The 144,179-nt window shown below is 51.7% G+C and overlaps 1 protein-coding gene across 1 annotated transcript; it reads left to right on the top strand.

Annotated features, from left to right (window-relative positions):
- The first annotated feature begins 25,600 nt into the window (after window positions 1-25,600).
- On the top strand, window positions 25,601-138,847 carry LOC140424737 (vasoactive intestinal polypeptide receptor-like). Its single transcript, XM_072508085.1, has 13 exons — window positions 25,601-25,890; window positions 65,393-65,513; window positions 72,783-72,890; window positions 76,756-76,859; window positions 79,153-79,250; window positions 79,338-79,470; window positions 82,619-82,772; window positions 85,274-85,334; window positions 88,536-88,605; window positions 92,505-92,596; window positions 101,207-101,336; window positions 103,781-103,822; window positions 137,366-138,847. The coding sequence occupies exons 1-13, from the start codon at window positions 25,840-25,842 to the stop codon at window positions 137,534-137,536; spliced, it is 1,335 nt and encodes a 444-aa protein (XP_072364186.1). The 5' UTR covers window positions 25,601-25,839; the 3' UTR covers window positions 137,537-138,847.
- The last annotated feature ends 5,332 nt before the right edge of the window (window positions 138,848-144,179 follow it).

Raw genomic sequence — 144,179 nt, 5'->3', positions numbered from 1 at the left:
TCTCCTGTTCACACGTAATCACCAAAAATAGTTTGAAATGTTTACAAGGCATTCTCTAGCTGTATGTGAAAATTTAATGTGACACCTATTTTGCTGCTGTATCTTTTGTTAAGTATCTCCCTGTTTAATTCTAAACAGGTTCCACTGATTAATCTGAGATAGAAATTTTTCTGAACACTAATGTAATTTCCTCTTCATCCTCCGGCGAACCATGCGCTCATTAAATTAAAAAGATATAATACTGAGACGTAGAATGCATTTCAATATACGATGCCAACATCATACAGTTATATCACAGGTTAGGGAGTCACGTAAAGCACTGGAATTATGCCATGGAGGTTTGGTTAGATCTCTTCTGGAGTACTGAGTCCCGTTTAGTTCTGAGAACGACACCATAGCAAAATATAGTGGCCTTGGGAGAAACTCAGGTCAGGTCCAACTGAATGTCAGTGGGCGGCACGGTGGCACAGTGGTTAGCACTGCTGCCTCACAGAGCCAGGGACCCAGGTTCAATTCCCGCCTCGGGTGACTGTCTGCGTGGAGTTAGCACGTGCATGGGCTGGTTTAGCACAGGGCTAAACCGCTGGCTTTGAAAGCAGACCAAGGCAGGCCAGCAGCACGGTTCAATTCCCGTACCAGCCTCCCCGAACAGGTGCTGGAATGTGGCGACTAGGGGCTTTTCACAGTAACTTCATTTGAAGCCGACTTGTGACAATAAGCAATTTTCATTTTAATTTCATTTTCATCCCCCGCTGTGGCATTACGTGAAATGTTCAGAATACAATGTCATATCAGAATTAACCACTCGATCTCTTGGAGTTTCAGCGGGAGCGGAGTGCGGAGGCTGCTGCTGGGTGAGTATTGAAGTTTAAAGTAATTTACCTTACAGGAGCATCTCTTGGAGTTTCAGCGGGAGCGGAGTGCGGGGGCTGCTGCCGGGTGAGTATTTAAGTAAACACTTATCTGGTCCCGTTTCTGTTCCTCTTTGCTGCTGTTGTATTGTTTTTTAATTTTATATTTTTTAAGGCGGGAACAGGAAGTTCGACCCGCGGACTTCTGGGAAATCCCTCACCAATAAATTCTGGTGGAGAAGAAACCCGAGACACTACACGTGTAGTGTCTCCCACCCACCCTCCTCCTCTAACCTAATAATAAAACCCATTGGTGTGAGGTAAGTACCATATTGTATTATTATTATTTATTTTTTTTTAATTTAGTTGTTAGCCAGATCTTGGTTGAAAGTTAGAGGGATGGCAGGGAAGGGAGTGCAATGTTCCTCCTGCAGGATGTTTGAGGTGAGGGATGCCGTTAGTGTCCCTGCTGATTTTACCTGCAGGAAGTGCTGCCATCTCCAGCTCCTCCAAGACAGAGTTAGGGAACTGGAGCTGGAGTTGGAAGAACTTCGGATCATTCGGGAGGCAGAGGGGGTCATAGATAGCAGCTTCAGGGAATTAGTTACACCAAAGATTGGAGATAGATGGGTAACTGTAAGAGGGACTGGGAAGAAGCAGTCAGTGCAGGGATCCCCTGCGGTCGTTCCCCTGAGAAACAAGTATACCGTTTTGGATACTTGTGGGGGGGGACTTACCAGGGGTAAGCCATGGGGTACGGGCCTCTGGCACGGAGTCTGTCCCTATTGCTCAGAAGGGAAGGGGGGAGAGGAGCAGAGCATTAGTAATTGGGGACTCGATAGTCAGGGGCACAGATAGGAGATTTTGTGGGAGCGTGAGAGACTCACGTTTGGTATGTTGCCTCCCAGGTGCAAGGGTACGTGATGTCTCGGATCGTGTTTTCCGGGTCCTTAAGGGGGAGGGGGAGCAGCCCCAAGTCGTGGTCCACATTGGCACTAACGACATAGGTAGGAAAGGGGACAAGGATGTCAGGCAGGCTTTCAGGGAGCTAGGATGGAAGCTCAGAACTAGAACAAACAGAGTTGTTATCTCTGGGTTGTTGCCCGTGCCACGTGATAATGAGATGAGGAATAGGGAGAGAGAGCAATTAAACACATGGCTACAGGGATGGTGCAGGCGGGAGGGGTTCAGATTTCTGGATAACTGGGGCTCTTTCTGGGGAAGGTGGGACCTCTACAGACAGGATGGTCTACATCTGAACCTGAGGGGCACAAATATCCTGGGGGGGAGATTTGTTAGTGCTCTCTGGGGGGGTTTAAACTAATGCAGCAGGGGCATGGGAACCTGGATTGTAGTTTTAGGGTACGGGAGAATGAGAGTATAGAGGTCAGGAGCACAGATTTGACATCGCAGGAGGGGGCCAGTGTGCAGGTAGGTGGTTTGAAGTGTGTCTACTTCAATGCCAGGAGTATACGAAATAAGGTAGGGGAACTGGCAGCATGGGTTGGTACCTGGGACTTCGATGTTGTGGCCATTTCGGAGACATGGATAGAGCAGGGACAGGAATGGATGTTGCAGGTTCCGGAGTTTAGGTGCTTTAGTAAGCTCAGAGAAGGAGGCAAAAGAGGGGGAGGTGTGGCGCTGCTAGTCAAGAGCAGTATTACGGTGGCGGAGAGGATGCTAGATGGGGACTCATCTTCTGAGGTAGTATGGGCTGAGGTTAGAAACAGGAAAGGAGAGGTCACCCTGTTGGGAGTTTTCTATGGGCCTCCAAATAATTCTAGGGATGTAGAGGAAAGGATGGCGAGGATGATCCTGGATAAGAGCGAAAGTAACAGGGTAGTTATTATGAGAGACTAACTTTCCAAATATTGACTGGAAAAGATATAATTTGAGTACATTAGATGGGTCGTTTTTTGTACAGTGTGTGCAGGAGGGTTTCCTGACACAATATGTTGACAGGCCAACAAGAGGCGAGGCCACGTTGGATTTGGTTTTGGGTAATGAACCTGGCCAGGTGTTGGATTTGGAGGTAGGAGAGCACTTTGGGTACAGTGACCACAATTCGGTGACGTTTACGCTAGTGATGGAACGGGATAAGTATACACCGCAGGGCAAGAGTTATAGCTGGGGGAAGGGCAATTATGATGCCATTAGACGTGACTTGGGGGGGATAGGTTGGGGAAGTAGACTGCAAGTGTTGGGCACACTGGATAAGTGGAGCTTGTTCAAGGATCAGCTACTGCGTGTTCTTGATAAGTACGTACCGGTCAGGCAGGGAGGAAGGCGTTGAGCGAGGGAACCATGGTTTACCAAAGAAGTGGAATCTCTTGTTAAGAGGAAGAAGGAGGCCTATGTGAAGATGAGGTGTGAAGTTTCAGTTGGGGCGATGGATAGTTACAAGGTAGCGAGGAAGGATCTAAAGAGAGAGCTAAGACGAGCAAGGAGGGGACATGAGAAGTATTTGGCAGGAAGGATCAGTGAAAACCCAAAAGCTTTCTATAGGTATGTCAGGAATAAAAGAATGACTAGGGTAAGAGTAGGGCCAGTCAAGGACAGGGATGGGAAGTTGTGTGTGGAGTCTGAAGAGATAGGCGAGATACTAAATGAATATTTTTCGTCAGTATTCACTCAGGAAAAAGATAACGTTTTGGAGGAGAATGCTGAGACCCAGGCTATTAGAATAGATGGCATTGAGGTACGTAGGGAAGAGGTGTTGGCAATTCTGGACAGGCTGAAAATAGATAAGTCCTCGGGGCCTGATGGGATTTATCCTAGGATTCTCTGGGAGGCCAGGGAAGAGATTGCTGGACCTTTGGCTTTGATTTTTATGTCATCATTGGCTACAGGAATAGTGCCAGAGGACTGGAGGATAGCAAATGTGGTCCCTTTGTTCAAACAGGGGAGCAGAGACAACCCCGGCAACTATAGACCGGTGAGCCTCACGTCTGTAGTGGGTAAAGTCTTAGAGGGGATTATAAGAGACAAGATTTATAATCATCTAGATAGGAATAATATGATCAGGGATAGTCAGCATGGCTTTGTAAAGGGTAGGTCATGCCTCACAAACCTTATCGAGTTCTTTGAGAAGGTGACTGAACAGGTAGACGAGGGTAGAGCAGTTGATGTGGTGTATATGGATTTCAGTAAAGCGTTTGATAAGGTTCCCCACGGTAGGCTATTGCAGAAAATATGGAGGCTGGGGATTGAGGGTGATTTAGAGATATGGATCAGAAATTGGCTAGCTGAAAGAAGACAGAGGGTGGTGGTTGATGGTAAATGTTCAGAATGGAGTTCAGTTACAAGTGGCGTACCACAAGGATCTGTTCTGGGGCCGTTGCTGTTTGTCATTTTTATCAATGACCTAGAGGAAGGCGCAGAAGGGTGGGTGAGTAAATTTGCAGACGACACTAAAGTCGGTGGTGTTGTCGACAGTGAGGAAGGATGTAGCAGGTTACAGAGTGTGGTAGTATGTATTGGGGGTCATGTGGGACTGGAAGCCCTAATGTCATTGGCTGACAGATCCCGGGTCCTGGTTGGCCGTTGACCTCATGCTCCGCCCTGAAGGCGAAGTATAAGAAGCCGGTGCCTTCCCCCGCAGGCCAGTTTACTATCGGGCTGCTGGGGAACAGACACGCTTAATAAAGCCTCATCGACTTCACTCTATTCGTCTCACGGAGTCTTTGTGCGCCACAATTTATTAAGCGTGCCTAAAAAGGACTATGGAGCTCAGGATCATTCCGGAATGCCTGAGGATCAGCCCCCACGCAGTGAATGCGGCAGCAGCCTTCAAACACTGGCAGACTTGCTTCGAGGCCTACATCATATCGACCACAGGCCGAGTCTCAGACGAACAAAAACTGCAGGTCCTGCACTCGAGTGTGAGCACGGAGATTTTCACCCTCATTGAAGACACCGACGATTTCCAGATGGCGTTCACAGCACTGAGAAGTCTCTACGTTCGCCCAGTTAACCAAATCTACGCTCGCTACCAGCTCGCGACGAGATGGCAAGCTCCCGGAGAATCGATGGACGAGTTCTACGCCGCGCTGTTGATTTTGGGACGAGCCTGCAGCTGCTCGTCGGTGAATGCAAACGAACATACGGACATGTTAATGCGCGATGCTTTTGTGGCAGGTATGCAATCCTCCCAAATCCGCCAAAGACTTCTAGAAAAAGAGTCGCTAGGACTCTCAGAGGCACGGGCCCTGGCAGCCTCGCTGGACGTAGCCGCGCGTAATACCCGCGCCTACGGCCCCGACCGCGTGGCAGGCCATTGGGCCCCGTACGTACCCGTCGTGGCAAACCCCCTACCCCCCCCCCCGGACACCCCACAGGCTTGCGCAGTCCAAACCCCGAGTCGCACCGGGGGCGCCCGCTGCTATTTCTGCAGCCAGGCGAAACACCCCCGACAACGCTGTCCGGCCCGCGCAGCCATCTGCAAAAGCTGCGGGAAAAAGGGCCACTATGCGGTGGTGTGCCGATCCCGCGAGGTCGCCGCCGTCCCGGGGCCACAGGGAGCCCTACAGGCAGTCTATGCCTCCCAACCCCCCCAGCACGCCATGTGCGACCCGCAGGCGCAGCCGCTCTGGGTCCCGACCACCGCGGCCCCAGGAGAACTGGGAGCCCTGCACGCCGCTTACGCTCCCCAAACCCCCTCCCCGCAGTCCATGTACGACCCGCCGCCGGCGCTCCCGATTTGGGTGCCGGCCAACACTCTCCACGGAGAGGAAGGAGTCTTTCGCGTCCCGAACGCCACCCTCACCCCCATCCCGCGCCCCACGCCTGACCCGCCGGCGCAACCTACCTGGACCCCGACCACCGCTGTCCCCGGCGAGGGAGCTCCGCACGGTCCCAGCGCTCGCGGCCCCACGACTGACCCGCCGGCGCCGCCGACCTGGGCCCCGACCACCGCTGTCCCCGGCGAGGGAGCTCCGCGCGGTCCTAGCGCCCGCGGCCCTGGCGCTCGCAGTGAAGGAACTCCGCGCGGTCCTAGCGCCCGCGGCCCTGGCGCTCGCAGTGAAGGAACTCAGCGCGGTCCTAGCGCCCGTGGCCCTGGCGCTCGCAATGCAGGAACTCCGCGCGGTCCTAGCGCTCCCCAGACCCCCCAGCACACCATGTGCGACCCGCAGACGCCGCCATTTTGGGTCCCGACCACCACGAGGGGAGGAGGGGCGCCGCCATCTTGGACCGCCCCCGACCTGTACGACGCATGGGGGCGGCCATTTTGTCCACCCCCGACGCCATCTTGTGACCCCTCAGCCACGTGCGATGTATGGGGGTGGCCATTTTGTCCATCCCCGACGCCATCTTGGACGGCAACAACGGACCCCACCCCACTACTACAACCACGGCTCGCTTCGGTTACGCTCGATCAGGCTCGGCCCCGGACTCTCCAGACGACGACGACAACGGTCCTAATTAACGGCCACGAGACGCCATGCCGAGTCGACTCCGGGAGCACGGAAAGTTTTATACATCCCGACACGGTAAGACGCTGTTCCTTAACTACCTTCCCCAGCGCACAAAAGATTTGCCTAGCTGCAGGATCCCACTCCGTACAGATCCAGGGATTCTGCATAGTTACCCTTACGGTGCAGGGGAGGGAATTCAAAAACTACAAACTTAACGTCCTTCCCCAACTCTGTGCCCCCACCTTGCTGGGCTTAGATTTTCAATGTAACCTACAGAGCCTTACGTTTAAATTCGGCGGCCCCATACCCCCACTCACTATCTGCGGCCTCGCCACCCTCAAGGTGCAACCCCCGTCCTTGTTTGCGAACCTCACCCCGGATTGCAAACCCGTCGCCACTAGGAGCAGACGGTACAGCGCCCAGGACCGGACCTTCATTCGCGCCGAAGTCCAGCGGCTACTAAAGGAGGGCATAATCCAGGCCAGCAATAGTCCCTGGAGAGCGCAGGTGGTAGTAGTGAAGACAGGGGAGAAACAAAGGATGGTCATTGACTATAGTCAGACCATCAACAGGTACACACAACTAGACGCGTACCCTCTCCCCCGCATATCCGACATGGTCAATCGGATTGCCCAGTATAAAGTCTTCTCCACCGTGGACCTCAATTCCGCCTACCATCAGCTCCCCATCCGCCCAAGTGACCGCAAATACACAGCCTTCGAGGCAGACGGGCGATTATACCATTTCCTACGGGTCCCTTTTGGCGTCACAAACGGGGTCTCGGTCTTCCAACGGGAGATGGACCGAATGGTTGATCAACATGGGTTACGGGCCACGTTCCCGTACCTCGACAATGTAACCATCTGCGGCCACGATCAGCAGGACCACGACGCCAACCTCCAAAAATTCCTCCAGACCGCCAAAGCCTTGAACCTCACGTACAACGAGGACAAGTGCGTTTTTAGCACCGATCGGCTGGCCATTCTGGGCTACATAGTGCGCAATGGGATAATAGGCCCCGACCCCGAACGTATGCGCGCACTCATGGAATTTCCCCTCCCGCACTGCCCAAAAGCCCTGAAACGCTGCTTGGGGTTCTTTTCGTACTACGCCCAGTGGGTCCCCCAGTACGCAGACAAGGCCCACCCCCTAATACAGACCACGACTTTCCCTCTGTCGACAGAGGCTTGCCAGGCCTTCAGCCGCATCAAAGCGGACATCGCAAAGGCCACGATGCGCGCCATCGACGAGTCCCTCCCCTTCCAGGTCGAGAGCGACGCCTCGGATGTAGCTCTCGCGGCTACCCTTAACCAAGCGGGCAGACCCGTGGCCTTCTTCTCCCGAACTCTCCACGCCTCAGAAATCCGCCACTCCTCAGTGGAAAAGGAAGCCCAAGCCATAGTGGAAGCTGTGCGACATTGGAGGCATTACCTGGCCGGCAGGAGATTCACTCTCCTCACTGACCAACGGTCGGTAGCCTTCATGTTCGATAATGCACAGCGGGGCAAGATCAAGAACGACAAGATCTTGCGGTGGAGGATCGAACTCTCCACCTCCAACTATGAGATCTTGTACCGGCCCGGAAAGCTGAACGAGCCGTCCGATGGCCTATCCCGCAGCACATGTGCCAACGCACAAATTGACCGCCTCCAAGCCCTCCACGAGGACCTCTGCCACCCGGGGGTCACTCGGTTTTACCACTTCATCAAGTCCCGCAATCTCCCATACTCCTTAGAGGAGGTCCGTACAGTCACAAGGGACTGCCACATCTGCGCAGAATGCAAACCGCATTTTTTCAGGCCAGATGGAGCGCACCTGATTAAGGCTTCCCACCCCTTTGAACGCCTCAGTCTCGATTTCAAAGGGCCCCTCCCCTCCACCGACCGCAACGCGTATTTCCTTAATGTAGTGGACGAATACTCCCGCTTCCCTTTTGCCATTCCCTGCTCCGACATGACCGCGGCCACAGTCATTAAAGCCCTGAACAGCATCTTCACGCTGTTCGGATACCCCGCATACGTCCACAGCGACAGGGGGTCCTCTTTCATGAGTGATGAGCTGCGCCAGTTCCTGCTCAGCAAGGGCATAGCTTCAAGCAGGACGACCAGCTACAACCCCCGGGGGAACGGGCAAGTAGAAAGGGAGAACGGCACGGTCTGGAAGGCCGTCCTACTGGCCCTACGGTCCAGGGATCTCCCAGTTTCACGGTGGCAGGAGGTCCTCCCGGACGCTCTCCATTCCATCCGGTCGTTATTATGTACAAGCACTAATCAAACGCCTCACGAGGGTCTCCTTGTCTTCCCTAGGAGGTCCTCCTCTGGAACGTCGCTGCCGACCTGGCTGCCGGCCCCAGGACCCATCCTGCTCCGAAAGCATGTGCGGGCACATAAGGCGGACCCGTTGGTCGAAAGGGTTCACCTCCTCCACGCGAACCCGCAGTACGCCTACGTGGAGTACCCCGACGGCCGACAGGACACGGTCTCCCTGCGGGATCTGGCGCCCGCCGGCAACACACACACCCCCCCCCGACACCATCAACCCAACCGCCCCCCTTCCTGCCACCGCCACACCCTGCGACCGCCCCCTTCCCAGGAGGATCAGTCCCCCTCCCCTTTGCACCGACAGCTGAAACCGTGCGGCTCCCGGAGGCAAAAACGCTGGTACAAGCACCACCACCACCACCGGGGCCGAGGCGATCGACACGGACGATCAGACCGCCCGACCGACTCGTGGCGTCGATGTAAAACAAAGATGGACTGTCCAATGAACATTTTGTTTTTCCTATACACTCTGTAAATAGTTGTAACAGGACAATACTGTACTACCATGTAACTGTTCTATCCTCCCAGGACCAGCCCTGTAAACCCTTACCACCATACGAAGCATCACCCCGCCGGGTTCATTTTGACAAGGGGTGAATGTGGTAGTATGTATTGGGGGTCATGTGGGACTGGAAGCCCCAATGTCATTGGCTGACAGATCCCGGGTCCTGGTTGGCCGTTGACCTCATGCTCCGCCCTGAAGGCGAAGTATAAGAAGCCGGTACCTTCCCCCGCAGGCCAGTTTACTATCGGGCTGCTGGGGAACAGACACGCTTAATAAAGCCTCATCGACTTCACTCTATTCGTCTCACGGAGTCTTTGTGCGCCACACAGAGGGACATAGATAAGCTGCAGAGCTGGGCTGAGAGGTGGCAAATGGAGTTTAATGTAGAGAAGTGTGAGGTGATTCACTTTGGAAGGAATAACAGGAATGCGGAATATTTGGCTAATGGTAAAGTTCTTGGAAGTGTGGATGAGCAGAGGGATCTAGGTGTCCATGTACATAGATCCCTGAAAGTTGCCACCCAGGTTGATAGGGTTGTGAAGAAGGCCTATGGAGTGTTGGCCTTTATTGGTAGAGGGATTGAGTTCCGGAGTCAGGAGGTCATGTTGCAGCTGTACAGAACTCTGGTACGGCCGCATTTGGAGTATTGCGTACAGTTCTGTTCACCGCATTATAGGAAGGACGTGGAGGCTTTGGAGCGGGTGCAGAGGAGATTTACCAGGATGTTGCCTGGTATGGAGGGCAAATCTTATGAGGAAAGTCTGATGGACTTGAGGTTGTTTTCGTTGGAGAGAAGAAGGTGAAGAGGAGACTTAATAGAGGCATACAAAATGATCAGGGGGTTAGATAGGGTGGACAGTGAGAGCCTTCTCCCGCGGATGGAAATGGCTGGCATGAGGGGACATAGCTTTAAACTGAGGGGTAATAGATATAGGACAGAGGTCAGAGGTGGGTTCTTTACGCAAAGAGTGGTGAGACCGTGGAATGCCCTACCGGCAACAGTAGTGAACTCGCCAACATTGAGGGCATTTAAAAGTTTATTGGATAAGCATATGGATGATAATGGCATAGTGTAGGTTAGATGGCTTTTGTTTCGGTGCAACATCGTGGGCCAAAGGGCCTGTACTGCGCTGTATCGTTCTATGTTCTATATTCTAAGGAGCTAGATGCCAAACTATATAAAGCACTGACTCACAGGCTTCTGGGAGAGGGCTGGAGAGAGTGCAGAGAAGAGTGTCGATAAAGTGTAGAGACTAGTGTTAGTCGAGTGTAGATTGTAGATTACTACAATATTGTTTACTACAGGAGTATGTGGTCGAGCTTTAATAAGCAAGCTTCGTTAATGAATTTAGCTGCTGTGGATTTTGTTCATCCTGATAACAGAATAACAAAGAACACCACACCTGTGTCTGTGTGGGTTTCCTCCGGGTGCTCCGGTTTCCTCCAACAGCACAAAGATATGTGGGTTAGGTGGATTGGCCATGCTTAAGTGTCCAGGGATGTGCAGGTTAGTTTACGGGATTATGCGTATAGACCTGGGTAGAGTGCTCTTTCAGAGGGTTGGCGTAGACTCGAGGGGCCAAATGGCCACCTTCTGAACTGCTGTAGGGATTCTATGGTAAAAGGCTTTTTTGAATTAGTTCATTTGTGGGTTGTGGGCATCTTTGGCTCGACGTATCCTTTAGTGGTCAATTCTAATTGTCCTTGAGATGGTGGTGGTGAGCTGCATCCTTCAAGCTCTGGTACCTGTGGTGTAGGTACACTCTCAAGTATTAAATTAGGATGACAGGTTGCAAAGAGCTGGTCATTGACTTCAGGAAGCAAAGTACTGTACACACCCCCCGTCTGCATCGACGGAGCCGAGGTGGAGATAGTTGACAGCTTCAAATTCCTAGGTGTGTACATCACCAACAATCTGTCCTGGTCTACCCACATCGACGCTACCACCAAGAATGCACAACAGCGCTACGCTTCCTCAGGAAACTAAGGAAAGTCGGCATGGCCACATTAACCCTTACCAACTTTTACAGATGCACCATAGAAAGCATCCTATCGGGCTGCATCACAGCCTGGTTTGGCAACTGCTCGGCCCAAGACCGCAAGAAACTTCAGAGAGTCGTGAACACCGCCCAGTCCATCACACGAACCTGCCTCCCATCCATTGACTCCATCTACACCTCCCGCTGCCTGGGGAAGGCGGGCAGCATAATCAAAGACCCCTCCCACCCGGCTTACTCACTCTTCCAACTTCTTCCATCGGGCAGGAGATACAGAAGTCTGAGAACACACACAAACAGACTCAAAAACAGATTCTTCCCCACTGTCACCAGACTCCTAAATGTCCCTCTTATGGACTGACCTCATTAACACTACACCCTGTATGCTTCATCTGATGCCGGTGCTTATGTAGTTACATTGTGTACCTTGTGTTGCCCTATTATGTATTTTCTTTCCTTTTCATGTACTTAATGATCTGTTTGAGCTGCTCGCAGAAAAATACTTTCCACTGTACCTCGGTACACGTGACAATAAACAAATCCAATCCATAAATTAAACTTTTATTCCCTTGAGTTTAGAAGATGGAGGGGTGATATAATCGAGCGCTCCCATGAAGTGTCAGAACTTTTTCACAGAGCACTGTACAGCCACTGAGTTATTTGTTGAATGGCTGCTTAAGATAGGGATAAATAGCAGCTCAGTAAGGTCTCGTAAAAAAAGAGGGGGGAGGGAAATGATCCCGGCCACATTGGAGAGTCATGTTCAGTGTAACAGTTCACAACTGAAACTAGACTTGGTGTTTTTAAGCTTCATCCATGCGGTTAACGGCATCTCGCTGACAGCAACACTGAGCCATTAGAAATGCCTTTCAACCGCTCACATGTTGACGCTCTTCAAGGCTCTTTGATGCGCCAGCTGAATAAACACTAACCCAGGATATTTCATCGCAGAACTGTGAGTAACGCGGACTCCCGCTTCTGCTTCAGCCCCCTGCCCGAAGGCAGGTCTCCGCGAACATCCACTGAATCACAGCAAAGTGCTGCGATTTGCTTGTACAGCGGCTGGAGGGGGGGAAGCAGACCATGACCCTAAATCAGGCACAACAAGGATTGAGCCCAGTGCCTGCCGGGTTGGGTGTTCCGTAGTTCACAAACAAGCCAACAATACTGGAAGTGGTGTGACGCTATTTTATTAACTGTTCAACGATGCTAACATACTGTAAACGTGGGTATGGCAATACCAGCTTAACTGTGGACCCTTTCCTATCACTAGCTATGGTGAGGCACTCAGCACATGGTGAATGTCTGTGTTGCAGGCTGTGAGCTCTGTGCTCTGAGCTGGCTGCTGCTAGAATGAGCGGGAACTCTCCTGTCCCCTATCTTTATAGTGCTTGTGCTCTCACTGGTGATTGGCTGCGGTGTTATGTATGCTGGTTGGTCCTACTGCATGTCCATCAGTGTGTGTATGTGATTGCACCATAATGTACTGATGTATATTATGACATCCCCCTTTTTTACAAAGAACATGTGCCTATGTGAGAATAAATAACGTGTAATGAGTGTATCTGACCATGTGTGTGCAGTATTTACATAACTATGTACATGAGGCTAGTCTATGTACACGGGAAGGTGCCTGGTGCAGAGAAAAGAAAAACAAGGTGTTACACCAACAACAAAACTAATAACGAATGCTATAAACAAACTAGTGAAATGCTGAAACAGGATGAAAGAACAAAGCATTGAGTCCAACATTGTAAGGCTCATAAATCAAGTCTCTGAGGTGGGCGACGAATTCGGGTTGACCGCCTCAAGGGTGGGTCAGGAGCCACCGGCTGAGGATCGGGCCGGACCACGACCAAGTGAGGAGGATGCAGAGTATCCGGAATCTCCACATAGTCCAGGTCGGGGACAACAGGAGGGCGTGGCACCGGTGGAGGATCGCGTAGCGAGCGTGGAACCAGACGAAGGGCACGCCGATTGCGGCGGCGAATGGAGCCATCAGGCAGACGAACCAGGAATGAGCGGGGAGCCACCAGCCGAAGAACCACAGCAGTCGCAGACCAGCCACCCTCCGGAAGATGGATTCGGACGTTGTCATCTGGCGCCAGAGCAGGAAGATCAGTCGCTCGATCGTCATGCACCGCCTTGTGCTGCGCGCGAGACTGTTGCATCCGCTGAAGGACTGGAGCACGGTCGAGCAGCTTGGCTGGGCTGGTGACAGGCCCGTGGACAGTGGAGCCGAGCGATAGGCCAGCAAGGCAAGGCAGAAGTCGGATCCTGCATCAGCAGCCTTGCAGAGGAGCCTCTTTACGATGTGGACGCCCTTTTCTGCTTTGCCATTTGACTGGGGGTGCAGGGGACTGTACATCACGTGTACAATTTGTACCTGCTGGCGAAGTTAGACCATTCCTGGCTCGCGAAGCAGGGGCCATTGTCCGACATCACAGTGAGTGGGATGCCACGACGAGCAAAGGTCTCTTTACAGGCACGGATAACAGCCAATGACGTGATGTCGTGCAGGTGTACAACCTCGGGATAGCTGGAAAAATAATCAACTATGAGAACATAGTTCTTGCCGAGCGCATGGAACAGGTCAACGCCTACCTTAGACCAAGGGGACGTGACCAACTCATGGGGCTGAAGGGTCTCCCGTGGTTGGGCCGGCTGGAACTGCTGACAGGTGGGGAAATTGAGCACAGTTTGGCAATGTCCTCCTTTATGCTAGGCCAGTAGACAGCCTCTTGGGCCCTCCGTCGGCACTTCTCTACGCCGAGATGGCCCTCGTGCAGCTGCTCTAAAACCAGGAGATGCATGCTGTGTGGGATCACGATGCGGTCCAGCTTCAGGAGGACGCCATCAACGACTGCCAGATCGTCTCGAATATTATAGAACTGCGGGCATTGTCCCTTGAGCCATCCGTCAGTCATGTGGCGCATGACACGCTGTAGTAGGGGGTCAGCCGCAGTCTCGCGGCGAATGTGGGTTAGGCGTTCATCCGTGGCCGGCAGATTGGCGGCCGTGAACGCCGCATGGGCGTCGACTTGGCAAACGAACCCCTCTGGGTCGGACGGTGTGGTGACTGCCCTGGACATAGCGTCGGCTATGATCAGGTCCTTACCCGGTGTGTACACGAGCTGGAAATCGTATCTCCGGAGCTTGAGCAGAAAGCGTTGTAGGCGAGGGGTCATGTCATTGAGGTCTTTTTGGATGATGCCGACCAGCGGGCGATGGTCGGTCTCCACAGTGAACTGGGGAAGGCCATACACGTAGCCATGGAACTTGTCGACACCGGTCAACAGGCCTCTGCACTCCTTCTCGATTTGCGCATAGCGCTGCTCTGTGGGGGTCATGGCCCGTGACGCATAGGCAACAGGGGCCCATGACGAGGCGTCATCTCATTGCAGGAGCACCGCCCCTATGCCAGATTGGCTAGCGCCGGTGATATTTTCGCCTCCCTTGCAGGATCGAAAAACGCCAATACCGGGGCGGTGGTCAGCTTGACCTTGAGCTCCTCCCATTCACGCTGGTGGGCGGGAAGCCACTGGAAGTCCGTCGTCTTCCTAACTAGGTTGCGGAGAGCTGTGGTGTGGGAAGCGAGGTTAGGGATGAACTTTCCTAGGAAGTTGACCATTCCTAAGAACCGGAGCACCGCCTTCTTATCCGCCGGCTTCTGCATGGCCGTGATGGCTGCCACCTTGTCCGCATCCGGCCGCACACCCAACCGGGAGATGTGGTCTCCTAAAAACTCGGGTTCGGTCTGGCCGAAAGAACATTTGGCTCTGTTGAGGCGTAGGCCTTGGTCCCGTATTTGCTTAAAAACGCGTTGGAGGCGACTGATATGCTCCTGCGGGGTGGTGGACCAGATGATGATCCACATAGACGCGCACACCCTCGATGCCCTCCGTCACCTGCTCCATGATGCGGTGGAACACTTCAGATGCTGATATGATTCCAAATGGCATTCTATTGTAGCAGTACCTGCCAAATGGGTTGTTGAAAGTACACAGCTTTCTGCTGGACTTGTCCAATTGAATCTGCCAGAAGCACTTTGATGCATCAAGCTTGGTGAATATGTTGGTTCGAGCCATCTCGCACGTGATCTCCTCACGCTTGGGGATAGGGTAATGCTCCCGCATGATGTTACGATTTAAATCCTTTGGGTCGATACAGATCCGGAGCTCGCCGGAAGGCTTCTTGACGCACACCATGGAACTGACCCAGTCGGTTGGTTCCGTCACTCTGGAGAGCACTCCTTGGTCCTGGAGGTCCTGCAGCTGCTGCTTGAGGCGGTCCTTGAGGGGTGCTGGGACTCTGCGAGGTGCATGAACCACAGGCGTGGCGTCCTGTTTGAGCAGGATTTTGTATGTGTAGGGAAGTGTGCCCATGCCTTGGAAGACATCTCGGTGTTGAGTGATGATGGCACTTAGTTGCGCCCTGAAGTCCGCATCTTGGAAGTCAGACGTGTCCTCTGGAGAGAGGGAATGTACGCGCTGCACGAGGTTGAGGAGCTTGCACGCCTGTGCACCTAGCAGGAAGTCGTTTGAGGAGCCCACGATCTCGAAGGGTAGGGTGACTTTTCGCGAGTTGTGCATCACCTCGAGTTGGCATGACCCGGTGGCGGGGATGACGTTACCATTATAGTCGACCAGTTGGCAATTGGATAGAAGAATTGTTGGTTTGACCCCCAGGGGTTGAAATGCTGACCATGCGAGGAGATTGGCGGAAGCACCAGTGACCAGACGGAATCTGATCTGGGATTGGTTGACCGTCAGGGTGGCACCCCGCTCGTCGTCCGGATCAATGCTGTGCACCAACAGCGGCTGGTGCTTTCGATTCGGGAACAGCCTGTTCATGGTTATGACAGCGACTCGAAAAGGCTCCCTGTCCTCAGTGTCACTGGTCTGCATGAAGTCAGGATCGGACTCGGTGAAGGTGGGTCGGATTGCCCGAACATTCCTGCGAGGCTGGTTAAATCATTGCGAGTTGGCAGGCTGGGCTGCTCGACAGCAGGCAGCATAGTGGCCAAGCCTGCCACAGCGTAGGCACTGTCGCCATTTTGCAGGGCCTTGCCGCTTTAAGTGGGCGGACACACTGTTGCCGCACATCGTGACGTCAGTGCGTTCGTTGCGCCACCACGCATGTGTGATACGGTCTTGCGTGGTGCGTGCCTGCGCATCGCGTTCCTCCACGTCACCATCCCCTCGTTTGGCGCGTACAAACGCGGGAGGCCTCGGAAAGCGGGCGAAATGGCCGCCCTCCTCCAGACTGCGGCCCGGGAGGTGTTCGATCGTTTGGACCCGTTCTGCCTCATGGCACCCTTGCCACGCCGTTTCAGCTGCTTTATGTAGGAGTACCGGCTGGTGGCATTCTCATGCAGGATTTAGACAGTTTAGGAGAGTGGTCCAAGAAAGGGCTGATGAAATTCAACGTGGGCAAGTGCGAGGTCTTGCACTTTGGAAAAAAGAATAGAGACGTGGACTATTTTCTAAACGGTGACAAAATTCATAATGCTGAAGTGCAAAGGGACTTGGGAGTCCTAGTCCAGGATTCCCTAAAGGTAAACTTGCAGTTTGAGTCCGTAATTAAGAAAGCAAATGCAATGTTGTCATTCGTCTCAAGAGGCTTGGAATATAAAAGCAGGGATGTACTTCTGAAGCTTTATAAAGCATTAGTTAGGCCCCATTTTGAATACTGTGAGCAATTTTGGGCCCCACACCTCAGGAAGGACATACTGGCACTGGAGCAGGTCCAGCGGAGATTCACACGGATGATCCCAGGAATGGTAGGCCTAACATACGATGAACGTCTGAGGATCCTGGGATTATATTCATTGGAGTTTAGGAGGTTGAGGGGAGATCTAATAGAAACTTACAAGATAATGAATGGCTTAGATAGGGTGGATGTAGGGAAGTTGTTTCCATTAGCAGGGGAGACTAGGACCCGGGGGCACAGCCTTAGAATAAAAGGGAGTCACTTTAGAACAGAGATGAGGAGAAATTTCTGCAGCCAGAGAATGGTGGGTCTGTGGAATTCATTGCCACAGAGGGCGGTGGAGGCCGGGACGTTGAGTGTCTTTAAGACAGAAGTTGATAAATTCTTGATTTCTCGAGGAATTAAGGGCTATGGAGAGAGAACGGGTAAATGGAGTTGAAATCAGCCATGATTGAATGGTGGAGTGGACTCGATGGGCCGAATGGCCTTACTTCCGCTCCTATGTCTTATGGTCTTATGGACACAGGTCTCGATGGCAGTCGCTAGGGTTAGTTGCTTAACTTTAAGGAGCTGCTGGCGCAAGGTGTCCGACATGACCCCAAAAACAATCTGGTCACGTATCATGGAGTCGGAGGTGGGCCCGTAGCCGCAGGATTGCGCGAGGATGCGGAGGTGTGTTAAATAGGATTGGAAAGGCTCGTCCTTACCCTGCAAGCGCTGCTGGAACAGGTACCTTTCGAAGCTTTCGTTGACTTCAGCACTGAAGTGTGTGTTGAATTTGAGGAGCACCGTCTTGTACTTGGTCTTGTCCTCGTCGTCCGTGAATGTCAGGGAGTTAAAGATGTGGATGGCATGTTGCCCAGCTGTGGAGAGAAGAAGGGCTATCTTCCTGGTGTCCGCTGCATTCTCCCTGTCCGTGGCCTCGAGGAAGAGCTGGAAGCGCTGTTTAAGCACCTTCCAATTTACCCCGAGATTGCCAGCGATGCGGAGCGGCGGCGGCGGGTTGATGTTCTCCATGCTGTAGGATGCCGGAATGCTGAGAAGTTGCAGGTAGGTCTCACAAGTGCTAGATCGCGGCCACTCCTTGTACCATGTCGTGTTGGGTGTTCTGGTTCACTAACAAGCCAACAATGCTGGAAGTGGTGTAACGCTATTTTATTAACTGTTCAACTATGCTAACATACTGTAAACGTGGGTATAAGAAATACCAGCTTAACTGTGGACCCTTTCCTATCACTAGCTATGGTGAGGCACTCAGCACACGGTGAATGTCTGTGATTCAGGCTGTGAGCTCTGTGCTCTGAGCTGGCTGCTGCTAGAATGAGCGGGAACTCTCCTGTCCCCTATCTTTATAGTGCTTGTGCTCTCACTGGTGATTGGCTGCGGTGTTATGTATGCTGGTTGGTCCTACTGCATGTCCATCAGTGTGTATGTGATTGCACCATAATGTACTGATGTATATTATGACAGTGCCGTCCGTGCCAATCTGACCCACCCACGGGCCAACTGAGACAACCAACATTGCAACCACCCCCCCCCCCCCCCCCACCCTCCCCCCGCCCCTCCCGGACTCCAAGTAAGAGCTGAAACTTTGCAAAGAGTAAAGTGAGTCACTGCAGCCGCACACCACAAATAGCAGATGGATTCCAGCTCTAACACAATCGCTGTGAATCTAGCTAAGGTCCCCACAATGCCAATGAAGGCAATCCCAATTTCTGACCACGATGTGATTTGTGCCCAGTTTTATAGAAAAGGCATAAACTAGTACCATGATCTCTCTGCTGCATTGCACTGATAAATATAACTTGTAGCTCAGCACATGACCATTGGAGACCATTAGATCAATGTCAGTGTTAATGCTCCACCTGAGCCTCTTCAGACACCTCTTCATCTACCTCTTCATCAAACTCTCCAGCAAATCCATCCATTCTTTCTCCCTCATGTTCTTATATCTTCTTCTCACATTAAAAAAAATTAATTCATGGCCTGTCGGTGTCACTGGGCCACTATCCGTCGACCATCACTCATTACCCATGAACTGAGTGGCTTGCTGGGCCATTTCAGAGAGCAGTTAAGAGTCAACCACATTGCTGTGGTTCTGTAGTCACGTACAACCATAGAATTCCTGCAGCGCAGAAGGAGGCCATTCAGCCCATCGAATCTGCACCGACGCTCTGAAAGAGTACACTACCTAGCCCCACTCCCGTAACCCCGTAACTCCTCGTAACCTGTACATCTTTGCTCACTTAGGGCAATTGAGCACGGCCAATCCACCGGTCTTTGGACTGTGGGAGGAAACCGGAGCACCCGGAGGAAACCCACGCAGACACGGGGAGAAAGTGCAGACTCCGCACAGACAGTGACCCAAGGCCGGAATTGAACCCGGGTCCCTGGCGCTGTGAGGCAGCAGTGCTAACCACTGTGCCAAGCACGCCAGGCCAGGAAAAGAAGGCAGATTTCCTTCTCAAAAGAGCATTAGTGAACCAGTTGGTTTTCTTTCCAACAATCAACAATGGTTTCACGGTCATCATTTTTAATTCCAGATTTTATTCGATTCAATGTTCACCATTTGGCGTGGTGAGATTGAGGTCCACAGAATATTGTCGCTGGTCTCTGGGTTACTAGTCCAGTGACAATACCACTATGCCACCCCCTCCCCATCTGTCCTATTCATCTCAGCTACTCCTTGTGGTAACACATTCCATATTCTCACCAAGACCCTGGGTAAAGCAGTTTATCCTGAATTCCCTGATGCGTTCATTAGTGACGACCTTATATTTGTGACTACTCGTTCTGGACTTTCAGTGAATGCATCTCCTCTACACCGTCTATTAAACCTTTTCAGACATTTGAAGGTCTCTATCAGGTCGCTCCTCAGCCTTTATTTCCATAAACAAATGCTCAGTCTTTACTTTATTTATCCTTTCATTGAATGTGGTCATCGTCGGAAAAGCCAGCATTTATTACCCATCCCTAATTGCCCTTGAACTGAATGGCTTGTGGAAAATGTTGACGTTGTTTGCCTTCAACAGCAACATCTGTGGTCATTTGACATCAAAAGTGCTCAAAATTGATTTGCATGGGCAGCACGGTAGCACAGTGGTTAGCACAATTGCTTCACAGCTCCAGGGTCCCAGGTTCAATTCCCGGCTTGGGTCACTGCCTGTGCGGAGTCTGCACATCCTCCCCGTGTCTGCGTGGGTTTCCTCCGGGTGCTCCGGTTTCCTCCCACAGTCCAAAGATGTGCAGGTTAGGTGGATTGGCCATGATAAATTGCCCTTAGTGTCCAAAATTGCCCTTAGTGTTGGGTGGGGTTACTGGGTTATGGGGATAGGGTGGAGGTGTTGACCTTGGGTAGGGTGCTCTTTCCAAGGGCCGGTGCAGACCCGATGGGCCGAATGGCCTCCTTCAGCATTGTAAATTCTATGAAATTCTATGACTGCGTCCTTGGCTGTTTCTGCATTTATTAGGTGCGACTTCTCATCGGAGACTGGAAGCGACGCAGTGACGAGATTAACATGGCCTTGCACACCCTCATTAACCAGGTGCACCTCTTTGGTGCCCGTGGCTCGGGAAAGTGTGTCAGCAACAGTAAGGTGCTTGCCTGGTGTATAGATGACGTCACAATCGTAGCGTTGGAACTTCATCATCATGCGTTGGATTCTTGGGGAGGACTGTTCTGCTGTCGTCAGTGAGATACGCAACGCTTGCCACTCCTGTTCATGTTTGGGGGACCTTTCAAACACTACGTCCTTATTTATCGAGTCTCGTAGTTGGGACATTTTGGAGGCCAGGTTGGGAATAAACAGTTGATCATCCCTAGTATGTGTAAAATGGCTTTTTTGTCTGTGCCATGTGGCATCGTCAGAATGGCCTTTTATCCGGCTGCACACCTTGTGCCGAGAGCCTGCTCCCTAAAAATGTGATGGTATCAACTCCAAATTAACATTTTGTTTTGTTGAGTTAGAGGCCATTTTTTGTTACCAGTTGTAGGGCACTGAGAATCCTTCTGTCATGCTCCTCTCGTGTGGGCCCACCCCCAGATTTTCTCATCATCCACATAAACGTGGACACCTGGTAACCCTTCAGCTGTGTGCTCTGTGGCACAATGGCAGATTTCAAACACCAAAATTATGCCGCATTAACCCACGCAAACACGGGGAGAATGTGCAAACTCCACACGGACAGTGACCCAGGGCCAGGATCGAACCTGGGACCTCGGCGCCGTGAGGCAGCAGGGCTAACCCACTCCGCCACCGTCCTGCCCTTGCTCTCCACTCTTATGAGTGATTCGCGCTCTGTCTCCACCACAGAAAATGTGATCACGCACGTTCTGTCCTTGACAGTTACTGCAAGCTCACATACTCCTAATGTTGTGATTTGATGACCTTATAGTCCTTCAGTCGCACTGCTCTTCGGACCATTTTCGGTTTGATCTTACTTGTTTCAACGCTGACAAAGTGATCAGATTGGCCCTCGCTCCCGTGTTGAGATGGTACCTGATTAGCGTGCCATTAACCATCAACGGAATCGTCCATCTATCCTCTATGGTCTTCACATCCGCATCACTGTGGCTGCAAATAGTGAGGAGAGATTTGCCGTGTTGGCAGGTCGGACTATTCGTGTCCTCCATCGAAATGATGTCCACAGCAGCCAGGTCGTCAATGCATATATCATTATCCACACTAATTGGTCCTGTTGGGTCAACTGTTGGACGTGAGAAACATCGCCTGGCAATGTGACCCGTTCTGCCACACTGTAACAGATCTTTCCAAGTGTGGGACATCACCATGGCAAATGTCGATTGCAGCATTGCCAGCACTGTTTCTTTTTCGACTGCGTTACAGTGCTTATGATGCTGGCGTCTTCTGCCCGATTGGTGCCAAAATGTTGCAGGTTGAGTGTATTAATCTGCTGTGCCGCTAGCTCACTTGCATGGCAGGTCTTGATGGCATTTTCTAATTTCAGATCCTGTTCTTCAATAAACTCTCCTGTACTTTGTCATTCGATACGCAGGCTACGATATGATTGCGGATCATCGACGATTTTAAAGAACTAAAATTGCACGACTGCGCCTTCAACCGCAAGTCGGTAACAAAATAATCAACAGGTCTGCCTGCCTTTTGAGTAAGCATGTGAAATAAATAACATTCAAATGTTTCATTTTTATTCGGAGAGTAATACCGATCAGAGTACTGTATTATTCCATTGAAGGTTTTGCTTTCGTCTTCGCTGTCGAAGGTGAAGGTATCGTCTATTCCTATTACTTGAGGACTTGCTACCACGAGCAGCAATGCAATACACCTCTCGTCAAGCTGTGCCTGCAGGCCAAGGGCTGGAACATACAGTCTAAATTGTTGCAATTTTCATCTCTGTTACCCGAGACTTTGGGGGCGATTCTCCGAGCCCCACGTCGGGCCGGAGAATCGGAGGGACGGACAGGGGGAGGGAGGGGTGAGGAACAGAGGGAGGGAGGGAGTGGGGGAGGCACGGAGGGAGGGAGGAGAGAGGGAAGGAGGGAGGGGGAGGAGGGAGGGAGGGAGTGATGGAGGGAGGAGGGAGGGAGGAACCGAGGGAGGGATGGAGGGAGGAAGGGAGTGAGGGACGGAGGGAGGGATGGAGGGTTGGAGGGAGGGAGTGAGGGAGGGTGGGATGGAGGGAGGGATGGAGGGAGGGACGGACGGAGGGGTGGAGGGAGGGAGGGAGAGATGGAGGGATGGAGGGAGGGGCGGACGGAGGGACGGAGGGAGGGAATGAGGGCACGGAGGGAGGGAGGGAGAGATGGAGGAACGGAGGGCTGGAGGGAGGGAGGAAGTGAGGAGGGAGGGAGGTAAGGAGCGAAGGTGGGAAGGATGGAGGGAGGGAGCGAGGGACGGATTGAGGGAGGGAGGGAGGAAGTGAGGCAGGGACAGAAGGAGGGAGGGACGGAGGGAGGGTGGGATGGAGGGAGGGATGGAGGGAGGGACGGACAGAGGGGTGGAGGGAGGGAGGGACGGAGGGAGGGAGGGAGAGATGGAGGGAGGGAGGGGGAGGGAGGGTGGGAGGGAGAGGAGGGGGAGGGAGGAGGAGGGAGTGAGGAGGAACGGAGGGAGGGATGGGGAAGAGGGAGGGAGGAGGGAGGGAGAGGACGGGAGGGATGGAGGGAGGGAGTAAGAGAGGGAGGGACGGAGGGAGGGATGGAGGGAGGAGGGAGGAAGGGAGGAGGGAGAGGGGTGGGACAGAGGGTGTTGCGGAGGGAGAAGTGCGGGAGGGAAGGCGGAGGGAGGGAGGGAGAAGGGAGGGAGGGTGGAGGGTTGGAGGGAGAATGGAGGGAGGGACAGAGGGAGGGAGGAGGGAGGGAGGGAGGGAGGAGGGAGGGAAGGAGGAGGGAGGGAGGGACAGAGGGAGGGAGGGATGGAGGAAGGGATTGAGGGAGGGAGGGAGGAAGTGAGGCAGGGACAGAAGGAGGGAGGGACGGAGGGAGGGTGGGATGGAGGGAGGGATGGAGGGAGGGACGGACAGAGGGGTGGAGGGAGGGAGGGACGGAGGGAGGGAGGGAGAGATGGAGGGAGGGAGGGGGAGGGAGGGTGGGAGGGAGAGGAGGGGGAGGGAGGAGGAGGGAGTGAGGAGGGAGTAGGGAGGGAGGGGGCAGGAGGGAGTAGGGAGGAGGGAGAGAGGGAGAGGCGGAGGGAGGGATGGAGGGAGGAGGGAGGAAGGGAGGAGGGAGAGGGGTGGGACAGAGGGTGTTGCGGAGGGAGAAGTGCGGGAGGGAAGGCGGAGGGAGGGAGGGAGAAGGGAGGGAGGGTGGAGGGTTGGAGGGAGAATGGAGGGAGGGACAGAGGGAGGGAGGAGGGAGGGAGGGAGGAGGGAGGGAAGGATGAGGGAGGGAGGGACAGAGGGAGGGAGGGATGGAGGGAGGGAGTGAGGGAGGGAGGGAGGAAGTGAGGCAGGGACAGAAGGAGGGAGGGACGGAGGGAGGGTGGGATGGAGGGAGGGACGGAGGGAGGGACGGACAGAGGGGTGGAGGGAGGGAGGGACGGAGGGAGGGAGAGACGGAGGGAGGGAGGGGGAGGGAGGGTGGGAGGGAGGGGAGGGGGAGGGAGGAGGAGGGAGGGGGAGGGAGTGAGGAGGGAGTAGGGAGGGAGGGGGCAGGAGGGAGTAAGGAGGAGGGAGAGAGGGAGAGACGGAGGGAGGGATGGAGGGAGGAGGGAGGAAGGGAGGAGGGAGAGGGGTTGGACAGAGGGTGTTGCGGAGGGAGAAGTGCAGGAGGGAGGGCGGATGGTTGGAGGGAGAATGAAGGGAGGGAGGGAGGGACAGAGGGAGGGAGGAGGGAGGGAGGGAGGGAGGAGGGAGGGAAGGAGGAGGGAGGGAGGGAGGGACAGAGGGAGGGAGGGATGGAGGGAGGGAGTGAGGGAGGGACAGAGGAAGTGAGGCAGGGACAGAAGGAGGGAGGGACAGAGGGAGGGTGGGATGGAGGGAGGGATGGAGGGAGGGATGGACAGAGGGGTGGAGGGAGGGAGGGACGGAGGGAGAGAGGGAGAGACGGAGGGCGGGAGGGAGAGGGAGGGAGGGAAGGGAGGGGGAGGGAGGAGGAGGGAGGGGGAGGGAGTGAGGAGGGAGTAGGGAAGGAGGGGGCAGGAGGGAGTAGGGAGGAGGGAGAGAGGGAGAAACGGAGGGAGGGATGGAGGGAGGAATGGAGGGAGCGATGGCGGGATGGAGGAGGGAGGGATGGAGGGGTGAGCGACAGGAAGGGAGGGAGTGAGGGCGGGATGGAGGGAGGGTGGAGGGAGGGATGGAGTGAGGGACAGAGGGAGGGAGGTAGGGAGGGAGTGAGGGAGGGATGGATGGAGGGAGGGAGTGAGGGAGGGACAGAGGGAGGGAGGGAGGAGGGAGGAAGGGAGGAGGGAGAGGGGTGGGACAGAGGCTGTTGCGGAGGGAGAAGTGCGGAAGGGAGGGCGGAGGTAGGGAGGGAGAAGGGAGGGAGGGTGGAGGGTTGGAGGGAGAATGGAGGGAGGGAGGGAGGGACAGAGGGAGGGAGGGAGGAGGGAAGAGGGAGGGAGGCGGGAGGGAGTAGGGAGGGACTGAGGAAGGAGGGAGGAAGGAGGGAAGGAGGGAGGGAAGGAGGAGGGAGGGAGGGAGGGATGGAGGGAGGGAGTGAGGGAGGGAGGGAGGAAGTGAGGCAGGGACAGAAGGAGGGAGGGACGGAGGGAGGGTGGGATGGAGGGAGGGACGGAGGGAGGGACGGACAGAGTGGTGGAGGGAGGGTGGGACGGAGGGAGGGAGAGAGAGGGAGGGAGGGGAGGGGGAGGGAGGAGGAGGGAGGAGGAGGGAGGGGGAGGGAATGAGGAGGAAATAGGGAGGGCTGGGGCAGGAGGGAGTAGGGAGGAGGGAGAGAGGGAGAGACGGAGGGATGGAGGGAGGGAGAGGGAGGGGGGAGGAGGGGGAGAGGGAGGGAGGGGGATGGGGAGAGGGAGGGAGGGGGAGAGGGAGAGAAAGTGAGAGGGAGGGAGAGGGGAGGGGAAGAGGGAGGGAGGGGGAAGGGGGAGGGAGGGGGAAGGAGGGGGATGGGGGGAGGGAGAGGTGAGGGGAAGAGGGAGGGAGGGGAAGAGGGAGGGAGGGGAAGAGGGAGGGAGGGGAGGGAGTAGGGAGGGAGGGGGCAGGAGGGAGTAGGGAGGAGGAGGGGTGGGAGAGGAGGGGGAGGGGAGGGGGAAAACGGCATCAGTATATATCCACAAGGCTGACTGGGAGCAGAGTGTGAGGCAGTGAGTGCCTGATCCTGTGCTGCCTCTCGCATTTCTCCCAATGCGCTCCCTCTCCCAGGCAGTTTCGTGTCAGTTTCCTGATCAGTCCTGTCCATTTCACCAATCGCGGGAGTGTGTGAGGCAGGCATTCTCCCGCGGGGCCGGAGCAACAAGTTCCACTGGAGGAAGGGAGGGACTGAGCCTGTGACAGCTTCGTCCCCCCTGACAGAGAGAGAGTTTTGAAGCAAAAAAAGGGCAGCGCAGCGACCGAAATTCCTTTGGGAGAGTAGTTGGCGGATTTGCTACAATCCGGGGCGCAATGTATCCCTTAACTGGGCACCTGTTACTCGTCCTATCCTGCTGCCCGCTGGTAAGTTTACTTTTAATGTTGTCTTGCCTCATCGCTTGTGGAACTAAATGTGACAACTCCCAAATCCTTCTTTCCATTCTCGGCTTCAGTGGAGTTGGATTTTTTTCTGTGTTATTTATCCTCCTCCCCCCCCAATAATATTGACAGTATTTTTAAAACAAGGAATCAATACATCAATGATTTGGGTGAAGAGACTGAATGTGTAGCTATATGTGTCCCTGACACGGAGACAGCTCGGAAAGCAAGTCGTCAGGAGGAGGTAGACTCTGCAAAGGGATTAAGACAGGTTAAGTGAGTGGGATAAACATTAGCAGATGGAGTGTGATGTGGGGAAACGTGAATTTAGCCACTTTGGCGGGGAGAATAGTTTTGTAAGAGGCAACGGAGAGCACATGGAGTTGGTCGAGAAACAGAACTTACTTTATGTCACACGAACTAGTGTGTACGGCTCCAGTCCTTCACTACTGGGTCATCCCGGGTTGGTGCCTGACTGGCCGACTCTATTTACACATTGTCAGGGGTTTAGGTGTTTTAGTAAGCTCAGAGAAGGAGGCAAATGAGGGGGAGGTGTGGCGCTGCTAGTCAAGAACAGTATTACAGTGGCGGAGAGGATGCTAGATGGGGACTCTTCTTCCGAGGTAGTATGGGCTGAGGTTAGAAACAGGAAAGGAGAGGTCACCCTGTTGGGAGTTTTCTGTAGGCCTCCAAATAGTCCTAGGGATGTAGAGGAAAGGATGGCGAAGATGATTCTGGATAAGAGCGAAAGTAACAGGGTAGTTATTATGGGAGACTTTAACTTTCCAAATATTGACTGGAAAAGATATAGTTCGAGTACATTAGATGGGTCGTTTTTTGTACAGTGTGTGCAGGAGGGTTTCCTGACACAATATGTTGACAGGCCAACAAGAGGCAAGGCCACTTTGGATTTGGTTTTGGGTAATGAACCAGGCCAGGTGTTGGATTAGGAGGTAGGAGAGCACTTTGGGGACAGTGACCACAATTCGGTGACGTTTACGTTAGTGATGGAAAGGGATAAGTATACACCGCAGGGCAAGAGTTATAGCTGGGGGAAGGGCAATTATGATGCCATTAGACGTGACTTGGGGGGGGGAATAGGTTGGAGAAGTAGGCTGCAAGTGTTGGGCACACTGGATAAGTGGAGCTTGTTCAAGGAACAGCTACTGCGTGTTCTTGATAAGTACGTACCGGTCAGGCAGGGAGGAAGGCGTCGAGTGAGGGAACCGTGGTTTACCAAAGAAGTGGAATCTCTTGTTAAGAGGAAGAAGGAGGCGTATGTGAAGATGAGGTGTGAAGTTTCAGTTGGGGCGATGGATAGTTGCAAGGTAGCGAGGAAGGATCTAAAGAGAGAGCTAAGACGAGCAAGGAGGGGACATGAGAAGTATTTGGCAGGTAGGATCAGTGAAAACCCAAAAGCTTTCTATAGGTATGTCAGGAATAAAAGAATGACTAGGGTAAGAGTAGGGCCAGTCAAGGACAGGGATGGGAAGTTGTGTGTGGAGTCTGAAGAGATAGGCGAGATACTAAATGAATATTTTTCGTCAGTATTCACTTAGGAAAAAGATAACATTTTGGAGGAGAATGCTGAGACCCAGGCTATTAGAATAGATGGCATTGAGGTACGTAGGGAAGAGGTGTTGGCAATTCTGGACAGGCTGAAAATAGATAAGATCCGGGGCCTGATGGGATTTATCCTAGGATTCTCTGGGAAGCCAGGGAAGAGATTGCTGGGCCTTTGGCTTTGATTTTTATGTCATCATTGGCTACAGGAATAGTGCCAGAGGACTGGAGGATAGCAAATGTGGTCCCTTTGTTCAAAAAGGCGAGTAGAGACAACCCCGGCAACTATAGACCGGTGAGCCTCACGTCTGTTGTGGGTAAAGTCTTGTAGGGGGTTATAAGAGACAAGATTTATAATCATCTAGATAGGAATAATATGATCAGGGATAGTCAGCATGGCTTTGTGAAGGGTAGGTCATGCCTCACAAACCTTATCGAGTTCTTTGAGAAGGTGACTGAACAGGTAGACGAGGGTAGAGCAGTTGATGTGGTGTATATGGTTTTCAGTAAAGCGTTAGATAAGGTTCCCCACGGTAGGCTATTGCAGAAAATACAGAGGCTGGGGATTGAGGGTGATTTAGAGATGTGGATCAGAAATTGGCTAGCTGAAAGAAGACAGAGGGTGGTGGTTGATGGGAAATGTTCAGAATGGAGTTCAGTGACAAGTGGCATACCACAAGGATCTGTTCTGGGGCCGTTGCTGTTTGTCATTTTTATCAATGACCTAGAGGAGGGCGCAGAAGGGTGGGTGAGTAAATTTGCAGACGACACTAAAGTCGGTGGTGTTGTCGACAGTGCGGAAGGATGTAGCAGGTTACAGAGGGACATAGATAAGCTGCAGAGCTGGGCTGAGAGGTGGCAAATGGAGTTTAATGTAGAGAAGTGTGAGGTGATTCACTTTGGGAGGAATAACAGGAATGCGGAATACTTGGCTAATGGTAAAGTTCTTGGAAGTGTGGATGAGCAGAGGGATCTAGGTGTCCATGTACATAGATCCCTGAAAGTTGCCACCCAGGTTGATAGGGTTGTGAAGAAGGCCTATGGAGTGTTGTCCTTTATTGGTAGAGGGATTGAGTTCTGGAGTAATGAGGTCATGTTGCAGCTGTACAAAACTCTGGTACGGCCGCATTTGGAGTATTGCGTACAGTTCTGGTCACCGCATTATAGGAAGGACGTGGAGGCTTTGGAGCGGGTGCAGAGGAGATTTACCAGGATGTTGCCTGGTATGGAGGGAAAATCTTATGAGGAAAGGCTGATGGACTTGAGGTTGTTTTCGTTGGAGAGAAGAAGGTGAAGAGGAGACTTAATAGAGGCATACAAAATGATCAGGTGGTTTGATAGGGTGGACAGTGAGCCTTCTCCCGCGGATGGAAATGGCTAGCACGAGGGGACATAGCTTTAAACTGAGGGGTAATAGATATAGGACAGAGGTCAGAGGTAGGTTCTTTACGCAAAGAGTAGTGAGGCCGTGGAATGCCCTACCTGCTACAGTAGTGAGCTCGCCAACATTGAGGGAATTTAAAAGTTTATTGGATAAGCATATGGATGATAATGGCATAGTGTAGGTTAGATGGCTTTTGTTTCGGTGCAACATCGTGGGCCGAAGGGCCTGTACTGCGCTGTATCGTTCTATTGTTAAAGAACAAAGAAAAGTACAACACAGGAACAGGCCCTTCGGCCCTCCAAGCCCATGCTGCCCGACTAAACTAAAATCTTCTACACCTCCTGGGTCCGTATCCCTCTATTCCCATCCTATTCATGTATTTGTCAAGATGCCCCTTAAATGTCACTATCGTCCCTGTTTCCACCACCTCCTCCGGCAGCGAGTTCCAGGCACCCACTACCCTCTGTGTAAAAGAATTGCCTCGTACATCTCCTCTAAACCTTGCCCCTCGCACCTTAAACCTATGCCCCCTAGTAATTGAACCCTCTACCCTGGGAAAAAGCCTCTGACTATCCACTCATAATTTTGTAGACCTCTATCAGGTCGCCCCTCAACCTCCGTCATTCCAGTGAGAACAAACTGAGTTTATTCAACCGCTCCTCGTAGCTAATGCCCTCCATACCAGGCAATATCGTAGTAAATCTCTTCTGCACCCTCTCTAAAGCCTCCACATCCTTCTGGTAGTGTGGCGACCAGAATTGAACACTATACTCCAAGTGGCCTAACTAAGGTTCTATACAGCTGCAACATGACTTGCCAATTCTTGTACTCAATGCCCCGGCCAATGAAGGCAATGCCGTATGCCTTCTTGACTACCTTCTCCACCTGTGTTGCCCTTTCAGTGACCTGTGGACCTGTACACCTAGATCTCTCTGACTTTCAATACTTTTGAGGGTTCTACCATTCACTGTATATTCCCTACCTGCATTAGACCTTCCAAAATGCATTACCTCACATTTGTCCGGATTAAACTCCATCTGCCATCTCTCCGCCCAAGTCTCCAAATGACCAAAATCCTGCTGTATCCTCTGACAGTCCTCATCGCTATCCACAATTCCACCAACCTTTGTGTCGTCTGCAAACTTACTAATCAGACCAGTTACATTTTCCCCCAAATCATTTATATATATTACGAACAGCAAAGGTCCCAGCACTGATCCCTGCGGAACACCATTAGTCATAGCCCTCTAATTAGAAAAGCACCCTTCCATTGCTACTCTCTGCCTATGACCTAGCCAGTTCTGTATCCACCTTGCCAGCTCACCCCTGGTCCCGTGTGACTTCACCTTTTGTACCAGTCTACCATGAGGGACCTTGTCAAAGGCCTGACTGAAGTCCATATAGACAACATCCACTGCCCTACCTGCATCAATCATCTTCGTGACAAATGGGAGTAGATCCTGTCTCGAAGAATTCTCTCCAGTTATTTCCCTGCCACTGACGTAAGGCTCACCGGCCTGTAGTTCCCTGGATTATTCTTGCTACCCTTCTTAAACAAAGAAACAACATTGGCTATTCTCCAGTCCTCCGGGACATCACCTGAAGACACTGAGGATCCAAAGATTTCTGTCAAGGCCTTAGCAATTTCCTCTCTAGCCTCCTTCAGTATTCTGGGGTAGATCCCATCAGGCCCTGGGGACTTATCTACCTTAATATTTTTCAAGACGCCCAACACCTCATCTTTTTGGATCTCAATGTGACCCAGGCTATCTACACACCCTTCTCCAGACTCAACATCCACCAATTCCTTCTCTTTGGTGAATACTGATGCAAAGTATTTATTTAGTACCTCGCTCATTTCCTCTGGCTCCACACATAGATTCCCTTGCGTATCCTTCAGTGGGCCAACCCTTTCCCTGGCTACCCTCTTGCTTTTTATGTATGTGTAAAAAGCCTTGGGATTTTTCTTAACCCTATTTGCCAATGACTTTTCGTGACCCCTTGTAGCCCTCCTGACTCCTTGCTTAAGTTCCTGTCTACTTTCTTATATTCCACACAGACTTTGTCTGTTCCCAGCCTTTTAGCCCTGACAAATGCCTCCTTTTTCTTTTTGACGAGGCCTACAATATCTCTCGTTATCCAAGGTTCCCAAAATTTGCCATATTTATCCTTCTTCCGCACAGGAACATGCCGGTCCTGAATTCCTTTCAACTGACATTTGAAAGCCTCCCACATGTCAGATGTTGATTTGCCCCCAAACTTCCTCCTCCAATCTAGGTTCTTCAGTTCCCGTCTAATATTGTTATAATTAGCCTTCCCCCAATTTAGCACATTCACCCTAGGACCACTCTTATCCTTGTCCATCAGCACTTTTAAAATTACTGAATTGTGGTCACTGTTCCTGAAATGCTCCCCTACTGAAACTTCTACCACCTGGCCGGGCTCATTCCCCAATACCAGGTCCAGTGCAGCCCCTTCCCTAGTTGGACTGTCTATATATTGTTTTAAGAAGACCTCCTGAATGCTCCTTACAAACTCTGCCCCGTCCAGGCCCCAAGCACTAAGTGAGTCCCAGTCAATATTGGGGAAGTTGAAGTCTCCCATCACAACAACCATGTTGTTTTTACTCGTTTCCAAAATCTGTCTACCTATCTGCTCCTCTATCTCCTGCTGGCTGTTGGGAGGCCTGTAGTAAACCCCCAACATTGTGACAGCACCCTTCTTATTCCTGATCTCTACCCATATAGCCTCGCTGCCCTCTGAAGTATCCTCCCGTAGTACAGCTGTGATATCCTCCCTAACCAGTAGCGCAACTCCGCCACCCCTTTTACATTCCCCTCTATCCCGCCTGAAACATTTAAATCCTGGAACGTTTAGCTGCCAATCCTGTCCTTCCCTCAACCAGGTCTCTGTAATGGCAACAACATCATAGTTCCAAGTACTAATCCAAGCTCTAAGTTCACCTGCCTTACCCATTATATGATGTGGAGATGCTGGCGTTGGACTGGGGTGGGCACAGTAAGAAGTCTTACAACACCAGGTTAAAGTCCAACAGGTTTGTTTCGATGTCACTAGCTTTCGGAGCACTGCTCCTTCCTCAGGTGAATCAAGTCTATTGCCACATTCACCTGAGGAAAGAGCAGTGCTCCGAAAGCTAGTGCTTGAAACAAACCTGTTGGACTTTAACCTGGTGTTACCCGTAATACTTCTTGCATTAAAACACATGCACCTCAGGCCACCAGACCCGCTGTTTTCAGCAACAGCTCCCTGTCTGCTCTTCCTCAGAGCCTTACTGGCCATATTCCCTAGTTCTCCCTCAATGCTTTCACCTTCTGACCTATTGCTCCGGTACCCACCCCCCCCTGCCATACTAGTTTAAACCCTCCCATGTGACACTAGCAAACCTCGCTAAGGGTCCCCCGTTCCGATATGGGGGCTGCTCGTATTCGGCAAGGTCCGCAGGTTAGTGAGACACGTAAGACCCGTGTGGGTTATGACAAACAGAGAGGCGGTACGGTAGCTCAATGGTTAGCACTGTTGCTTCACAGCTCCAGGGTCCCAAGTTCGATTCCCAGCTTGGGTCACTGTCTGTGTGGAGTCTGCACGTTCTCCCCGTGCCTGCGTGGGTTTCCTCCGGGTGCTCCGGTTTCCTCCCACAGTCCAAAGATGTGCAGGTTAGGTGGATTGCCCCTTAGTGTCCAAAAAAAAGGTTAGGTGGGGTTACTGGGTTACGGGGATAGGGTGGAGGTGTGGGCTGAAGTAGGGAGCTCTTTCCAAGGGCTGGTGCAGTCTCTGTGGGCTGAATGGCCTCCTTCTGCACTGTAAATTTGCTGAACTCTGGATGCAGAGGGGTCTGGGTTCCTTGGTATATGGATCAGAAAAAGTTGCTGCACAGATACAGCAAGTGATGCGGAAGGCAAATGCAATGTTGGCATTTGTTGCAAGGGGAGGCTTTGCTGCAGATGTAGAGGGCATCGGTGAGACCACATCTAGAATTTTGTGTACAGTTTTGTCTGCTTATTTGAAAAATATTATAATTATGTTAAAAGCCTTTCAGAGGAGACTCACTCGACTCATTCCTGGGATAAGGGGCTTATCTTATGAGGAAAACGTGGACAGACTGAGCCTGTATCCATTGGGGTGGAGAAGAATGAGAGGTGATCTTATTGAGACATTTAAGACGCTGAGGGGACTTGACAGGGTGGATGCTGAAGGATGTTTCCCTGTGTGGGGGGAGACTAGAGCCAGGTGGACACTGTTTAAAAATAAGGGGCGGGATTCTCCGGCCCCCTGGAGAATCGCCGCGGGGCGGTGTGAATCCCGCCCCCGCCGGCCGCCGAATTCTCCGGCACCAGAGAATTGGCGGGGGCGGGAATCGCGCCGCGCCGGTCGGCGACCGCTCACAGCGGCACCTTCCCCCCCACCCCGGCGATTCTCCGGCCCACGATGGGTCGAAGTCCCGCTCGTTCTATGCAGGTCCCAGGTCCCGCCGGCGTAAAGTGGACTAGGTCCCTTACCGGCGGGGCCTGGCGGCACGGGCGGGGTCCTGGGGGGGGGGGTCGCAGGGCAATCTGGACCCGGGGGGTGCCCCCACGGTGGCCTGGCCCGCGATCGGGGCTCACCGATCCGCGGGCGGGCCTGTGCCGTGGGGGCACTCTTTTCCTTCGCGCCGGCCGTGTAGGCCTCCGCGATGGCCGGCGCGAAGGTGAACCCTCCCCCTGCGCATGCGCGGGGATGACGTCAGCATCTGACGCTCCCGCGCATGCGCGGACCCGCGCCGGCTGGCAGAGTCCCTTCGGCCCCGGCTGGCGGGGCGCCAAAGGCAAACCACTCCGGGGCGGGCCTAGCCCCTGAAGCTGCGGAGGATTCCACACCTTTGGGGCGGCCCGATGCCGGAGTGGTTCACGCCACTCCGTCCCGCCGGGAACCCCGCCCCGCCGGGTACGGGAGAATCCCGCCCAAGATGTTTACCATTTAAGATGGAGATGGGGAGAAACGTTTTCACTCAAAGGGTGTGTGGAAAACAGTGGAGAGTCACTGAATCTATCCAAGGCAGCGTTAGACAGATTTTTGATAGACAGGGGTAATGGGGTGGGCGGGGTGTGGGGTGGGGGGGGGGGGGCAGTAAAGTGGAGTTGAGGCAACCAAATCAGGCATGATCTTACTGAATGGTGGAGCAGACTCGAAGGGCTGAATGGCCTCCTCCTGTTCCTGGTTCCTGTGTTCTTATGTACTCACGAAGGAACAACTATTAAGGGGACCCTGCAATTAGAAATTGCATTGCCTCGGCATCGCTGTGCTAACTATACCTTCTAGAGGGGTCAAGGCTGTGCAAGAAGTTGACATGCAATACGTAACTCAGTTCCGCTTTGGCTTCCCTGCCTTTGAGCCCCTTATCCCCTTCCAAAAATCTACCAGTCCAGGCTTCAAGGCTCCCTGCATCCACAACCTTTCTTGGGCTGGGGTTTCCAAATTTCAGGAACCTGTGAGCAAAAGAAGTACATCTCCAAACAGTCTGCCTCTAAATTGAACATCATACCTCCACCAGACCACCGCTTAGTGTTCCATAGCCGGGAGAATATAAACGGAATTTATGCAACCTTCTTTTCGTATTTTCTATGAGTGTTCAATCATTTCTGTGCTTGTCGGCTCCAAACCTTTTTGCCCGCTGCATTTCCTAGTTTGCGTGTGCTCGGAAAATGCTCCTGTTTCTCTTTCTTGGATCCAGTTAGAAAGATGCGGGGCGAGTTTTCCATCCTCCCCATCCGCCTTGGCCGCTGATGGGACCTTCCAGTCCCACCACTGCCCAAGACGTTTTGCGTGGCTCCCCCGCCCTGCCCCCGGATTGGATTTGTTTTATTGTCATATGTTAGGAGTCTGGTAACAGCGGGGAAGAAGCTGTTCTTGAATCTGTTTGTGTGTGTTCTCAGACTTTTGTATCTCCTGCCCGATGGAAGTCCACCTCGGCGTAGCGTTAAGGCCTGTAAGGCCGCAGTTCATCCCGTGCTCATCGCTCCGGTGTCCCAGAAATGTGGCCCGGTCCGGCAGCTCTTCAAATAACAGGCGCTGTTATTCATTTAAACCTCTTAGCATATCATTACCGGGTCAGTCCCGCTAATGATATGCCAACGGCGTTTACTGTAGGGCGGAGTGGAACACATTGGCGCTGCTGTCGAGGCGACGGAGAATTGCAATCTGCCGTGAAACCGGCGTCCGCCGTGATTTTGGCGTCAGAACCCATTCTCCACCCAATTACATTTCCCGATTCCGCCGTCGGTCGAGGGAGAATCCCAGCCATTGAGTTTTTTTTTAAGCCGGTCTGTCGATGTCAGGTCGATTTCACTGAGTTGTTGCTAGTTCCGACTTGCGGCAACTTCCTAATTCCAATACTTTGTTTAAATTTGAAGCCTCCCACATGTCAGGTGTTGATTTACCCTCAAGCATCCTCCCTCAATCTAGGTTCTTCAGTTCCCGCCTAATATTGTTATAATTAGCCTTCCCCCAATTTAGCACATTCACCCTAGGACCACTCTTATCCTTGTCCACCAGCAGTTTAAAACTTACTGAATTGTGGTCACTGTTCCCGAAATGCTCCCCTACTTTAGTTTGCTCCTAATTTACTGTGAGTAGGATTTATAGGGCGAGGTTCTCAGCACCGGAGAATGTTTTGGGGTCATAGTGAATCAATAACCTGGTTTAGTTTGCGCATCATTCTGAAGGGTCTTTTCAAACTTGCCCTTTTGTCTGCTTACCTACATTGGTGCTTTTTTGCGGCTTTTTGGGGTATTGAAATATCATGATAAATTTGTGTTGCATACTAGATATTGAAATTATACTGTCGGTATAATTAACTGTAGGCTGATAAGTTTAAAGGTCCACCCGCATTTGATAAGGTGCCGCACACAGCGTTAATTCACAAGGTTAGATCACATGGGACAAGGAGCAATTCATTAGCTTGGATAGAAGATTGGCTGACGGACAGGAGACAGAGAGTCGGGATAAGTGACTTCTCCTGGATGGCAAAATGTAACTAGTGGGGTGCCACAGGGTTCGATCCTTGGGCCCAGCTATTTACAATCTATATTAAAGATTTGGATACAGGGATAGAAGGTTTTATCGCCACATTTGCAGACAACACAAAAATAGGTGGGACTGTAAATTGCAATGTGGAAATAAGAACCTTACAAATGTATATAGATAGGTGATGAGAGTGGGCCAAAATGTGGCAGATGAAGTTTAGCGTCGATTAGTGTCAAGAGGTCATGTATTTTGGTCAGAAAATTGGAAAAGCAACTTATTATCTAAATGGGGAGAGACGTCGGGGTGCTCCGGTGAAGGGGGATCTGGGGGTCCTGGTACATGAGTCACAGAAAATGAGTATGCAGATACAGCAGGTAATAAAGAAAGCAAATAGAATGTTGGCATTTATAGCTAAAGGAAGAGAGTATGAAGATAAGGAAGGGCTATTGCAACTGTACACGGCATTGGCGAGGCCGCACCTGGAGTATTGTGCACAGTTTTGGTCCCCTTATTTGAGAAAGATGTAGTGACATTGGAGGCCGTTCAGAGGAGGTTCACGAGGTTGATTCCAGAGATGAGGGGGTTGGCGTATGAAGAGAGATTGAGCAGTTTAGGCCTATACTCTCGAGAGGTGAGAAGAATGAGGGGAGATCAAATTTAGGTATAAAGATGATAAAGGGTTTGGATAAAGTAGGCGCGAAGCAGTTGCTTCTTCTTGTGGGGAACTCTAGAATGAGGTCATAGTCTTAGGATAAGACGTAGCAAATTTAGAATGGAGTTGGTGAGAAATGATGGGGGCGATTGTCCCAAATGGAGCCCAAGTGTTCGCGCCATCGTGAATGCCGTCGTGTTTCACGACGACGCGAACCGGGCCCGGGTGCGAACTATTCTGTCCCCCACAGGGGGCCAGCACGGCACTGGAGCGGTTGACGCCGCTCCAGCCTCGCTTACTGGCGCCAAATGGGCGCCGCGCCAACCTGCGCATGCGCGGGGGACGTCATCAGTGCGCCGACCCCGACTCAACATGGCGTCGGTGTTCAGGGGCTGGCCGCGCAACAATGTAGGCCCAGGGGGGGGGGAGAGGCCGGACCGCCGATCGGTGGGCCCCGATCGCGGGCCAGACCCCATCGGAGGCCCCCCCCCCCCCCCCGGTGATGGAGTACTTTTCCCCGCCCACAGGCTGCCCCCCGGCTCTTCGCGCAGAGTTCCCGCCGGCAGCGACCAGGGGTGGACGGCGCCGGCGGGACTCTGTCGTATCCGCGCGGCCACTCGGTCCATTCGGGCCAGAGTATCGGCGGCCCCGCCAATTCCAGCGGCCCGCAGCCGGCGCCATGCCAAACGCCCTGGCGCAAATGGCGTCAATTCTCCGCACCTCGGAGAATCGCGTGCTGGCGTCGGACGTCGTGGCGAGGTTGCTGTGATTTTCTGACGCGGCGCGGGGCTCGGAGAATCGCCCCCATTTTCTCGCAAAGGGTTGTGTATCTGTGGAACAAAGAACAAAGAACAAAGAAATGTACAGCACAGGAACAGGCCCTTCGGCCCTCCAAGCCCGTGCCGACCATGCTGCCCGACTAAACTTCAATCTTCTACACTTCCTGGGTCCGTATCCCTCTATTCCCATCCTATTCATATATTTGTCAAGATGCCCCTTAAATGTCCCTATCGTCCCTGCTTCCACCACCTCCTCCGGTAGTGAGTTCCAGGCACCCACTACCCTCTGTGTAAAAAACTTGCCTCGTACATCTACTCTAAACCTTGCCCCTCTCACCTTAAACCTATGCCCCCTAGTAATTGACCCCTCTACCCTGGGGAAAAGCCTCTGTCTATCCACTCTGTCTATGCCCCTCATAATTTTGTATACCTCTATCAGGTCGCCCCTCAACCTCCTTCGTTCCAGTGAGAACAAACCACGTTTATTCAATCGCTCCTCATAGCTAATGCCCTCCATACCAGGCAACATTCTGGTAAATCTCTTCTGCACCCTCTCTAAAGCCTCCACATCCTTCTGGTAGTGTGGCGACCAGAATTGAACACTATACTCCAAGTGTTGCCTAACTAAGGTTCTATACAGCTGCAGCATGACTTGCCAATTCTTATACTCAATGCCCCGGCCAATGAAGGCAAGCATGCCGTATGCCTTCTTGACTACCTTCTCCACCTGTGTTGCCCCTTTCAATGACCTGTGGACCTGTACTCCTAGATCTCTTTGACTTTCAATACTCTTGAGGGTTCTACCATTCACTGTATATTCCCTACCTGCATTAGCCCTTCCAAAATGCATTACCTCACATTTGTCCGGATTAAACTCCATCTGCCATCTCTCCGCCCAAGTCTCTTGACAATCTAAATCCTGCTGTATCCTCAGACAGTCCTCATCGCTATCCGCAATTCCACCAACCTTTGTGTCGTCTGCAAACTTACTAATCAGACCAGTTACATTTTCCTCCAAATCATTTATATATACTACAAAGAGCAAAGGTCCAGCACTGATCCCTGTGGAACACCACTGGTCACAGCCCTCCAATTAGAAAAGCATCCCTCCATTGTTACCCTCTGCCTTCTATGGCCTAGCCAGTTCTGTATCCACCTTGCCAGTTCACCCCTGATCCCGTGTGACTTCACCTTTTGTACTAGTCTACCATGAGGGACCTTGTCAAAGGCCTTACTGAAGTCCATATAGACAACATCTACTGCCCTACCTGCATCAATCATCTTAGTGACCTCCTCGAAAAACTCTATCAAGTTAGTGAGACACGACCTCCCCTTCACAAAACCGTGCTGCCTCTCACTAATACGTCCATTTGCTTCCAAATGGGAGTAGATCCTGTCTCGAAGAATTCTCTCCAGTAATTTCCCTACCACTGAAGTAAGGCTCACCGGCCTGTAGTTCCCGGGATTATCCTTGCTACCCTTCTTAAACAGAGGAACAACATTGGCTATTCTCCAGTCCTCCGGGACATCCCCTGAAGACAGCAAGGATCCAAAGATTTCTGTCAAGGCCTCAGCAATTTCCTCTCCAGCCTCCTTCAGTATTCTGGGGTAGATCCCATCAGGCCCTGGGGACTTATCTACCTTAATATTTTTTAAGACACCCAACACCTCGTCTTTTTGGATCACAATGTGACCCAGGCTATCTACACCCCCTTCTCCAGACTCAACATCTACCAATTCCTTCTCTTTGGTGAATACTGATGCAAAGTATTCATTTAGTACCTCGCCCATTTCCTCTGGCTCCACACATAGATTCCCTTGCCTATCCTTCAGTGGGCCAACCCTTTCCCTGGCTACCCTCTTGCTTTTTATGTACGTGTAAAAAGCCTTGGGATTTTCCTTAACCCTATTTGCCAATGACTTTTCATGACCCCTTCTAGCCCTCCTGACTCCTTGCTTAAGTTCCTTCCTACTTTCCTTATATGCCACACAGGCTTCGTCTGTTCCCAGCCTTTTAGCCCTGACAAATGCCTCCTTTTTCTTTTTGACGAGGCCTACAATATCACTCGTCATCCAAGGTTCCCGAAAATTGCCGTATTTATCTTTCTTCCTCACAGGAACATGCCTGTCCTGTATTCCTTTCAACTGACACTTGAAAGCCTCCCACATGTCAGATGTTGATTTGCCCTCAAACATCCGCCCCCAATCTATGTTCTTCAGTTCCCGCCTAATATTGTTATAATTAGCCTTCCCCCAATTTAGCACATTCATCCTCGGACCACTCTTATCCTTGTCCACCAGTACTTTAAAACTTACTGAATTGTGGTCACTGTTACCGAAATGCTCCCCTACTGAAACATCTACTACCTGGCCGGGCTCATTCCCCAATACCAGGTCCAGTACTGCCCCTTCCCTAGTTGGACTGTTTACATATTGTTTTAAGAAGCCCTCCTGGATGCTCCTTACAAACTCCGCCCCGTCTAAGCCCCTGGCACTAAGTGAGTCCCAGTCAATATTGGGGAAGTTGAAGTCTCCCATCACCACAACCCTGTTGTTTTTACTCTTTTCCAAAATCTGTCTACCTATCTGCTCCTCTATCTCCCGCTGGCTGTTGGGAGGCCTGTAGTATACCCCCAACATTGTGACTGCACCCTTCTTATTCCGGAATTCTACCCATATAGCCTCACTGCCCTCTGAGGTGTCCTCTCGCAGTATAGCTGTGATATTCTCCCGAACAAGTAGCGCAACTCCGCCTCCCCTTTTACATCCCCCTCTATCCCGCCTGAAACATCTAAATCCTGGAACGTTTAGCTGCCAATCCTGCCCTTCCCTCAACCAGGTCTCTGTAATGGCAACAACATCATAGTTCCAAGTAGTAATCCAAGCTCTAAGTTCATCTGCCTTACCCGTAATGCTCCTTGCATTAAAACATATGCACTTCAGGCCACCAGACCCGCTGTGTTCAGCAACTTTTCCCCGTCTGCTCTGCCTCAGAGCCACACTGTCACACCTGCCCCGGAAGAGCTCCCAGTGGTCCAGATAATGGAAACCCTCCCTCCTACACCAGCTGTTTAGCCACGTGTTTGTCTGCTCTATCTTCCTATTTCTAGCCTCACTGGCACGTGGCACAGGGAGTAATCCCGAGATTACAACCCTCGAGGTCCTGTCTTTTAACTTTCTGCCTAGCTCCCTGAACTCCTGCTGCAGGACCTCATGCCCCTTCCTGCCTATGTCGTTAGTACCAATATGTACAACGACCTCTGCCTGTTTGCCCTCCCCCTTCAGGATTCCCTCTACCCGTTCGGAGACATCCTGGACCCTGGCACCAGGGAGGCAACATACCATCCTGGAGTCTCTTTCACGTCCACAGAAGCGCCTATCTGTGCCCCTGACTATAGAGTCCCCTATTACTATTACTCTTCTGCGCTTTGACCCTCCCTTCTGAACATCAGAGCCAGCCGTGGTGCCACTGCTCTGGCTGCTGCTGTTTTCCCCTGATAGGCTATCCCCCCGACAGTATCCAAAGGGGTATATCTGTTCGAGAGGGGGACAACCACAGGGGATTCCTGCACTGACTGCCTGCCCTTTCTGGTGGTCACCCATTTCTCTGCCTGCACCTTGGGTGTGACCACATTTACATAACTGCGATCTATGACGCTTTCCGCCACCTGCATGCTCCTAAGTGCATCCAATTGCTGCTCCAACCGAACCATGCGGTCTGTGAGGAGCTGCAGTTGGGTGCACTTTCTGCAGATGAAGCCATCCGGGACGCTGGAAGCCTCCCGGACCTGCCACATCTCACAGTCAGAGCACAGCACCCCTCTAACTGACATTGCGTCAATTAATTAAAATTAAAATTTGTCATTTTTTTTTAATACTTTTTTTTTAAATTGCAAAGTTACTGTCAACTATCTGTTTCCTAGCACTAGATTTCTAATAGAAATGCGATAGCTAACTATGATACTCTCCGATCTCTGGCTTAGATATCCTCCAAATTATAATTAAGTTATTATGTTTAATTAGTTCCCAAATACTCAAATTTTTTTAAAATTTAGGTTAGAATCCCAACCAGCCACTCTGGCCACAGCTTTTCTGTGATGTCACTTCAGTTTCCCCCCGACACACACAATTTGAAAAAAGGTATAAAAGTAAAAATCACTTACTTACCTTCTTACCTTCTGAGTGTCTGAGATGTTCTCAGGTTCTCTCGCTGACAGAGACTGCTCCTCCACCTCCGATCCTTGACCTGCACAATGCTAATAATATAATAATATAATATGGCACTTACCTTACACCAATGGGTCTTATTATTAGGTTAGAGGAGGAGGGCGGGTGGGAGACACTACACGTGTAGTGTCTTGGGTTTCCTCTCCACCAGAATTTATTGGTTGGGGGGGGGGGGGGGGGGGGGGGACTTGCCAGAGGTCGAACTTCCGGTTCCCGCCTTATATAAAAACAAATAAAACAGAAAAGAAGAACAGACACGGGACCAGGTAAGGCTTTTAAAATACACTACTCACCTCCAAGAAGGCCCCTGCGCACCGCTGCCGCCGAAATCCAAAGAGCTGCTCCTGTAAAGGTAAGAGCTTTTAAACTCACTACTCACCTCCCAGAAGGCCCCTGCGCACCGCTGCCGCCGAAATCCAAAGGGCTGCTCCTGTAAAGGTAAGGTTTTTAAACTCACTACTCACCTCCCAGAAGGCCCCTGCGCACCGCTGCCGCCGAAATCCAAAGGGCTGCTCCTGTAAAGGTAAGGTTTTTAAATACACTACTCACCTCCCAGAAGGCCCCTGCGCACCGCTGCCGCCGAAATCCAAAGGGCTGCTCCTGTAAAGGTAAGAGCTTTTAAACTCACTACTCACCTCCCAGAAGGCCCCTCCGCACCGCTGCTGCCGAAATCCAAAGGGCTGCTCCTGTAAAGGTAAGGCATTTTAAATACACTACTCACCTCCAAGAAGGCCCCTGCGCACCGCTGCCGCCGAAATCCAAAGGGCTGCTCCTGTAAAGGTAAGGCTTTTTAAATACACTACTCACCTCCAAGAAGGCCCCTGCACACCGCTGCCGCCGAAATCCAAAGGGCTGCTCCTGTAAAGGTAAGGCTTTTTAAATACACTACTCACCTCCAAGAAGGCCCCTGCGCACCGCTGCCGCCAAAATCCAAAGGGCTGCTCCTGTAAAGGTAAGGCTTTTTAAATACACTACTCACCTCCAAGAAGGCCCCTGCGCACCGCTGCCGCCGAAATCCAAAGGGCTGCTCCTGTAAAGGTAAGGCTTTTTAACTCACTACTCACCTCCCAGAGGGCCCCTGCGCACCGCTGCCGCCGAAATCCAAAGGGCTGCTCCTGTAAAGGTAAGAGCTTTTAAACTCACTACTCACCTCCCAGAAGGCCCCTGCGCACCGCTGCCGCCGAAATCCAAAGGGCTGCTCCTGTAAAGGTAAGGCTTTTTAAATACACTAATCACCTCCAAGAAGGCCCCTGCGCACCGCTGCCGCCGAAATCCAAAGGGCTGCTCCTGTAAAGGTAAGAGCTTTTAAACTCACTACTCACCTCCCAGAGGGCACCTGCGCACCGCTGCCGCCGAAATCCAAAGGGCTGCTCCTGTAAAGGTAAGGCTTTTTAAATACACTACTCACCTCCAAGAAGGCCCCTGCGCACCGCTGCCGCCGAAATCCAGAATTCGGTATCCCAGAGTGCGGTGAATACCAGGGCAGTGAATAAACTTGAGGAGGAGTTAGACAGATTTTTAATTGGTAATGGGTTGAAGGGTTATGCAATTGATAACCATTCAGTCTTTGTCCCCTGGCTTCTTAAATATTGTGTTGCACAGAGACACCTAAGAGCTCCACCGCTTCTCATTGACAGTGAAGACCTATGTCGTTCAATTGTTCCACTTTGTTGCTCAGGAGTCATTTGATCTTTATGCCCTGTGAGATTACTGATAAAAAGAAAATCCAATTGCTCCCCTTGTGTGAAATAATTGCACCTGGGCAGAGGAATGTCTTCTACTGGTACAAATATAAACAATCTTGTGCAGTTTAACTGGGTTGCAAGTATTGAATCTGTCCCCCAAATATGAATTTACTGTTGCTGTATCCAGATGCTGCAATGTGCAGAGCATATTAATGAGGGCTGAGGCAGTCACTGTGATCGGTGTTATGAAGTAAAATTGCTCTATCTGGTTTATTTAATTATTACACATTCTGTCACCGGTGACGACTCACTGTCCCCAGTGAACACTCTCTGTCTCCGGTGAACACTCTCTGTCTCCGGTGAACACTCTCTGTCCCCGGTGAACACTCTCTGTCCCCGGTGAACACTCTCTGTCTCCCCGGTGAACACTCTCTGTCCCCGGTGAACGCTCTCTGTCCCCGGTGAACACTCTCTGTCCCCGGTGAACACTCTCTGTCCCCGGTGAACACTCTCTGTCCCCGGTGAACACTCTCTGTCTCCCCGGTGAACACTCTCTGTCTCCGGTGAACACTCTCTGTCCCCGGTGAACACTGTCTGTCCCCGGTGAACACACTCTGTCTCCCCGGTGAACACACTCTGTCTCCCCGGTGAACACTCTCTGTCTCCGGTGAACACTCTCTGTCCCCGGTGAACACTGTCTGTCCCCAGTGAACACACTCTGTCTCCCCGGTGAACACTCTCTGTCCCCGATGAACACACACTGACCCGGTGAACACTTTCTGTCTCCCCGGTGACCACTCACTGTCCCCAGTAAACACTCTCTGTCCCCGGTGAACACTCTCTGTCTCCGGTGAACACTCTCTGTCTCCCCGGTGACCACTCACTGTCCCCGGTGAACACTCTCTGTCTCCGGTGAACACTCCCTGTCTCCGGTGAACTCTCTCTGTCCCCGGTGAACACTCTCTGTCTCCGGTGAACACTCTCTGTCTCGTCGGTGAACACTCTCTGTCTCCGGTGAACACTCTCTGTCTCCGGTGAACACTCTCTGTCCCCGGTGAACACTCTCTGTCTCCGGTGAACACTCTCTGTCTCGTCGGTGAACACTCTCTGTCTCCGGTAAACACTCAATGTCTCCCCAGTGAACACTGTCTGTCCCCGGTGAACACTCTCTGTCTCCCCGGTGAACACTCTCTGTCCCCGATGAACACACACTGACCCGGTGAACACTCTCTGTCCCCAGTGAACACCCTCTGTCTCCCCGGTGAACACTCTCTCTCCCCCGGTGAACACTCTCTGTCCCCGGTGAACACTCTCTGTCTCCCCGGTGAACACTCTCTGTCCCCGATGAACACACACTGACCCGGTGAACACCCTCTGTCTCCCCGGTGAACACTCCTTCTCCCCGGTGAACACTCTCTGTCCCCGGGGAACACTCTCTGTCTCCGGTGAACACTCTCTGTCCCCGGTGAACACTCTCTGTCTCCGGTGAATACTCTCTGCCCCCGGTGAACACTCTCTGTCTCCGGTGAACACACTCTGTCTCCGGTGAACACTCTCTGTCCCCGGTGAACACTCTCTGTCCCCTGTGAACACTCTCTGTCACCGGTGAACACTCTCTGTCCCCGGTGAACACTCTCTGTCTCCCCGGTGAACACTCTCTGTCTCCGGTGAATACTCTCTGACCCGGTGAACACTCTCTGTCTCCGGTGAACACTCTGTCTCCGGTGAACACTCTCTGTCCACGGTGAACACTCTCTGTCCCCTGTGAACACTCACTGTCCCCGGTGAACACTCACTGTCCCCGGTGAACACTCTCTGTCTCCGGTGAACACTCTCTGTCCCCGGTGAACACTGTCTGTCCCCAGTGAACACACTCTGTCTCCCCGGTGAACACTCTCTGTCCCCGATGAACACACACTGACCCGGTGAACACTTTCTGTCTCCCCGGTGACCACTCACTGTCCCCAGTAAACACTCTCTGTCCCCGGTGAACACTCTCTGTCTCCGGTGAACACTCTCTGTCTCCCCGGTGACCACTCACTGTCCCCGGTGAACACTCTCTGTCTCCGGTGAACACTCCCTGTCTCCGGTGAACTCTCTCTGTCCCCGGTGAACACTCTCTGTCTCCGGTGAACACTCTCTGTCTCGTCGGTGAACACTCTCTGTCTCCGGTGAACACTCTCTGTCTCCGGTGAACACTCTCTGTCCCCGGTGAACACTCTCTGTCTCCGGTGAACACTCTCTGTCTCGTCGGTGAACACTCTCTGTCTCCGGTAAACACTCAATGTCTCCCCAGTGAACACTGTCTGTCCCCGGTGAACACTCTCTGTCTCCCCGGTGAACACTCTCTGTCCCCGATGAACACACACTGACCCGGTGAACACTCTCTGTCCCCAGTGAACACCCTCTGTCTCCCCGGTGAACACTCTCTCTCCCCCGGTGAACACTCTCTGTCCCCGGTGAACACTCTCTGTCTCCCCGGTGAACACTCTCTGTCCCCGATGAACACACACTGACCCGGTGAACACCCTCTGTCTCCCCGGTGAACACTCCTTCTCCCCGGTGAACACTCTCTGTCCCCGGGGAACACTCTCTGTCTCCGGTGAACACTCTCTGTCCCCGGTGAACACTCTCTGTCTCCGGTGAATACTCTCTGCCCCCGGTGAACACTCTCTGTCTCCGGTGAACACACTCTGTCTCCGGTGAACACTCTCTGTCCCCGGTGAACACTCTCTGTCCCCTGTGAACACTCTCTGTCACCGGTGAACACTCTCTGTCCCCGGTGAACACTCTCTGTCTCCCCGGTGAACACTCTCTGTCTCCGGTGAATACTCTCTGACCCGGTGAACACTCTCTGTCTCCGGTGAACACTCTGTCTCCGGTGAACACTCTCTGTCCACGGTGAACACTCTCTGTCCCCTGTGAACACTCTCTGTCCCCGGTGAACACTCACTGTCCCCGGTGAACACTCTCTGTCTCCGGTGAACACTCTCAGCCCCCTGTGAACACTATCTGTCCCCGGTGAACATTCTCGGTCCCCGGTGAACACTCTCTGTCCACGGTGAACACTCTCTGTCCTCGGTGAACACTCTCTGTCCCCGGTGAACACTCTCTGTCCCCGGTGAACACTCTCTGTGTCTGGTGAACACTATCTGTCTCCGGTGAACACACTGTCCCCGGTGAAAACTCTCTGTCCCCGGTGAACACTCTCTGTGTCTGGTGAACACTATCTGTCTCCGGTGAACACACTGTCCCCGGCGAACACTCTCTGTCTCCCCGGTGAACACTATCTTTCTCCGGTGAACACTCTCTGTCTCACCGGTGAACACTATCCCCAGTGAACACTCTCTGTCTCCCCGGTGAACACTCTCTGTCCCCGGTGAACACTCTCTGTCCCCGGTGAACACTCTGTTCCCGGTGAACACTCTCTGTCTCCCCGGTGAACAATCTCTGTCTCCCCGGTGAACACACTCTGTCTCCCCAGTGAACACTCTCTGTCCCCGGTGAACACTCTCTGTCCCCGATGAACACACACTGACCCGGTGAACACTGTCTGTCCCCGGTGAACACCCTCTGTCTCCCCGGTGAACACTCTCTCTCCCCCGGTGAACACTCTCTGTCCCCGGGGAACACTCTCTGTCTCCGGTGAACACTCTCTGTCCCCGGTGAACACTCTCTGTTTCCCCGGTGAACACTCTCTGTCTCCCTGGTGAACACTCTCTGTCCCCTGTGAACGCTCTCTGTCCCCGGTGAACACTCTCTGTCCCCGGTGAACACTCTCTGTCCCCAGTGAACACTCTCTGTCCCCGGTGAACACTCTCAGTCTCCAGTGAACACTCTCTGTCCCCGGTGAACACTCTCTGTCCACGGTGAACACTCTTTGTGTCTGGTGAACACTCTCTGTCTCCCCGGTGAACACTCTCTGTCCCCGGTGAACACACTCTGTCCCCGGTGAACACTCTCTGTCTCCGGTGAACACACTGTCCCCGGCGAACACTCTCTGTCTCCCCGGAGAACACTATCTTTCTCCGGTGAACACTCTCTGTCTCCGGTGAACGCTCTCTGTCCCCGGTGAACACTCTCTGTCTCCGGTGAACACTCTCTGTCTCCCCGGTGAACACTCCCTGTCTCCGGTGAACACTCTCTGTCTCCGGTGAACACTCTCTGTCTCCCCGGTGAACACTCTCTGTCCCCGGTGAACACACTCTGTCCCCGGTGAACACTCTCTGTCCCCGGTGAACACTCTCTGTCCCCGGTGAACACTCTGTTCCCGGTGAACACTCTCTGTCTCCCCGGTGAACAATCTCTGTCTCCCCAGTGAACACTCTCTGTCTCCGGTGAACACTCTCTGTCCCCAGTGAACACTCTCTGTCTCCCCGGTGAACACTCTCTGTCTCCCCGGTGAACACTCTCTGTCTCCCCGGTGAACACTCTCTGTCCCCGGTGAACACACTCTGTCCCCGGTGAACACTCTCTGTCCCCGGTGAACACACTCTGTCCCCAGTGAACACTCTCTGTCCCCGGTGAACACTCTCTGTCCCCGGTGAACACTCTGTTCCCGGTGAACACTCTCTGTCTCCCCGGTGAACAATCTCTGTCTCCCCAGTGAACACTCTCTGTCTCCGGTGAACACTCTCTGTCCCCAGTGAACACTCTCTGTCTCCCCGGTGAACACTCTCTGTCTCCGGTGAACACTCTCTGTCCCCGGTGAACACTCTCTGTCCCCGGTGAACACTCTCTGTCTCCTGTGAATACTCTCTGTCCCCGGTGAACACTCTCTGCCCCCGGTGAACACTCTCTGTCTCCGGTGAACACTCTCTGTCTCCCCGGAGAACACTCTCTGTCCCCGGTGAACACTCTCTGCCCCCGGTGAACACTCTCTGTCTCCGGTGAACACTCTCTGTCTCCCCGGAGAACACTCTCTGTCCCCGGTGAACACTCTCTGTCTCCGGTGAACACTCTCTGTCTCCGGTGAACACGCTCTATCCCCGGTGAACACTATCTGTCCCCTGTGAACACTCTCTGTCCCCGGTGAACACTCTCTGTCCCCGGTGAACACTCTCTGTCCCCAGTGAACACTCTCTGTCTCCGGTGAATACTCTCTGTCCCCGGTGAACACTCTCAGTCTCCAGTGAACACTCTCTGTCCCCGGTGAACACTCTCTGTCCCCGGTGAACACTCTCTGTCCCCGGTGAACACTCTCTGTCCCCTGTGAACACTCTCTGTCCCCGGTGAACACTCTCTGTCCCCGGTGAACACTCTCTGTGTCTGGTGAACACTATCTGTCTCCGGTGAACACACTGTCCCCGGTGAACACTCTCTGTCCCCTGTGAACGCTCTCTGTCCACGGTGAACACTCTCTGTCTCCGGTGAATACTCTCTGTCCCCGGTGAACACTCTCAGTCTCCAGTGAACACTCTCTGTCCCCGGTGAACACTCTCTGTCCCCAGTGAACACTCTCTGTGTCTGGTGAACACTCTCTGTCTCCGGTGAACACACTGTCCCCGGCGAACACTCTCTGTCTCCCCGGTGAACACTATCTTTCTCCGGTGAACACTCTCTGTCTCCGGTGAACACTCTCTGTCCCCGGTGAACACTCTCTGTCTCCGGTGAACACTCTCTGTCTCACCGGTGAACACTCTCTGTCTCCGGTGAACACTCCCTGTCTCCCCGGTGAACACTCTCTGTCCCCGGTGAACACACTCTGTCCCCGGTGAACACTCTCTGTCCCCGGTGAACACTCTCTGTCCCCGGTGAACACTCTGTTCCCGGTGAACACTCTCTGTCTCCCCGGTGAACAATCTCTGTCTCCCCAGTGAACACTCTCTGTCTCCGGTGAACACTATCTGTCTCCGGTGAACACTCTCTGTCTCCGGTGAACACTCTCTGTCCCCGGTGAACACTCTCTGTCTCCGGTGAACACTCTCTGTCCCCGGTGAATACTCTCTGTCCCCTGTGAACACTCTCTGTCCCCGGTGAACACTCTCTGTCTCCTGTGAATACTCTCTGTCCCCGGTGAACACTCTCTGTCTCCGGTGAACACTCTCTGTCCCCGGTGAACACTCTCTGTCTCCGGTGAACACTCTCTATCCCCGGTGAACACTATCTGTCCCCTGTGAACACTCTCTGTCCCCGGTGAACACTCTCTGTCCCCGGTGAACACTCTCTGTCCCCGGTGAACACTCTCTGTCCACGGTGAACACTCTCTGTCTCCGGTGAATACTCTCTGTCCCCGGTGAACACTCTCAGTCTCCAGTGAACACTCTCTGTCCCCGGTGAACACTCTCTGTCCCCAGTGAACACTCTCTGTGTCTGGTGAACACTCTCTGTCTCCGGTGAACACACTGTCCCCGGCGAACACTCTCTGTCTCCCCGGTGAACACTATCTTTCTCCGGTGAACACTCTCTGTCTCCGGTGAACACTCTCTGTCCCCGGTGAACACTCTCTGTCTCCGGTGAACACTCTCTGTCTCACCGGTGAACACTCTCTGTCTCCGGTGAACACTCCCTGTCTCCCCGGTGAACACTCTCTGTCCCCGGTGAACACACTCTGTCCCCGGTGAACACTCTCTGTCCCCGGTGAACACTCTCTGTCCCCGGTGAACACTCTGTTCCCGGTGAACACTCTCTGTCTCCCCGGTGAACAATCTCTGTCTCCCCAGTGAACACTCTCTGTCTCCGGTGAACACTATCTGTCTCCGGTGAACACTCTCTGTCTCCGGTGAACACTCTCTGTCCCCGGTGAACACTCTCTGTCTCCGGTGAACACTCTCTGTCCCCGGTGAATACTCTCTGTCCCCTGTGAACACTCTCTGTCCCCGGTGAACACTCTCTGTCTCCTGTGAATACTCTCTGTCCCCGGTGAACACTCTCTGTCTCCGGTGAACACTCTCTGTCCCCGGTGAACACTCTCTGTCTCCGGTGAACACTCTCTATCCCCGGTGAACACTATCTGTCCCCTGTGAACACTCTCTGTCCCCGGTGAACACTCTCTGTCCCCGGTGAACACTCTCTGTCCCCGGTGAACACTCTCTGTCCCCTGTGAACACTCTCTGTCTCCTGTGAATACTCTCTGCCCCCGGTGAACACTCTCTGTCCCCAGTGAACACTCTCTGTCTCCGGTGAATACTCTCTGTCCCCGGTGAACACTCTCTGTCCCCGGTGAACACTCTCTGTCTCCTGTGAATACTCTCTGCCCCCGGTGAACACTCTCTGTCTCCGGTGAACATTCTCTGTCCCCAGTGAACACTCTCTGTCTCCCCGGTGAACACTCTCTTTCTCCCGTGAACACTCTCTGTCTCACCGGTGAACACTATCCCCAGTGAACACTCTCTGTCTCCCCGGTGAACACTCTCTGTCCCCGGTGAACACTCTCTGTCCCCGGTGAACACTCTGTTCCCGGTGAACACTCTCTGTCTCCCCGGTGAACAATCTCTGTCTCCCCGGTGAACACTCTCTGTCTCCCCAGTGAACACTCTCTGTCTCCCCGGTGAACAATCTCTGTCTCCCCGGTGAACACTCTCTGTCCCCGGTGAACACTCTCTGTCTCCGGTGAACACTCTCTGTCCCCGGCGAACACTCTCTGTCCCCGGTGAACACTCTCTGTCCCCGGTGAACACACTGTCCCCGGTGAACACTCTCTGTCTCCCCGGTGAACACTCTCTGTCTCCGGCGAACACTCTCTGTCCCCGGCGAACACTCTCTGTCCCCGGTGAACACTCTCTGTCCCCGGTGAACACTCTCTGTCTCCCCGGTGAACACTCTCTGTCCCCGGTGAACACTCTCTGTCCCCGGCGAACACTCTCTGTCCCCGGTGAACACTCTCTGCCTCCGGTGAACACTCTCTGTCTCCCCGGTGAACACTCTCTGTCCCCGGTGAACACTCTCTGCCTCCGGTGAACACTCTCTGTCCCCGGTGAACACTCTCTGTCTCCCCGGTGAACACTCTCTGTCCCCGGCGAACACTCTCTGTCTCCGGTGAACACTCTCTGTCCCCGGTGAACACTCTCTGTCCCCGGCGAACACTCTCTGTCTCGTCGGTGAACACTCTCTGTCCCCTGTGAACACTCTCTGTCCCCGGTGAACACTCTCTGTCTCCGGTGAACACTCTCTGTCCCCGGTGAACACTCTCTGTCTCCGGTGAACACTCTCTATCCCCGGTGAACACTCTCTGTCCCCTGTGAACACTCTCTGTCCCCGGTGAACACTCTCTGTTCCCGGTGAACACTCTCTGTCCCCAGTGAACACTCTCTGTCTCCGGTGAACACTCTCTGTCCCCGGTGAACACTCTCTGTCTCCGGTGAACACTCTCTGTCCCCAGTGAACAGTCTCTGTCTCCGGTGAACACTCTCTGTCTCCGGTGAATACTCTCTGCCCCCGGTGAACACTCTCTGTCTCCGGTGAATACTCTCTGCCCCCGGTGAACACTCTATGTCTCCGGTGAATACTCTCTGTCCCCGGTGAACACTCTCTGTCTCCCCGGTGAACACTCTCTGTCCCCGGTGAACACTCTCTGTCCCCGGCGAACACTCTCTGTCCCCGGCGAACACTCTCTGTCCCCGGCGAACACTCTCTGTCCCCGGTGAACACTCTCTGCCTCCGGTGAACACTCTCTGTCTCCCCGGTGAACACTCTCTGTCCCCGGTGAACACTCTCTGCCTCCGGTGAACACTCTCTGTCCCCGGTGAACACTCTCTGTCTCCCCGGTGAACACTCTCTGTCCCCGGCGAACACTCTCTGTCTCCGGTGAACACTCTCTGTCCCCGGTGAACACTCTCTGTCCCCGGCGAACACTCTCTGTCTCGTCGGTGAACACTCTCTGTCCCCTGTGAACACTCTCTGTCCCCGGTGAACACTCTCTGTCTCCGGTGAACACTCTCTGTCCCCGGTGAACACTCTCTGTCTCCGGTGAACACTCTCTATCCCCGGTGAACACTCTCTGTCCCCTGTGAACACTCTCTGTCCCCGGTGAACACTCTCTGTTCCCGGTGAACACTCTCTGTCCCCAGTGAACACTCTCTGTCTCCGGTGAACACTCTCTGTCCCCGGTGAACACTCTCTGTCCCCAGTGAACACTCTCTGTCTCCCCGGTGAACACTCTCTGTCTCCGGTGAACACTCTCTGTCCCCAGTGAACACTCTCTGTCTCCGGTGAACACTCTCTGTCTCCGGTGAATACTCTCTGCCCCCGGTGAACACTCTCTGTCTCCGGTGAAAACTCTCTGCCCCCGGTGAACACTCTATGTCTCCGGTGAATACTCTCTGCCCCCGGTGAACACTCTCTGTCTCCGGTGAACACTCTCTGTCTCCGGTGAATACTCTCTGCCCCCGGTGAACACTCTCTGTCTCCGGTGAACACACTCTGTCTCCGGTGAACACTCTCTGTCTCCGGTGAATACTCTCTGCCGCCGGTGAACACTCTCTGTCTCCGGTGAACACACTCTGTCTCCGGTGAACACTCTCTGTCCCCGGTGAACACTCGCTGTCCCCTGTGAACACTCTCTGTCCCCGGTGAACACTCTCTGTCCCCGGTGAACACTCTCTGTCCCCAGTGAACACTCTCTGTCTCCCCGGTGAACACTCTCTGTCTCCGGTGAACACTCTCTGTCCCCAGTGAACACTCTCTGTCCCCGGTGAACACTCTCTGTCTCCGGTGAACACTCTCTGACCCGGTGAACACTCTCTGTCTCCGGTAAACACTCTCTGTCTCCGGTGAACACTCTCTGTCTACGGTGAACACTCTCTGTCCCCTGTGAACACTCTCTGTCCCCGGTGAACACTCACTGTCCCCGGTGAACACTCTCTGTCTCCGGTGAACACTCTCAGCCCCCTGTGAACACTATCTGTCCCCGGTGAACATTCTCGGTCCCCGGTGAACACTCTCTGTCCACGGTGAACACTCTCTGTCCTCGGTGAACACTCTCTGTCCCCGGTGAATACTCTCTGTCCCCGGTGAACACTCTCTGTGTCTGGTGAACACTATCTGTCTCCGGTGAACACACTGTCCCCGGTGAAAACTCTCTGTCCCCGGTGAACACTCTCTGTGTCTGGTGAACACTATCTGTCTCCGGTGAACACACTGTCCCCGGTGAACACTCTCTTTCTCCGGTGAACACTCTCTGTCTCACCGGTGAACACTATCCCCGGTGAACACTCTCTGTCCCCGGCGAACACTCTCTGTCTCCCCGGTGAACAATCTCTGTCTCCCCGGTGAACACTCTCTGTCCCCGGTGAACACTCTCTGTCTCCGGTGAACACTCTCTGTCCCCGGCAAACACTCTCTGTCCCCGGTGAACACTCTCTGTCCCCGGTGAACACTCTCTGTCTCCCCGGTGAACACTCTCTGTCCCCGGTGAACACTCTCTGTCCCCGGCGAACACTCTCTGTCCTCGGCGAACACTCTCTGTCCCCGGTGAACACTCTCTGCCTCCGGTGAACACTCTCTGTCTCCCCGGTGAACACTCTCTGTCCCCGGCGAACACTCTCTGTCTCCGGTGAACACTCTCTGTCCCCGGTGAACACTCTCTGTCTCCGGTGAACACTCTCTATCCCCGGTGAACACTCTCTGTCCCCGGTGAACACTCTCTGTCCCCAGTGAACACTCTCTGTCTCCGGTGAACACTCTCTGTCCCCGGTGAACACTCTCTGTCCCCAGTGAACACTCTCTGCCCCCGGTGAACACTCTCTGTCTCCGGTGAACACTCTCTGTCTCCGGTGAATACTCTCTGCCCCCGGTGAACACTCTCTGTCTCCGGTGAACACACTCTGTCTCCGGTGAACACTCTCTGTCCCCGGTGAACACTCTCTGTCCCCTGTGAACACTCTCTGTCCCCGGTGAACACTCTCTGTCCCCGGTGAACACTCTCTGTCCCCAGTGAACACTCTCTGTCTCCCCGGTGAACACTCTCTGTCTCCGGTGAACACTCTCTGTCCCCGGTGAACACTCTCTGTCCCCTGTGAACACTCTCTGTCCCCGGTGAACACTCTCTGTCCCCGGTGAACACTCTCTGACCCGGTGAACACTCTCTGTCTCCGGTGAACACTCTCTGTCTCCGGTGAACACTCTCTGACCCGGTGAACACTCTCTGTCTCCGGTAAACACTCTCTGTCTCCGGTGAACACTCTCTGACCCGGTGAACACTCTCTGTCTCCGGTAAACACTCTCTGTCTCCGGTGAACACTCTCTGTCCCCGGTGAACACTCTCTGTCCCCTGTGAACACTATCTGTCCCCGGTGAACATTCTCGGTTCCCGGTGAACACTCTCTGTCCACGGTGAACACTCTCTGTCCTCGGTGAACACTCTCTGTCCCCGGTGAACACTCTCTGTCCCCGGTGAACACTCTCTGTGTCTGGTGAACACTCTCTGTCCCCGGTGAACACTCTCTGTCTCCGGTGAACACTCTCTGTCCCCGGTGAACACTCTCTGTCTCCGGTGAACACTCTCTATCCCCGGTGAACACTCTCTGTCCCCTGTGAACACTCTATGTCCCCGGTGAACACTCTCTGTCCCCGGTGAACACTCTCTGTCCCCAGTGAACACTCTCTGTCTCCGGTGAACACTCTCTGTCCCCGGTGAACACTCTCTGTCCCCAGTGAACACTCTCTGCCCCCGGTGAACACTCTCTGTCTCCGGTGAACACTCTCTGTCTCCGGTGAATACTCTCTGCCCCCGGTGAACACTCTCTGTCTCCGGTGATCACACTCTGTCTCCGGTGAACACTGTCTGTCCCCGGTGAACACTCTCTGTCCCCTGTGAACACTCTCTGTCCCCGGTGAACACTCTCTGTCCCCGGTGAACACTCTCTGTCCCCAGTGAACACTCTCTGTCTCCCCGGTGAACACTCTCTGTCTCCGGTGAACACTCTCTGTCCCCGGCAAACACTCTCTGTCCCCGGTGAACACTCTCTGTCCCCGGTGAACACTCTCTGTCTCCCCGGTGAACACTCTCTGTCCCCGGTGAACACTCTCTGTCCCCGGCGAACACTCTCTGTCCTCGGCGAACACTCTCTGTCCCCGGTGAACACTCTCTGCCTCCGGTGAACACTCTCTGTCTCCCCGGTGAACACTCTCTGTCCCCGGCGAACACTCTCTGTCTCCGGTGAACACTCTCTGTCCCCGGTGAACACTCTCTGTCTCCGGTGAACACTCTCTATCCCCGGTGAACACTCTCTGTCCCCGGTGAACACTCTCTGTCCCCAGTGAACACTCTCTGTCTCCGGTGAACACTCTCTGTCCCCGGTGAACACTCTCTGTCCCCAGTGAACACTCTCTGCCCCCGGTGAACACTCTCTGTCTCCGGTGAACACTCTCTGTCTCCGGTGAATACTCTCTGCCCCCGGTGAACACTCTCTGTCTCCGGTGAACACACTCTGTCTCCGGTGAACACTCTCTGTCCCCGGTGAACACTCTCTGTCCCCTGTGAACACTCTCTGTCCCCGGTGAACACTCTCTGTCCCCGGTGAACACTCTCTGTCCCCAGTGAACACTCTCTGTCTCCCCGGTGAACACTCTCTGTCTCCGGTGAACACTCTCTGTCCCCGGTGAACACTCTCTGTCCCCTGTGAACACTCTCTGTCCCCGGTGAACACTCTCTGTCCCCGGTGAACACTCTCTGACCCGGTGAACACTCTCTGTCTCCGGTGAACACTCTCTGTCTCCGGTGAACACTCTCTGACCCGGTGAACACTCTCTGTCTCCGGTAAACACTCTCTGTCTCCGGTGAACACTCTCTGACCCGGTGAACACTCTCTGTCTCCGGTAAACACTCTCTGTCTCCGGTGAACACTCTCTGTCCCCGGTGAACACTCTCTGTCCCCTGTGAACACTATCTGTCCCCGGTGAACATTCTCGGTTCCCGGTGAACACTCTCTGTCCACGGTGAACACTCTCTGTCCTCGGTGAACACTCTCTGTCCCCGGTGAACACTCTCTGTCCCCGGTGAACACTCTCTGTGTCTGGTGAACACTCTCTGTCCCCGGTGAACACTCTCTGTCTCCGGTGAACACTCTCTGTCCCCGGTGAACACTCTCTGTCTCCGGTGAACACTCTCTATCCCCGGTGAACACTCTCTGTCCCCTGTGAACACTCTATGTCCCCGGTGAACACTCTCTGTCCCCGGTGAACACTCTCTGTCCCCAGTGAACACTCTCTGTCTCCGGTGAACACTCTCTGTCCCCGGTGAACACTCTCTGTCCCCAGTGAACACTCTCTGCCCCCGGTGAACACTCTCTGTCTCCGGTGAACACTCTCTGTCTCCGGTGAATACTCTCTGCCCCCGGTGAACACTCTCTGTCTCCGGTGATCACACTCTGTCTCCGGTGAACACTGTCTGTCCCCGGTGAACACTCTCTGTCCCCTGTGAACACTCTCTGTCCCCGGTGAACACTCTCTGTCCCCGGTGAACACTCTCTGTCCCCAGTGAACACTCTCTGTCTCCCCGGTGAACACTCTCTGTCTCCGGTGAACACTCTCTGTCCCCGGTGAACACTCTCTGTCCCCTGTGAACACTCTCTGTCCCCGGTGAACACTCTCTGTCCCCGGTGAACACTCTCTGACCCGGTGAACACTCTCTGTCTCCGGTAAACACTCTCTGTCTCCGGTGAACACACTCTGTCCCCGGTGAACATTCTCGGTCCCCGGTGAACACTCTCTGTCCACGGTGAACACTCTCTGTCCTCGGTGAACTCTCTCTGTCCCCGGTGAACACTCTCTGTCCCCGGTGAACACTCTCTGTGTCTGGTGAACACTATCTGTCTCCGGTGAACACACTCTGTCCCCGGTGAACACTCTCTGTGTCTGGTGAACACTATCTGTCTCCGGTGAACACTATCTGTCTCCGGTGAACACACTCTGTCCCCGGTGAACACTCTCTGTGTCTGGTGAACACTATCTGTCTCCGGAGAACACTCTCTGTCCCCGGTGAACATTCTCGGTCCCCGGTGAACACTCTCTGTCCACGGTGAACACTCTCTGTCCTCGGTGAACTCTCTCTGTCCCCGGTGAACACTCTCTGTCCCCGGTGAACACTCTCTGTGTCTGGTGAACACTATCTGTCTCCGGTGAACACTCTCTGTCCCCGGTGAACACTCTCTGTCCCCATTGAACACTCTCTGTCTCCGGTGAACACTCTCTGTCCCCGGTGAACACTCTCTGTCCCCAGTGAACACTCTCTGCCCCCGGTGAACACTCTCTGTCTCCGGTGAACACTCTCTGTCTCCGGTGAATACTCTCTGCCCCCGGTGAACACTCTCTGTCTCCGGTGAACACACTCTGTCTCCGGTGAACACTCTCTGTCCCCGGTGAACACTCTCTGTCCCCTGTGAACACTCTCTGTCCCCGGTGAACACTCTCTGTCCCCGGTGAACACTCTCTGTCCCCAGTGAACACTCTCTGTCTCCCCGGTGAACACTCTCTGTCCCCGGTGAACACTCTCTGTCCCCAGTGAACACTCTCTGTCCCCGGTGAACACTCTCTGTCTCCGGTGAACACTCTCTGACCCGGTGAACACTCTCTGTCTCCGGTAAACACTCTCTGTCTCCGGTGAACACTCTCTGTCCACGGTGAACACTCTGTGTCCCCTGTGAACACTCTCTGTCCCCGGTGAACACTCACTGTCCCCGGTGAACACTCTCTGTCTCCGGTGAACACTCTCAGCCCCCTGTGAACACTATCTGTCCCCGGTGAACATTCTCGGTCCCCGGTGAACACTCTCTGTCCACGGTGAACACTCTCTGTCCTCGGTGAACACTCTCTGTCCCCGGTGAACACTCTCTGTCCCCGGTGAACACTCTCTGTGTCTGGTGAACACTCTCTGTCCCCGGTGAACACTCTCTGTCTCCGGTGAACACTCTCTGTCCCCGGTGAACACTCTCTGTCTCCGGTGAACACTCTCTATCCCCGGTGAACACTCTCTGTCCCCTGTGAACACTCTCTGTCCCCGGTGAACACTCTCTGTCCCCGGTGAACACTCTCTGTCCCCAGTGAACACTCTCTGTCCCCGGTGAACACTCTCTGTCCCCAGTGAACACTCTCTGCCCCCGGTGAACACTCTCTGTCTCCGGTGAACACTCTCTGTCTCCGGTGAATACTCTCTGCCCCCGGTGAACACTCTCTGTCTCCGGTGAACACACTCTGTCTCCGGTGAACACTCTCTGTCCCCGGTGAACACTCTCTGTCCCCTGTGAACACTCTCTGTCCCCGGTGAACACTCTCTGTCCCCGGTGAACACTCTCTGTCCCCAGTGAACACTCTCTGTCTCCCCGGTGAACACTCTCTGTCTCCGGTGAACACTCTCTGTCCCCGGTGAACACTCTCTGTCCCCTGTGAACACTCTCTGTCCCCGGTGAACACTCTCTGTCCCCGGTGAACACTCTCTGTCCCCAGTGAACACTCTCTGCCCCCGGTGAACACTCTCTGTCTCCGGTGAACACTCTCTGACCCGGTGAACACTCTCTGTCTCCGGTAAACACTCTCTGTCTCCGGTGAACACTCTCTGTCCACGGTGAACACTCTCTGTCCCCTGTGAACACTCTCTGTCCCCGGTGAACACTCACTGTCCCCGGTGAACACTCTCTGTCTCCGGTGAACACTCTCAGCCCCCTGTGAACACTATCTGTCCCCGGTGAACATTCCCGGTCCCCGGTGAACACTCTCTGTCCACGGTGAACACTCTCTGTCCTCGGTGAACTCTCTCTGTCCCCGGTGAACACTCTCTGTCCCCGGTGAACACTCTCTGTGTCTGGTGAACACTATCTGTCTCCGGTGAACACACTGTCCCCGGTGAAAACTCTCTGTCCCCGGTGAACACTCTCTGTGTCTGGTGAACACTATCTGTCTCCGGTGAACACACTGTCCCCGGTGAACACTCTCTTTCTCCGGTGAACACTCTCTGTCTCACCGGTGAACACTATCCCCGGTGAACACTCTCTGTCCCCGGCGAACACTCTCTGTCTCCCCGGTGAACACTCTCTGTCTCCGGTGAACACTCTCTGTCCCCGGTGAACACTCTCTGTCTCCGGTGAACACTCTCTGTCTCCGGTGAACACTCTCTGTCCCCGGTGAACACTCTCTGTCTCCGGTGAACACTCTCTATCCCCGGTGAACACTCTCTGTCCCCTGTGAACACTCTCTGTCCCCGGTGAACACTCTCTGTCCCCGGTGAACACTCTCTGTCCCCAGTGAACACTCTCTGTCTCCGGTGAACACACTGTCCCCGGTGAACACTCTCTGTCTCCCCGGTGAACACTCTCTGTCTCCCCGGTGAACACTCTCTGTCTCCGGTGAATACTCTCTGCCCCCGGGGAACACTCTCTGTCTCCGGGGAACACTCTCTGTCTCCCCGGTGAACACTCTCTGCCTCCGGTGAATACTCTCTGCCCCCGGTGAACACTCTCTGTCTCCGGTGAACACACTCTGTCTCCGGTGAATACTCTCTGTCTCCGGTAAACACTCTCTGTCTCCGGTGAACACTCTCTGTCCACGGTGAACACTCTCTGTCCCCTGTGAACACTCTCTGTCCCCGGTGAACACTCTCTGTCTCCCCGGTGAACACTCTCAGCCCCCTGTGAACACTATCTGTCCCCGGTGAACATTCTCGGTCCCCGGTGAACACTCTCTGTCCACGGTGAACACTCTCTGTCCTCGGTGAACACTCTCTGTCCCCGGTGAACACTCTCTGTCCCCGGTGAACACTCTCTGTGTCTGGTGAACACTATCTGTCTCCGGTGAACACACTGTCCCCGGTGAAAACTCTCTGTCCCCGGTGAACACTCTCTGTGTCTGGTGAACACTATCTGTCTCCGGTGAACACACTGTCCCCGGTGAACACTCTCTGTCTCCCCGGTGAACACTCTCTTTCTCCGGTGAACACTCTCTGTCTCACCGGTGAACACTATCCCCGGTGAACACTCTCTGGCTCCCCGGTGAACACACTCTGGTCCGGTGCCCAGTCCACACTCTCGTGCCTGGTCCACACTCCTGAGCACACTCTCCGGCGCTCTCACCACCACCAGCTCTCCTATATGTCCCCACTCTGCCTGCCTCAGCGGTGCCTGGATCGGTTCCGCGCTGCCCGCGTCTCCCTCCATCCCGGCTACCAGATGCTGCCACAGTGCCTTCTACTTCTGGAGGCCTGGGCCCGGGCCTGGGCTTGGGCCTGGGCCTGGGCTTGGGCCTGGGCCTGGGCTTGGGCCTGGGCCCGGGCCTGGGCTTGGGCTTGGGCCTGGGCCTGGGCCTGGGCCTGGGCCTGGTCCTCACACACACTTATTTTCCCAATAAAACTCTGATGATCGGCCTTGCAATAGAAATGGGAATTTTACCAGATCAAGTTCACCAAGCAAGTCATTGACTTGCTGCTTGATAACTGTTGATAACTGATGAAAGTGTCAGAAGACCAGCATCTGGGAGTTCTCACACTCCTGGCCTCGGATTAAATCAGGAAACTGCATCCCAACCAGTAGCACAAAGCACTAAATGCCAAACCCAATCTCTGCTTGGGCACAAACACAAACTAAGTAGAATCAATAGTTCGAGATCCTGGCCAACAACAATTTGCATTTATTTAGCACCTTTAACCAAGTAATTATGCCGAGGATGACTTTGGAAGCCTGGGAAATGTTTTCCAGAAACGGGGGTCGGGAGTTCACCGCGTCGAACATGTGAACCTCTGGTGTTGCCGTGGGTGATCACCATTTTGTTAAAGGGAAATACACACGGTAATTCAAGTTAAATCAACGGGACACACTTTGTTGAATGAATTGATGCCACGAGGTTACTTGAAAGCACCAAACAAGAGCTGGAATTTTCCACCTGTTGCCACCGACGGGATCGCTCAGTCCTGCCGATGGTGCACCCCCACCGGGGGTGCACTGTGGATAATCCCGCCGCCAGCCAATGGAACCACACGGCACACCGTACAAATTAGGAGGGCAGGTGTAGGTCCCACCGCACGACTCCCGCGGGGCCACACGCATGTTCCCACATGTGCGAAGGTTTGTGCCAACCTATTCCATTCAGCACCAATATGACCTTTGAACGTCTTGTTCAGGTTGAACCCCCCCCCCCCCCCCTTTCCTGGTCTATCTGCAACGTGGGTGTTATTACTTTGCAGGCACCTCGTGAATCTCATTGGTCATCTGGGACCTGGCCATGTTCCACACGAATAAACTGCATTCTATATGTGCGTGGGTTTCCTCCGGGTGCTCCGGTTTCCTCCCACTGTCCAAAGATGTGCAAGTTAGGTGGATTGGCCATGATAAATTGCCCTTAGTGTCCAAAATTGCCCTTAGTGTTGGGTGGGGTTACTGGGTTATGGGGATAGGGTGGAGGTGTTGTCCTTGGGGAGGGTGCTCTTTCCAAGAGCCGGTGCAGACTCGATGGGCTGAGTGGCCTCCTTCTGCACTGTAAATTCTATGATAATCTATGATATATTTAGGCCACCAGGTGCCTTTTGCACACATTCCAGATCAATAACTCCATCCCAGCCTTCCCCATCCCACCATCACTACCGGCCTGCACAGAAACCCCGATAGTGGTCTTAACGCCTGGAAATGACCGTAGGGTTTGACTTTCTTCCGCCGGCCCTGCGGGTTTGTACCACCCTGAGTCTTGCCCCTGTGGTGTTGGGTGTTCTGATGTACAGATGAGCCAACACGGTTGCATTTGGTACAACGCTGTTTTATTCTAACATGCTATTTACAGTTCTGTCTTGATACTCTGCACGTGGGGACTCCCTGAGTGTGATGTTAATCAGGTCCTGTCCTTGTCCTGGTCTCTAGATGGACTGGCCACCAGGTGTCGTGTTTCTTCTCTTATACTGTCTCTGTCCTTGTCTGTGATTGGCTGTCGTGTTGTGTGTGCTGATTTGTCTGTTGGTCTGTCTATCATGCTGTGTGTGTTTGAATATCATGGCAGCCCTGTGCTGTCGTTTTTCACTGAAACTCTTTTCAAGCATTTCCACTCCACACTTTGTCTGCTGGGCACCTAGATATTCAGGAAGGGTACCTGGCATTGGAGGCTGTCCAGAACTCTTTGCCGCAGAAGGCTGTGGAGGCCAAATCACTGAGTGTCTTTAAGGCAGAGATAGATCGGTTCTTGATTACTAAGTGGATCAGTTGTCATGGGGAGAAGGCAGGAGAACGGGGATGAGAAACATATCAGCTATGATTGAATGGCGGAGCAGACTCGATGGGCCGAGTGGCCTAATTCTGCTCCTTTGTCTTATGGTCTAATGAATAGCTGGAAACTGCTCCTTTTGGCATCGAGATTTTTTGGTCATGGTCTTCTCCGTAACACTGGAATGTTCTGTTCCATATAATGGCTACACCAACCAGCTGTCGCGCTGTGAAGCAACAGCGCTAACCACTGTGCTATCGTGCTGCCCGTGCTGTGCTGTGGATTGACTTGTACATTGTAATCTATGGTGGCTAATATGCTAAATTGTTTGAAGCAAGAATTAAAAATTCCACAACGGGCGGTTTCTCCGGACATTTGCCGGCGGCGGGAGTGGAGATTCCCGCCGCCAGCGAACGGCGTAGCCAAAGGGTCCGTCCTCGCTAGCGGCGATAGCGGGGCGAATCGCAATCGAGAAGCCAGCCCCATATCTTCAGCAGATCATGAGAAATAGGCGCAAGTGTGGGCCATTCAGCCCATCGAACCCGCCTCACCGTTCAGGAAGATCATGGCTGATCTGACTGAGGTCTCCAGTTCCTGCGTGTCTCTGATTATCCTTAACTCCCTTGTTCATCAGATGTCTGTCTAACTCAGCGTTGAATATATTCAATGACCCAACCTTGACCCAATCTCCATGTCCATCTGTGGAAGAGAATTTCAAAGATGAACAAGCCTTTGAGGGAAGAAATTCCTCCTCATCTCATGGGAGACATTTAGGGGGCGATTCTCCCAAATGGAGCCCAAGTGTTTGCACCGTCATGAACGCCATCGCATTCCGTGAACCGGGCCCGGGTACGAACTATTCTGTCCCCCACAGGGGGGCCAGCACGGCGCTGGAACGGTTCACGCTGCTCCAGCCTCTTTTCCCGGCGCCATATGGACGCCACACCAGCCCGCGCATGCGCGGGGGACGTCTTCAGCGCGCCGGCCCCGACTCAACATGGCGTCGGTGTTCAGGGGCCGGCCGCACAGGAAAGTAGGCCCGGGGGGGGGGGGCGGGGAGAGGCCTGCTCCCAGATTGGTGGGCCCCCATCGCGGGCCAGACTCCATCGGAGGCCCCCGGTGAAGGACCCCCCCCCCCCCCCCCACAGGGCGCCCCACGACCATCCGCGCAGAGTTCCCGCCGGCAGCGACCAGGGGTGAACGGCGCCGGCGGGACTCTGTTGTATCCGCCCGGCAGGCTTGGCCCAGCCGGGCCGGAGAATCGGCGGCCCCACCGATTCTAGCGGGCAGCGCCGCGCCAAACTTGCCGGCGCAAATGGGGCGGATCCTCTGCACCTCGGAGAATCGCGCTCCGGTGTCGGGGCATCGTCACGCGGTCGCGGCGATTCTCCGGCCCGGTGCGGGGCTCGGAGAATCGCCCCCCTCAACCGTGCCCCCCAGGTCTAGATAACCCCCCCCCCGGGGGGAAACATCCTCTCAGCATCCACCCTGTCAAGCCGACTCAGAATCTTTTATCTTTCAATAAGATCATCTCTTATTCTTCTAAACTCCAATGTGTACCTTTCTTTGAAGGCAAACCTTTCATCCCAGGAGTCGTCCTGACTGGGCCTTGTAGCAACAGCTCATGAGAATGGTTTTCCTCTGTCAACCTGTTTCATCTCTCCATCAAACCTCCCCCTCAACCCCCTTATCCCAAGGAATGAAATGAAAATCGCTTATTGCCACGTGTCGGCTTCAATGAAGTTACTGTGAAAAGCCTCGAGGAGAACCAACCCCAGCTTCCTCAACCTGACCCTCTAGCCTGTTAGCCCCCCATTCCCCACCCCCCCCCCCACTCCATCCCGGGAACCATTCTAGGTGAATCCCCTGCGTCATCCAATGGACACCCTGTGGCCCTCTCACCAGGCCCGACCTCGCCTGCCCACTCCCGCGCTGTGGGCCTCGGCGACGCAAGGACCAGCCCGTCGCCGCCGGAGTCTCCCGCCTCCCTGGCGGCCAGGCACTCTCACGGCGGCTTCCGGAGGTCCGGGACTGACACACGTGCGCTTTCCGCTCAACTTCGGCCCGCCACGTATAGAACCAGGGGAATCCCGCCAGTGCAGAAGGAGGCCACTCGGCCCATCGAGTCTGCATCAACCTTACGAACGAGCACGCTAACCTAGGCCCACTCCCCCCCCCCCCCGCCTCACAAAGGTGAAGCGATTAAAAGATGTGGACCAGAATTGGGGGAGTGATGAGCTTGTGGGGGAGGGCTGGAGGAGATTGCAGAGATTGGGGTGGGGCAGTGGAGGCGTTGGAGTACAAAGGTGAGCATTTTAAAATCGAAAAGTTGTCAGACTGAGGGCTGATGCAGGTCAGACGGAGGAGCGAGCAGGTGTCAGCAAGGGGGCAGCAGAATATCGCATAAGCTCGGGTTTTCTGCAGCTGACGGTGTCACAGCTGGGCAGACAATCCCATTCTGGAGTTCGAATCCCACTGTGGCAAGATTAAAAACTTGATTCCCATATGAATTGTCGGATGGCACCAAGCGAGAAAAAGTTTTTTTTTCTTCTCTTTAATCTTTTTTTTTCTCTTTATTCTTTTATCTCTTTTCTTTTTCTCTTTATTCCTTCACGGGATGTGGGCCTCGCTGGCTGGGCCCGCGTTTGTTGCCCGTCCCTAATTGCCCTCGAACCGAGTGCTTTGCCACCGCCATTTCTCATTGCTGCGTGGGCCTGGAGTCACGTGTAGGCCAGACCAGGGTAAGGGTGGCGGATTTCCTTCCCTGAGCGACATGAGTGAACCAGATGGGTTTTTACAGCAATCGATGGACAGTTTTGTGGTCAACATCACCGAGACCGGCTTCTAGAGTCTTGATTTTATTCATTGAATTTAAATTCCACCAGCCGCCTTGGTGGGATTCGAACCAGTGTCTCCCCAGGGCATTAGCCTGGGGTGGGAGGGGGGGGGGGGCGAGGGCTTGGGGAGGGGGGTGGTCTCTGCGTTACCAATTCAGTGACCCCGATGGCGTCACCTCCTCCGAAATATATATGAACAATAATGTGCGTGTTTACATTATTTATTTCAGATCAATTCCATACATCCAGAATGTATTATTTGGGAACTTGTTCAGGAAGGTGAAACCAGCTGTGCGAGGACGAACGCCAATCAGTCTGGCGAACTCAATGGCACTATTGCAGGCTCGCCTGGTACGTGACTTTGCTTCTATTCCATTGTGAGCCGCTGATATTCCCCCCCGCCCCCACCCCGTGAGGAAAAACATCGAGAGGCGAAAATGCTGATCTAAAGACATCAAACCAGTTCCCTGCGTTGCGTTGAACCCACCTTGTGAATTTAAAAGGCAGCTATTGATCCGTGAGATCAGCTTGTGGCACCCTCGCCGCCAGATTTACGGGTCGGCAATTCTCACCCCCAGTCCAAAGGTTTTGAATGCACAATCCAGGTTGACACTCCCGGCGCCGCACAGAGGGAGCGCGGCATCGTCGGGGAGGGTGCCACCTTTTCGATGGGATGTTGAACTGAGGCCTCCACCTGGTTTCTGAGGTGGGTGTAAACGATCCCCATGGAGCTCTCCCTTCCCGCAGCCGGCCAATAGGGTTTTCCACTGTTGCCACCCCCACGCCGTCGGGAAACCCGCGAGCATGGGTGCGCTGCCGGCGAAGGAGAGGATCCCGCCAACGGAGAATCTCAGGCGGGATTCTCCCATCCGGCGGCCGAGTGTCCTTGCTGTCGGAAACGCGTTTCACGATGGCGTGAACGGGCCGCTGGGAGTACCGATTCTGGCCCCACGGCGCTGGAGCGGTTCACGCCGCTCCAGCCTCCCATCCCGGCGCGGACTGTGGGCCGCGGGACCTCCCTCAACGCGCCGGCCCCGACTCAACATGGCGCGGGAGTTCAGGGGCCGGCGCGGAGGAAAATAGGTCCGGAGAGCGAGAGGCTGGCCCGCCAATCGGTGGGCCCCGATCACGGGCCAGGCCCCATCGTAGGCCCCCCCCACAGGGTCGGAGCCCCCCCCCCCCCCCCCCGACCCTCCGCAGTTCCCGCCGGCTGTGACCAGGCATGGACGGCGCCGGCGGGACCCTGCCTTAATCGAGAGGCCGCTCGGCCCATCCGGGCCGGAGAATCGGCGGGCCGGCCCCGTATAGAGGCCTGTGACCGACGCCGCGCCGGCGTCGATGGCGCCGATTCACCGCTCTGTGGAGAATCGCGTGCCGGTGTCGGGGCGGCAAGGCCCGGTTTGGGGGGATTCTCCGGCCCGGCCCCGAGCTGGGAGAATCCCGCTTGACATGTATCCCTCGAGCAGATAAACTGTTTAATCAGTCATGCCGTGTGTGGAACAACCCAAACGTTGGTTGCTGCACTTGTTACATTGCAACAGTGACTAAACTTCAGAGGCAATAACGCACATTGGGACTTGCATGAAAGACGCACTATGAATTCAAGTTCCTTCTTTATTTCTCTCCTTTTCTCTTTACATCTTTCTTTCGCCCTTTCTCGTGTTGCACCGTATGTTTCAGTCTGAAGGTTTGACGTCTGAGGCCTGCTTCAAAAGGCTGCAGTTGATGAGAGCCCTGCAAGAATCCAGCAGAGGACGGATAGAGTGATGTCGAAACAGGGCCCGTCCCCGCCAGTCCCCATTTCACCGGTTAAGAAGTTAGGGGCTGGAGGGATGGGAATCGAGCCGCGATCTCTCTCGCAACCAATGTTAAATGTGTGGGCTGTCAGAAACGTTCAGATTGCAGGGTGCCCATTCCAACCGGGTGTGAGAGGTCTGGAGACCCGGCCCCGAAACCAGTTTCTCCCTCCATGGTCCCATCTCTGGCAAATTAGACTGATTAACCTCAATGGAATGATTTCTGCTCCCATTTAAGCAGGATTTGGTGTCAGGAGCAGAACTCGTTTAGATATCATGGGTGGGATTCTCCATCCGGTCACACCGCCGGAATTCCGCGTCCTCCCGAGCAGCAGCGAAGCGGACACGTAACGGAGCATCCCAGCCCACGGTAGCATAGTGGTTAGCACTGTTGCTTCACAGCTCCAGGGTCCCAGGTTCGATTCCCGGCTTGGGTCACTGTCTGTGCGGAGTCTGCACGTTCTCACCGTGATTGCGTGGGTTTCCTCCGGGCGCTCCGGTTTCCTCCCACAGTCCAAAGATGTGCAGGTTAGGTGGATTGGCCAGGATAAATTGCCCTCAGTGTCCAAAAAGGTTAAGTGGGGTTACGGGGATAGGATGGAGGCATGGGCTTGAGTAGGGTGCTCTTTCCAAGGGCTGGTGCAGACTCGATGGGCTGAATGGCCTCCTTCTGCACTGTAAATTCTAAGATTCTATGTCAACATATTCCAATTCTCTTCCCGCACCTACTGGTGCACAAAGGCAGACTTTTATCTGTTTCCATAGCTAGTGGGGCGGATTCTCCGGTGGCCGATGCTGATTTCGCAATCGGTGATCCGGAGGAGAATCGCTTTTAACGACACGGGCTGTTTAGCACAGGGCTAAATCGCTGGCTTTGAAAGCAGGCCAAGGCAGGCCAGCAGCACGGTTCAATTCCCGTACTGGCCTCCCCGAACAGGCGCCGGAATGTGGCGACTAGGGGCTTTTCGCAGTAACTTCATTGAAGCCTACTTGTGACAATAAGCGATTTTCATTTCATTTCGTTTCAGAGAGACTTGCATTCGCTGTTTCAAACCAATGTTATCAGTTAAAGGTCCAGTTGCAAGTTGCCGGTCTGTCTGTTGGCACAAAACTCATGCTGCTGAGCTGCAGTTTTCACACACACAAGTCTGTTACCCTCTTTTACCATCATGCCTCACGGCACAATGTTAGCCATTGTCCTCATCGATAGTCCTCACGGTAGTTTACTAAACTACTCTGGTTTATTTCAGTTTCCGTTACACCTCAAAAGTTAGTGGAGAAAGAATTAATGTGCGGCAGGTTATGATAGGCCTAGCTGGACACTGGGCAGCTAGCGGTCCCAGCTAACTCCATGCACGCGCCTCCAGTCAGCACATGGGTTTGCCTGATCCTAACTCGGACAGGAGGTACGGGTCGCAACCTCAGAGAAATGGCAGGGATCGCCAACAACTAACATTGAGAGAAGGCGATATTAGGCCAGGTGACTGAAAGCTTAGTTAAGATAATTGTAAATCCCTTACAGGAACACGACCTCACACATGTGCACCAAAGCCCTGATTCACCAGGATGTTACCAGTGCTTAAATGGTTAAATTATGCAAATATGGCACAAAGTACCTTGGATTCAGAAGGTTAAGTGGTGACCTAGTTAAGGTGTTTAAAATAATAAATGGGTTTGAGGGAATAAAAAGTAAACACTTTTTCACACAGAGGCTCATGGGAATTTGCAAATTTCCCGCCGAAACGCTCTGGCATCAGGTCTGTTATTGTGGCGTTACCTCAGGATTTATTGACGTCTTATTCTGGCGCTGGCCTTTTGTTCAAAACCGTTTATTTTCGGGCTGGCTATTTACAAAGGTTAGATAAGGTCAAGACATAAGACACAGTACCACAGTGGTTAGCACTGTTGCTTCACAGCGCCAGGGTTCAATTCCCAGCTCGGGTCACTGTCTGTGTGGAGTCTGCACGTTTTCTGCGTGCGTTTGATCCGGGTGCTCCGGTTTCCTCCCACAAGTCCTGAAAGATGTGCTTGTTCGGTGAATTGGACATTCTGAATTCTCCCTCTGTGAACCTGAACAGGTGCCGGAATGTGGCGACTAGGGGCTTTTCACAGTAACTTCATTGCAGTGTTCATGTAAACCTACTTGTGACAATAATAAAGATTATTATTATTAACCCAATGTTGTACAGCAGGGACAATTTAATGAGATTGAGATTGATAGATTTTGATTCGTTATCATGCGAAATGGAAACAAAAGGCAGGTAAATGAGGTTAAGGGGCAAGCCAGCCTTGATCTAATTGAATGGGGAGAAAGCTGGAGGGGCTGAATGGCCTCCCATGGCTTGGGACGCTCAAGCCCTTGGTCTACACTTGTTTGATTTAGGTGGTGAAATGCGATCCAAGAGGGAAAGAGTATGGGGGGGGAGAGTGATTTTAACAATATTTTTTTAATTCATTTACGGGATGTGGCCATTGCTAGTTAGACCAGCATTTATTGCCCTTCCATTGTTGCCCTTCAGAAGGTGATGGGTAGCTGCCTTCTTGAACCGCTGCACTACTTGAGCTGCAGGTACACCCACTGTGCTGTTAGAGAGGGAGCTCCAGGATGTTGCCCCAGCGACAGTGAAGGAACGGCGATATATTTCCAAGTCAGGATGGTGAGTGACTGGGAGGGGAACCTCCAGGTGATGGAATTCCCAGGTTTCTGCTGCTCCTGTCCTTCCAGATGGTAGTGGTTGTGAGTTTGGAAGGTGCTGTCTAAGGAAACTTGGTGAGTTACTGCAGTGCATCTTGTAGATGTACACACGGCTGCCGCTGTTCGTCGGTGGTGGAGGGTTTGAATTGTTTGTGGAAGGGGGAGCAATCAAGCGGGGCTGCTTTGTCCTGGATGGTGTCGAGACTCCCACAGTCTAAAGATGTGCAGGTTGGGCGGATTGACCACGATAAACCGCCCCTTAATGTCCAGGGGTGTACAGGTTAGGTTAAGGGGTTAGGGCGGGGGATTGGGCAAGGTGCTCTTTCAGAGGGTCGATGCAGACTCAATGGGCTGAATGGAGTATTCCTCTGAACTAGAGGAATTCAGGTTTTAGTGTACAACCCCCAAAACCAAATCCAGAACAGTGCCTCAAGTAGTGCTTAGAAGATGATTGCACAGGTGATGAATGATGTGAGGTTCAATGTGGTAATTATATTGCTGTGGGACTGCTCCAGATAGTGTGAAGCTGTGGTAGTCAGTATTAGGGGTATTACGGTACCCAGGTTGATGCTGTAAGACCATTGGTGTGGGAGGTACCTGAGACAGCAATATCATTGGTGAAGCCTGCCTGCTGGTTCCACCCAGTAAGGCGGAGTATAAGAGCCTGTGTCTCCCCAGCAGCTGCCTTCTGTACCTGCGCTGCTGGGGGAAACATCTAGTCCAATAAAGCCTTCAATTGTCATTCAATCTCGCTTCTGGAGTTATTGATCGAGCATCAGAAGCTTTGTACATAATGGCCATCAGTAACTCCCTGATTCTCCTAAACATTTGTTTCTAATTGGTAATGAGCAGCTCCAGGACCAATGATGACCGTAATTCATTCCAAATCATTTTATTGCATAAATTAAATTAACCACATTAGCTGCCACTAAGAGATATGAGTAAGAATTTTGCCTTGTAGACTTTGATTTCTCTGAACATAGATATCGTTCCTTGAGCCTTGAAATTAAATATTATATTCTTCATTAACTAATTACTATTACAGCGCACATATATCGATTGCCTTTCACAGTCTCGGAGGAGGTCCGTCGTGTTTGACTGCCAGCGAAGAGCATGGGAAAGGAAATTAACTATCCTTCGCCCCTGATGCTTTTTAATTTAGAAGGAGGAGACTTGTGTGCCTGAAGCAGAGAGTGGAGGAGGCAAAGAAAGGGTGGAGGGTCGTATAAGACATCATGAATAAAAGGCAATGCCGGCAATATGAAATATAAAGAAACAGGTCAATCGAGGAACATAGGTAAGAAGAGCAAGAGTAGGCCATTCGGCCCCTTGAGCCTGCTCCACCATTCACAGAATCACTCAAAATCACAGAAAATACACAATGCACAAGGCGTTCTTCGGCCCATCGAGTCTGCACCGACACATGGAAGTCACCTGACCTGCCTACGTCATCCCATTTACCAGCACTTGACCCATGAACCCGAACGTGCCAAGTGCTCATCCGGGTACTTTTTCCGAGGATGTGAACCCGCTTCCACCACCCTCCTAAGGCAGCGCATTCCAGGCCGTCACCGCCCTCTGGGTAAAAAGGTTTCCCCTCAAATCCCCTCTAAAACCCCCACCCCTCACCTCGGGCAGCACGGTAGCATTGTGGGTAGCACAATTGCTTCACAGCTCCAGGGTCCCAGGTTCGATTCCCGGCTTGGGTCACTGTCTGTGCGGAGTCTGCACGTTCTCCCCGTGTGTGCGTGGGTTTCCTCCGGGTGCTCCGGTTTCCTCCCACAGTCCAAAGATGTGCAGGTTAGGTGGATTGGCCATGATAAATTGCCCTTAGTGTCCAAAATTGCCCATAGTGTTGGGTGGGGTTGCTGGGTTATGGGGATAGGGTGGAGGTGTGGACCTTGGGTAGGGTGCTCTTTCCAAGAGCCGGTGCAGACTCGATGGGCCAAATGGCCTCCTTCTGCACTGTAAATTCTATGAAATCTATGAAAACTTGTGTCCCCTCGTAACAGACCCTTCAACTAAGGGGAAACAGTAGCTCCCTATCCACCCTGTCCATGCCTCTCATAATCTTGTACACCTCGAACAGGTCACCCCTCAGTCTCCTCTGCTTCAACCCGAGCCTTTCCAACCACTCTTCGTAACTTAAATGTTCCATCCCAGGCAACATCCTGGTGAATTGCCTCTGCATCCCCTCCAGTGCAATCACATTCTTCGTATAATATAGCGACCGGAATTGCACACAGTATTCCAGCTGTGGCCTCACCAAAGTTCTCTATATAAAGCTCCATCATGACCTCCCCTGCTTTTGTATTTCAGTCAAGTCACCCCTCACTCTTCTAAACTCCAGTGTAAACAAGCCCAGTCTGTGCAATTTCCTTCTAAGACATCCTGTTCATTCCTGGTATCAATGTAGTAAACCTCCTCTGAACCACCTCCAACACATTTACATCCTTCCCTAAGTAAAGAGACTCAGCAATACCCTGTATAACGGAAGTATAACATCTTTATTTTATGTTCAATTCCTCGCATAATAAAGGAAAACATTCCATGAGCCTTCTAGATTAAATGCTGCACCTGCAAGCTATCTTTTTATCACTATATTTTATTTGGTGTGATACATCTTTTAAGAACTTTCACTTTTCAGTAAAGCACCTATCTTCCAATAAATGATCATGTGACCAGGTTGCCGAAGAGTAGAATAGCAAAGGATCAACCAGAAGTTAATTAGAAGGATGAGTAGATTGTTGGTGTTCTACGTTGAAGCAGTTTATGGTTTTAGTTTATAGCTTTACAACAGGCTAGGTACAGGAAGCGTCTCTCTCGAGCAGGGGTCAGTGAACTCTTGTGCGTTGGCTTTGAAAAGTGATTGAATTTCTGGGATAGCCCAGCTGGGAAGAGAAAAAGAGAGAGATAGAGTTTGCGATGCAAAGACCCCAGCGTTAGAAATGCTCAGTGATTTGGGGGCTGGGCATTTCTGGTCGAAGAACATTTTTCGGAAGTCCCATGTGTCTTGATGATATGCTGAGAGTTATCGAAGTGATGGAACATCTGAAAATGCTCGTTCGTAAGGTTGGAGAATTCCCTCTAACTTGATTCTTTGGTTTGTTTCTTGTTCCTCCTCTGCAGGTTGCCGTGGGGAATGGAATACCCTGATTTGCTGGCCTTCGGTTGCCGTGGGAGAAATGGTCAACAGGACATGTCCAAGTTTTCTGGATCCCCTTTTAGCTAAGAAAAGTAAACATGTTCTCCTATTGTTACATTTCCGAACTTTAATCTCTTAAGTTTGAGAAGAATTGTCCAGCATTGCATAACTTTGACAGCATGGTGGCACAGTGGTTAGCACTGCTGCCTCACAGCGCCGGGGACCCGGGTTCAATTCCGACCTTGGGTGTCTGTCTGTGCGGAGTCTGCACGTTCTCCCTGCGTCTGCGCAGTTTCCTCCGGGTGCTCCGGCTTTTTTTTTCCATAGAATTTACAGTGCAGAAGGAGGTCATTCGGCCCATCGAGTCTGCACCGGCTCTTGGAAAGAGCACCCTGCCCAAGGTCCACACCTCCACCCTATCCCCATAACCCAGTAACCCCACCCTACACTAAGGGCAATTTTGGACACTATGGGCAATTTAGCATGGCCAATCCACCTAACCCGCACATCTTTGGACTGTGGGAGGAAACCGGAGCACCCGGAGGAAACCCACGCACACACGGGGAGGATGTGCAGACTCCGCACAGACAGTGACCCAAGCCGGAATCGAACCTGGGACCCTGGAGCTGTGAAGCATTTGTGCTATCCACAATGCTACTGTGCTTCCTCCCATGGTCCAAAGATGTGCAGGTTAGGTGGATTGGCCATGCTAAATTGCCCCTTAAGTGTCCAAAGCTGTGCAGGTTAGGTGGGGTTTCTGGGTCACAGGGATCAGGCGGGGGAGTGGGCCTAGGTAGTGTGCTCTTTCAGAGGTTCGGTGCAAACTCGATGGGCCGAATGGTCTCCTTCTGCTCTGTAGGAATTCTGTGGTTTTGATTGGCAAATTACAGGACCAGTTTTCAAGACCAAGAAGTGGGGGATAGCTCGGAGACTGTGCTCTGTATGTCTTCAAATAAGAAAAGAAAGTTACATTTGTATAGCACTTTTCATGAACAGGTTATTCAACCTTGCCCCTCGCCTGAGGTGCGGTGATCCTCAGGTTAAATCACCACCGGTCAGCTCTCCCCCTCAAAGGGGAAAGCAGCCTATGGTCACCTGGGACTATAGCGAGACTATCAATAAGGAAGTACAGTCACGCAGTTGAATTGTAGGAAACAGGTTAGTGATGGGGGTTAGAGGTGTACTGTTAATAGAACATAGAACATACAGTGCAGAAGGAGGCCATTTGGCCCATCGAGTCTGCACCGACTAGTAATATAGAGGCCCAGGCTATTGATCCTGGAATCTATGTTCAAATCTCCCCATGACAACTGGTGGAATTTTAATTTAATTAACAAACCTTGTCCCAGTAATGGTGACAAGGAAACTATTATTGACTGTTGTCCATCTGGTTCACTAACGTCCTTTAGGGAAGGAAATCTGCCAACCTTACCTGATCTGGCCTACATGTAACTCCAGACCCACAGCAATGTAGTTGAGTCTTAACTCCCTCTGAAATGACCGAGCAAGCCATTCATTTCAAGGGCAATTGGGGATAGGAACTTCAATATCCATCACCAAGAGTGGCTCGGTAGTACCACCACAGGCTGAGCTGGCCGGGTCCTAAAGGACACAGCTGCTAGACGGGGACTGCAGCAGGAGGCGAGGGAACGAACAAGAAAAGAAAAACACACTTGACTTCATCCCCGCCAATCGCCAATCTGCCTGCTGCAGATGCATCTGTCCATGACAGTATTGGTAGAAGTGACCACCGCACAGTCATTGTGGACACAAATTCCTGTCTTCACATTGAGGATACCCTCCCATCATGTTGTGTGGCACTACCACTGTGCTAAATGGGATAGCCTTTGAACAGATTTAGCGACTCCAGACTGTGGCCCATCAATAGCAGCAGAATTGTGTTCAACCACAATCTGTAACCTCCTGGCCCGGCCTATCCCCCACTCCACCATTACCACCAAGCCAGGGGATCAACCCTGGGTCAATGAAGAGCGCAGGAGAGCATGCCAGGAATAACATCAGGCATACCTAAAAATGAGGTCTCAACGGGTGAAGCTACAATACAGGACTACTTGTGTGACAAACAGCATAAGCAGCAAGTAATAGACAGAGCTCAGTGAGTCCACAATGCACGCATCAGATCTAAGCTCTGCAGTCCTGCCACATCCAGCCGTGAATGGTGGGGGACAATTAAACAACTCACTGGAGGAAGAGGCTCCACAAATGATCAGGGGGTTGGATAGGGTGGACAGTGAGAGCCTTCTCCTGCGGATGGAAATGGCTGGCACGAGGGGACATAACTTTAAACTGAGGGGTAATAGATATAGGACAGAGGTCAGAGGTAGGTTCTTTACGCAAAGAGTAGTGAGGCCGTGGAATGCCCTACCTGCTACAGTAGTGAACTCGCCAACATTGAGGCCATTTAAAAGTTTATTGGAGAAACATATGGATGATAATGGCATAGTGTAGGTTAGATGGCTTTTGTTTCGGTGCAACATCGTGGGCCGAAGGGCCTGTACTGCGCTGTATTGTTCTATGTTCTATGTTCTAAATATCCCCATCCTCAATGATCGAGGAGCCCAGCACATCTGTGCAAAAAGACAAGGCTGAGGCATTCGCAACAAAATTCAGCCAGAAAGTGCCGAGTGGATGATCCATCTGGGTCTCCTCCGGAGGTCCCCAGCATTGCAGATGTCAGTCCTCAGCCAATACGATTCACTCCATATGATATCAAGAAACGGCTGAAGGCACGGGATACTGCAATGACTATGGGCCCTGACAATATTCCAGCAATAGTACTGAAGACTTGTGCTCCAGAACTTGCTGCACACCTCGCCAAGCTGTTCCAGTACAGCTACAACACTGGCATCTACCCGGCAATGTGGAAACTTGTCCAGGTGTGTCCTGTGCACAAAGGACAGGAAAAATCCAACCCAGCCAATTACCGTCCTATCAGTCTACTCTCCATCAGCAAAGTGATGGAAGGAGTCATCAACAGTGTTATCAAGTAGCACTTACTCAGCAATAACCTGCTCACGGACGCTCAGTTTGGGTTCCGCCAGAGTCACTCAGCTCCTGACCTCATTACAGCTTTGGTTCAAACGTGGACCAAAGAGCTGAATGCCAGAGGTGAGGTGAGAATGACTGCCCTTGACACCATAGATTATCATAGAATTTACAGTGCAGAAGGAGGCCATTCGGCCCATCGAGTCTGCACCGGCTCTTTGAAAGAGCACCCTACCCAAGGCCACACCCTATCCCCATAACCCAGTAACCCCACCCAACACTAAGGGCAATTTTGGACACTAAGGGCAATTTAGCATGGTCAATCCACCTAACCAAGGCAGCATTTGATCAAGTATCGAATCAAGGAACCCCAGCTAAACTGGAGTCAATGGGAATCAGAGGGAAACGGTGAGACAGTGGTTAGCACCGCTGCCTCACAGCTCCAGGGTCCCGGGTTTGATTCTGATCTCAGGTGACCGTCTGTGTGGAGTTTGTACGTTCTCTCCGTGCCTGCGCGGGTTTCCTCCGGGTGCTCCGGTTAAAGATGTGCAGGTTAGGTAGATAGGCCATGCTAAAATTCCCCTTTTTGTCCAAAGGTTAGGTGGGGTGATGGGTTTGCAGGGGTGGGCTGGGGGATTGGGCCTAGACGGGGTGCTCTTTCGGAGAGTTTGGGGCAGATTCGATGAGTCGAATGGCCTCCTTCCACACTGTGGGAATTCTATGATTCTACGAGGGTGAGCTCCAGATGGCCAGGGACCTGACCTCCACTCGTGATCTGCTCACATTTCTCTTTCCCCAAAGAGACAGTGTTACGTTTTATTTTAGCTGGCTACCTTCAAGTCATTTTTATTCCGAGCACGTTCTCACCTCCACCCGCCACCCCTCCTCAAAAGCAAATCTAACCTCAATGTTGCTGCATATTTGACACAGTTGTTCCTTTTTGTTTCTCAGGGGTTATATATCGAAACTGTACAGAACAAGGCTGGAGCAAAATGATGCCAGATTTCAAAGTGGCTTGTGAATTTCTGACCCTGCCTTCAAATGAATCTGATATGGTGTGTGTGTGTGTGTTAATCCATGTTTCTTGAGAAACCACAGCGTTTATCGCATAGCTCCAGCTCGTGAAATCCATACAATAACACCCCAATAACGTGAATCAGCAGATTTAGAATCAGTCTAGAAATGTTGGTTACTTCTCTGGAATTGGTCATTGCTGGGTGTGGAATCGAGCTACTTCCATTACCCACTTTTACTCATTTCTCAGTTTTAATTTAACCCTGCTCCATTGTAATCCGTCTTGCCATTTATCTACCTCACTTCCATGACTCTCTTCTCGAATCCCAGGTAGCACAGTGGGTAGCACTGTTGCTTCACAGCTCCAGGGTCCCAGGTTCGATTCCCAGTTTGGGTCACTGCCTGTGCGGAGTCTGCACGTTCTCCCCGTGTCTGCGTGAGTTTCCTCCCGGTGCTCCGGTTTCCTCCCACAAGTCCCGAAAGACGTGCTGTTAGGTAATTTGGACATTCTGAATTCTCCCTCTGTGTACCCGAACAGGTGCCGGAATGTGGCGACTAGAGGCTTTTGCACAGCAACTTCATTGCAGTGTTAATGTAAGCCGCCTTGCGACGGTAACCCACCTCTTCACTCACCTGAGGAAGGAGCAGCGCTCCGAAAGCTAGTGATTCGAAACAAACCTGTTGGTCTTTAACCTGGTGTTGTAAGACTTCTTACTGTGCTCACCCCAGTCCAACGCCGGCATCTCACATCGTGACAATAAAGATTATTATATACCACTCTTTCCCTTTGCTCAAATGTTACTTTAAATCCTTTTTTAATGACACAATTGGCCTGCTTTCAATGGTCACTCGTCGTAACAAGTTTAATAACAGTTTAACAATCCTGTTGCACGAACGTATTTATTCCATCTCCCACTTTTATCCTTCCAGTGCGAGCGGTCACTTTGTGCCAACGTTCTGTTAATTTACTAACATGGGGAAATAATCCCTAGTTTGTTAGTTAGGCCACACTTGGAGTATAGTGTTCAATTCTGGTCGCCACACTACCAGAAGGATGTGGAGGCTTTGGAGAGGGTGCAGAAGAGATTTACCAGAATGTTGCCTGGTATGGACGACATTATTAATAATAATAATAACTTATTGTCACAAGTAGGCTTCAATGAAGTTCCTGTGAAAAGCCCCTAGTCGCCACATTCCGGCGCCTGTTCGGGGAGGCCGGTATGGGAATTGAACCCGCGCTGCTGGTCTTGTCCCGCATGACAAGCCAGCTGTCTTAGCCCACTGTGCTAAACCAGCCCCATTAGGTATGAGGAGAGGTTGAATAAACTCGGTTTGTTCTCACTGGAACGACCGAGGTTGAGGGGCGATCTGATAGAGGTCTATAAGCTTATGAGGGGCATAGACAGAGTGGATAGTCAGAGGCTTTTTCCCAGGGCAGAGGGGTCAATTACTAGGGTGCATAGGTTTAAGGTGCGAGGGGCAAGGTTTAGAAGAGATGTACGAGGCAAGTTTTTTACACAGAGGGTAGTGGGTGCCTGGAACTCGCTGCCGGAGGAGGTGGTGGAAGCAGGGACGATAGTGACATTTAAGGGGCATCTTGACAAATACATGAATAGGATGGGAATAGAAGGATACGGACCCAGGAAGTGTAGAAGATTGTAGTTTAGTCGGGCAGCATGGTCGGCGTGGGCTTGGAGGGCCGAAGGGCCTGTTCCTGTGCTGTACATTTCTTTGTTATCCTTTCCCTGCCTTTCATAATTTCAAGTTCATCAGTTACATCGGGCGGGTGGATGGAGTTGAGATACGTATCAGCAATGATCTAGCAGAATAGCGGAACAGGCTTGAGGAGTGGCCTACTCCAGCCGCTATTTTCCAAACAGCAAGGGGCGGTTGTGGTATTGTCGCTGGGCTAGTAATCCAGGCTCATGCTCTGGGGACCTGGGTTCAAATCCCACTACAGCAGACGAAAAACCTGGAACTAAAAGTCCAATGTTGACCATAAAACCCATCTTGTTCGCCCACGCTCTTTAGGGAAGGAAATCTGCCGTGCTTACCCCTGTCCGGCCTACGCGTGACTCCAGACCCACGGCAATGTGGTTGGCTCTTAACCTCCCCCCAGAAATGGCCTAGCCAGACACTCAGTTCAAGGGCAATTGGGGGCTGACCTCAAGCAGCGACAGCCACATTCCACGAAGGAATCAAAATATCTGTATACCGCTCATGTTGTAGGTGAGCTTCTGTTTAAAGATCATCATTCCTACAACATGCTGTACTCTGAATTGGTACAGCTAATGTGTTCAATTTTAAAAACTGTATATTTTCTAATTAAACTAGAAATCCTACTATCTCACCTTTAAGCAAGTGTACACTGCGGGATATGCGACGTCCGTGGTTGCCCTGGTAACCGCTATCATAATCCTTACAGCCATCAGGTTTGAGCTTTCATTTGTTCCTAGTTATGCTCAGTTGTTTGATCCACATCTCGTGCGCCTCACTAATTATCTGTCCTCCCCACCCAGGAAATTCCACTGTACCCGCAATTACATCCACTTGAATCTCTTTGCGTCCTTCATTCTCCGCGCGGCTTCAGTCTTCACCAAAGACGCCATTTTGTTCTCGAACAGGGGAATAAACCATTGTTCCATCTCAACGGTAGGAAATCCTTGAGTGGCTCTTATTTAGGGGATGGAGTTGAGTTACATGTCGGCAATGACCGAGGGGTGGAGGCAGTGTCATGGCACTGTCACTGAGACCCAGGGTAATGCACGGGGGGGGGGGGGGTCCCTGGTTCTTCCACCAGGGAAGATGGTGAAATTTGAATTCAATTGTTTTTAAAAATCTGGAATTCAAAGGCATTGGCGTAAAAAAACCATCTGGTTCACTGGTGTCCTTTAGGGAAGGAAATCTGTCGTCATTAGGTGGGGTTACTGGGATAAGGTGGAGGTGTGGGCTTGGGTAGGGTGCTCTTTCCAAGGGCCGGTGCAAACTCGATGGGCCGAATGGTCTCCTTGTGCACTGTAAATTCTATGATCTGGCCTACATGTGACTGCAGATCCACAGCAATGTCATTGATTATCATAGATTATCATAGAATTTACAGTGCAGAAGGAGGCCATTTAGCCCATCGAGTCTGCACCGGCTCTTGGAAAGAGCATCCTATCCAAGGTCCACACCTCCACCCTATCCCCATAACCCAGTAACCCCACCCAACACTAAGGGCAATTTTGGACACTAAGGGCAATTTATCATGGCCAATCCACCTAACCTGCACATCTTTGGACTGTGGGAGGAAACCGGAGCACCCGGAGGAAACCCACGCACACACGGGGAGGACGTGCAGACTCCGCACAGACAGTGACCCAAGCCGGAATCGGACCTGGGACCCTGGAGCTGTGAAGCAATTGTGCTATCCACAATGCTACCGTGCTGCCCCTATGTGGTTGACTCTTAAATACCCTCAGGGATGGGTAATGAATAATGCGCGGCACGGTAGCATTGTGGATAGCACTGTTGCTTCGCAGCTCCAGGGTCCCGGGTTCGATTCCCGGTTTGGGTCACTGTCTGTGCGGAGTCTGCACGTCCTCCCCGTGTCTGCGTGGGTTTCCTCCGGGTGCTCCGGTTTCCTCCCACAAGTCCCGAAAGACGTGCTGTCGGGTGATTTGGACATTCCGAATTCTCCCTCAGTGTGCCCGAATAGGCGACTAGGGTGGGGAACATAAATCGGCCATCGACTTGGGCAGGAGTCGGATGCCCCGCCGGAGGCCGATGTTTCCACCTGTGGGCGGCTGAAGAATTCCAGCCCATAAATCTGTCTGACGCAGCCTCGAATGTAGTCAGCAACCTGGCCTCTCTGTGGAAGAGTAAACATTAAAATGGTGCTCAGAGGACTGTGGCGGAGAGGGGATTTTCACAGTAACATCATTGCGGTGCTAACGTAAGCCTTCTTGTGACAAGAAAGATTATTATTATTATGCTGGCCCAGCCGGCAACGCCCGCATCCCATGAACAAATTTTTTTAAAGTTGTCGAAAGGTTTTGCGCTCGTCATAAAGAAACATAACAGCTGTGACCCCTCTGGTAATTGTGAAAGACCTCATGCCCATGTCCGGGAGAAGACCACATGGGTCTTCGCCCTGGTGTCCTGGACAACATTTATCGCTCAACCAAGTGCATCAGAACAGATTATCTGATACCTCACACATTTCTGTTTGTGGGATCGTGCTGTGCACACATTGGGTTGCCGTGTTTCCTACCTTGCAACTGTGGCTGCCCTTCAAAAAGTATTTAATGCTCCTGGACGTCCTGAGGTCGGGGAAAGGCCCGATGGACGTGCGGGTCTTACGCTGCTCAACTCAATTTCTCAGACGATTGGGTTTTGGTCAAGCAGACTGTGAATTGTTGGGAAGAGCTTGGCGCACACACCTGTCCGGTACCCTGAATGCCAGTGTGGGCAGGTCGTAATCAGGAGGGATTGATGGCGATCTTCTCCCCTTTCCTCAAGGTTACAAATTTTTGTTTTTTTACAAAGAAGACAGGAGCAGGAGGAGACCTTTAGGCCCTTTGAGCCTGCTCTGCCCTTTTGGATATTGGATAACCATATCAGATAAGATATGAGGAAAAGGTTGGGAAGTTGGGCCTGCATTCATTGGAGTTTAGAAGACTGAGAGGTGATCTTATTGAGACATATAAGATCCTGAGGGGACTTGACAGCGTCGATGCTGAGAGGATATTTCCCCGTGTGGGGATGTTTAGAACTAGGGGGGCTCACATTTAAGACAGAAATGAGGAGAAATTTCTTCTCTGAGCGCCATTTTAATGTTTACTCGTCAACAGAGAAGCCAGGTCATTGAACACATCGGAGGCTGCGTCAGGCATATTTACTGGATGGAAATCTTCAGCCGACCCCACAGCGGGTTTTCCCACAGGTGGAAACGACTCAACATCGGCCTCCGGTGGGGCATCCGGCTCCCGCCAGTGCCGTCATCGGAGAGCCCTGGGCGGGGGTCAACTTCAGCCGGACTGCAAGATCCCGCTGGCAGGGGGGGCGGGAGAATTCCGCCCTTCATCCGCGAGGGAATCGAGGGTTATGTGTGGGATTGCGGGGGGAGGGGGGGGGGTGTATTCCCAGGGAATGCTGGCAGGGAAGTGGAGCAGATGCCACAGTAGATCAGCCATGATACTATGGAATAGCAGAGCTGGCTCGAGGGGCCGAAAGGCCTATTCTTATTCCGAATTATTCCGCAAATAATTTCAACAGGGGATTCAGGAGAAGGCAGTTTCCCAGAGAGAACGGATCGAATATGGAACACAAGAGGTAGCTGAGGTGCATTTGGGGCAGCACGGTAGCACAGTGGTTAGCACCGTTCCTTCACAGCTTCAGGGTCCCAGGTTCGATTCCCGGCTTGGGTCACTGTCTGTGCGGAGGCTGCACGTTCTCCCCGTGTGTGCGTGGGTTTCCTCCGGGTGCTCCGGTTTCCTCCCACAGTCCAAGGATGTGCAGGTTAGGTGGATTGGCCATGATAAATTGCCCTAAGTGTCCAAAAATAAAGGTTAGGTGGGGTTACTGGATTATGGGGATTGGGTGGAGGCGTGGGCTTGGGTGGGGTGCTCTTTCCAAGGACCGGTGCAGACTCGCTGGGCCGAATGGCCTCCTTCTGCACTGTAAATTCCATGATTTTCTGATTTAAGGGGAAGTGGTATGAATACATGAAAGGGGAATGAGTAGAATATAGGTGAGCAGAGGCTCATAGGAAGCATCGATGCCTGTCGCTAGCTCAATGTAATTCTCTTTTGTTTCCCAGGTGACATGTAAAGCTGCTATCACATTCTTTCAGTACTGCATTCTGGCCAATTTCTCATGGCTTCTGGTGGAAGGGCTGTACCTCCAAACACTTCTCAGCCTAACATTCGTATCGAACAAAAAGTACTTCTGGTGGTACTGTTTAATTGGTTGGGGTTTGTATTTCCTGTCTTGCTTCCCATGTCAAGAGCTGGGCGAGGGCATGGCGAGGGTGGGGGGGGTGCGGAGAACTGGGGCGGGTGGGGAGGGGGTGGAGGAGAGGGGGATTGTGCGTATCTCATGTACTGTTTTGTCATTTTTGGCGAGGAGTTTTCTGCGGGGTGGGGGGTTGGAGTGGGGGAGGTGGATGAATGATTTTATCGATGAGGGGTATTGTATTTTAATCACAGGGTGGTGGTGATCGGGGGGTCACCGCCTGAACGAGCGATTGAGGCAGAAACCCACGTACATTGAAAGAGTACGTGGGCAGTCGTTCTTTTTTCAATTCTGTCACGGGGTGTGGGCATAGCTGGTTAGACCAGCATTGGGCACCTATCCTTTATCGCCCTTGGGAATGTGCTGGGATGCTGCCTTCCCTAACCGCAGCAGTCCACGTGGTGTAGGTACACCCACTGTGCTGTTAGGCAGGGAGTCCCAGGATTTTGACCCAGCGGCAGTGACGGGACGGCCGATATATTTCCAAGTCAGGATGGTGAGTGACTGGGAGGGGAACCTCCGGGTGGTGGGGTTCCCAGGTATCTGCTGCCCTTGTCCTTCTAGAATCTAGATGGTGGGCGCTGTGGGTTGTGGGAAGGTGGTGCCTCAGGATAAACTCTTGCACTTGCACAATCACTTGAAGTGCTGTAATCTCAAAGGCTATGGACCAGAAGATAGGCAACTGGCTCCGAAGCTGATCAGCCAACCTTGATAGGATGGACCAAATGGGCTCAAATTGCTGTCTATTTTTATGGATCCATGATTAATATGATACTTCATTTCTGGCTCTGTCATTGCTACATCAGGTTCCTTTGCGGATGACTGCACAATGTTCAGCACCATTCGTGACTCCTCAGACACTGAAGCAGTCCACGTCCAAATGCAGCAAGACCTGGACAATATCCAGGTTTGGGCTGACAAGTGGCAAGTTATATTTGCGCCACATAAGTGCCAGGCACTGATCACCTTCAACAAGAGAGGATCTAATCATCGTCTCTTGACATTCAATGGCATTCCCATCATTGAATCCTGCACTACCAACATCCTGGGAGTTACCATTGATCAGAAACTGAACTGGACCAGCCACATTAATAGTGCGGGTACAAAAGCAGGTCAGAGGCTAGGAATCCTACGGTGAGTAACTCATCGCCTGACTCCCCAAATCCTGTCCACCATCTACAAGGCACAAGTCAGGAGTGTGATGGAATACTCTCCACTTGCCTGGATGAGTGCAGCTCCAACAATACTCGAGAATCTCAACACCATCCAGGACAGAGCAGCCCCACTTGATTGGTGCCCATTCCACAAACTTTCAATCCCTCCACCAATGATGCACTGTAGCAGCCGTGTGTACCATCTACAAGATGCACTGCAGTAACTCCCCAAGCCTCCTTAGGCAGGACCCTCCAAAACCACGACCGCTACCATCTAGAAGGCCAAGAGCAGCAGATGCCTGGGAACCCCACCACCTGGAAGATCCCCTAGTAACTCACAATCCTGACTTGGAAATGTATCACTGTTCCATCATTGCCGCTGGGTCAAAATCCTGGAACTCCCTTCCGAACACCTCAGGAACTGCAGCGGTTCAAGAAGGCAGCTCATCACCACCTTCGCAAGGGCAACTAGGCTTGGGCTATAAATACTGGCCTTGCCAGCGAAGCCCACATCCCATAAATGAATGAAAAACAAACAGGGCCTGATGAGGCCCACCCGTCATCAAAAATGATGTGAGCCAGAGCTGACAACCCAACTTTTTAGAAGCGGAACAAGAGAGCATAGAATTTTCTAGATCGCCACAGCCAATAATTACTGACAGAGAACCATTTTCCTGAGGCCAACCCTGGAGGTAAGCAGTCAGGCACACCTGAATCAGGCAGACCTGATGTTCGAGCCAGGGTCTGAAGATTGAATTCGACAGGCCTCCCCGTACCGGCCTCCCCCGAACAGGCGCCGGAATGCGGCGACTAGGGGCTTTTCACAGTAACTTCATTTGAAGCCTACTTGTGACAGTAAGCCATTTTCATTTTTCACAGGGCTGAGAAATTCCTCCAAGTGATTGAGGCTTCCTCCCTTCCTTCCCTCTCTTACCCACCCGCCTCAACTGCCAGCCACCCGCTGTCTCAGGCTCACAAAGGGTGGCGTGGAGAATTAAAATAGGGTCCCTCATGTCAACATTTAAGGAGAGGTGGTTGAAGGAAAATGGAATAAGGCGGTCAAAGAAGGTGGCGAGCGGGCAGGTGCATGCGATTCGGACTCGGCCTAATAATAGTTAGCACACCAACACGGATTGCTTTTCTATTTTTGCAGAACACGTGCTAAATTGTTGTGGTTAAATATTGACGTCGAGAGTGTGGTCACATGGTGGCATTTATATATACACTAGATTTTCAATATGTTAATTAATACCTTGATGTAATTAAGTAACGGTTTTCCAACCAATTTTGCTTTCCATCTATCTTAGGAGCACCCTCCGTAGTACTGGCAATTTGGATCATTTTAAAGCTGAACATTGATAATGAAGGGTAAGAAAATATAACAGTTTTGAAATCTCGGGCCTGATTTTTAAAAATAAATTTAGAATACCCAATTCATTTTTTCCAATTAAGGGGCAATTTAGCGTGGCCAATCCGCCCACCCTGCACATCTTTGGGTTGTGGGGGCGAAACCCACGCAGGCACGGGGAGAATGTGCAAACTCCACACGGACAGTGACCCAGGGCCGGGATCGGACCCGGGTCCTCAGCGCCCTGAGGCAGCAGTGCTGCCCCTAGGGCCAGATTTAAACTCTGTTTAAGTGAAATGGTTTTGGGCCCAGTTAAAATTGGGCCCAGTAGCTTGTGCATCCTTCAGGATTTCAGGCAGCACGGTAGCACAGTGGTTAGCACAGTTGCTTCACAGCTCCAGGGTCCCGGGTTCGATTCTGGGCTTGGGTCACTGTCTGTGCGGAGTCTGCACGTCCTCCCCGTGTCTGCGTGGGTTTCCTCCGGGTGCTCCGGTTTCCTCCCACAGTCCAAAGATGTGCAGGTTAGGTGGATTGGCAGTGCTAAATTGCCCTTAGTGTCCAAAAAGGTTGGGTGGGGTTACTGGATGATGGGGTTAGGGTGGAGGTGTGGGCCTGGGTAGGGTGCTCTTTCCAAGAGCTGGTGCAGACTCGATGGGCCGAATGGCCTCCTTCTGCCCTGTAAATTCTATAGACCCTCGCAGGCTAGATGTAGAAAGGATGATTCCCCTGGCTGGTGAGGGACACAATCGTAGTATAGAGGGCCAGACCATTCCAGACTGAGTCAAGGAGGAACTTCCTCACACAGAGGATGGTCAATCTTTGGCAAGTCAAACACGGAAATCTTCTGCTGATTACCACGTACTGTTCCATCCCCCCCCGCCCCAACACCCTCCTCCCCGCAATCAGCTGATGTATCAGTACTCCTCCATGTTGAACACCACTTGGAGGAAGCACTGAGGGTGCGAGGGCACAAAATATCCTCTGGATGGGGGACTTCAATGTCCACCATCAAGAGTGGCTCGGTAGTACCATCACAGACCGAGCTGGCCCGGTCCGAAAGGCCTTAATCCTAACCCTAGTTGCTAGACTGGGTGTGTGGCAGGTGGTGAGGGAACCAACAAGAGGGTAAAACTTACTTGGCCTCAATCTCACATACTTGCCTGCGCAGAGGCATCTGTCCTTGACATCATCGGTAGGCGTGACCACCGCACAGTCCTTGTGGAGACAAAGTCCCGTCTTCACATTGAGGATACCCTCCATTGTGTTGTGTGGCACTGCCGCCGTGCTAAACGGGATAGACTTCGAACCGCTCTCGCAACTCAAGACTGGGCATCCATGAGGCGCTGTGGGCCATCAGCAGCAGCAGAATTGTACTCGACCACAATCTGCAGCCTCATGGCCCTGCATATCCCCCACTCCACCATTACCACCGAGCCAGGGGATCAACCCTGGGTCAATGAAAAGTGCAGGAGGGCATGCCAGGAGCAACATCCAGCATCTACTTGTGAGCCAAACAGCATAAGCAGCCAGTAATGAAATAAATAAGTAATAGACTGTGCTAAGTGATTCCACAACAAATGCATCAGATCTAAGCTCTGTAGTCCTGCCACATCCAACTGGGAATGGTGGTGGTCAGTTAAACAACTCACTGGAGGAGGAGGCTCCACAGATATCCCATTCCTCAATGATGGAGGTGCCCGGCACATCTGTGTAAATAACAAGGCTGGAGCATTTGCAACAATCTCCAGCCAAAAGTGCCAAGTGGATGATCGATCTTGGTCTTCCCGGGAAGTCCCCAGCATCACAGATGTCAGTCTTCAGCCAATACCATTCATTCCACATGATATCAAGAAATGGCTGAAGGCACTGGAAACGGCAAAGGCTATGGACCGTGACAATATTCTGACAAAAGTATAGAAGACTTGTGCTCCAGAACTTGCCGCACCCCTAGCCAAGCTGTCCCAGTACAGCTACAACACTGGCATCTACCCGGCAATGTGGAAAGTTGTCCAAGCATGTCCTGTACACAAGAAACAGGACAAATCCAACCCAGCCAATTACCGCCCTGTCAGTCTATTCTCCATCATCAATAAGGTGATGGAAAGGGTCATTAACAGTGCAATCAAGCAGCATTTACTCAGCAATAGCCTGCTCACGGACACCCAGAAACTAAACTGGAATAGCCATATAAATACTGTGGCTACCAGAGCAGGTCAAAGGCTAGAAATCCTGCAGCGAGTAACTCGCCCCCTGCCTCCCCAACACCTGTCCACCATCTACAAGGCACAAGTTAGGAGTGTGATGGAATACTCTCCACTTGCCTGGATGAGTGCAGCTCCAACAACACACAAGAACTCGACAACATCCAGGACAAAACAGTTTGTTTGACTTGCATCTCATCTACAAACATTCACTCGCTCCACTACAGACGAACAGTGGCAGCCGTGTGTCCCATCTACATGATGCACTGTAGGAACTCACCAAGGTTCCTTAGGCAGCACCTTCCAAACCCACGGCCACTAACATCTGGAAGGACAAGAGCAGCAGATACCTGGGAACCCCACCACCTGGAGGTTCCCCTCCCAGTCACTCACCACCCTGACTTGGAAATATATCGCCGTTCCTTTATTGTAGCCGAGTGAAAAATCCTGGCACGCCCTCCCTAACAGCACAGTGGGTGTACCTACACCCCAGGGACTACAGCGGCTCAAGAAGGCAGCTCACCACCACCTTCTGAAGGGCCACTATGGATGGGCAATAAATGCTGCCTAACCAGCGAAGCCCGCATCCCGTAAATGAAATTGAAAAAACAACCTGATATTTCCTACCATTACTTTGGGGCAGTACGGTAGCATTGTGGATAGCACAATTGCTTCATAGCTCCAGGGTCCCAAGTTTGATTCCTGGCTTGGGTCACTGTCTGTGCGGAGTCTGTACATCCTCCCCGTGTGTGCGTGGGTTTCCTCCGGGTGCTCCGGGGTCCTCCCACAGTCCAAAGATGTGCAGGTTAGGTGGATTGGCCATGATAAATTGCCCTTAGTGTCCAAAATTGCCCTTAGTGTTGGGTGGGGTTACTGGGTTATGGGGATCGGGTGGAGGTGTTAACCTTGGGTAGGGTGCTCTTTCCAAGAGCCGGTGCAGTCTCGATGGGCCGAATGGCTTCCTTCTGCACTGTAAATTCTATGTCTATGTCTACTTGAACTTCTTTGATTTGTTTCTAGATGTTGGGATGCTAATGAGAATGAATACATCTGGTGGATTATAAGAGGTGCTATACTGCTCACAGTCTTAGTAAGTAAAAACGATTAATATTTTGATCTAATGAATGGAATCAAATCAAATTAGAATATTAAGAAGTGGGTTTTGGCAAAGGTTCGGGACGTGCAGCCGCGTCGGCTGATTATGGGGGGGACTTTAATACAATGTTGGATCCGAGACTTGACCATTCGTGTCCAAGGTCATTGAAGGTGTCAGCGATGGTGAATGAGTTAGAGTGGTTTATAGAGGGGATGGATGGGGTGCCCCCCACACTTCCACCCTATCCCTGTAACCCAGTAACCCCACCTAACCATTTTGGACACTAAGTGGTAATTTACCATGGCCAATCCACCTAACCTGCACATCTTTGGACTGTAATAGACAAGACGTTGTTAGCGGTGGTGGTTGGGTCAGAGTATTCTGCTAATCTGGTGTCCAATCACGCGCTGCACTGGATGGACGTGGGGGGGGGGGGGGGGGGGTCTCAGTGGCCGCGGATAAGGAGATACGCGAAAAGCTAGGGGTGGCGATCCAGGATTATGTGGAGCGTAACAGGATGGGTAAGGTCTCCACCTCCATGTTGTGGGAGGCATTGAAGGTGGTGATTAGAGGGGCGTTTATTTCGATTTGGACGCACATGGAGAGGGTGGCGAGGTTAGAGTGGCAGAGGTTGGTGGGGGCCATCCAGGTGGTGGACCGGATGTACATAAGAACATAATAACATAAGAACTAGGAGCAGGAGTAGGCCATCTGGCCCCTCGAGCCTGCTCCACCATTCAATGAGATCATGGCTGATCTTTTGTGGACTCAGCTCCACTTTCCGGCCCGAACACCATAACCCTTAATCCCTTTATTCTTCAAAAAACTATCTTTATCTTAAAAACATTTAATGAAGGAGCCTCAACTGCTTCATGGGGCAAGGAATTCCATAGATTCACAAACCTTTGGGTGAAGAAGTTCCTCCTAAACTCAGTCCTAAATCTACTTCCCCTTATTTTGAGGCTATGCCCCCTAGTTCTGCTTTCACCCACCAGTGGAAACAACCTGCCCGCATCTATCCTATCTATTCCCTTCATAATTTTATGTGTTTCTATAAGATCCCCCCCCTCATCCTTCTAACTTCCAACGAGTACAGTCCCAGTCTATCCGACCTCTTCTCGTAATCCAACCCCTTCAACTCTGGGATTAACCTAGTGAATCTCCTCTGCACACCCTCCAGCGCCAGTACGTCCTTTCTCAGGTAAGGAGACCAAAACTGAACACAATACTCCAGGTGTGGCCTCACTAACACCTTATACAATTACAGCATAACCTCCCTAGTCTTAAACTCCATCCCTCTAGCAATGAAGGACAACATTCCATTTGCCTTCTTAATCACCTGTTGCACCTGTAAACCAACTTTTTGCGACTCATGCACTAGCACACCCAGGTCTCTCTGCACAGCAGCATTTTTAAATATTTTATCATTTAAATAATAATCCCTTTTTGCTGTTATTCCTATCAAAATGGATAACCTCACATTTGTCAACATTGTATTCCATCTGCCAGACCCTAGCCCATTCACTTAACCTATCCAAATCCCTCTGCAGACTTCCGGTATCCTCTGCACTTTTTGCTTTACCACTTATCTTAGTGTCGTCTGCAAACTTGGACACATTGCCCTTGGTCCCCAACTCGAAATCATCTGTGTAAATTGTGAACAATTGTACTCGCCGTGACTGCAGGAGGCGCTGTTAAAGGAGAGGCAGTGGCTCCAAATGGAGTTTGGGCTTAGGCCTGCAGGGAAGGCGGTGGGGCAATTGCGCAGGGCCAGGGACTGATCTACCAGGAAGAGGAAAAAGCCAGCAGGATGCCGGCACATCAGTTGAGGGATAGTGGGGGTGCGGTGCTTACGGAGTCGGGGGAGGTTAATGGGGTATTTGAAGCTTTTTATCGGAAGCTGGACAGCTCGGATTCTCCAGTGGGGGATGAGGGTATGAGACGGTTATTGGACGCGCTGCAATTGCCGATGGTGGAGGAGGAGAAGGTGCAGGGGTGGGGGTGTGCCGGTTTGGCTGAGGGAGGCAATGGAGTGTGTGGGGACTATCCAATCGGGGAAGGCCCCAGACGGGTTCCCGGCAAGAGTTTTATAAAAGGTTTGGTTCAGAACTGGGGCAAGGCACTGGCGACGCGTCCAGAGGATTGTGTGCCGGGGGGATATTGGAGACGCACGGCAAGGATGTCTTCACCCTCCGCCACACCCCTCCCAGCCCAGCCTCCAAAACCCCCGCTCGCTCCTCCTCCCACCTGCGCCTTACTTCCTCCACGAAGCTCTCCCCACTATCCTTCAACACCTTCAGAGTCTAGAAATCTATCTACTTCCTTCACAAATAAACTCCGTGATTTGGGCTCCACGGCCTCCTGTGGTGGGGAAATCCACAGCTTCACCAACCTCTCCGGATGAAGAAGTTTCTCCTCAACTCAGTCCTACATGACCCGCCCCATATCCTGAGACTGTGACACTTTGTTCTAGACAGCAGCACCCCCACCCCCCCCAAGCCAGGGGAAACCACATCTGTGCATCCAATCTGTCCCGTCAGAATTTTAGACATTTCAATTAGATCCGTCTCATTCCTCAATCTACATCACAGAGGATCTCCGGTCGTTGCGGTTCAATTTTCCCGCCGGCGTGGGGTGGTTTAAATGGAAAATCCCATTGGCAATCAATCAACAGGGGGGTAGCACCCCGCCGCCGCCGAGCGGCGGAGAGACACGCGGCTGGCGGAGCGGAGAATCCCGCCCAGAGTTGTAATAAAGAGCGGTCGGTGTTTATTTCGAAAAGGATGGCCAAGTTCAGCCAACGTGACTGAATCCTTTGAAGAAGCACTGCCAAGAGCAGACTGGGGTAACAATGTGGGTGCTTCATCAAGAGATTTTCCAGCGGCCTCAGGGTGGAATTACCTGAAGCAAGATTGCTATTCTAAATGTTATGGCCCAGGGTTTAGAGAAGCCCAAAGTGTATCATGGAGTTCACCTGACCCACAACTTTTACTAGATTGTGGTATGGGGAGCACACGGCCCACTCTACAGGTGTGGTACAGCAGAAATGGAAAAGTATTTTTTAAAGCAAAACAATGTTTATTCTATGAACTCAAATTAACCTTTTTAAAACATACAGTGAACATCTTGGCAACCATTAATTAAAATACAACCCCCAAAGAATACATTAAGTAATCCTTAATAACTTCCCAAACAACATCCAGAAGACAAAAGAAACACCTTTTAACAGAAGCACATCAGGTTTACATCCACTACTGAGAACATTTATAATTCTGATTTCACCAAATGATCAAGAAATAGTCTCTTCGTGACAGAGAAATCAACAGTACACCTGCTCTGTCTGGCTTCAGCTCTGATGCACGATCAATTTCACAAAGACTTGAGTTGGGTACAACTGAGGCTTTATTGCTCTAAGATGTGTGGCCTCCCACAGCAGCTGGCGAAATGGCTGCAGCATGGAGGACACACATATTTATACTCTGCCTACTGGGCGTAGCCAGCAGGCAGGGACTACCAACGTACCTGTAGTACAGGTCCTACCTACATCACCTAATAGAGGTGCAACAGTGGTTTACCACAAGCTCCAACACAGAAAATGAAACTAAAACACACCCTGCAGCAAAACAGCCTAAAACAAACGTAAAAAGCTGACAGACAGCTCAGCTCCACCCACACTGACATCACTGATAAACACCCATTTCTTAAAGGTACATTTCTTAAACACCCATTTCTTAAAGGTACCCTCACATGACATAAATCAAATTTTGATGGTAAAATGTTCCCACTGTGGACAAAAACATAAAATTTAACAAATCTGTAAATGTTTGATAATGACGGGTGCGAATAACCAGGTTGTTCTAATACTTTAAAGTATTTTTCATTCATTCGCACAGGTCAACTTCCTGATATTCCTGAACATCATCCGTATCCTGATGCAGAAGCTGAGATCACCAGATATTGGAGGAAACTCCTCCACTCAGTTCTCGTAAGTACCATCTACAAGGGCAGCACAGTGGCGCAGTGGGTTAGCCCTGTTGCCTCACGGCGCTGAGGTCCCAGGTTCAATCCCGGCTCTGGGTCACTGTCGGTGTGGAGTTTGCCCATTCTCCCTGCGTTTGCGTGGGTTTTGCCCCCACAACCCAAAGCTGTGCAGGGTGGGTGGATTGAACATGCTACATTGCCCCTTCATTGGAAAAAATGAATTGGGTACTCTAAATTTTAAAAAAAAGTTCCATTTACAACAGGACGGTAGATCCACATTGGCTATGAGCTATTCAGGGGCTGGTTTAGCTCACTGGGCTAAATCGCTGGCTTTTAAAGCAGACCAAGGCAGGCCAGCAGCACGGTTCAATTCCCGTAACAGCCTCCCTGAACAGGTGCTGGAATGTGGCGACTAGGGGCTTTTCACAGTAACTTCATTGAAGCCGACTTGTGACAATAAGCGATTTTCATTTCATTTTTTCATTTCAGTTGGGCTAACAAAGTGGAGAACGTGACATACGTAGATTTTCATTCATCCAAAATGTTTGTACAGTTTCCTACGTAAACGTATCAGATCGTTGCAAAACCATTGCTCCTTCTGGTAAAATACAGCATTCTATTGAGGCCAAAGCATTGTATGTTTTCAAGAAGCAATTAGATGTAGCCTTTGGGACGAAGGGAATCAAAGGATATGGGGGGGGGGGGGGGCGGGGAAGGTAGAATCAGGCTATTGAGTTGGAAGATCAGCCATGATTATAACAAATGGGCAGCGCGGTAGCACAACTGGATAGCTTTACAGCGCCAGGGCCCCAGGTTCGATTCCCCGCTGGGTCACTGTCTGTGCGGAGTCTGCACGTTCTCCCTGTGTCTGCCTGGGTTTCCTCCCACAGTCCAAAGTCGTGCAGGTCAGGTGGATTGGCCATGCTAAATTGCCCTTAGTGACCGAAAGGGTTGGGAGGGGTTATTGGGTTGCGGAGATAGGGTAGAAGTGGGTCAGCGCAGACTCGATGGGCCAAATGGCCTCCTCCTGCTCCTATTTTCTATGTTTCTGTGAATTGCATTAGAAAAAATTGCTAATTAAAATATTGGGGTGCAAAGGATAGATTGAAGCGTGTGCCAGCTTGGCTGAGTTAGTATGACTCTTGTTTCTGACACAGACCCTTCTGGGTTATCCCCCTACCAGATATTAACAGGGTAAGTCAGGGTAGCAAAAGAAAAACTACTTCCACTGGTTGGAGATTCTAAAGCTAGGGGCATCGTCTAAAATTAGGGCCAGACCGTTCAGGAGAGATACGAGGAAGAACGTCTTCACTCAAAGGGTGGTAGAGGTTTGGAACTCGCTCCCACAAACAGCAGTTGAAGCTGGAACAGTTTATCACGGGCCAGGGTTTAGAGAACCCCAAAGTGTATCATGGAGTTCACCTGACCCACAACTTTGAATAGATTTTGGTTATGGGGAGCACAGGGGCCCACTCTACAGGTGTGATGCAGCAGAGATCTAAAGTATTTCTAAAACAAAATAATGTTTATTATATGAATCCAGTTAACATTTTATAAACCCACAGTAAACATCTTAGCAACTATCAACTCAAATACTTCCCCCCAAAGAATACAGTACTCTATAAGTAACCCTTAATCTTTCCTAGCAACATCCATAAGACAAATACCCTCTTTAACAAAGACAGAAGATTTAAATTCTCGACTGACAGCAGTTATCACTTTTAAATTAGCAAGTGATCCGAAGATATTCTTTTCATGCAGAGAGAGATCAAAATTGCACCTTGTTTGGCCGGATGCAGCTCCAACTCTGAAAACGAAACTAAACACACCCTGTAGCTGCCAGCTCAAAAACGAAAGTAAAAGCAGACCGACAGCCCAGCTCCACCCACACACTGACATCACTGCAGCTATTTGATAAACACCCATTTCTTAAAGGTACATCCACTACAGCTATTTGATAAACACCAATTTCTTAAAGGTACTCTCACATGACAAGTTGTTCAGTTTAAATTTGAGATAGATAATTTTTTGTTGAGCAAAAGTATTGATGGATATGGGCCAAAGGCAGGTATATGGTGTTAGGCCACAGATCAGCCATTAAATGGCAGAACAGGCTCGAGGGGCTGAATGGCCGACTCCTGTTCCTATGTTTCTGTCATAATCTGGAACTGATATCTCAGGGATTAATATTGATTAAGGAGAACATTATAGGGCTGGGGGGAGAGAGAGAGTATCTCAGAGTATCAAGGTCAGAACCTATTTAGCTGGAGCCAAGAAACAATAAGATACCATTGCATTGCTGGGTCTACTGTAACGCCCATTAACTAGTGGGAAAGATGTAGAGGAACATACTTAGAAGGGAATTACAGAGGCCAGGATTCTCCAATCGCATTCTCCCCGCCACCACTGCCAGCGGAATTGGAGAATTTGGCGCTCAGCCGAAACTCCATTCATTTCAGTAAGACCGGAAAATCCCAGCCGCGGGGGAAGTGGGAGAATTCCGGCCTCCAGAGAGTTGCAAGAATTCTAGGGTAGTTAAGATGGGAGACTTTAATTATCTGAATGTGTACTGGGATAGGAATGTGTAAACGGCAGAGGGAGGGAACCTTCCTGAAGTGCGTTCCGGAGAATCTTCCGGACCAATATATTTCCCAGTCCACTGAGGAAGGATACACTGCTGGACCTGGGGTGGGATTCTCCACGAACAGGTGGGACGGGCCACTCTGGTGCCGAGGAGTGTTTGGCGCCGCGGCCTCCGCCGGCCGACGTGAGTTGGCGCATGCGCGGGAGCGCCAGCGTGTGCTGGCATCACCCAGCGCATGCGCAGGGGGGTTCTTCTCCACACCGGCCATGGCAGAGGTTGACAGCGGCCCGGTGCGGAGGGAAAGAGTGCCCCCATGGCACAGGCCCGCCCGCGGATCGGTGGGCCCTGATCGCGGGCCAGGCCACCATGGGGCATCCCCCGGGGCCAGAGCACCCAGCCCCCCCCCCCCCCCGAGGACTCTGCAGGCTGCCCGTGGGGCCAGGTCCCGCCAGTAAGGACCGGTTGTGATTTACGCCGGCGGGACCCACCAAAAACGGGCGGCCACTCAGCCCATCGCGGGCCGGAGAATCGTCGGGGGGGGGGGGGGGGCACTGCCAGCAGCCGCCGACCGGCGCGCCGCGATTCACGCCCCCTCCAAAACTCCCGCACCGGAGAATTCGGCAGGCGGCAGGGGCGGGATTTACGCCGGCCGCCGGCGATTCTCCGGCGGGGGGTCGGAGAATCCCGCCCCTGATTCTTGGAAAGCAGGTGAATCATGTGGATCAAGTGTCAGCCGGGGAACATTTAGGGGGCAATATTCATTGTATCAGAAGGTTTTGGTTGGCTATAGGAAAGGACGAACCGGGTATATTGGAATCAAAGGTTGGCAGGTAAAACTATGCCTTTAACGAGAAGACAGTTTGTGTAGGGTCACGGTACATTTCCACAAGTAAGGAAGGTAAACAAATCCAGAGCTTCATTGAAGGTGGGAATAAGATGAAGCATAGAAACTAGGTGCAGGAGTAGGCCATTCAGCCCTTCGAGCCTGCTGCACAGGACTTGAGCCTGTAATCTTCTGATGACATCACAATCCACACAAAGTCAAGCCTTATGCCATGCGACCACCACAATTAGTCCATATCGCCGTCACACAGCAGATAAAGAGTGCAATTAACAGATATCAAGTAGATAGGACTAAGCTACATATAGAAAGTTAAGAGGGGAAGTGATGCTCGATCAATAACTCCAGAAGTGAGATTGGAGACAATTGAAAGCTTGATTACACTAGATGTTTCCCCCAGCAGCGCAGGTACAGAAGGCAGCTGCTGGGGCGACACGGGCTCTTATACCCCGCCTTGCTGGGCGGAGCCAGCAGACAGGCTTAACCAATAAAAACAGAGTACTTCTATACCAATGGTCTTCCGGCATTACAGAGTACCGTAATACCTCTAATATTGACTACCACAGGAAGTAAAAAATAAATAAAATGGGCAAAGAGAGAGTATGTGAAGTGTTATCTATTTGTTGTTGCCGCAAAGAGAAATGAGGGGAAGAGATAGGGTGGACAGTATAAAATTGTTTCCCTTGGTGGAGAATTCTAGAACCAGGGGACATCGATTCAAGATAAGAGGCAGAAGGTGTAGAGGGGACATGACAACAAAGAACAATACAGCACAGGACAGGCCCTTCGGCCCTCCAAGCCTGTACCGGTCATGATACCAGCCTTGGCCAAAACCCTCAGCATCTCCTTGTGCCGTATCCCTCTATACCCATCCTGTCCATGTGTTTGTCCATATGCCTTTTGAACGCCGTTAATATACCTGCTTCCACAACCTCTCCGGCAACGCGTTCCAGGCACTCACCACCCTTGGTGTAAAAAACCTGCCTCGCACATCTCCTCTAAACTTTGCTCCATGAACGCGCCGCAAGCCGTTGGGGCGGCCTCAGAACGTCACCTGAAGGCCCTCCCCCGATGCTCTGACCCCCCCAATGGGCTGACTTCCCAATGGCGTGCTTCACTTGTGGTCTGAGGTTTCGGCAACCTCGGGTGGCGGCTGCGGACTGTGTCCAGCGCCTCCACAGTCGGGGAGGGGGGCATTGCACTGGCCGGGGAGGCTTCGTCGGGGGCTGGGGGGGGGGGGGGGGGGGAACTGGTGTGGGTGGTCCGGGGGGTGGCGAGGGAGTTACAGGGGGCATTAGCTGGCAGGCCGGGTCCGCGCACGGCCGGTGCCACGTTGTCCGGCGCGATCGCTGCAGGTCGTTGCCTTGCGCATGCGGTTCCACGGGCCCGCCAATTCTCCGGCTGTTTCTGTTGGGAACTCCAGGGGTTTTACGTGGCGCCACTGCTAGCTCCCCCCCCCCACCGGGCGGAGCAATACTGCGGGGGCGGCACCAACTTTTTCATCGTAAAACTGGACACTTCCTCCGGGCATAGCCTCAGAATTGGAGAATCCAGGCCTAAGTGGGGATATCGTGGAGTTTCACGACAGCAAATCTCGCACCGATCTGGCCTGATTCAGCGACCGCGGAGGGGCTAGCACAGCGCCACGTGGAGCACAATCGATTCCAAGTGGGGGGGAGGGGTGCCTGGGGGGACACCTATGCGACCGTGGCTCTAAGTTTACAGTGGTGTTAGCGGTGTGCGCAGCTGCATGACTGCCTTGCACTGCAGCATTGGTGTTCCCTGCCTGTCCACCCCGACCCCACAGCCCACCTCCTGCCCACCCCCCACTACTCGCTCTGGCAGAAGCCCCCCGGCCAGCGGCACAACTGTCAGCAAACTATGGCCATATTGGACACCTTCTGTACCTCTCTCTCCCTCAGCAGCCATGACGCTGGTTTCACGATATTTAAAAGCACAAGTGAACCGCGGCATCGGGAACTCGGCCCATCGGAGGCGGAGAATCGCAGAGACCCCGGAGAATATCGGGTCGGGCCCGCTAATGACATGCAAACCGTGTTTACTGTATGTGTGTTCCAGACAGCATTGACACCGCTGTCGAGGTGATGGTGAATTGCGATTTGGCGTCAATAAATTGCCGCCTGCTGCGACTTTAGCATCGGAACCTATTTTTTGCCCAATCACGTTCCGCTATTTCGGCGTCACCCAACGGAGAATCCCACGTATAGTCTCCCAAGCAGAGAAACGCACCAAATGTTCCTCATTATCTGCTCCCTGGGGAATCGCCAGAGATCATAACAAAAAACCATTGGGCCTCTCTTTGTAAACATGTGTAGGTTGGAAATAAGAATGATCTCACTTTGACAACATCTTAATTGCACCTTCTTCAGCCACACTGTCTGGTTGTCTTTCAAACCAGGATTTAAAGAAAATGGTACTGCAGCAGATGCATGAACAATATATAATATTTCCTACACTCATCACAACATGCAGAAGAATTTAGAACAGAGCGAGCTGGAGATGTACAAAATATGCTCAGGGTTTGGGCTTCATCTCTGAACTGGGAGAAAGACGAAAGGCAACTCGTATTATAGAACGTACGTAAAGGAAAGAGAAGGGAGCGGAATATGAAGTTTGAGGGAAAAATGTGGAAAGGGACAAGATTCCTTGATGATAGACACATATGTTACCAAATTGGATAGACCATTTAGCCCGACCAGTTTAATCTCCGATTAGCTCTGGCAGCACGGTAGCATTGTGGATAGCACGAATTGCTTCACAGCTCCAGGGTCCCAGGTTCGATTCCGGCTTGGGTCACTGTCTGTGCGGAGTCTGCACATCCTCCCCGTGTGTGCGTGGGTTTCCTCCGGGTGTTCCAGTTTCCTCCCACAGTCCAAAGATGTGCAGGTTAGGCAGATTGGCCATGATAAATTGCCCTTAGTAACCACAATTGCCCTTAATGTTGGGTGGGGTCACTGGGTTATGGGGATAGGGTGGAGGTGTTGACCTTGGGTAGGGTGCTCTTTCCAAGAGCCGGTGCAGACTCGATGGGCCGAATGGCCTCCTTCTGCACTGTAAAATTCTATGAATCCTCACAGTTACTACCTCAACCTGGAAGTGAATTCCACATCCTGACATCACTAATTTACCGTTGAATAATTTTAAGGGATTCCGTTATGTCACTCTGCAATTTGTGCTATTTTTTACATCAATATCTCTTGATGTCCCCAGACGGCGTCAAGCTCGCAATCTACTCTGCTTCAATTCACAATATCCTTCCTATACTACCCAATACTGTACACAATACTATTTGGCTTTATAATAGGTTCATTATTACTCATTGCGTTTTATACTCTGCGCTTATTTCAATAAACCTAGAATTTGTTAGAACATAAGAACATAATAACTAGGATGTGGAGATGCCGGCGTTGGACTGGGGTGAGCACAGTACGAAGTCTTACAACACCAGGTTAAAGTCCAACAGGTTTGTTTCGATGTCACTAGCTTTCGGAACAGTGACCACGACACCACACAACCCTGTCATGGCAATCTCTGCAAGACGTGCCAGATCATCGACATGGATACCACTATTACACGTGAGAACACCACCCACCAGGTACGCGGTACATACTCGTGCGACTCGGCCAACGTTGTCTACCTCATACGCTGCAGGAAAGGATGTCCCGAAGCGTGGTACATTGGCGAGACCATGCAGACGCTGCGACAACGAATGAACGGACATTGCGCAACAATCACCAGGCAGGAATGTTCCCTTCCAGTCGGGGAACACTTCAGCAGTCAAGGGCATTCAGCCTCTGATCTCCGGGTAAGTGTTCTCCAAGGCGGCCTTCAGGACACGCGACAACGCAGAATCGCCGAGCAGAAACTTATAGCCAAGTTCCGCACACATGAGTGCGGCCTCAACCGGGACCTGGGATTCATGTCGCATTACATTCATCCCCCACCATCTGGCCTGCGAAATCCTACCAACTCTCCTGGCTTGACACAATTCACACCTCTTTAACCTGGGGTTACCCCATCTCTGGATCTGTAAAGATTTAATCACCTGCTAATGCTCGCATTCCTAGCATTGTTTGGCATCTTTGAATTTGTCTATATATGTGTTTCTGGAACAGACCTCTTCATTCACCTGAGGAAGGAGCAGCGCTCCGAAAGCTAGTGACATCGAAACAAACCTGTTGGACTTTAACCTGGTGTTGTAAGACTTCGTACTATAATAACTAGGAACAGGAGTAGGCCATCGGGCCCCTCGAGCCTGCTCCGCCATTTAATGAGATCATGGCTGATCTTTGTGGACTCAGCTCCACTCTCCGGCCTGTACACCATATCCCCGAATCCCTTTATTCTTTAGAAAGGCATCTATCTTTTTCTTAAAAAGAAGGAGCCTCAACTGCTTCACTGGGCAAGGAATTCCAGAGATTCACAACCCTTTGGGTGAAGAAGTTCTTCCTACACTCCGTCCTAAATCTACCTCCCCTTATTTTGAGGCTATGCCCCCTAGTTCTGCTTTCCCCGACCAGTGGAAACAACCTGCCCGCATCTATCCTATCTATTCCCTTCATAATTTTATATGTCTCAATAAGATCCCCCCGCATCCTTCTAAACGCCAATGAGTACAGTCCCAGTCTACTCAGCCTCTCGTCATAATCTAATCCCCTCAATTCTGGGATCAACCTAGTGAATCTCCTCTGCACTCCCTCCAGTGCCAATATGTCCTTTCTCAGGTAAGGAGACCAAAACTGAACACAATACTCCAGATATGGCCTCACCAACACCCTATACAATTGCAGCATAACCTCCCTAGTCTTGAACTCCATCCCTCTAGCAATGAAAGACAAAACTCGATTAGCCTTCTTAATCACCTGTTGCACCTGCACACCAACTTTTTGCGACGCGTGCACCAGCACACCCAGGTGCCTCTGCACAGCAGCATGTTTTAACATCTTACCGTTTAAATAACAATCCATTCTGCTGTTATTCCTCCCAAAATGGATAGCCTGTTGAGGGATTCTCACAAACACGTTCCCAGTGATCCCCCCTATTCCTAGCCCCTTGTTCGCTGTTCAAATCTTTCAACTTCCCAGAGACAAAGGCAGGGATTGCGGCTTTAATTTTTTGAGGCGTGCGTGGGAGGGTCTTTTGTTAAAAACTCCGAATTTCTTTTCCAGGAGACTGACAAAGTCGACCCTGCTCCTCATCCCGCTCTTCGGCGTCCACTATATTATGTGTGTGTTTTTACCCGATCACATCGCCGAGGACCTGAGACTCCACATCGAGCTCGGGATAGGATCGTTTCAGGTACTGCCCCCAGCATTTACACCCTCAATGCTCAGCCCCGACTGCCACCTCTATCGGTCAACAGCTAACCAAACATGGGTACAATTTATGAAGATATGGCTAATGCAGTGTTCAGCTCAATAAATCCTTGCCCAGTTGAACTTACAGAATTTACAGTGCAGAAGGAGGCCATTCGGGCCATCGAGTCTGCACCGGCCCTTGGAAAGGGCACCCTACCCAAGCCCACACCCCTATCCCACCCCATCTCCGTAACCCAGTAACCCCACCCAACCTTTTCTGGACACGGAGGGCAATTTAGCACGTCCAATCCACCTAACCTGCACATCTTTGGACTGTGGGAGGAAACCGGAGCACCGGGAGGAAACCCACGCAGACACTGGGAGAACGTGCAGACTCCGCACAGACAGTGACCCAAGCCGGGAATCGATCCTGGGACCCTGTTCTTGCCACCTTGAAAGGCTGCGGGACATCTGGGAAGGCCGAGCCTTCAAGCAGCACCAATCCTCTGTTTGTACCTCATCAAAGTACGGTTACCATAGTGACAAGGTTCTGAGTGCCCCGGTTGACAATTCGGAGAGGTGGTTGCTCAGTGAGAGTTATTTCTTTTATAAGGTGTTGGTGGTGTCACCCGTTCACACGTACAGCTCACAGATCACATTTGCCTGTTGGCAATGACTGTGGCGAACAGCGTGTGACGGCAGACACTCGAGAGGGTCACTTTAACTCGACAAAATTGGTGGGTTTGGGTGAGGTGGAAAGTTAAAATGTCAAAGCTTCGACAAAGGGGCCAGGCCTCCTCCATTCCGCCCACTTCCAGTTTTAACAGGGGCAGAACGAGGGGCATTGGCTGTTAAAAATGTTATAACGGGCTGCAGGCCTACTATTTTACCACTGGTTTTAACCAGGCCTTGGGAAACCCAGCAGAGAAGAGCTGATCCATGAAGTGAATGCCTTTACAGCACTGCTTGTGGGTCAGGAGGAGCAGGAGTTGTGTCCACCAGAGCCGACGGGCTACCCAGCAAGAACCCCCAACACTCCTGTGAGCACCAACCACCTCCGTGACCTCTGACACCTTCTCCACTCTCAGTCCTTCCCCAAGCGTTTCACTCGGCCTTCGATCTCTTCTCGACCATTCCAAAAGCCACATCGCACCCACCCTCCCTCACCCCAGCGATCTGTACCTCCATCTGCACTCTTGGGCTGTGGCCTCAGTGACAAGAGGTCCCCACCTGACAGGGAAGCAAATTTGTCAATCAAGTTGGTTCGGTGGGGAACATGTTCCAAAAGGAAATCGTGACCATGGAGTTAAAACTCCATGGGATGGGTTTTATGACCACCTCCCCCCACCATCCTGGTGTATTTGAAAGTTGGTGGTGGGGGGGGGCATGTAAAATGAAATGGCTTGCCAGCCCGATGCCTTCCCGCCCACTCTGACCTGTGCCCTATATTATGGGTGGGCGGGTAGAGTGTGAGGCAGCACCTTGGTCCTTAGGCCAATTGAGGCCCTCAAAGTGGACAATTAACTGCCAGTTAAGGGCCCCATTCTGCCTCCGCGTCAATTACCTGGTCTGGAAGGGAAGGTAGGGGCATGGAGTCGAGCCTGACAGCTCCTCTTCCCCCCCCCCCCCCCCCCCAGCTCCCCCCAACTTCTGTAACCCTACACTCCCCCCAACCCCCTCTCGCTGGGGTCTCCTAGCCATGTCCACCCAGATTTGGCCAAGGCTGATATCCATCTTGGAGGCTACATGTAGTTCCAGCAGTGACCACTGCTCTCTTCTGGCACTGCTGGGACTACAGAGCTGCTGGCCAATCAGAATAGCTGGTTATCCCGACGGTGGGAGAGAAATCTCACTCTCACCTTGTTAAGTATGACCCCCCCCCCTCCCCCTCTCAGTGAATTCGAGGCATGGGGTAGTGAGGTTTCACATTGGCGAGGTGTGGACTGACTTTGAGCTTGGTGGTGGGAGGGGCGAGGTAGGTAATCGGTACCCCCCCCCCAGCCCCCCACAAAATCCACCCCCGCAAATCATTTCTGCTCTTGGTCTCAAGTACTCCACGGAGCAGTGAGGTCCACATTCAAACCATTCTCTAGGTCGAGAAAACCTCTGCGCCTTTCTAACCTCCCATCAGAACAACAAACCTACCATTACCATCGCAATATTGAGGTTTAGCACACTGGGCTAAATCGCTGGCTTTTAAAGCAGACCAAGGCAGGCCAGCAGCACGGTTCAATTCCCGTACCAGCCTCCCCAAACAGGCGCCAGAATGTGGCGACGAGGGGCTTTTCACTAACTTCATTTGAAGCCTACTTGTGACAATAAGCCATTTTCATTTTTTTTTTTCATTTCAAACCAAGTGTCACTTGGGACAGACACGCGATTGAAGAGCTAAATATAACTGCCCTGTACTAAACTAACCGAATCTAATTCTTTTTTTCTAAACAGGGCTTTGCCGTGGCTTTACTGTATTGCTTCCTGAATGGAGAGGTAAGGAATGATTCACTGCTGGAGGTGATGAGTGAGACATTGTCGTGACCGGAGCAGAATATAGGACTGTGCTTTATCTCAATGTTATAACCTGCCCGCGTCCTACTGACTGGGGACAATTGGTTACCCCCATGTTATATTTTAGGGCCCAATCAACTAAATAGAAGAACAGAAATTAACTGAGGGATAAATTAAAAGGAGCCGCTCCTAAAAGACAAACGGAGCACAGCCCAAAAAGAACAAAGAGGAAACGGAAACTTAAAAACAGCAAATCAAAATGTGAAAACTGGGGTCGAAGAAACAGTCCATCCCCTGCGTGCCCACCGACCACGGAAAGCCTTGAGTGTGCCCGTGGACACCGCATGCACGCTCTCCAGGGACACGCGGCCGTGAATAAAGAGGGGCAGACAGTCCGGTAGGATGACCCCCCTTGGTCGCTCGCTGCCTGCACCTATTTATGGCAAGCTACGCCAGGCCCAGGAGCAGGGATTACCCCGTTGTTCCTTGGGGAATATGAGCTCCCCCAATGAGGGTGCTGCAGGGCAATCATTAGCAGCACAGCTGTATAAATAGAGCTGGTAAGTGTGGCATTGGCAGAGAGAGGAACAAGCAGTGAACTACTGGCCCTGTATACATATTGTAAATAAAATGACTTTCTGTTTGACTCTACAAACTCGTGCTGAATTCTTCGTGGCCCTCACAAAAATAAACCACCCTGAACCCTTCGACTAGATTCCACTCTGTAACTCACTCCCGGATATCCATTATTCTATATATAAACCACCTGAACCCCTCGATTAGATTCCAGTCTGTAACTCACTCCCGGATATCCATTATTCTATATATAAACCACCCTGAACCCCTCGATTAGATTCCAGTCTGTAACTCACTCCCGGATATCCATTATTCTGTATATAAACCACCCTGAACCCCTCGATTAGATTCCAACCTGTAACTCACTCCCGGGTATCCATTATTCAATATATAAACCACCTGAACCCCTCGATTAGATTCCAGTCTGTAACTCACTCAAGGATATCCATTATTCTATATATAAACCACCCTGAACCCCTCGATTAGATACCAGTCTGTAACTCACTCCCGGATATCCATTATTCTGCATATAAACCACCCTGAACCCCTCGATTAGATTCCAGTCTGTAACTCACTCCCGGGTATCCATTATTCTATATATAAACCACCTTGAACCCCTCGATTAGATTCCAATCAGTAACTCACTCCCGGTATCGACTATTCTATATATAAACCACCCTTAACTCCTCGATTAGATTCCAATCTGTAACTCACTCCTGGGTATCCATTGTTCTATATATAAACCACTCTGAACACCTCGATTAGATTCCAGTCATTAACTCACTCCCGGATATCCATTATTCTATATATAAACCACCTTGACCCCCTCGAATAGATTCCAGTCTGTAATTCATTCCCGGGTATCCATTATTCTTTATATAAAGCACCCTGAAGACCTCGATTAGATTCCAGCCTGTAACTCACTCCCGGGTATCCATTATTCTATTTGTAAACCACCCTTAACCCCTCGACTAGAGTCCAGTCTGTAACTCACTCCCGGGTATCCATTATTCTATATATAAACCACCCTGAACCCCTCGATTAGATTCCAGTCTGTAACTCACTCCCGTTTATCCATTATTCTATATATAAACCACCCTTAACCCCTCGATTAGATTCCAGTCTGTAACACACTTCCGGGTATCCATTATTCTATATATAAAGCACCCTGAAGACCTTGATTAGATTCCAGTCTGTAATTCACTCCTGGGTATCCATTATTCTATATATAAACCACCCTGAACCCCTCGCTTAGATTCCAGTCTGTAACTCACACCCGCGTATCCATTATTCTATATATAAACCACCCTGAACCCCTCGATTAGATTCCAGTCTGTAACCCACACCCGGGTATCCATTATTCAATATGTAAACCACCTGAACCCCTCGATCAGATTCCAGTCTGTAACTCACACCCGGATATCCATTATTCTATATATAAACCACCCTGAACCCCTCGATTAGATTCCAGTCTGTAACTCACACCCGGATATCCATTATTCTATATATAAACCACCCTGAACCCCTCGATTAGATTCCAGTCTGTAACCCACTCCCGGATATCCATTATTCTGCATATAAACCACCCTGAACCCCTCGATTAGATTCCAGTCTGTAACTCACACCCGGGTATCCATTATTCTATATATAAACCACCCTGAACCCCTCGATTAGATTCCAGTCTGTAACTCACTCCCGGGTATCCATTATTCTATATATAAACCACACTGACCCCCTCGATTAGATTCCAATCTGTAATTCACTCCTGGGTATCCATTATTCTATATATAAACCACCCTGAACCCCTCGATTAGATTCCAGCCTGTAACTCACTCCTGAATATCCATTATTCTATATGTAAACCACCCCGAACCCCTCGATTAGATTCCAGTCTGTAACTGACTCCTGGGTATCCATTATTCTATATATAAACCACCCTGTAGCACCGTCAATATGACGCAGATTGAGGTAATGTCAATTGAAGGCTTTATTAAGCAGAACTTTATCCCCAGCAGCGTGGTTCCAGAATACAACTGCTGAGGGAAATGGAGGGAAAAACTGGGTTCTTATACCAGCATTTCTGAGTGGAGTCCAGTAGGTGGCAGATCCTATCAGGACCTGGCATCCCTCCACCAATAGCCTGTCGACACGTGGTGTACCATATTACCCCTAATACATACCACCACATTCACCCCTTGTTGAAAATAAACCCGGCGGGATGGTGGTTCGCATGGTGGTAGGGGTTTACAGAGTCTGTACTGTGCCGTAACTTTGAACAAAACACAAAATTATCGCTTCAACTGGGCCAACGGGCCAAACTGGGTTGGCATGATGCCATAACTATAACAAGACACAATAACTGAAAACGTTGAGAGTTAAAGTGATTCGATGAGCCGGATGGGCACCCTGGTCATCCTTTCCGATCGTCTCGGGCGTGGTGGTGATGGTGTGGCTCGAGCCCCGTCGACTCTGGGAGCGTAGCGCTGTCCCCTGTGTCCTTACTCCTGGGCTTGTCTGGGAGGAGAACCGAACCCCCCGGGAAGGGGGTGGCTGCGGGATGAACCGGCAGGAGTGAGGAGGTGGTGATTGGCGTTGGGGGTGTGTGGGTAGCTCCAGCGGGCGCCAGATCTCGCAGGGAGACCGTGTCCTGTCGCCCATTGGGGTACTCCACATAGGCGTATTGCGGGTTGGCGTGAAGGAGATGCACCCGTTCCACCAACGGATCTGACTTGTGCGCCCGCACATGTTTCCGGAGCAGAATGGGTCCCGGAGCTGCTAGCCAGGTCGGAAGTGGCGTTCCAGAGGAGGACTTCCTAGGAAAGAGGAGGAGGCGCTCGTGAGGCGTTTGATTCGTGGTGATGCACAGCAGGGACCGGATAGAGTGAGGGGCATCCGGGAGGACTTCCTGCCAGCGGGAAATTGGGAGGCTCCTAGACCGGAGGGCCAGCAGGACGGCCTTCCAGACCGTTCTATTCTCCCTTTCTACCTGCCCGTTCCCCTGGGGGTTGTAACTGGTCGTCCTGCTCGAAGGCTATGCCCTTGCTGAGCAGGAATTGACGCAGTTCGTCACTCAGAAAGGAGGACCCCCTGTCGCTATGGATATAGTCGGGGAAACCGAACAGTGTAAAAATGGTACTGAGGGCTTTAATGACCGTGGACGCGGTCATGTCGGGGCAGGGGATGGCGAAAGGGAAACGGGAGTATTCGTCAACGACGTTCAGGAAGTACGCGTTGCGATCGGTGGAGGGGAGGGGGCCTTTGAAATCCAAACTGATTTCAAAGGGTCGAGAGGCCTTTATCAGGTGCGCTCTATCTGGCCTGAAAAAGTGCGGTTTGCACTCAGCGCAGATCTGGCAGTTTCTGGTGACTGTTCGGACGTCCTCGACGGAGTAAGGGAGGTTGCGGGCCTTAAGGAAGTGGTAGAAACGAGTGACTCCCGGGTGGCAGAGGTCCTCGTGGAGGGCTTGTAGACGGTCCACTTGTACATTGGCACATGTGCTGCGAGATAGGGCATCAGATGGCTCGTTCAGCTTTCTGGGACGATACAAAATCTCATAATTGAAGGTGGAGAGTTCGATCCTCCACCGCAAGATCTTGTCGTTCTTGATCTTGCCCCGCTGTGCATTATCGAACATGAAGGCAACCGACCGTTGGTCAGTGAGGAGAGTGAATCTCCTGCCGGCCAGGTAATGCCTCCAGTGTCGCACAGCTTCCACTATTGCTTGTGCCTCCTTTTCCACTGAGGCGTGGCGGATTTCTGAAGCGTGGAGGGTTCGGGAGCAGAAGGCCACGGGTCAGCCTGCTTGGTTGAGGGTGGCCGCCAGAGCTACATCCGATGCGTCGCTCTCAACCTGGAAGGGGAGGCACTCGTCGATGGCGCGCATCGTGGCCTTTGCGATATCCGTTTTGATGCGGCTAAAGGCCTGGCATGCCTCTGTCGTCAGGGGAAAAGTAGTGGACTGGATTAGTGCACGGGCCTTGTCTGCGTACTGGGGGACCCACTGGGAGTAATAAGAAAAGAAGCCCAGGCAACGTTTCAGGGCTTTGGCACAGTGGGGGAGAGGGAACTCCATGAGGGGGCGCATGCGTTCAGGGTCGGGGCCTATCACTCCATTACGCACTACGTAGCCCAGGATGGCTAGACGATCGGTGCGGAACACGCATTTTTCTTTGTTGTAAGTGAGGTTCAGGGCGTGAGCGGTCTGGAGGAATTTTTGGAGGTTGGCGTCGTGGTCCTGCTGGTCGTGGCCGCAGATGGTGACGTTGTCGAGGTATGGGAATGTGGCCCGTAAACCGTGCTGGTCAACCATTCGGTCCATCTCTCGTTGGAAGACCGAGACTCCGTTCGTGACGCCGAATGGAACCCTTAAAAAGTGGTATAACCGCCCGTCTGCTTCGAAGGCAGTATAGTTGCGGTCACCGGGACGGATGGGGAGCTGGTGGTAGGCGGACTTGAGGTCCACGGTGGAAAAGACCTTGTACTGTGCAATCCGATTGACCATGTCGGATATGCGGGGGGGAGGGTACGCATCTAGCTGAGTGTACCTGTTGATGGTCTGACTATAGTCGATGACCATCCTCTGTTTCTCCCCGGTCTTAACGACTACCACCTGGGCTCTCCAGGGACTGTTGCTAGCCTGGGTGATGCCTTCCTTCAGCAGCCTCTGGACTTCGGACCAGATAAATGCTCGATCCTGGGCGCTGTACCGTCTGCTCCTTGTGGCGACGGGTTTGCAATCCGGTGTGAGGTTCGCAAACAAGGAAGGCAGTTCAACCTTGAGGGTCGGGAGGCCGCAGACAGTCAGTGGGGGTATAGGGCCGCCAAATTTGAATGTTAAACTCTGGAGGTTGCATTAGAAGTCCAACCCTAGGAGTGTGAGCGCACAGAGATGGGGGAGGACATACAGCCGGTAATTTCGGAACTCCCTCCCCTGCACCGTTAGGTTAGCGATGCAGAACCCCGTGATCTGAACGGAGTGGGATCCCGCCGCCAGGAAAATTTTCTGGGTGCTTGGCCGAATTACGAGAGAACAGCGCCTTACCGTGTCCGGATGAATGAAGCTCTCCGTGCTCCCAGAGTCGATAAGACACGGCGTCTCGTAGCCATTCACTAGGACTGTAGTGGTTGCAGTCTGGAGCGTTCGGGGTCGCGACTGGTCGAGGGTCGTCGAAGCCAGACGTGGTTGTTGAAGTTGAGCATCGTAATCAGGCAGTATGTGGCCGTCTGTGTCGGGGTCCTTCAGCCAAGATGGCGGCGTCCACGGATCGAGCGCGGTCGGCGGTGGACAAAATGGCGGCGCCCATCTCTCCCTCATGGCGTCCGGGGTCCAAAATGGCGGCGTCCGTTGGTCACACGTGGATCGCTGGGGGGGCTGGGTCTGTGGACCCGTTTCTTCCCCAGAGATAGCGGCGACCCCGCGGGACTTGCACACCGTTGCGTAGTGGCCTTTCTTCCCGCAGCTTTTGCAGGTAGCCGCGTGGGCTGGGCATCGCTGCCGAGGGTGTTTCGGCTGGCCGCAAAAATAGCAGCGGGGCCCCCCGGTTGGTCTGGTGTTTTGGCCGTGCAGGTTTGCGGGGGTGGGGGGGGGTGTCGGAGAGTCGACCGCAGCGGGGGTCCACGGAGCCCAAGGGGCTGTAGTGCGGTCGGGGGCGTAGGCGCGGGCATTACGCGAGGCCACAACGAGGGATGCCGCCAGGGCCTGAGCTTCTGTAAGTCCCAGAGATTCTTTCTCCAGAAGCCTCTGGCGGATCTGGGAAGAGGCCAAACCTGCCACATACGCATCGCGGACCAGGAGCTCTGTGTGTCCACTCGCTGTTACCGCCGGGCAGTTGCAGTTTCGACCCAGGATCTGCAGGGCGTTATAAAACTCGTCCAGCGATTCCCCCGGAAATTGCCATCGTGCAGGGATCCCCTGCAGTCATCTCCCTCCAAAACAGATTTACCGTTTTGGAAACTGTTGGGGGAGATGGCTCACCAGGGGAAGGTGGCAGCAGCCAGGTTCATGGCACCGTGGCTGGCTCTGCTGCACAGAAGGGCGGGAAAAAGAGTGGCAGAGCTATAGTGATAGGGGATTCAATTGTAAGGGGAATAGACAGGCGTTTCTGCGGACGCAAACGAGAATCCAGGTTGGTATGTTGCCTCCCTGGTGCAAGGGTCAAGGATGTCTCGGAGTGGCTGCAGGGCATTCTGGAGGGAGAGGGTGAACAGCCAGCTGTCGTGGTGCATATAGGCACCAACGATATAGGTAAAAAACGGGATGATGTCCTACAAGCTGAATTTAGGGAATTAGGAGTTAAACTAAAAAGTAGGACCTCAAAGGTAGTAATCTCAGGATTGCTACCAGTGCCACGTGATAGTCAGAGTAGGAATGACAGGATAGCTAGGATGAATACGTGGCTTGAGAGATGGTGCAAGAGGGAGGGTTTCAAATTCCTGGGACATTGTGACCGGTTCTGGGGGAGGTGGGACCTGTACAAATCGGACGGTCTGCATCTGAGTGGGACCGGAACCAATGTTCTCGGGGGTGTGTTTGCTAGTGCAGTTGGGGAGGGTTTAAACTAATGTGGCAGGGGGATGGGAACCGATGTAGGAAGTCAGTGGGGACGGAAACAAAAGGCAGGAAGGGAGAGTGTGTAAAGCATGACCAGAGAAAGCAGGGCAGAGAGCAAGGAAAGTCTACATTAAACTGCATTTATTTCAATGCAAGGGGCCTGACGGGCAAAGCGGATGAACTCAGGGCATGGATGGGCACGTGGGACTGGGATATTATAGCTAGGACTGAAACATGGCTAAGGGAGGGGCAGGACTGGCAGCTCAATGTTCCGGGGTACAGTTGCTATAGAAAGGATAGAACAGGAGGTAAGAGAGGAGGGGGAGTGGCGTTTTTGATTAGGGAGAACATCACGGCAGTACTTAGAGGGGATATATCCGAGGGTTTGCCCACTGAGTCTATATGGGTGGAACTGAAAAATAAGAAGGGAGAGATCACCTTGATAGGATTGTACTACAGGCCCCCAAATAGTCAGCGGGAAATTGAGGAGCAAATATGTCAGGAGATTACAGATAGCTGCAAGAAAAATAGGGCGGTAATAGTAGGGGACTTTAACTTTCCCAACATTGACTGGGACAGCCATAGCATTAGGGGCTTGGATGGAGGGAAATTTGTTGAGTGTATTCAGGAGGAATTTCTCATTCAGTATGTGGATGGACCGACTAGAGAGGGGGAAAAACTTGACCTCGTCTTGGGAAATAAGGAAGGGCAAGTGACAGAAGCGTTAGTGAGGGATCACTTTGGGACAAGTGGCCATAACTCCATTAGTTTTAAGATAGCTATGGAGAATGATAGGTCTGGCCCAAGAGTTAAAATTCTTAATTGGGGCAAGGCCAATTTTGATGGTATCAGACAGGAACTTTCAGAGGTAGATTGGGGGAGACTGTTGGCAGGCAAAGGGACGGCTGGTAAATGGGAGGCTTTTAAAAATGTGTTAACCAGGGTTCAGGGTAAGCACATTCCCTTTAGAGTGAAGGGCAAGGCTGGTAGAAGTAGGGAACCCTGGGTGACTCGAGATATTGAGACTCTGGTCAAAAAGAAGAAGGAGGCATATGACGTACATAAACAACTGGGATCAAGTGGATCCCTTGAAGAGTATAGAGATTGTCGAAATAGAGTTAAGAGGGAAATCAGGAGGGCAAAAAGGGGACATGAAATTGCTTTGGCAAATAATGCAAAGGAGAATCCAAAGAGCTTCTACAGATACATAAAGGGAAAAAGAGTAACTAGGGACAGAGTAGGGCCTCTTAAGGATCAACAAGGACATCTATGTGCAGAGCCACAAGAGTTGGGTGAGATCCTGAATGAACATTTGTCATCGGTATTCACGGTGGAGAAAGGCATGGATGTTAGGAAACTAAGGGAAATAAATAATGATGTCTTAAGAAGTGTGCATATTACAGAGGAGGAGGTGCTGGAAGTCTTAAAGCGCATCAAGGTAGATAAATCCCTGGGACCTGATGAAATGTATCCCAGGATGTTGTGGGAGGCTATGGAGGAAATTGCGGGTCCCCTAACAGAGATATTTGAATCATCGGCAGCCACAGGTGAGGTGCCTGAAGATTGGAGAGTAGCGAATGTTGTGCCCTTGTTTAAGAAGGGCAGCAGGGAAAAGCCTGGGAAATACAGACCGGTGAGCTTAACGTCTGTAGTAGGTAAGTTGCTAGAAGGTATTCTGAGAGACAGGATCTACAAGCATTTAGAGAGGCAAGGACTGATTCGGGGCAGTCAGCATGGCTTTGTGAGTGGAAAATCATGTCTCACAAATTTGATTTGAGTTTTTTGAGGGGGTGACCAAGAAGGTAGATGAGGGCAGTGCAGTAGACGTTGTCTACATGGACTTTAGCAAAGCCTTTGACAAGGTACCGCAGGGTAGGTTGTTGCAGAAGGTTAAAGCTCACGGGATCCAGGGTGAGGTTGCCAATTGGATTCAAAATTGGCTGGACGACAGAAGACAGAGGGTGGTTGTAGAGGGTTGTTTTTCAAACTGGAGGCCTGTGACCAGTGGTGTGCCTCAGGGATCGGTGCTGGGTCCACTGTTATTTGTGATTTATATTAATGATTTGGATGAGAATTTAGGAGGCATGGTTAGTAAGTTTGCAGATGACACCAAGATTGGTGGCACAGTGGATAGTGAAGAAGGTTATCTAGGATTGCAACGGGATCTTGATCAATTAGGCCAGTGGGCCGACGAATGGCAGATGGAGTTTAATTTAGATAAATGTGAGGTGATGCATTTTGGCAGATCGAATCAGGCCAGGACCTACTCAGTTAATGGTATGGCGTTGGGGAGAGTTATAGAACAAAGAGATCTAGGAGTACAGGTTCATAGCTCCTTGAAGATGGAGTCGCAGGTGGACAGGGTGGTGAAGAAGGCATTCGGCATGCTTGGTTTCATTGGTCAGAACATTGAATACAGGAGTTGGGATGTCTTGTTGAAGTTGTACAAGACATTGGTACGGCCACACTTGGAATACTGTGTGCAGTTCTGGTCACCCTATTATAGAAAGGATATTATTAAACTAGAAAGAGTGCAGAAAAGATTTACTAGGATGTTACCGGGACTTGATGGTTTGAGTTATAAGGAGAGGCTGGATAGACTGGGACTTTTTTCCCTGGAGCGTAGGAGGCTTAGGGGTGACCTTATAGAGGTCTATAAAATAATGAGGGGCATAGATAAGGTAGATAGTCAACATCTTTTCCCAAAGGTAGGGGAGTCTAAAACTAGAGGGCATAGGTTTAAAGTGAGAGGGGAGAGATTCAGAAGGGCCCAGAGGGGCAATTTCTTCACTCAGAGGGTAGTGAGTGTCTGGAATGTGCTGCCAGAGGTAGTAGTAGAGGCGGGTACAATTGTGTCTTTTAAAAAGCATTTAGATAGTTACATGGGTAAGATGGGGATAGAGGATTATGGGCCAAGTGCGGGCAACTGGGACTAGCTTAATGGTAAAAACTGGGCGGCATGGACTGGTTGGGCCGAAGGGCCTGTTTCCATGCTGTAAACTTCTATGATTCTATGTGTGGCGAGCTGGTAGCAAGCAAAAACCTGGTTGGCGGGCCGGATGTAGATATCCTTCAGCGCGGCGATGGCACCGGTGAAACAGTCCTTGTCCTCGATAAGGGAGTAGACGTCAGTAGACGTTTAAATTCTTGATTTCTCGAGGAATTAAGGGCTATGGAGAGAGAGCGGGTAAATGGAGTTGAAATCAGCCATGATTGAATGGTGGAGTGGACTCGATGGGCCGAATGGCCTTACTTCCACTCCTATGTCTTATGGTCTTATGGACTCACCCTGGAATAGAGGACCTGCCTCTTTTGTTCGTCAGTCGGTGTGCCGGGGGCCGTTCGGAGGTAGCCCTCAAAGCATGCCATCCAGTGTTTGAAGATAGAGGCCGAGTTAGCTGCTTGGGGTGCGATGCGCAGGCACTCCGGGGTGATTCGGAGCTCCATGTTCCCACGTCGTTTTCTTCAATTTAAATTCTGCTTAATAAATTGTAGCACCGTCAATATGACGCGAGGCAGGTTGAGGGAATGTCAATTGAAGGCTTTATTAAGCAGAACTTTATCCCCAGCAGCGTGGTTACAGATTGCAGCTGCTGAGGGAAATGGAGGGAAAAACTGGGTTGTTATACCGGCATTTCTGGGTGGAGTCCAGTAGGTGGCAGATCCTATCAGGACCTGGCATCCCTCCACCAATAGCCTGTCGACACGTGGTGTACCGTTTTACCCCTAATACATACCACCACACACCCCGAACCCCTCGATTAGATTTCAGTCTGTAACTGACTCCTGGGTATCCATTATTCTGTATATAAACCACCTGTGCCCCTCGATTAGATTCCAGTCAGTAACTGACTCCTGGGTATCCATTATTCTATATATAAACCACCCTGAACCCCTGGAATAGATTCCAGTCTGTAACTCACTCCCGGGTATCCATTATTCAATATATAAACCATCCTGAACCCCTCGATTAGATTCCAGTCTGTAACTCACTCCCGGGTATCCGTTATTCTCTATATAATCCACCTGAACCCCCCCGATTAGATTCCAGCCTGTATCTCACTCCCGGGTATCCATTATTCTATATATAAACCATCCTGAACCCCTCGATTAGATTCCCGTCTGTAACTCACTCCCGCGTATCCATTATTCTATATATAAACCATCCTGAACCCCTCGATTAGATTCCAGTCTGTAACTCACTCCCGGGTATCCATTATTCTATATATAAACTACCCTGAACCCCTCGATTAGATTCCAGTCTGTAACTCACTCCCGGATATCCATTATTCTATATATAAACCACCCTGAACCCCTCGATTAGATTCCAGTCTGTAACTCACTCCTGGTTATCCATTATTCTGTATATAAACCACCCTGAACCCCTCGATTAGATTCCAGTCTGTAACTCACTCCCGGATATCCATTATTCTATATATAAACCATCCTGAACCCCTCGATTAGATTCCAGTCTGTAACTCACTCCCGGGTATCCATTATTCTGTATATAAACCACCCTGAACCCCTCGATTAGATTCCAGTCTGTAACTCACTCCCGGATATCCATTATTCTGTATATAAACCATCCTGAACCCCTCGATTAGATTCCAGTCTGTAACTCACTCCCAGGTATCCATTACTCTATATATGAACCACCTGAACCCCTCGATTAGATTCCAGTCTGTAACTCACTCCCGGATATCCATTATTCTATATATAAAGCACCCTGAACCCCTCGATTAGATTCCAGTCTGTATCTCACTCCCGGATAGCCATTATTCTATATATAAACCTCCCTGAACCCCTCGATTAGATTCCAGCCTGTATCTCACTCCCGGATATCCATTATTCTGTATATAAACCACCCTGAACCCCTCGATTAGATTCCAGTCTGTAACTCACTCCCGGATATCCATTATTCTGTATATAAACCATCCTGAACCCCTCGATTAGATTCCAGTCTGTAACTCACTCCCGGATATCCATTATTCTGCATATAAACCTCCCTGAACCCCTTGATTAGATTCCAGTCTGTAACTCACTCCCGGGTATCCATTATTCTGTATATAAACCACCCTGAACCCCTCGATTAGATTCCAGTCTGTAACTCACTCCCGGATAGCCATTATTCTGTATATAAACCACCCTGAACCCCTCGATTAGATTCCAGTCTGTATCTCACGCCTGGGCATCCTTTATTCTGTATATAAACCACCCTGAACTCCTCGATTAGATTCCAGTCTGTAACTCACTCCCGGATATCCATTATTCTATATATAAACCACCCTGAACCCCTCGATTAGATTCCAGTCTGTAACTCACTCCCGGGTAACCATTATTCTATATATAAACCACCCTGAACCCCTCGATTAGATTCCAGTCTGTAACTCACTCCCGGATATCCATTATTCTATATATAAACCACCCTGAACCCCTCGATTAGATTCCAGTCTGTAACTCACTCCCGGGTAACCATTATTCTATATATAAACTACCCTGAACCCCACGATTAGATTCCAGTCTGTAACTCACTCCCGGATATCCTTTACCCTGTGACTTTTTCTGCATGTCTTTGGCTGTAAGGTGAAGGAAGAAGAAAGTCACGGCCAATCTTGTCGCTCCCTGGGTGTAAGGAACCCCACCTTTATCCCACGTTGACGTATCCTCATCTCTGTCTGATGAAGCTCCGGTTTGCCTGCTCATTCCCTTGAATAAAAACACCATTTAGACTTCAAGTGGCTTGTTTTAAGTCCCTAAACTAGCAGAGAATAAGCACCAACCATTTCTGCTTGTCAAGGTCATGCTTTTCAGGGACTTGTATAATCTTCCCCCTTTAGTCCCTTTAAATGGCTGTGCCAAAGGGACAGCAGCAGCACAATGGGCCAAATGGCCCCATTCTGTGATTCTTTAGCGAGACCTCATTGTTCTCATTGTCCTTGCAGCTTGCTGCATTGCTGTGACGCCAGTTGGCACGGGTGTTTTGACATAACGGCTGTTTGTACATTCAATACTGTTTGTGTCACTGTCATGGAAAGAAAGGGGTTGTTTTAACATACAGTGTAATTTGGTGTGCCATAAATCAGGACAAAATATATCATTTTGGTGTTGCCTGCCTCTTGGCTAATTTAATTTCCCTGCAATTGCTTTTTAGAGCAATGCTGCTAATCCTCTACCAGATCTACCGCACTTCTTGAAATGAAAATCGCTTATTGTCACAAGTAGGCTTCAAATGAAGTTACTGTGAAAAGCCCCTAGTCGCCACATTCCGGCGCCTGTTCGGGGAGGCTGGTACGGGAATGGAACCGTGCTGCTGACCTGCCTTGGTCTGATTTCAAAGCCAGCGATTTAGCCCTGTGCTAAACAGCCCCTTAAACAAAGCACTGAAATTAATCGTACAAAATGAAATGAATGTCTTTGTCGGAAGTGACTGGTTGGTTAATGGATTTAAGAATTTCATTTACTTCGATACTTGACCTCTAATTGACCATGAAAGGATAGGATTAAAATCTTCCTCTTTCTTTATTGAAAGCTTAAGATCCCGAGGGCTCTCGACAGGGTGGGTAAGGAGAGGATCATAGAATCATAGAATTTGCAATGCAGAAGGAGTCCATCGAGTCTGCATCGGCCCTAGAAAGAGCATCCCACTTAAGCCCACTCCTATCTCCATAACCCAGTAACTCCACCTAACCTTTTGTACACTAAGGGCAATTTAGCATGGCCAATCCACCTAACCTGCACATCTTTGGACTGTGGGAGGAAACCGGAGCACCTGGAGGAAACCCACGCACACACGGGGAGAAGGTGCAGACTCCACACAGACAGTGACCCAAGCCGGGAATCGAACCCGGATCCCGGGAGCTGTGAGTCAGCAGTGCTAATTAGTGTGCCACATTTCCACTTGTGGAAGAAGCGAGGGCAACGATTCTCTGGCCTCATTATGCTCTCAGTCAAGTGAAAGTAGGCTGGTGTATAGTGACAGAGATGGTACACGAGAACCACACCAGGCGTCAAACGGTTTGTGATGCAACCGGCCCAGTCCCGTAGGTGTTATGGGAGGGAACCCCAAAATGTATCATGGAGTTCAACCAACCTCCCCCTTTCATGTATTTGTTGCTTTTCCGAGGACACGGCTTGTTCCCTAGGTGTGGGATTACAATTATGGACACGTGGGTTTTTAAACACAAAACAATGTTTATTCCATGAACTCAACTTAACCTCTTAAATAAACATTGGATCTCTTAACACCCCTTACTTCAAAGATAACCCCAAAAATATTACAACACTAAATAATCCTTCAGTTATTCCTTTCAACATCCAAGAGAGACTTAACACCTTTAAACAGAATGACATCAGGTTAAAGGCTTTACTATTATGAGTTTAAATCACCCAAATGATCCAGAGATAGTCTTTCGTGGCAGAGATCACAGCAGATCCAGCTCACTGCAAAACACAGACACACACCCAAGCTCTTTTCAAACTGAAACTAAACTGCAAAATGGCTGATCTAAAACCAAGCTCCACCCACACTCTGACATCACTGCATTTCTTAAAGGTACATTGCTTAAACATCCATTTCTTAAAGGTACCCTCACATGACACCTCCCCCCCAAGAAAAGAAAATAAACCATCAACTTCAAGACTGTTTCATTTTTCACTTTTGCACCATCCACTAAGAAATGCACACAGTAAATATACATTTTCATTTAAAGAAAACAACACACTCAAACAGGTATAATAATATAGTCCATTTTTCTTTGTTCTTCTTTCCCCAACCAAAATCCTTCTCGATTGACAGTCTCTTTGAACAAAGTCTCTGCACGATCCATCCATTCCTCTACTCCTCTGCATTTCTCTTTAGAATCAGATACGTTAGTTCAATCTGACCACAGATTCCCTTGCAATTCTCCAATACAGGAACATTGGTGATCACAGCTTTCAGGCAGTCAAATGCCTGTTGAAAGTCCGCTGTCCATTGAAATTTTTTACGTTTCTTCAGCAATTCCATCAGTGGAGTAATCACGCCACAAAACTTTTGCACAAATGTTCGATCAAATCCACTCATGCTAAGAAATCGCATTATTTCCCTTCGTCTTGAGGGTATCGGAAACTCCGCAAGGAAAGTGATTCGGGCTTCTCCAAATTCACTTTCGGCTAGGTTCATCACCAAACCCGCCACCTGAAGTCGATCGAAGAACTCCATACAATGTTTTAAATGTTCTTTCCATGCCTGGAAGTTGTAAATAAAAGCAGATTGTCCCAATTTCTCAATGCAATCCTTCAAACGCGGGATAGGATAAGAGTCTGTTCTTGTAACTGCATTCAACTTTCCACACACAACCGTTGGGTACCATCTGGATTAGGTACCATCACTATGGGTGAGCTCCATTGGCTGCAATCCACTTCAATTATGCCATTTGTAAGCATACTCTCAATCTCTTTGTTAACCTGTGCGAATTTTAAAGGGTTAAGTCTATATGGATGTTGTTTGATCGGAACAGCATTTCCCACATCTACATCATGTATAGCCATTTTAGTACTTCCCAATTTATCTCTGCAAACTTGCCCATGTGATATCAAAAGCTCTTTCAGGTCAGTTTGTATTTCCTCTGGAAGGTAATTTAACAATTCATCCCAATTTTTAAGAACATCCTCATTTTCCAATTTAATTTGAGGTATGTCAAATTCAGTCATCTGGATTTGGTTCGTCACTTTGAGTTAGAATCATTAAAACCTCCTTTTTCTCTCCTTCCCTTTCAAAGTACCTTTTAAGCATATTCACATGACACACTCGGTGAGTCTTCCTTCTAGCTGGTGTTTTTACCACATAATTCACCTCACTTAATTTCCTTTCAATCTGATACGGTTCACAAAACCTAGCTTTTAAAGGCTCACCTACCACTGGTAACAACACAAAAACTTTATCCCCACTGGCAAAACTACGAACTTTGGATTTCTTGTCCGCGACCCGTTTCATCACATTTTGTGCAACTTTCAAATGTTGTCTAGCCAATTCACCTGCTCTATTTAATCGTTCCCTAAAATTTGGCACGTAATCCAATAGTGTAATTTCCGATTTCTCACCCACCAATTTTTCCTTAATCAATTTAAGTGGTCCTCTTACTTCATGACCAAAAATTAGTTCAAAAGGACTAAATTTGGTCGACTCGTTAGGTGCATCCCTAATTGCAAACAATACAAATGGAATTCCTTTATCCTAATCCTCTGGATAATCTTGACAATACGCCCTCAACATTGTCTTTAATGTCTGGTGCCACCTTTCTAACGCTCCGTGCGATTCTGGATGGTACGCAGTTGATTTAAATTGTTTTATTCCTAAGCTATCCATAACTTCTTTGAATAACTTTGAAGTAAAATTCGTTCCTTGACCGGATTGAATTTCTGTGGATAGTCCATATCTAGCAAAGAATTTAAGTAACTCCTCCACAATTCTTTTAGCTGTAATATTACGTACTGGAATGGCCTCTGGAAACCTAGTAGACACATCCATTACAGTCAAAAGATATTGATTCCCACTTTTTGTTTTAGGAAGCGGTCCTACAAAATCGATTAGGACCCTTGTAAAAGGTTCCTCAAATGCTGGAAAGGGTATTAAGGGCGCTGGTTTTATCACTGCTTGAGGTTTCCCTATCACTTGACATGTGTGACATGATTGACAAAATTTAATTACATCTTTATGTAGTCCAGGCCAATAAAAATGTTTCTGGATTTTTGCTTGAGCTTTCCTTATTCCCAAATGATCTCCTACTGGTACCTCATGTGCAACTCGCATATATACCCTTTCTATACCCTACCGGCAATACTACTTGATGAACTTCTGCCCACTTTTCATCCGCCTGCATATGGACAGGTCTCCATTTTCTCATCAAGACATCACTTTTATGGTAATAACACTCTGGTATACTCTCAGATTCCTCTTCCGTATATGCTTTCTGATATATCCGTTTTATTTCTACATCTTTCTGTTGTAACTCCTCCAATTTTCCTGAACTAAAAATATCCGTCTCATCCTCCACCTGTTCTTGTTCTTTTTCAACCATCTGATCAAAAATCGTTTCTGATAATTGCACTTCAACTTCATCTTCACTCTTTGATTTCTCCTCTTGTCTGAACCTGTGACTTTGCGACCTTGTTACTACACAATCCGGAAAAATCCCAGGATTTTCGCCCTTCAACACTTCAATTGACTGATTTTCCACTGGCTTATGAACCACAGTAGGCATCACTCCCACCTGCGATCCAGCATTTTCATTACCCAAGATAAACTGTATTCCTGGACAAGATAGTTTATCTATTGCCCCTACTACCACTTCACCACTCTTCATTGGACTTTCCAACCTTACCTTATATAATGGAACGCTACTCCTCTCACCCTGAATTCCACATATCACCACCTTTTCTGGCAACATTCTTCCCAAACTACATAATTCCTCATCTCTTACCATTAAAGATTGACTAGCCCCTGTATCTCTTAAAATTGTGACTTCTTTACCTGCTCCTCCTGATACACATGAGTAAACTTTACCCACACAAGTAAATTCTTTAAAGACATCTGGCACCTTCTTAATAATTACTTCTTGAACAGGCTGTACAATCGTTTGCACCTCCTTCGCTTCCCTTGGGCTTTCCTTTACCACTCTAACAAATCTCACTGTCTTATCCTGTTTTACCACATCAGCCTTTCCAGTGCTTTTCTTCAACCACCAACACTGACTTTACATGGCCTAGTTTATTACAGTGAAAACATTTGAAACTTTTCATCTCTTTTCCACCCTCCTGGATTTAAAAAAAAATCTGAGGTACACTCTCTTTATTGTCTCCCAACAGATCACCTTTACCTTTACCACTTGATTATTTCTCATGTTCCCAGTTTCTATCCCTCGCCGGCTGAAACTGATGTCGGAAACTAATCTTCGATTTATGAACTAATTCATAATCATCTGCCATTTCGGCTGCTAATCTCGTAGTTTTAACCCTCTGTTCTTTCCACATAAGTTCTCACTACATCAGCAATTTAATTTTTAAACTCCTCCAAAAGTATAATTTCTCTGAGAGCTTCATACGTTTGGTCTGTTTTCAAAGCCCTGATCCACCGATCAAAATTACTCTGAGCCTTTCAAACTCCATGTATGTTTGACCAAATTCTTTCCTTAAATTTCTAAACCTTTGGCTGTAAGCTTCAGGCACTAGCTCATATGCACTTAAGATGGATTTCTTCACCTCCTCATACGTTCCAGATACCTCCTCCGGTAGTGATGCAAACACTTCACTAGCCCTACCTACCAGCTTTGTTTGAATCAGTAACACCCACATGTCCTGTGGCTATTTCATTTGTTTAGCTACCTTCTCAAATGAAATGAAAAAGGCTCCCACTTCCTGCTCGTCAAACCTTGGCAATGCTTGGACATATTTAAATAGATTCCCACCAAGCCTACGACTATGACGCTCTTTCTCACTATCCTCATCACTATCATCCAACTGTACGTTTCCCTTCACATCTGCCAATTTTAACTGACTTTCATGTTTCGTCGCCTTTCTCCGAAGTTCAAACTCCCTCTCTTTGGGTGGGATTCTCTGACCCCCCCCCCCCGCTGGCGTGAATCCCGCCCCCGCTGGTTGCCTTATTCTCCGGCACTGGATATTCGACGGGGGGGGGAATCGCGCCGCGCCGGTCAACGGGCCACCCCCCCCGCGATTCTCCGGCCCGCGATGGGCCGAAGTCCCGCTGCTGGAATGCCTCTCCCGCCGGCGAGAATCAAACCACCTACCTTATCGGCGGGACTGGTGGAGCGGGCAGGCTCCTGGGTCCTGGGGGGGGCGATCTGGCCCCGGGGGGGTGGCCCCACACTGGCCTGGCCCGCGATCGGGGCCCACCGATCCGCGGGCGGGCCTGTGCCGTGGGGGCACTCTTTTCCCTCCACCTCGGCCACAGCCTTCACCATGGCCGACGCGTAAGAGACACCCCCCCCCCCCCCGCGCGCATGCGCAGGTATGACATCAGCAACCGCTGACGCTCCTGCGCTGACTTCCGCCGCCCGGCAAATTCCTTTCGGCCCCGGCTGGCGTGGCGCCAAAGGCCTTTCCCGATGCCGGTGAAGCGGAAACCACTCCGGCGGGGGCCTAGTCCCTCAGGGTCGGCCCGACACCGGAGTGTTCCCTCCACTCCATTCCGCCGGGACCCCCGCCCCGCCGGTTAAGGGAGAATCCCGCCCTTCATCTTTTTCCCTTATCTGTATCTCCCTTTCTTTTTATTTTTGTTCTGCTAGGGCTATTCCTTCTTTTCTCCTTTCTTCTCTCTCCTTTTCTTTTTCCTCTCTCTTTCCTCTCCCTCACTCTCGCATTCAAGCCGCTTTAATTCTTTCTCATGTTCCATTTGTTTAATTTGTAACTGAATTTCTGCCATTTCCAATGAGTCAAACTCTATCTCAGGCAACTTTAAATGCTGAACGACCACCATAATTACCTCATCATTTCGCATTTGAAATGAAAATCGCTGATTGTCACAAGTAGGCTTCAAATGAAGTTACTGTGAAAAGCCCCTAGTCGCCACATTTTGGCGCCTGTTCGGGGAGGCTGGTACGGGAATTGAACCGTGCTGCCGTCCTGCCTTGGTCTGCTTTAAAAGCCAGCGATTTAGTCCAGTGAGCTAAACCAGCCCGTGGTTTATGTTAACTGCAATATTTTTGCTGGACCCAACAGTTTAAGTAAGGTATCACCTGTTATCGTGTCCACCCCAAAAACGTCTGAGCCTCTGAAAGAGCCATTGTTCACAACACACTCCCCACTTAAACTAAAATACCACACCGGAAAAGCAACATTCCTTCACTGTCTTTAAGTTCACAAAAGCCAATGCAATAGATAGACTTTTATCCCCCTCAAGCCCCCAATTGTTATGGGAGAGGTGTTTTCAGAACCCCAAAATGTATCATGGAGTTCAACCAACCTCCCCCTTTAATGTATTTGTTGATTTTCCGAGCACACGGCTTGTTCCCTAGGTGTGGGATTACAATTATGGACACGTGGGTTTTTAAACACAAAACAATGTTTATTCCATGAACTCAACTTAACCTTTTAAATAAACATTGGATCACTTAACACCCCTTACTTCGAAGATAACCCCAAAAATATTACAACACTAAATAATCCTTCAGTTATTCCTTTCAACATCCAAGAGAGACTTAACACCTTTAAACAGAAACACATCAGGTTAAAGACTTTACTATTATGAGTTTAAATCACCCAAATGATCCAGAGATAGTCTTTCATGGCAGAGATCACAGCAGATCCAGCTCACTGCAAAACACAGACACTCCCCAAGCTCTTTTCAAACTGAAACTAAACTGCAAAATGGCTGACCTAACCTCAGCTCCACCCACACTCTGACATCACTGCATTTCTTAAAGGTACATTGCTTAAACATCCATTTCTTAAAGGTACCCTCACATGACATAGGCAAAATCGGGATCTCTCCGTAGCGTGGTGAGAATCCAAATATCGCCACTTAATCCCTATTTCCATACAATTAACGAGAGCCACCCCTTATCCAGCGACATCCCGTCATTCAGCCCCCCCCCCCCCCCCCCCCCCGAGCAAGTGGTCACGCTGGCGCCGATTAGTACTCCTTTTGAAAAACGTGAACCTGGCGGAAGGGCTTCTGTGGTAGGCGAGGAGGTGAGTAGCCATCTTTGCTCGCAGACAAAGAGCCTGGGGATGCTGGGACTGCCACCCCAGTGTTTGGCGGGGGGTGGGGTCCCTCAGCTGGGGGTGGAGGACCCTCTGCAGTGGTGGACCGCCATGGGAAGGGGAGGGAGGCGCTGGGGGGGCAACCAGGCAGGCAACCACCATGCCAACCTCTGGATTGTGTGTACCCGTTCCTGGGGCAACCCTTGTCCCTGCCTGGCCCACCAACCACCCATAACCCCCACTGACTGCCAAGGCCTCTGGCCATGCGGCTGAAGGCTGGATTGGATTGGATTGGATTTGTTTATTGTCACGTGTACCGAGGTACAGTGAAAAGTATTTTTCTGCGAGCAGCTCATACATGGGAAGAAAAGGGAATAAGAGAAAATACATAATAGGGCAACACAAGATATACAATGTAACTACATAAGCATTGGCATCGGATGAAGCCTACAGGGTGTAGTGTTAATGAGGTCATTTAGGAGTCTGGTGACAGCGAGGAAGAAGCTGTTTTTGAGTCTGTTCGTGCGTGTTCTCAGACTTCTGTATCTCCTGCCCGATGGAAGAAGTTGGAAGAGTAAGTAAGCCGGGTGGGAGGGGTCTTTGATTATGCTGCCCGCTTTCCCCAGGCAGCGAGAGGTGTAGATGGAGTCAATGGATGGGAGGCAGGTTTGTGTGATGGACTGGGCTGTGTTCGCGACTCTCTGAAGTTTCTTGCGGTCCTGGACCGAGCAGTTGCCATACCAGGCTGTGATGCAGCCCGATAAGATGCTTTCTATGGTGCATATGTAAAAGTTGGCAAGGGTTAATGTGGACATGCCGAACTTCCGTAGATTCCTGAGGAAGTATAGGCGCTGTTGTGCTTTCTTGGTGGTAGCGTCGACGTGGGTAGACCAGGACAGAGTTTTGGAGATGTGCACCCCTAGGAATTTGAAACTGCTAACCATCTCCACCTCGGCCCCGTTGATGCTGACAGGGGTGTGTACAGTACTTTGCTTCCTGAAGTCAATGATCAGCTCTTTAATTTTGCTGGCATTGCGGGAGAGATTATTGTTGCTGCGCCACTCCACTAGGTTCTCTATCTCCCTCCTGTATTCTGACTCATCGTTATTCGAGATCCGGCCCACTATGGTCGTATCGTCAGCAAACCTGTAGATGGTGTTGGAACCAAATTTTGCCACGCAGTCGTGTGTGTACAGGGAGTAGAGTAGGGGGCTAAGTACGCAGCCTTGCGGGGCCCCGGTATTGAGGACTATTGCGTGTCGTGATGGGTGTTCCGCTATACAGACGAACCAACACGGTTGCAGATGGTACAACTCTGTTTTATTACTATCAATAACAACATCTGTAAACTTATGACTGTGGTTCGTTCTTTACCCTTTAACCTGTGGACCCAGCTCTAACACTATCTTAGAGAGGCACTCAGCACATGGTGTATGTCTGAGTGGCTTGCTGTGAGCTCTGTGCCCTGAGCTGTCTCCTGCTGGAATGAACGGGGACTGTGGTGTTCCCCGTTTAATAGTGTGTGTGCTCTTGCTTGTGATTGGCTGTGATGTTGCGTGTGTGTTGATTGGTCCGTTGATCTGTCCATCAGTGTGTATGTGTGTTGCACCATGATGTTTATCTGAATATAATGACATCCCTCCTTTTTTATTACAAGAATATGTGCCTATGTGGTAATAAATATAGATGTGTACTGAGTGCAGCTGAATGTGTGTGTGTGCAATATCTACAACATGTACATGAGGCTAAACTATATACATAGGAAGGTGTCAGGTGCAACATAGCAACGAGGTTGTACCATCAACAAAACAAGTGTAATCATCAAACATCAAAAACAAACTCCTGTAATGACAAAAAGAGAAACATATTAACATTGTGGCATAACACTTTACTGAGTCCAATGTTCAAACAGGCTCATAAGTCCAGCCTAGTAGGTGGGTGACGTATTCGGGTTGACGGCCTCAAGGGTGGGTCAGGATCCACTGGCTGAGGAATGGGCCTGACCACAGGCAACAGAGGAATAGGCATGGTGGCAGGAAGCTCCACAAAGTCGACATCAGAAACAACAGGAGGGCGTGGCACTGGCGTATGATCACGTAGCGAGCGCGGAAGCAGGCGAAGAGCCCGGCGATTACGCCGGCGAATGGAACCATCAGGCATGCGAACCAGGAGCGAGCGGGGAGCCACACGTCGGAGAACTTCGGCAGTTGCCGACCAGCCACCCTCTGGTAGGTGGATGCGGACGTTGTCTCCAGACGCCAGGGCAGGAAGATCAGTTGCCCGAGTGTCGTGTGCCACCTTCTGCTGAGCACGCTGCTGTCGCAACCTTTGCAGTACTGGAGCATGGTAGTGTGTAGGAACAAGAATGGAAGGCACAGTGGTCCTGAGGGCACGACCCATCAACAGCTGGGCTGATGAGAGGCCAGTGGATAGGCCTGCAGGGCTAAGCAGAAATCCGATCCGGCATCAGCAGCCTTGCAGAGGAGCCGCTTGACGATATGGACGCCCTTTTCCGCCTTGCCATTTGACTGGGGATGCAGAGGGCTGGGCGTCACGTGTGTGAAGCCATACGAAGCAGCAAAGGAAGACCATTCTTGGCTTGCAAAACAGGACCCATTGTCCAACATGACAGTAAGCGGAATGCCATGGCGAGCGAAGGTTTCTTTGCATGCCCTGATCACAGCGGACGATGTCAAATCGTGCAGGCGTATGACCTCTGGATAATTCGAAAAGTAATCTATAATGATGACGTAGTCCATGCCAAGCGCATGAAAAAGGTCCACACCCACTTTCGCCCGGGGGGACGTTACCAACTCATGGGGCTGAAGCGTCTCAGGGGGTTGCGCCGGCTGAAACCTTTGGCAGGTGGGGCAGTTGAGCACCATGTTGGCAATGTCATCGCTGATGCCCGGCCAGTATACAGCTTCTTGGGCCCTCCGTCTGCACTTCTCAACCCTGAGATGGCCTTAGTGTAATTGTTCGAGGACCAGCCTGCGCATGCTGTGTGGAATCACAATCCGGTCCAACTTTAGGACACCGTCAAGGACGGCCAAGTCGTCCCGGACATTGTAGAATTGTGGGCACTGTCCTTTGAGCCACCCTCCCGTCATGTGGCGCATCACACGTTGTAGAAGGGGGTCAGCCGCAGTCTCCCGGTGAATACGGGCCAGACTTGCATCATTAGCTGGCAGATTTGCCGATGTGAAGGCCACATGCGCTTCGACCTGACATACGAACCCCTCCGAATCGGGCAGTGTGCTCACTGCTCTGGACAGGGCATCCGCGATGATGAGGTCCTTCCCAGTTGGAAGTCGTACCTCCGGAGCTTGAGCAGAATGCACTGGAGGTGAGGGGTCATTTCATTCAGGTCCTTTTGTATGATGCTGACCAGGGGGCGATGGTCGGTTTCCACGGTGAACTGAGGGAGACCATACACCTAGTCATGGAACTTATCTATGCCGGTTAACAAACCCAGGCACTCCTTCTCGATCTTCGCATAGCGCTGTTCTGTGGGGGTCATGGCCCGCGAGGCATAGGCGACCGGGGCCCATGATGCAGTGTCGTCCCGTTGCAGGAGTTCTGCCCCAATGCCGGACTGGCTGGCATCAGTCGAGATCTTCGTATCTCGAGAGGTGTCGAAGAACGCCAATACCGGGGCTGTGGTGAGCTTGATCTTGAGCTCCTCCCATTCCTTCTGGTGTGCGGGCAGCCACTGGAACTCCATGGTCTTCTTCACTAGGTGGCGAAGAGCCGTTGTGTGGGAGGCAAGGTTGGGAATGAACTTCCCCAGGGAGTTGACCATCCCGAGAAAGCGTAGCACTGCTTTCTTGTCTGCCGGCTGCGGCATGGCTGTAATGGCGCTCACTTTGTCTGCATCCGGACGCACTCCTGACCGGGATATGTGGTCCCCCAGAAACTTTAGCTCAGTTTGGCCAAAAGAACACTTGGCTCGGTTGAGGCGCAGGCCGTGTTCCCGTATCCGTGCAAAGACACGCTGGAGACGACTGATGTGCTCCTGTGGTGTGGTGGACCAGATGATGACGTCGTCAACATAGACGCGCACCCCTTCGATGCCCTCCATCATCTGTTCCATGATTCTATGAAATACCTCGGGTGCCGAGATGATGCCAAACGGCATTCTGTTGTAGCAGTACCTGCCAAAGGGAGTGTTGAAGGTGCACAGCTTCCTGCTGGACTGATCCAGTTGGATCTGCCAAAAACCCTTCGAGGCATCCAGTTTTGTGAAGGTTTTAGCCCGGGCCATTTCGCTCGTGATTTCTTCCCGTTTGGGTATGGGGTAGTGTTCCCTCATGATGTTGTTGTTCAGGTCTTTCGGGTCGATGCAGATCCTGAGTTCGCCAGAGGGCTTTTTAATGCACACCATGGAGCTGACCCATGGCGTGGGCTCCGTGACCCAGGAAAGCACTCCTTGGTCCTGGAGATCCTGCAGCTGCTGCTTGAGGTGGTCTTTGAGTGGTGCTGGGATCTACGAGGTGCGTGAATGACCGGGGTGGCATCCTGTTTGAGCCGTATTCTGTAAGTGTAGGGCAGTGTGCCCATGCCCTCGAAAGCCTCCTGGTTGTGGGCGAGGAGCGAGTGGAGCTGTGCCCTAAATTCTGCATCCGGGAAGTCGGACGTGCCTTCTGGAGACAGTGTGTACCCGTGAACGAGGTGGAGAACCTTGCATGCCTGCGCGCCTAGCAGGAAGCCCTTCGATGATCCAACTATCTCAAAGGACAGTGTGGCTGTGTATGCATTGTGTGTGACCTCGAGCTGGCAGGATCCCATGGCCGGGATAACATTTCCGCTGTAATCGACCATCTGACAGCGGGATGGCCGAATCGTTGGTCTGACCTTCAGGGCGTAGAAGGCTGACCATGCTATAAGGTTGGCGGAGGCACCAGTGTCTAAACGGAATATGATTAGTGACCGGTTGACCGTTAGGGTGGCACACCAGTCATCACCCGGATTAACGCTGTTCACTGGCATCGGCTTGGGGACATCCGGTTCCTGTCAATGACCGCGACGCAGAAGGCTTCCCGGTCGTCGGTATCACCGGCCTGTACATCGTCAGGGTATGACTCGGTGTATGGAGGCTGAATGGCCTGCACGTCCCTGCGAGGCTGGCAGAATTGGGGAGCGTTGGCAGGTTGAGCTGATCGATAGCAGGCAGTGTAGTGGCCCATCTTGCCACAGCGGAGGCATTGTCAATTCTTTGCTGGACATTGCCGCTTTAAATGTGCGGATCCACAGTTGCCGCATGTCGTGACGTCATGGCGTTCGTTGCGCCATCACGCATGCGCAGTTCGGTCCTGCGTAGAGCGCGCCTGCGCGTTGCGTCCCTCTGCGTCGGCGTCTCTTTTGGCGCGTACAAGCGCGGGAGGCCACGGAAAGCGCGCAAAATGGCTGCCCTCGTCCGGGCCGCGGGCCGGGAGGAACTCAATCGACTGGACCCGCTCGGCCTCGTAGGACCCCTGCCGTGCCGATTCGGCCGCCTGGAATTGGGAGTACCGGCTGGTCGCGTTTTCATGGAGGACGCAGGCTTCGATGGCGGTGGCTAAGGTGAGGCTCTTAATTTTGAGGAGCTGCTGGCGTAGGGTGCCTGAGGTGACCCCAAAAACTATCTGGTCCCGAATCATGGAATCAGCGGTGGCGTCATAACCGCAGGACTGCGCGAGGATACGGATGTATGTCAGGAAAGATTGAAAAGGCTCATCCTTACCCTGCAGGTGCTGCTGGAAGAGGTTCCTCTCGAAGCTCTCGTTCACCTCGACGCTGAAGTGCTGCTCGAGTAAGAAGGACCGTCTTGTACTTCGTCTTGTCCTCACCATCCGCGAACACCAGGGAGTTGTAGATGTGGATGGCGTGTTGCCCTGCCGTGGAGAGGAGGAGGGCGATTTTCCTGGTGTCCGATGCATTCTCCCTTTCTGTGGCTTCTAGGAAGAGCTGGAAGCGCTGTTTAAACAGCTTCCAGTTGACGCCGAGGTTTCCAGCGATTTGGAGCGGCTGCGGCGGGCTGATGGTGTCCATGGCGCAGGATGGCGGATTCCTGAAGATGTGCAGGTAGGTCTCACAGTTGCTGGGTTCCAATCCTGGTACTATGTCGTGTTGGGTGTTCCGCTATACAGATGAACCAACACGGTTGCAGATGGTACAACTCTGTTTTCTTCCTATCAATAACAACATCTGTAAACTTATGACTGTGGTTTGTTCTTTACCCTTTAACCTCTGGACCCAGCCCTAACACTATCTTAGAGAGGCACTCAGCACATGGTGAATGTCTGAGTGACGCGCTGTGAGCTCTGTGCCCTGAGCTGTCTCCTGCTGGAATGAGCGGGAACTGTGGTGTTCCCCATTTTATAGTGCGTGTGCTCTCACTGGTGATTGGCTGTGATGTTGCGTGTGTGTTGATTGGTCCGTTGATCTGTCCATCAGTGGGTATGTGTGTTTGCACCATGATGTTTATCTGAATATCATGACATTGTGGAGGAGGTGTTGTTGGTTATTCTTACTGAGTGGGTCTGTGGGTCAGAAAATCGAGGATCCAGTTGCAGAGTGGGGAGCCAAGTCCTAGGTTTAGGAGCTTTGATATGAGCTTGGCTGGGATTATGGTGTTAAAGGCAATAGATAGGAGTCTGATGTCGGGGTCTTTGTTGTCGAGATGCTCTAGGGATGCTCTAGGCTATTGCTGATAGGGAATTGGCAATTGTGGTTAAATGAGCCCAAGTGGATGTAGAGTGTGGGAGTCATTGCCTAGCATCCCAATCAGACCACGAAGCCTGAACACTGTAGGAGGCAACACCACACACGCAGCTGCCAACAGCCAGGGGATGGGACACAGCTCCGGGGAGATGTCCATGGCTGGAGGGTGGGTGTGTGCAACAGTGAGGGAACCAGCACCCGGCCCAGCTGATGTTACGAGCGGGTGTCCGGGTCCGGGGCCCGGTGAGGGGGGCGGGGGCCCGCTGCGACTGGGAGTGCGCGGTCAGGGTGTTCTGGGCGAGGGTCGGAGGGGGGAATCAGTGGGGGAAAGGAGAGTCCCGGGGCGGGAGCCACTGCTGTTTCTCAATCGAAAACCCTCTCCTAATTCCTCACAGATATCGAACGCTATGGCAGAGATATTGGACACAGAACCTGCCCTAATGGTGCTGTTGCTAGGCCGGGCGGCCAGACGCCAGAGACGGCGGCGGCAGCAGCGTCTGCAGATGCTCGAGGGGGCGACCCAGGTGCCGTACCCCGCCCCACACCCTGAGGACCCGGCCACCCATCAGGCCAGGGAGGGGTCCCAGAGGGGGAGTCCCGCAACGGCCCAGGGTGTACAGGCGCCGCTGGTCATTTGGGCAGATGATGGACAGCTTGTGCCGCAGGAGGCTCCGCCTCAACAAAGGAGACGGTGTGACACGTGTGCCACATCCTCGTGGACCTGCCACCACATGGAGGACACCCGCTCTCTGTGGCCGTCAAGGTCACTACAGCCCTGAGCTTTTACGCCTCGGGATCATTCCAGGGCTCGAGCGGATGAAGGATGAGACCAGGGAGGAACCTAAGGATCAGCCGGAGGCTGCAGGACTGGCGGCAGCGATGAGGGCCCGGCAAGCCAGGAAGGCCAGAACGGCCCTCAGACTTGCTTCGCAGAGGGCGTGGCCCGGGCCATCACCCCCACTCCCATTTCCCATCCTCCTCGGCTATGTGTCACAACACTTCAGGATCATCACCCCACTGTCAAGGACAGGGGGTGCGATGATCGCCCGCAGAGAGCTGAGTGCTGATGCTTCTCAATCTATGCCGTAGTCTGACCCCTGAGTGCGCGCTCACACCCATCACCTGCACGTGGTGTTCTCGGGGACAGGGGGGATGCCTGGAGAGAGGGGCCAAGGGCTCAGAGATCGGCCCGCATTGCGGAAGAAAGTGACAGAGGCATTCCAGTGGTTGTGCACAAGGATGTTTAATGTGTAATACAAGTCCCCACTGTCCCAATGGTGCCACCGCCCCCTCCCCCCAACCTTACCTCCTACCCTCTGCCCTCCCCCGGTGCCCTCAGTGATTCTCAATGTGTTTTACCTTCCTCGACCACTACGTCTAGGTGTTTCCCCAGGATGCACATCTGAGGTGGAGGCAGCCAGCTGCTTACCTCAGCCCGTGCCCTTCGATGATCCCGGTGAGCGACCTCTGGGGGCTCTGAGCCCGGTGGGCCCCGGCTCACTTGTCAGCGGCACATGCCCAGCCGTGCCGCCCTGTCCCATGTGCTGACCCCAGGGCGAGGCCTAATAGGAGGCGTGGAACTCTGGAGAGCTGGTGGCCAGCGTCGCCACTCCATGTGTCGGGTCCGGGCTGCCACCCAGCGCCCCCTCCCCCCACTCGATGCCCATTGGGCCCTGGAGTTCACCTTGGGACGAAGGGGGCAGCTGATTCGAGCCCCGGCAGCCCCTGCATCATCTGGCTCTGCCAACCCTGGCGACTCCCCATGGTCCACACCATCATGTTGATGCCCTCGCCGATGCTCCTCAGTGACTGGGGCACAAGCTTGACTGAGTTATCCGTGCTCCGTTCCTGAGCCACGTCCTGATTCACTGAGGAAGGAGCAGCGCTCCGAAAGCTAGTGATTCGGAACAAACCTGTTGGACTTTAACTTGGTGTTGTCAGACTTCTTACTGCGCCCACCCCGATCCAACGCCGGCGTCTCCACCTCATGGATTCCAGTAATGACTTCCATCCAGTGTTCGGCTTCTCGCCGCCTGTCATTCTGCCTCTTCGTGTCGCTGGGTGTCCGATTGTTTCCTGACCTTGCTTCTGCGGCGTTGGATCCAGGTTCAAAGAGGCAAGTCGGTGTTATTGCCTCCCTGGCCTATGTTGGAAAGGGCTCTAATTTGCTCCCCTTGCGCGTGGAGTGCTGCGCATACACGGCCGGCGTTGGCGCTGCCGCTCTGATCGAAGATAGTCACGTGGTATTCCCAACCGGGAGACGTTAGCCCGCACAGAATGAGCCCAGGGTATCTGGGAAGCGCCGACTATCTCAGTCCAAGAATGCATGGTACCTGTAAACTTGCAGAAGGTCATCTACGCCCGAGAAAACAAACCACCGGGGTATTCGGGGTATGCCCCCCGATGGCACGATGCCTGATCACCAAAATGCCCATCGAGGGATTGAAAGCGGGCAGCATGAGTTGGTATCTTCTTTAAAGTCAGAGTGAGATTAATTGAGGGTCTGGAATCATAGGGTGAGTTGATTTATTGGCACGTGTACCGAGGTGCAGTGAAAAGTACTGTTCTGTGTACAGTCCAGGCAGATCGTTCCATACAGTAAAAAAGCATAGGACGCGCGATAAATACACAATTGGGGGTAGCACGGTAGCACCGTGGTTAGCACAATTGCTTCACAGCTCCAGGGTCCCAGGTTCGATTCCGGCTTGGGTCAGTGTCTGTGCGGAGTCTGCACGTTCTCCCCGTGTCTGCGTGGGTTTCCTCCGGGTGCTCCGGTTTCCTCCCACAGTCCAAAGATGTGCAGGTTAGGTGGATTGGCCATGATAAATTGCCCTTAGTGTCCAAAATTGTGTTGGGTGGGGTTACTGGGTTATGGGGATAGGGGGGAGGTGTGGGCTTGGGTAGGGTGCTCTTTCCAAGAGCCGGTGCAGACTCGATGGGCCGAATGGCCTCCTTCTGCACTGTAAATTCTATGAATGTAAATACATAGACACATTTTTAATAACAGGAGTCCCGCCTGCTAGCCGGAGAGAGGCAACCAGGCTCTGGACGGCAGTGAGCCTTCCCCAGGATCAAGGACCCTTGGGACAGATATTCCTCTACCCATCCACCCCCCGCACTGCTGAAAGCTGCCGACCGATCAGAGGCTGACCTATAGAAATGGTGGGGCGGGACCTGAGTAGGAACTTCCAGTTCCCATTTCGAACAGATCCAGAAGTTGCTGGTGTGGGAAAGGTGGGGTGCAAGATTCACTCGAGGGATCCCAGAACTAAATAGAACTCAGTGCTGAGTTCAAACACACTCATTTTGGCTTGTTGGAATTATCATTGGCGGAATGAACCTAAACGTCCTTCATGTGCAGACACTGGGCGGGATTCTGTGATCCTGAGGCTAAGTGTTGACGCCGTCGGAAACGCCGTTGTGTTTCCCGACGGCGTCAAGACGGCCTCAGGATCAGCAATTCCGGCACTGGTGCGGACCACGCCACTCCAGCTGCTGATCCTGGCGCGAACTGGGAGTCGGGAGGTCCGCGCATGCGCAGTGGCTCCCTTCTCCGCGCCGGCCCCGACGCAACGTTGTGCAGGGCTACAGGGGCCGGCACGGAGGAAAGGAGGCCCCCAGCCAGAGGGGCCGGCCCACCGATTGGTGGGCCCCGATCGCGGGCCAGGCCACATCGGAGGCCCCGCCCGGGGCCGGACCCCCCCCCCCCCCACCCCCACAGGCGCCCCCGGACCCTTCCACGCCCAGGTCCCGCCGGCTGAGTGCAGGTTAGAACGGGTCCAGCGGGACTTGGGTTTTTTACGACGGCCACTCTTCCCATTCCAGGCTGAGAATCAGCGGGGGGTGGGGGTTGGGGGGGGGGGCGTAGAGCAGCTCCCGACCGGCACCGCGCCAATGGCGCCAATTCTCCGCTCTGCGTCGGGGCGGCGTGGCGCGATTCGCGCCGGTCGCGCGGATTCTCCGGCCCGGCCCCGGGCTGAGAGAATCCCACTCAAGGTCTGTAGAATTGTCCTGATATGAAGATTTTAAATGCTCCATTTTAAACTTTGCAACAATGAAACAAACAGGCTATGATAACACTGAGAGTTTTTAAAAAAAATAAACCTCTGCTGGATTGCTTTAATTGCCTGGTACAGATTAGAAAAAAATAGTAGCATCTGGTCATACAGTTTTAATAGAGCTCTTTGACATTTATCCAACGGCTATCATTATGAATGCTTGCCTGAGTTTCAAGTGCTACGATTATCTCAGCAGGGTGTTCTGAGTTCACAGTTTAATTGACAGCTTAAAGAGGTTATTCAATGATTAGCTCTTTCATGTGGGGTTAGAATATCAGTTTCTTTTTATAAGCAATTAGTCACTTGAAGAGATTTAAAATCTTTGAATAGATTTAATGAATGGGGTCTTTTTTCACTGTCACGTGTATAAGAGTTAGAGCTGTATTTCATTTTTTTCATCTCCACATGGCTCCTGAGGTATGCCTATGTTGGATACTCGGTGAGTGGCTATGGAGGTGACATGGAGTATACAAAGGGTTAAGGGGGTGGGTGGGAGATTGGGTTCACATTGAATTGGTATGTCGAGCCATGTAAGGTGGGGAGCATGAGTTGGCATAGAGGGTATGTGGGGCCAGGAGGGGTTCGTGGGGAGCATTCGTCAGCATTGAGTTGGCATGGAGCACATGAGGGGCCACTGGGTGGGATGTGCGTGGAGGTGAGAGGGTTTGAGGGGCGAGAGGTTGAGGCCCGAACAACTAAGGCAACTCTGGTGTACCGAGCCGGGCCTTCTAACTCGCCTGCCTTGGCACCCGCCCGCCCCCATGGCCTCCTGGGATCTGCTTCCTGGGTCGATGGACCTGACTCCCACTGGCAACTACTGCCCCGGAGCAAAAACGTTTTGTTTCAGGGAATGTTTTACCGAGCAAAGTATAGCAAGTCGGGAAATGTCCCGACCCGAGTTACCAGTCGCAGTCGTAAAGATTTGGCCCATTCTGATCCCATCCTGAGATCTATTTACCCACAGCACAGAATGTGGAAAGTGAATTTGAAAGAGATGCGTTCAAAATGATGAAGGGTTTGTGTTGGGTAAATGAAGAAGGAACACTTTCCAGTGGCTGGTCAGAGGAAGAAGAATTCTGAGAATCGACGAAGGACCCAGAGGGTTACGAGGAGAAGTATTTTTGCAGAGTGAGCTGCTATAATCCGGATTCACTGACTGAAACAGGTTCAAAGAACAAAGAACAAAGAAATGTACAGCACAGGAACAGGCCCTTCGGCCCTCCAGCCCGTGCTGACCATGCTGCCCGTCTAAATTAAAATCTTCTATACTTCCGGGGTCCGTATCCCTCTATTCCCATCCTATTCATGTATTTGTCAAGATGCCCCTTAAATGTCACTATCGTCCCTGCTTCCACCACCTCCTCCGGCAGCGAGTTCCAGGCACCCACTACCCTCTGTGTAAAAAACTTGCCTCGTACATCTCCTCTAAACCTTGCCCCTCGCACCTTAAACCTATGCCCCCTAGTAATTCACCCCTCTACCCTGGGGAAAAAGCCTCTGACTATCCACTCTGTCTATGCCCCTCAGCCTCCGTCGTTCCAGTGAGAACAAACAGAGTTTATTCAACCGCTCCTCATAGCTAATGCCCTCCATACCAGGCAACATCCTGGTAAATCTCTTCTGCACCCTCTCTAAAGCCTCCACATCCTTCTGGTAGCGTGGCGACCAGAATTGAACACTATACTCCAAGTGTCTACCATACTTCAATGGTATCTTTAAAAGGCAACTGGTTATTGAAATATTGGGTTAGAAATTGAAGGGGAGGAAATTGGACTGTGCGGAAAGAGTAGGGGGGTGGGTGTAATTGGAGAGCCTTATCAAAGACCTGACTCAGCACAAAGGGCCGAATGGCCTCCATCTGTTGTGTAAGACTGTGTACGTGTGTGTGTGTGTGTCTTATAACTGCAAACATATGACCTGTCCTCTTGCCTCTTCAGGTCCTTGCTGAGCTGGGGAGGTATCTGAGATGGTGGCGCTCGAAGAGGAATCTGCGGTTGAGTAGAAGACGCAAGCGGAACTGTTCGACAGAGAGCAGCGGCACTGCCTACTTCACTCAAATCTCCTTGCTCGAGAAGCTCAGTCCGAAACGGAAATCCTTGGACCAGTGAGGCAGCCTTGGACTTGTGTGGAAAGGGGCCTGTCGTGAGCTACTGTTAAACAACGAGGATGAGTTGGTCAGCCGTACGGGTTCGATTTCTTCACGTGAAAGTTGCTTCCGTTTAAGCTCGGTGTTCCTGATTTCGAAGCTGTCCAGGATTCCTGTGCGCGGCGAGGCCACCCCACCTCCACTGCAAGGATTTAGGAGAGTCACGTCAAAGGAACTCGCAAGTTTCTCTTCCAGGTGTCTCACTGGTTAAGCGTAGAAGCCATGCGCCTGAGTAAGAAGGTCAAATCCCACTCCAGAGCAACAGATCTGCGTTGATGCACCAATGCAGTACTGAGGGAGAGCTGCATTATCAGCGGTGCTATGTATTGGAGGCCTCATCGGACAGACGTTGGACCTCTTGGGTGACTGTCGAAGGTCCAGTGGCACAAAGAGCTGGTCCAAGGCGATGACTATCTGGCATGCTCACAAAAGACACTGGAACAGGAGCCTTGGGCCTATTCAGCCATTCAACACGACCCGGCCTGATCTTCTGCCTCAACAGTACTTTCCCACCACATTCCTTGATCCCACCAGGGTCCACGTATCTCATCCGCGAGTATATTCGACAGCTGAGCACGCACAGTCTCCTGCGGTAGGAAATTCCTGAAGCTTCTCACTCCCTTCCCAAATGGCCGACCCCACATCCTGCCACGGTGTTGCGGTGTCCTCGCACACCAGCCAAGGAAAGGGCCTCTCGGCCCTCGGAGCTATTTCTCAGGTGTGATCCGAGCTTCAGCGAACTAACATGGGAGGTGTCGCAATTGAGTGGGTCAACTGGTATCCATACATAAATGCAGGCACTGGTAATGGGAGCAGGATTAGACCACATGGCCTACTGAGCCTTAAATATATTCAACGATGGAGCATCCACATCCTGTGGGGTAGAGAATTCCAAAGATTCACAGCCCTTTGAGCGACGTAATTTCTCCTCATCTCAGTCCTAAGTGATCGATCCCATCTCCTGAGGCTGTGCCCTCGTGTTTAGATTCCCCGACCAGTGGAAACAATCTCTCAGAGTCCACCCTGGGTAGCCCATCACAGGGCAGCACGGTAGCATAGTGGGCAGCATTGTGGCTTCACAGCGCCAAGGTCCCAGGTTCGATTCCCGGCTTGGGTCACTGTCTGTGCGGAGTCTGCACGTTCTCCCCGTGTCTTGCGTGGGTTTCCTCCGGGTGCTCCGGTTTCCTCTCACAGTCCAAAGACGTGCAGGTTAGGTGGATTGGCCATGATAAATTGCCCTTAGTGCCCAAAAAGGTTAGGAGGGGTTATTGGGTTACGGGGATAGGGTGGAAGCTAGGGCTTAAATGGGTCGGTGCAGACTCGATGGGCCGAATGGCCTCCTTCTGCACTGTATGTATGTTCTAATTGTATACGTTTCAGTGAGGTCACCTCACTTTCTTTTCAGCTCCAGGGAATATAGGCCCAGTTTATCCAACCCCACAACATAGGCCCATCTCCTCATCCCAGGGACTAATTTTCACCGACTGGGAGCAGAAACGGTGCTGATGTAATTTTGACGGGGAGTAAATCCAGATGTGGAGTGCTTGTCGCACAATGGGGGGGGGCGGGGGAAGGGGGGTGTACCTCTGAGCCGGAAGCTCCGGTTTGGAGTCCCACCTCAGGGCTTGGTGGCCAAGGAAAGTGTGTTCATAATGGGGCCATACAGGTTGGGGTGTGTCAACCTGCAAATCCTTCCAAACAGGCCAATGGCTGATGGTACGAGGGGGAGAGTCTCCTGGTCACCCACACTTGATGTGGAGCGGCGTCCCTCAAGCTCCTTTACCTCCAGGAGTTGTTGGGGTTTGGAAGGAGCTGCCCGGGAGAGTGGTGGAGGTGGATTCCAGAGGAACTGGATGTATATTTGAGGGTGATGAATTTGGAGGGCTACGGAGAAAGGGTTGGGGAATGGGGCTAGCTGGGTAGCTCTTTCGGTGGCCAGTGCAGGCACGATGGGCCGAATGGCCTCCTTCTGTGCTGTAAAATCCTATGCCTCAAAGCGGTAAGCCCCTGGTGACAGACTAGCAACCATTTCCAGGAATTACTCGCTATGGATGCAGAAGAAAGGCTGTTTTAGTGCATCTCGAGGCAGCAAAAGAGAATTTGGAATGGAAATTCAGATGTGATGTGAAAGCAGCGTTGCTGTTGCCCAGTGAACGGGCCAGGACTTGTCCCTCGTTATTCCAGCTTGGTTTTGTCATGATATGCAGACATGCACACAATGAGATACAAACAGGCAGCTAATGAATACAGAGAACAGGGCATAACCAATCAGCAGACAGAGCACTTGGGGGTGGTTTCCCACTATAAAAGGCACGAGGCACTCACACTCCGCCTCTGGGGACATCTACAGTGTGAGTCAGGGTGTACATATCATATAACTCCTACAGCACGTGGCTAAGAGCTAGTCTGGTTCAGTCAGACAGATTAATCACACTTGGGTTAGCAGAGAGTCGAGCTCACAGAGGATTGAGCTAACTGTGTGATAGGTTCAATAAATCAGATTGAACTAACTTCAAGATGTGGAGTATCTCTCAGGCAAAGCTGCATCCAGTTGCAGCCCGTATTATCTTACCGTGCTGAACACGACAGGTTTGTTCTCTCAGTTGCCAACAGCTAACCTGGCCCCACAGCCAGGGCCCATTTTTGTTTCAACTGAAAGATCAAAGTGATGGAATAAGACGAGGAAAGCAACTTTTCAAAAAATTATTCTACGGGTGTGAACGCCGCCGGCTCATAGAATCATAGAATTTACAGTGCAGAAGGAGGCCATTCGGCCCATCGAGTCTGCACCAGCTCTTGGAAAGAGCACCCTACCCAAGCCCACACTACCCTATTCCCATAACCCAGTAACCCCATTCAACCAACTCTAAGGGCAATTTATCATGGCCAATCCACCTAACCTGCACATCTTTGGACTGTGGGAGGAAGAAACCCACGCACACACAGGGGGGATATGCAGACTCCACACAGACAGTGACCCAAGCTGGAATCGAACCTGGGACCCTGGAGCTGTAAAGCAATTGTGCTAACCACAAGGCTACCGTGCTGCCCTATGCTACCATGCTCGGTCAGCATTCGTTGCCCACCCCTAATAGGGAGACAGAGGCGCAGTGGTATTGTCGCTGGCCTAGTAATCCAGACACCCGGGGTTATGCTCTGGGGGACCCGGGTTCGAATCCCACCACGGCTGATGGTGAAATTTGAATTCAACAGAAATTCTGGAATTAAACGTTTAATGATGAACACGACTCGATTGTTGGTAAAACAACCATCACTGGTTCACTGATGTCCTTCAGGGAAGGAAATCTGCCGACCTTACCCGGTCTGGCCCACATATGACTCCAGACCCACGGCAACGTGGTCGACTCTTAAATGCCCTCAGGGGTGGGCAATAAATGCTGGTCCAGCCGGCAAGGCCCACATCCCCGAAACAAATTAAAAGAAAATTTGCCCTTGAGTTGTGAGCAGTAAAGCGCTTTTAAAGTAATTAAACAAGGTTCTTCACAGAAGCACTTCAAACAAAATTTGATCTCCTTCAGTGCAGAGGGATCTGGGTGTCCTTGTACATGAGACACAGAAAACTAGCATGCAGGTGCAGCAGGTAATAAGGAAAGCAAATGGAATGTTGGCATTTATAGCTAAAGGAAGAGAGTATAAAGGTAAGGACGGGCTGTTGCAACTGTACACGGCATTGGCGAGGCCGCACCTGGAGTATTGTGCACAGTTTTGGTCCCCTTATTTGAGCAGAGATGTAGTGACATTGGAGGCAGTTCAGAGGAGGGTCACCAGATTGATTCCAGAGATGAGAGAGCTTGTCTTAAGAAGAGAGATTGAGCAGTTTCAGCCGATACTCTCCCCAGTGTAGAAGAATGAAAGGAGATCTACAAAGTAGATGTGGAGCAGATGCTTCCTCTTGTGGATCTCGTTCTAGAATAAGGGACAGGAGATTTAAAACTGAGATGAGGAGAAATTACTTCTCTCAAAGGGTTGTGAATCTGTGGCATTCACTACCCCAGAGTGCGGTGGATGCTGGGACATTGAGTAAATTTAAGGAGTAGATTTAAGGGCGGCACAGTGGTTAGCACTGCTGCCTCACTGCAGCAGGGACCCGGGTTAAATTCCGGTCACTGTCTGTGTGGAGTTTGCACATTCTCCCCGTGTCGGCGTGGGTTTCCTCCGGGCGTTCCGGTTTCCTCCCACAGTCCAAACTTCTGGAGGTTATGTGGACTGGCCATGCTGAATTGCCCCTTCGGGTCCAAAGATGTGTAGGTTCGGTGGATTGCCCCTTAATTTGCAGGTGAGGTGGGATTATGGCGTTGCGGGGATAAGGCAGGAGAGTGCGCATAGGTAGGATGCTCTTTCAGAGGGTTGGTGCAGACTTGATGGGCTGAATGGCCTCCTGGTTCTTATCGATTGTTGTAAAAACCCATCTGGTTCACTCATATCCTTCAGGGAAGGAAATCTGCCGTCCTTACCCGGTCTGGCCTTCACGTGACTCTTAACTGCCCTCCGAAATGGCGCGCGGCATGGACAGAAATTGCTGGCCCTGCTGCGACGCTCATATCCCACGGAAGGAATTTTTAACAAATAACTTTCCTGCTGTTGGGGGGGGGGGCTTGCTGTGTGCAAATTTCCTGCCAGAGTTCCCCACGTTACAACAGTGACTGCTCTCCAATTGTATTCCTTGGGCTGTGAAGAGCATTGGAACGTCCCGTTGCAGATGTAGTCCGACATCCCAGCATCCCATGCTGCAGCATTCTGGAGTGTCACTAGCGATGGATTGGTTGGTTAGTGCTATGGCGCGTACTAGTAACAAAAGCGGTCAACAGAGAGAAGCTCGTGGAATTCTGACTTTAAACCCACTTCCTCCGGTGTGAATAATGTCGTTTGTATAGAAGCAAATACTGAATCACTGTGCAGTACTCCATGTGTATGCCGTGACCCGATTGCCGTAAATGTTTGGTCATACATCGCTCTAAAGATTATTCTGTGCGCAGTAATAAACATTATATGTATTTTAAAAATGCTTGTCATTTTAATTCTTCACCTCGCTCTCACACTGACCTCCCGATCCTCGGCCTCATGAGGTGTTTCAATGCAAGCTCGAGGGGGCAGCGACTTTGATTAGATCAGTGCTGAAGCTTCTGGGCTCGGTCATTTAATTTCATAATCTCTGGTGCTAGTTTGTTTCCTTTCCCATTTTAGTTCAACTCTCGCTTTTCCCTTGTTTTTCGCTCTCGGGTGACAGCTGTTCACCATGCTGCCATTCGCACCTCCTCTAGACATGACCCTCGTCGCCTTACTACTCGCGTCCCCACTCCCTTTGACTTTGCGCCACCAATTCCTTGGCAAGGTTGTCAACTGCGATTAAATGTGATCCTCGAGGAATTTCATCAGATGACTCGCTCGTAGAGTCACCCAGCACAGAAACAGGCCCTTCGGCCCACCGAGACCTGGAGGAGCAATACATTTCGTGGGACAAGGAGGACACTCAAGAGGGACTTGAGGAAGAGGCAGCTGAGGATCTGGAGGGTGGAGACCAGACGGCGGCGATCGTGCACATGGGTTACGGAGGTCCTCATCACCTCTCGCTTTATGGAGTAGGACCAGCACATTTTACAACAGCGCAATACCACCCCCCGCAGGATTATCTGCGCCAGGGGATGAAGGTTGCTGACATCTTACTTAACAGGGTGGTGGGACTGGACAATCCTGGAGTGCTTGCTGCCCAGTCAATGCAGGAGGGTGATGACAACTCGGAGCCAAGAATCGTGTGTGCAGCTTCTCAGATATTGATATGTCTGGCTCCTGTCTGTCTGCTGCCAGCACCCTGACTCCCCGGCTTGTGTCTGGCTCCTGTCTGTCTGCTGCCAGCACGCTGACTCCCCGGCTTGTGTCTGGCTCCTGTCTGTCTGCTGCCAGCACGCTGACTCCCCGGCTTGTGTCTGGCTCCTGTCTGTCTGCTGCCAGCACGCTGACTCCCCGGCTTGTGTCTGGCTCCTGTCTGTCTGCTGCCAGCACGCTGACTCGCCGGCTTGTGTCTGACTCCTGTCTGTCTGCTGCCAGCACGCTGACTCCCCGGCTTGTGTCTGGCTCCTGTCTGTCTGCTGCCAGCACCCTGACCCCCCGGCTTGTGTCTGGCTCCTGTCTGTCTGCTGCCAGCACGCTGACTCCCCGGCTTGTGTCTGGCTCCTGTCTGTCTGCTGTCAGCACCCTGACTCCTCGACTTGTGTCTGACTCCTGTCTGTCTGCTGCCAGCACGCTGACTCCCCGGCTTGTGTCTGACTCCTGTCTGTCTGCTGCCAGCACGCTGACTCCCCGGCTTGTGTCTGGCTCCTGTCTGTCTGCTGCCAGCACGCTGACTCCCCGGCTTGTGTCTGACTCCTGTCTGTCTGCTGCCAGCACCCTGACTCCCCGGCTTGTGTCTGGCTCCTGTCTGTCTGCTGCCAGCACGCTGACTCCCCGGCTTGTGTATGGCTCCTGTCTGTCTGCTGCCAGCTCGCTGACTCCCCGGCTTGTGTCCGGCTCCTGTCTGTCTGCTGCCAGCACGCTGACTCCCCGGCTTGTGTCTGGCTCCTGTCTGTCTGCTGCCAGCACGCTGACTC

Source organism: Scyliorhinus torazame, chromosome 6 (assembly GCF_047496885.1).
Source record: "Scyliorhinus torazame isolate Kashiwa2021f chromosome 6, sScyTor2.1, whole genome shotgun sequence".
NCBI lineage: Eukaryota > Metazoa > Chordata > Chondrichthyes > Carcharhiniformes > Scyliorhinidae > Scyliorhinus > Scyliorhinus torazame.
This window is presented reverse-complemented; position numbering and strand designations above follow the sequence as displayed.

What these genes read in the sequence shown, in the direction of transcription:
- LOC140424737 (XM_072508085.1), top strand. Translation starts at nt 25,840, where the DNA reads ATGTATCCCTTAACTGGGCACCTGTTACTCGTCCTATCCTGCTGCCCG. An exon ending in TCCCCTTTTAGCTAAGAAAA is followed by an intron (nt 72,891 to 76,755) that starts GTAAACATGTTC and finishes TTTGTTTCTCAG; the next exon opens with GGGTTATATATCGAAACTGT. An exon ending in ACCATTGTTCCATCTCAACG is followed by an intron (nt 79,471 to 82,618) that starts GTAGGAAATCCT and finishes TTTGTTTCCCAG; the next exon opens with GTGACATGTAAAGCTGCTAT.